This window comes from Ochlerotatus camptorhynchus, unplaced genomic scaffold (assembly GCF_037179485.1).
Source record: "Ochlerotatus camptorhynchus isolate MF236.1 unplaced genomic scaffold, CSIRO-AGI_Acam_v1.1 ptg000050l, whole genome shotgun sequence".
Classification (NCBI taxonomy): Eukaryota; Metazoa; Arthropoda; class Insecta; order Diptera; family Culicidae; genus Ochlerotatus; species Ochlerotatus camptorhynchus.
In genome coordinates this window covers 1,394,246-1,538,424 of record NW_027040540.1, presented here as the reverse complement: position 1 = coordinate 1,538,424, position 144,179 = coordinate 1,394,246, and the positions used below count along the sequence as shown (strand labels likewise).

The following is a 144,179-nucleotide window of genomic DNA, read 5'->3' as shown; positions in this document are numbered from 1 at the left end:
AAATGAAAAAAAAAATAAAAAGACACAATTATGCAAATAGGAGAACGTCAAGTTTTTTCGATTCGTCATTTACCGTGGAACTGCTCATGTCGCAGACGTATGTTGTGATGAAAGGGGCTCGGTGGCCTAGTGCCGACCGTTTTGGCATACTGCACAGAATATTGTGAACTCTATTCCAGGTTCTTTAAATTATGGAAATGATGGAGTCGGGGCCTCAGATAGCCTAGTCAGTAAAGGTACGGTGTTACCAAGCAAGCGGTAACAGGTTCAAATCGCAGTCCGTTCTAAAAAAAATCATTCGGATTGAAAATGTTCTCGACTTTTCTGGGCATAAAGTAGCATTGTTCTTACCACACAGAATACAAATTCATTCATTGTTGGTTGGCATAGAAAGCTTCCAATTAATAAATAAGAAAATGCTTCAAAAACACTAAGTTGAGAGCAGACGATCGCTCGTGTAAGAGCGTCATAGCAAGGAATTTTTTAAACAGATACACGTATTCCACTACTTATCGACTTTATGGAAGCACCCAAAACACCCAAACACTTGATTTTATCAGAACTGAGGTGCTGAGTCAGCATTGAAGCTTTTTTGTTGGGTTAAAAATTCGATAAAGCGAGGAAAAATCGATGCTGGTTTCCTTTTATTTTGTAAACCCGCTTAGTTTTGTAGTCAAATTTGATTAAAAAAAATTGAGAAGAATATAGCAAATGAAAAATAGAAACATGCGGTGAGAAAAGAAAGAAGGTAAAAGTGAGTGGTGCCTTGGTTGACCCTGAATATAACCTCCAAAATTAACGACGAAGCTTCAGTCATTGTTCACGGTTTTCACTGCCTCCCGGGAGGCCGGTTCTCTGTGTTTGGATGCCACGCTTTTTACGTGTAGTTCTATCGAGAGTCTCGTCACCGTGTACGAGTTTGAACACGGTACGGTTGGAAAAATAGCCAGGGAAAGTGCTGATAAAGGTCCGTTGCGAGTTTTGGTGGTGATTTGGTGACCGAGGTTGCCGTGAATCAGCAAGTTTCTTCTTCATCTTCTTCACATTTCAAGCTTATTGCATATCGCATATTAGCTTTTTGCGTTCTCTCAACTTAGTGTTCTAGATGCACTTCCACAGTTATTAATTAAGAGCTTTCGATGCCTGTACCATTTTTGCATTGGTATAATTGTGTGGCAAGGCCAATCATATTTCTATGCCCAGGGAAGTCGAGAAATTTTCAAACCCGAAAAATTCCTAGACCGGACCGGGAATCGAACCCAGACACCTCCAGCATGGTCTTGCTTTGTAGCTGCGCCTTTACCGACTGAGCTAAGGGAGGTCCCAAAAATCAGCAAGTTTACGTATTGCAAAAGTGCTCGTCTGCTGGTCTCTCGCCAGTGTCTGAGATTGTGAGCAATCTGAAGGATGCCTCGCTGGATACGCCTAAGACTGGACGGACGGTAACTGGTGGCCGTGAACGGTTCTTGGTGAAAGCACTAGACTTGAACCTCCTCCCAGAAAATTTATTTTCTTTGAAGGAAGTATTACAACGAAGGTAATTGCCATTTAAAATTTTTGCAAACAGTGACAGATAGCAGACGTGAAGCTCAAGTGGAGGTTCCGGGCAAAGGTGTTAAATCCTAGACAAATGGTAAGTTACAAATTCGCTGTTGTCGTCGTCGTAGGCACCGTCGTAGTCGCTGTCGTAATTGCCGTCGTAGTCGCCGTAGGCAGTACTATAGTCGCTATATTCATAGTCTGGCGGATAGAATTTCGAGTTATCAAAAAGCGGAACCAATTCAATATATTGTAGACCAACAATTGAAAAGGTACTATCAACTTTTATAAACAAAACGTTGATCAATCTTTCACCGCTAATCGAACGCAAATTACCAGCATCATGGGATAGGGAAAACTTTCCCCAACCCAAAGATGGTATTAATATGCGTAGGCGAGTCTTGAGTCACGAGAAAAAGGGTTCTGAAGTTTTGTTCGTAATAAATGATGTGCTCTTTTCTGTTGTTGGTCGTGATTTGCTCGATTAGTACCGCTATTTGACAGCTCAATTGGTTCCCGACATTCTATCCGCCAGACTATGAATATAGCGACTATAGGCAGTACCGCTACTATATTTAAAATTAACCATGAGCCGCTTAAACTATATGAATTATCGCGTATCTCTGTTGTTCATTACATATCAAATTAAAGCTTAATCATATTTTGTCGTGGAGTGTTGTGATTTTGAGATGCTCGATAATCCTAGAGGGATCAATTTTGCTTAATAAGCAGAATATCATGGGTTTAATCCCAAGCTCTCCCACAACATAATAACCCAAGTAACAATTTCCAGTTGAAGAAACGCTTTCGTTTTGATTTTGTTCAGCTGCAAGTTGAATAATAATTGCACAATGTGTTAACCACAACTTTTATAAAACCCTTGTTTACACTGGTTTGGAGAACCTATACAACTGCAACACAAAGGTGTTGTCTAACGTATTCAGTAAAACGTTTACCCAAAATCAATTTCTTGTTGAAGAAACGCTTCCATTGTGATTTTATTCAACTGCATGCTGAATAATAACTGTACAATTTGTTTATTACAACTTCTGTAAAACTCTTGTTTACACTGGTTTGGAGAACCTGTTCAACTACAGCATTATATGTATACGCGGTATAGGAGTAGAAGCAACTTTTATACAACGTTTATAGATACATATTAAACTCAAGCTTTATTATTTTGGTGAAAGCTCTTATACAACGTTTGTAGACACTTCTTGACAACTGCTTTGAAATTTAGTAGAGAGTAAACCTGAGAGGCGTTTGTTGCACTCTTTTATGACTCCTAAATAATCATTGTACAGCAAGCGGTGAAAAGCGTTTATAGCACTTTTCAATGACTCCTTAATAACCGTTGTGTAAGTACTCATAATATTCACAGATTAAAATTAGTTTAACAATTGTCGTGGTACGCCAAAATAATTGCTTGTACAGTTTTTATTAATTTAATTTATTTGTGCACTTTGAAAAAATATGTAATTATGCCATAATTCACATTCTGTGATCATGGAGGAAGTAGTAACAAGCATCTGTTTAATCTTTGATTGATATTCTTTCAATTAATCTCTCTAATCATTAATGGAGAGAATTTATCTAGAAATGTTATCGTTGATTACATATGATATATGCCTTAAATTAATGTTTGCATTTATTAATAACACCTATATATAAATTACCTCTACTCCACCGAGGGTTTCTCGAAGCAAGATTCGAACTCATGATCCCGGATTGCCAGCCGCTTCTGTTTCCATCTGCTCTATTCTTGAATACATATTTTGATCATATGAGAGAAGTATATCAAGCTCATCTTGAGTAACTTCTCTTGCAGTCGAATAATCATTCCCTTATAGTCATATAAACGTGCCTATCACTTGTGCTATTTTTAGCAACAAAATTGTGGTTGGTGGTTGGTCGAACGTAAACAATCATTTAAGAGTGCTCCAAGCAGCTTTTGAAGCGTTTAACCAAATGGCAATACAACTACATTCTTGTACAACTCTGGAAGCTATTATTCAACGTTTGATCAACTCAGGTGTTGTATAAGAGCTCCCAATGGTTTGTTTTGATGCGTTTATTTCAGCTATATAGAAAGCTCTTGTCAATCAGTTTAACTAAGGTGCTATAAAAGTTATCGTAGGTCTTATAAAGCATATAGTTAAACCGAACGTAAACAATCATTTATAAGTGCTCCAACAGCTTTTAAAACTTTTAATCAAATGGCAATACAACTACATTCTTGTTCAACTCTGGAAGCTATTATTCAACGTTTGATCAACTCAGGTGTTTAATAAGAGCTCTCAATGGTTTGTTGGGAAGCCACCATTGTTGGGTTTCAAGAGCATAAAGAGAATAGTTAAATTGTTTACACTATGAGTTTTGAAAAGGGTGTATGCTTAATCTAGTTTGGAAGACATTGTTAGCTGCTTTCAGAGACGTTGCTTCATTTGAATGTATTTTTGTTAAGTCGCTCGTAGATTGTGATAATGTAATGGGCACGGTGGCTATAGAGCAACCGTTTTTGCTTAATGCTTAGAAGAGCATGGGTTAAAACGCAAGCCTACTTACATTATCTTAATAACAGACACTCGAGGAACGATTAAGAAAAGTAATAAGTATATTTAGACAAATGTGACGTATGAATGATCTGGTTCGGAAGACATTGTTAACTACTTTAGAGGATTTCATTTCATTGTAATAGCTTCTTGTAACCGATAATGAACGATCGTCGGTCGTAGCTTGTTGTGATGTAAGGGGCACGGTGGCCTTAGAGAGACCGTTTTCGCTTACTGAGCAGAAGATCGTGAGTTATAACCCAAGCTCCTTTACGTTATTGAGTTGAAAGTCGCGTCATTTGCTCAACAGCCTTTAGAAGATCGCATCACTTCCCAATGTGAATCCCGATCTAACTTACCTTTCCCACTAACAAAAACGTCCTTCCCGTGACAACCCTGGAGATGCAGAAGTAAACTCGATCTCTAGTAACAACGGTTGTTGAAATAACAATCCTTTCCCTCCCCGATGACCGTAACGACGTGGCCGGCGCCGTTATTGACCTCAAAAATATGGATTCTTCAGATTTTGTACACTGAGAATGGATTGCTAGTCCCAATCTCCATTCTTATGGTTCTTTGTGTAAATTTCGCTAAATCTGGTCAATCACGGAGTAGCAACTACTGTAATGTATGGTCGTCAATGCTCATGCACCCAAAAGTCTTGAGTTTATCAGAATTGACTCCAGATATTAGAAATAAAATACGAGTTGCATAGTTCTCCGCTCGCGATATTTTGAATCATCCCTACTCTATTCTTAAATAAACGTTCCGGTTCAGCGCCACGATTCACCGGATGAGGCTTATCATGAATATAGAAATTATCATTTTATAGGTATTCCTCGAGCTCTGCCACCCTACAACGTAGCTTCATCGTGTAGTTGGTGTTGACTTGTTCGCCTGCACGTAGGCAGCACCACCCATATCCCATTGCCCGGTCTACTGGTGTGCTTTCCACGAACAGCTGCAGATATAATCTGTGCAAAAGAGTTCGGATCGAATACCATATTGTGGGCTCGACATCGTGCCTCTGCCTGCCACCTATCGTAGCTAAAGGACGAGGACAAACAAGGTGTACCAAATCAGCAGGCAAACAATCACACAGCTCCCACACCCCAAACTCCTCCTCACCGCACACCACTCCGGGACCGCATCCGAAAAGTTTCGATGTTGATGATAGCGCTAGTCAAGCTTCCTGTTAATTGAACGAGCCAAACGTTAATCTATTATGTGCATGTTAGATACAAATTATCTCCCAACGACACGTTGTTCGGATGTGCTTCGGCGATTGCCCGCGCGGATTCAGCTGCCGTTGCTATTTTAGGCATTCGATACTCGGCGGAGTGAGTCTAGTGTGTGCTGCAGCGAAAATGGCACGCAGTTTGACTGCGATGCGACGTCCTGCTCACCACGCGGGTAGGTAATCAAATGCATGTTCAAAGTGAAATGCCACCACCACAAAAGCACTTGTAGCTTCTGCACAGCGTTGAACACACCTGAAGACCCCCTTCCATCACAAACAAGTATGCAAAATTCAATCCATTTGAAAGCCACTGGCTCTGAGGTTGCAAAATTGAATCCCGAGTGGACGCTCCCTATTCCATGCTCTCATTGTGAGATGATGAACAAACATCAGTGTGATTCATTATTTCCCAAAATGGATAATCGATGATGTGTCGTAAATTGGAAGTTTTGCAATTATTATAATGATTTGCTCACCGAAAATACCATGGGTTGAAAAACGGTTCTTTATTTAGGCGAACGCAATCGGAGGATTTTCATACCAAAAATCTGATTCTTTATGTTCATTCACATAATTTAAACAAATACCACCTTCCAACACAAATATTCTCAAACAAACAATCGCACACATAATGCAGTGCAACTGTTGAGTGGTCATGTGAGTACGTTCCACTCATATGAATACCGAATTATCGGAACAATGCTGCCAGAAACCAAACTAATGTGAAATTCAATTCACAGCCAAAACTTTTCGCCCATTCCATTGAAACCAGCCACCGAACCACCGAAGGAGAATAGTTCATTGTTGAAAATTATGTTTCCCACGTTCGTTCGTTTCCCAGGTCGAAAATGAGCGCAAGAAGTTTACCATGAAAATTGTATTAAATTCAAATAGCACATACATAGTGAAAAGTTATCCTAGTAGAAGCTAGGTTATGGTTCTAACACTCTCGCACAATCCTGCACCGACGCCACCTTCCTCCCTCGGCTGCGATAGTATTACGAAAAAGAAGTCCAAGTGTGGGATAAAAGTTGGGAACATAAAATGCTCATTTAACGATGTGGATTCTAGTGGTCTCTGGCTTTGCTGCCTTCCCGCAAAGTACTCTGTTAAACTCATAAACGAAGGAGAAGGCTTGTTTCCGGCTATGGCTGCCACCACTAGGTAATAGTTAATTTTCCAACTTAATAGAGAATGGTTTTTATAAATCAAACACACCGACTACCGACTTCCCGCACATGTAAGTATCGGTCTTTCGAATGGAAGTGAAACCACACCGTTAAGGTCCTATATTGCAATAAATCGTCCTGCCCGTTTATGGCTTCAGGTCGGGGAAGACTGCATCGAGGAGTGAAACTATGAGCATAGTTGCAGCAAACCTAAAAGCATGGTATGCAACTGGTATGGTTTGGGCAACCTTCATGTTTTTTGGAAGTGTTTAAGAGTCAATTGTTATAACAGGTACATAATATTAAGAAGAGATTGCGTCGGTATCGTATAAGCTTAAACGGATGTATTTTATTCTATAGCTTATTTGATTTGAGACCTTCGGAGGCACGTTTAATGGATAAGACGATTTACGCAAAAAAATTTATTATAAGCTTAAAGAAGTGAAGTGAGTATGCCTTATCCAAACATAAAGTTGCACTTGACAGATATCCAGCTGTACTGCTTTTAAAAACCAGTATATGAGCAATGAACAGTTTCAGGCAAAATGTGTTAAAGAAAATTAGTTTTTGAATCGACCTTCTCCGATTTGTATGAAACTTTGCGTAATTGTTTGCAATGGGCAATAATTCACATTTTTGCTAAAACTTGGCCATTTTGGATCTTGTAAAATTTTCAAAATCGCGTCTTTGACATTTTTATGTACCTGATCAAAATGTTGTCTGAAACAAAGTTAAAGAGGAGTTTTGCTTCTCTTATTTAGACCAATTCCCCTAGCTTCAAAAACTGCGTGTTGAGGCAAATTTCAGAGAACGTACTTTTATGAATGTATAAATCATGTCATATCAATAGTTCCTGCGCTCACTCTCCCCTTACAAACATGCTTGCCTCAAAAATAGGATAAAGTCCCTCCCAATTTCTCAAAATGCGCTATGGACACCATTTAGGGAAAAAAAACATATTTTTGTGAAAATAGTCACGGATCATGCACTTATTACAAAAGATTTTCAAAAAAAATATCGTACGTTTTCTTACAAGGGAGACAGGGAATCTCAGAAATACGTTACGAAATCATGATGAATAATATGAATAATACAGAACATGTTAGTGTTCGATGTTAGATCTTATTAAAAGGGAGCTACGATAGAAAAATCCCTCGAAAAATCGTACGGAGTAAGTACATAGTCAATTATCAGTATTTTTTTAAATTACGTAAGACATTTCTCTTAAAGCCTGTGCAAGAACCTAGTCAAATTAAAATTTCCCGCTGAAATGTATCTGAAATTAAAACACGGATTCACTAAATTTTAAATTATCGGTCAACAGTGCTCAAACGGTTCTGAATTTGATCCTGATTAGTCTCACAAAATATAAACTCATTTAGTAGGAAACTGACTTGACACAAATCATTTGGTAGTTATATGGAAACTACTATGGGAAAACCAAATGATTTGTTCATATATATCTCAAAATTCACCATTTTACTCTGTTTTAAAAAACGATAACTGTACATGTAGAAAATTTTCTCAGCTACAATTTTGTTCAAGGCCACATTTCGATCAAATGTAAGGAACAAATATTAATAATAATTCAAGTCGCTGATGTCTTAACATTATACTCAATCAACTGTTCAGCAGGCAACATTGGTGTTTCTGCAGCAGGCAAGTCTTTTTCAAGTTGTAAACTTGCTGATTCACGGCAACGTTGCCCACCGAATCACCATTAAACTCGCAACGGACACATTATCAGCAATTTCCCCGGATAATTTTCCAACTGCACCGTGACTCTCGATAGAACTACACGCCGAAAGTGTGACATCCGAACACGGTGAACCGGCCTCTCGGGAGGCAATGAAAACCGTGAACAATGAAACTGAAGGTTCGTCGTAAATTTTGGAGGTTATATTCTGGGTCAACCGAGACCAGGGGTTGAAACAGTTGACTTTTTTTACTACACTCGCTTCGTTGTCGTGCGCGACAGTCTGTTTGTATTCTAACACTCATGCTCTACCGTCGTCTCTCTCACACAACACGAGCGGTAGAATAACATTCGAGCTAAAAGAAAATTATCAAAATAGCTATCATATGACACGTGTGATTTCGTTGTAATTCCTCAATTTGGTGTAAATCAAACCATTTCTGATCAGTAATATTATTACTAGGACATCATTGCTTGCTATTTTCAGAATTCACACAAGCACACCATCAGCAGCTCTTATTATGAGAAAAACTAAAATACATACATTCGTGACGGTCTTCGACGACAGTGTCGTATGACAGAGCCTGTCATACGACATTTTAGTTTGGTACTGTACTATGATAGCTTGCTTTGCAAGTGTCGGAGGCAAAGGTAGTCAATTATCACAGAAAATGTGTCGACTACCGTGACCGCTTACAAGACTGACCGAGACACTCACTTCTTTTCCTTATTTTTTTTCTCACTGCATGTTTCTATTTTTCATCTGCTATTATCTTCTCTTTTTTAATCAAGTTTGACTTCAAAACTAAGTGGGTAACAAAATAGAAGCAAACTAGCATCGATTATCGAACTTTTACACGACGAAAAGCTGCAATGTAGACTCAGCGCTACACAAACTGTCCCCTTCAACGTTCTCTCACTTACATCGAAAAGCGAAAACGCGCAGTAGCGACATAAACAGCACTAGAAATGGGCGATCCGCTCCCAAGCTGTTCTATAGACCCGATTCTCTAAAGTGACCTGATGACCCGCGGTTCATTTTTTAGGAACCGCAGCACAAGTCTTAACCATTCAATCCATCACTCATAGCGGAACTTTTCAAAAAAGGACTCATTACTCCACATTGAATAGTCACCGCGTAAACCGAGACGTGCACGTAATAAATCATGATCGACAGGACCAAATGGTAAAAGCAAACTTCCAAGAGACATATGCACATGTGCTACAGACACGATGTTAATTTTCTACTGATATTATCCAATTTATGTAGGGGCGACTCCGGCGTAGTGGTTAGCATCCATACCTCTCACGCCAAAGTCACGAGTTCATATCTCACCCCCGGACAAGTCACGAATGACCCAAGAGCGTTAAAGTGACTATAATTAAAAAAAAAAAAAAAAAAAAAACCAATTTATGTATGTACCCGGCTTTTATTGCTGATGTGCTCTCATATGTGCTCTCACCTCTCCTCCCATCGTTCTCTGGGGGAGCGGAAGATTCGTACAAAAGTAAATAACCGAAAAGCGAAATGCAGCTCTCCAGCTTATCAGCTCAGCTCCGGATCCGAATCATCTACTCGAATAATTCACTGGGAGCTGTTTAGGATGATAACTGTCGGACCCGTCCAGCTCTCGAACCCGTTCAGCTATTCGGATATTTTTTTCTCTCTCTCGATTCTTCATGATTCAACTCCGGATCCGGATCTGAGCTGATGAGCTGGAGCTGAAGTCGAGAATAGTGAGAGAAATACTGCTGGAGAATTAAAATCTGTATGTAGACTGAATTGCATCGCTTATGAAAAGGCGTAACATCATTCTATAATTTCAATGTGAGCTGAAGAGCTATTCGAAAGATTTGACTTTCTTTTGTGAGCTGTATTGGCTTGATCCACTCAGCCAGATGAGCTGTTTTGCCCACCTCTAAACAGCACCATCTTGGTCAACTGCCCGCACAGCACTCCTTGAGTTCAACAGGTTCCATTCTGTTGGTACAAAAATCCCATAGAATCTTGATCGGATATTTGGTTCTGGATATATGAATAAACAAGTGTAATTTTATTCCCTCTTTGTTTTGTTTTCCGTGCTGAGCACCAATGCTACCGACGCTCTCACACCTGGATCCTACCTATCGACCCATCTACTCATGAACCGGGTACCAACGGTTTTACTTCCCTTCCGAAGGCATGATCAGAGATAATATGTCTCAGTACATCCCGGCGGCGCCGACTGGGATTGATTGAATCCAGGCCTGCTGGGATGAGAGATAATCACGCTAAGTGTAATTTTACAATCACTTTTCTCGGCGATTGATTTATGTTACTTATTCGTCAATCAAAAATTTAAAGAAAATTAAGCAAAAGTTTGCAGAAGTTTTAGGCTTTGCCTCAATAGAACCCTCTTTTCCCAAGGTTCTAGCAGAAAAAGTCATAAAATATTGCTCCGTTATAAAGTTCGACTGGTAGGAAAGGTAATTTTAATCTCCACTAAATTTTGTTCAATGTAGTTCTTATCAGACTCCCATAATTGTTATAAGGTATTCCAATCGGACATTTGGTTCCAGAGATGTTAATAAAATCATGATAAATCTTACCTACCGGTGACCAATACCTTTCTCGTTTATTAGGTAGCTCAATTCCATATCATAGTCACCAGAATATACTGGAGTGCTAAGTTAGTGGTGTAGGGCTTAATGCGGAGAGGATTGAAGTTAATGTTGAGTGAAAAAAGCTCATAAATAGATACATTTCTTACATGAAAGCGAGTGGCAACTACTTACCCCAGACAACCACGCTACAGTTTAAGTCAACATCGCATATAATAATGACATACATCGCATTATCTCTAAGTCAAATTGTAAAGAATGCATGTTTCCAACTTATATGCAATAATACTGTATCACTGATTAAAGCGGATTACATCGTAAGCCTTTTCAAATTGAATTTGAAATTAAAGATTAAGTCGTATGGATTGACAGACCATATGATTTAATCTTTAATAACAAATTCAATTTGAAAAGTGAATTCAGAAAAAAAAACTTCCGGATGAAGCTGGAACTAAACCGTCCAAAACGGAAGAAATTTCCTGGGCAAGTCAACAGGACGTCTTGGGGAACTCAGATGAAGCTTCCAGGAGAATTATCCTGTGTCAGTCAGACGAAAGTTCCAGAGCAAGTCTGAAAAATCCGGAATAAACTATAAGTTACAGACATCATCCGGTGGAAGTCAGAAGAATCATACAGTGGAAGTCATAGAAAAACATCCTAATAAAACTGGAATAAGCTGCTGCGGAAATATGGGAGAAAAGTGAGAGGAGAATTCCAAGAAATCTAAGTTCAAAATTCCGGGTCTAGTTTTAAGACACTTTCAGCGAAACACATAAAAAAAACTTTCAGGATAAGTTGAAAGAATTTATCATATTTTAATTTTAAATAAACTCCGACGGTTGTCTGAAAAATCTTTCAACAGAAATCAGAAGAAATTTTTGGAGGTTGTTAGAAAAGGAAATCGGACAAATATGGAAAAAGTAGAAGGGTCGGTGTCTAGGGGCACGAACGGAAGCTTGACGTAGGACCGCTATTGGACGGAATAATTGTGAAGAGCATTTAGTTCTTTTAATTGATCGATCATGTATTATCCTAACTCTTTCCGTTTTTGAATTGTAGGCGTACCAAATTTGTAGTATTTTTTTTTTCAAAGGAAAAGTTGATGAAGAGAATTTATCAAAATCACTTGCACCCATGCTTCCAAGTTTGGTTACAAGATCACAACTCTGGAGAGCATTTTGTGTGGTCGTTGGGGGCGTGTGGTTCTAAATATGGACAAACAGGCACAGATAAATTCTGTCCAAACTCTTTACTGTAGTAAGCTTGTTGGTCCTGAAAAGGGCCGTTTTGTTGCCAAAGTTGATGATGATTTAACCTCCGAAACCGTACAGAGTGCGTCTGTCGCTTCAAAGCCTAGACGACATCCATGACCGCTTACGCTTGGCGTGTTCAGTGTAGGACAGTATCACGGATCTCATTTTTCAGGAACACCTTCAGCACGCCTCATAGATCAGACCGGAGATACGTTTGACACCGCCACGGCGAACCAGACGGCGGATGGCGGTTATCACGAAGAACCTTGCGATGATGCTTGGCGCCTTCTTTACCAAGACCTTTTCCTCCTTTACCATGACCAGTCATTGTTGCTTGTTAGGTAGAAGAGTGGAGAACCTAACCTGCCACCACCTTGATGCTATTGTCCGAAGCGAAAATAAGTTGAGGCTAGACAGCAGTGCTTTTTTATATCTTTTCAGGTTAAAGCAGAATGATGTGCAACCAAATGGTACTCGATTATGACGACTGGGTTTGGGAAGAACGTTTATTTGATGAAAACAGTGATAAAATTATCACTTTTTATTTGTACATTGGACAACTTTACAACTTTTTCAATAGTTTTTTTGTTGAAAATCATCTGTCAAAAGTATTACTATTGATGCGTGGAAATATTTCTGATCGATTGGGGATAAAATTATTGAAATTTGTTCAGGGGCAGCTGAGTTATTTATGTTCAAAATCTTTCATAATTTTGTTACACGTCCCATTTTTAGTTTTCACAAAGTGTACCCCCATATAGAAATCACAGACGTAGTCCTACGTCAAAAAATTCCAGGAAAAGTCGGATAACACTTCCTGGAGCAGTTGGATGAAACTTCTTGAACAACTCTAACTTATCATGTTTGTATTCCTTCATGCGTGAAGTTATCGATTTACATAAGTTAGAGATGAACCATGCTCAATAGCATTAGGCAGAAAACCAGAATTAATTATCAATAAGGGTGGAAAAGCGATAAATTTGTTTTACGAATCTTTTAAGGCATCTAAAGCTTGCAAGAATTTGGATCTTAAATCTTGGAATTGATTTCTTTAGGTTACGAACTCATGTTTTGCTCGATATCTGAATTTTATTTTCACCAGACAGTGACAGATTTTTAAAATTCAAAGCTTAATATCATTTTATATTTTTCCTGCTTCGGTAAATGTTGAGCATTTTGAACATATGCATAACCTTGAAATTATAGCCCTTTTGATGTTGTCCATATGATCAACATTCAACGATTAGCATTTATAAACATTTTGTGACTCCGACAATTAAGCAAAGCAAAATGATAAAACATCATATGCAATAATAATTTATTAAAATTTTCAATAAACGTTTAAATATATAGATGTAGCGCGTTTTTTTTTTGCTCGAAAAGGATTTTAATATTCTACAATTTGGTGAACGTTCAATGCTTAAAGATTTCTTATTTTATCGAAGACATTCCCAGTTTCTCATCTCAGCTCATCTATTTATCTTAAACAACTTATAAAATTATGTTTGAAAACTTAGTCTTGGTAGAGATCTACCATTTTATTCGATAACAGTTTTTCATTAATCATCATTACAATTAACTTGTACATTTGTTAGAAACATTTTATTTAAGATTTTTCATAAAGTATGGGGAAGGAAATAGAATAAAAAAACAATTTGGCACTAATGATTGATTTTAGACTATCCTGGAAAAAAGTTCAACACAAAATTCGCAAAAATGGACTATTATATTTTCCACCCAATTGTGATGATTTAAAAAATATACATTCACAAGTAAAATTTCTGACACACTACACAATTTGGATTCTAATTGGAATTCCCTACAAACTTTCACTATCTACTGATGTTTTTCTTTGATTCACTCTGCAGTATTGTTTGTATTTCCATGAAACCTCGAATTTCAGTGTATTCTATGTATAAAATACAATTGTTAAATTAATTACTAATCCTTTCAGTATTCACTCAGCTGTCGACAGAAGCAGGCCACTCTCGATGTGTGTCACGTGATCGTCTGTTTACTCGGCAGCAACCATTATGTGGTCCTCCTCATTGTTCTTCATCAGCAGTTCTTTCGGTCGATGCGTCGTCAAATTTGGAAAGCAACCGTTTCGTGATGAATGTGTGAGTGCTGACCACGTTTTGCGTCCATTGCTGCAATGGAAGCGCTCTGACCCCCGTTGGCGAATCTGCCATACAATAAAACCACTGGAAGCGGCTCCCGTTCTGGTGGAGGAGGCTTATTGGATAGTGGAAGATAAAATGATTATTGTGTTGTACCTTTTGACTATAGTTTTAAGATGTATTGTATAGTGAACAAGAATCCTTGGCTCTGTAAAGTTAATTCGGTTGAGCCTTATCAAATAAATTAATAAACAAACAATAACCATTTTTCAGAAACCTTTTGAAATTCACCTCCGGCCTGCTATTGAAGTTAGTTAAAAAGTTTCTTGAAATTTTCCTCAGAACTTTGTTTAATTTTTTCTAAGAATATTACAAGGGTTCACCATCAAATTCCTTAATAATTATTACGATCCCATTGAAATTATCTCTCGAGCTATAAATTTCTTAAGAATTCTAGCCAATATTGTCAATGATCATTAGAGCTAAAATGGTATTTTTCGGATTTATGAAGCTATGAAATATGTTAATGGTAGTTCTTATAGACAAGATGCAAGAAGAGAAGGTAAAGTATTTGTATGATACATAAAACATGTTAGTTTAGCTTTCAGAGGGTCTCAACAACGATTAGCTGTAACGATGAGCAACGTGATGAGCGAGCAATCAGAGATCATAAAATCGCTAGTTGTGACCTACTGAAAGCAAAATTGATAAATTGTGTATGTCATACACAAACATTACCACCCATTCTTGCTTCTTATAAATAAAAATTATCATTATAGTATCTCATAGTTTCATAATTTAAAAAATTAGCATTTTAGCTGCAATGAGCAATTGCAAGCCTGCTTTGAAATTTCAGACTGTTAAAGAAGAAGCGTATTAGAAGAACTTTGAAAATATTTCAACTTGTCAGATTCTTGGGACAGTTTAAGAGTCATGTCATGGAGTTTCATGGAAGAGAAAAAATTCAAAGTCACAAATTGGATTTAAAGAACAAAATATTTTAAAATATAAAAATCTGAATAATAATTCTCAGTCCTTGAACAAAAACCGAGATTCATGAGAATTTTCTTGTAGCTATCATGAAAAAAATATTGTTGCGTTTTTTGCGAGTTATCGAAATAATGAATCTAAATTCAATCTGATTCGGAAACTCAAACAAATGTGGAAGATAAACATTAAACAAAAGTTGACAAACAAACTAAAAATTTAAACTTTTTTCTAGTCTAGACACATGCAATCTAAAAAAAATATTTTGCGGCTGACTGCTCCTCCTCCTGGCAACCTCTATGAGTGTACATCTGAATCAGATAAAAAAAATACTTGATTTTATCTAACTTTAAGGTAGGTTAATCACCAAACCGTCGAGCCTAAAGAAGCGGCTCCTACATATGTAGAATTTTCTCCAAACAAACTATACCTCTAAAATCAATGGTTGAGATGCTATTGAAAAGGCGCTCGAAAGCGCCCAAAAAATCCTTGTATTTCCCATAGCAACTAACTAGCTCACATTTTACCCCAGCAGGCCTCGGTTCAATCCCAGTTGGCGCCACAGAGATGTTCTGAGGCACAATATCTCTGATCACGCCTTCCTTCGGGGAAGGGAAGTAAAGCCGTTGGTCCCCGGTTCATGAGTTGATGGCTCGATAGGTAGGGTCCAGATGTGGAAGCTGCCTCTTTGTCGTCGGTAGCATTGGTGCTCAGCACGGAAAACAAGATTGACGGAGAAAAAACCAAAGGAGAAAAAAAAACTAGCTCACATTTCACGAAGACAGTACTGGTCTTAGCTGGTTTGTGTATCTAAGTATTTAGGGCTGATACATAGAAGTCATCAATGCTGATATACATGGTTCATTTAAAAAGATACATATTGATAATGCGGCTCATCGTAACATTCACGAAATTAAAATGACACATTTTGATTGAAATTTCTGTTTTCACTAAATAAATGCATCTTTAATGTTGCCTTCAGCACTACAGAATGCATACTATTTATTTGCATGACAAAAATAAAAACCCATTTCGCACTTAAAATTGTCATACTTGACATAAATCTGCTTGCTAAGTGGAAACGATAAATTATTGAAAAGTAGCAATAAAAAATTAAAAAGCTGCAATACAAAGTAGCAGTGATAAACAAATCTTGGTGGATGGTAAGTTACTGTAGTCTCTAGAAAATACAGAATGATATAATACTAATCATAATTTCATTATAAAACCGTCAATATTTCGGCCTAATAATGCAATTCAAAACACAATAAAGCACGTTAAAACTGCCATTATTGTAGGGCAATAATCCTGATACAAATATCAAGCCATTATCTGACTTTAAGATCCGGTGTCTCACAACTAACACTCCGAGCGACTGTTCTATCAACTCATCATAATTGACATGAGGATAATCGTTGCACGTTGCGTCTGGTTGTGACATACTGTGTGTACTGGTGGTCTTCGCTGTAGATTTGCAAGTGATTAGAATAATATGCATCACCAAGCAACCATGGCTCTCAGATGTCGGAAACTCCATTTCCTGATGTTGTCAATTTGTGCATCATGCTTGTTGCTCTACATGCAGTCACATGATGAAACCTTTGTCCTCGCTGCCGATGTACAACTTCATTTAACTTTTGACATCACTGAACAAGAAATTGAATCGCCTCTTAAGGTCCATCGGTGGGCTATTCTGAAACGAGGACGGGTATAATATTCCGGATCCGATTATGTGGAATAATACAGATGGATCAATTATTGCAAACGGTGAATGCTTCATAAGCGAGGCAAAATGATCTGCATTAATTGCATTTAATTTGCATCTCAGTGACGTTGTTTCACAAATATGCTAGCGCTAGTTGATTGAAAGCAAATATTGCTTTAATGTTTCTACATTTAAAATCATCTGATGCAATTCAGACTCATTTCGTAACATCTTCGATCAGCTTAGACCTGTACCAGTACAATTCAGTATGCAATGTGGATTACCAAGATTTGTAAATATCTTTTAAAACACAATTTGCAGCTATCAGTGAAAAGAACAACAATGCAATGGCATGTAAACTAAAATTGCTATTCATATCTTTCTTTGAATGCCCTTCTTTCGGTCAAACCGTTCTCAATCCGGATTTATATTAAAATCACATACATATAATAGTGCACACACAAACACACTTGGACTACTATCTTGGCAAAGAGTTCAAAACAACCCAAAATGAAATGAAATTCTAATGATAGCCATTGTGCTCTTTGGGGGATATATTGTGAATCTGGAATTCTTCTGCACCTTCCAACTTCACCCTTCTGGACTGAGAAAATAGGTTATCACGATACTATGAGCCACACTGCTTCTCATGCATGCTAATGTGCTATTCCAGTGCTACCAATGTACAATTAGGGTGCTTCATTTTGAAAAAAAAAACTATTTGCAATCTTATAGGCCATCTTCCAGTTTGATTCATAACCCCAAAAATTGCCCAAGTCTGTTCAAAAATGGCAATGATTGATGAAGGCATGGAGATCGAACAAATGTTTTTTTTTTTATTATTATTTCACTACTATCGCTCTATCTCTGGTTCACGTTGTCAGATTTCCTTCAGAATTGAATATGTGATTTCCTTGACAAGCCGGCACCGGTGGTGTAGTGGTAAGCATGACTGCTTTCCAACACCCCAATGGGTTTGGGTTCAATCCCAGCCGAGGTCGGTGGGATTTTTCTGAGGCATAAAAATCTCTGGTCACGTCTTCCTTCGGAAGGGAAGTAAAGCCGTTGGTCCCGGCCCATGTGTGTTGTGAATGGGTGCGATATCCTACGCAGGTGTCGAAGCTGCCTTCTTTGCACATTCGGTTGCCGTCAATGGATGGCAATCGATGTCCGTCGGTGATTGGCACTAGATTGCGGAACAGAGACCGACGTTAAATAAAGGAAAAGAAGAAGATTTCCTTGACAAAAATAAAAACGCCTGTTGTTGAGATAAAATTGGCGTTATTCTCATGCACATATTCAACTATCAATTTACCCACATTTTAATCTTTCTCGAATTGCAACCAAACTGACCGAAACAAAAACAGGTTGTTTGGTCATTGTTAAAGCAGATGCATATTATACTCCAGCGTCTGTACTACTAGAACCAAAGTAAGAGCGATATTTGTGAAATTTAAAGTTCTTCCATAGTAATCCCCATTCATGTTGGTTAAATTTTACCGAGATTTTGGACAGCTGAAAAAGTCGGTTTTACTTCAAATGACCGGTACACGTAAGAAATTAAGAAAGTTGGCAAATTTTTATTTTTAAAATTTTAGGGGCCGACCCTGGCGTAGTGGTTAGTATCCATACCTCTCACGCCAAAGTTACGAGTTCAAATCTTACCCCGGACTATTCCGAATGACCCAAGTGAGTTAAAGTGACTATAATAAAAAAATAAAAAATAAAATTTATCATTTGATGTGGAGGAATTAGTGTGAGTCAAACTGGAGGGAATATCAAAATGAAGCACCCTAATGTAGCATCCTTCTGCTTTTGCTGCAACAATTCACAGAGCGGTCCAGCTATGTGATACACTCGAAGAAAAATAAATCGGTAAGCGAGAAATAGTTTCTCGATGCCAGCGTGAAGTTGCATTGTGCAAAACGGATATTCCATTCATCAAAAATATGCTGAATGAAATTAGCTGGATTAGAAAATTGCTGGCAAGAGTGTTGCATTCTTGCGCTTTGGAGAAGGTTTGCAAGCATATGGATGTTTCCATGGTGTTGCTGGGATTATTTTTCCTTGGAATAGAAAAGGAATAGAAATACAAACAACACTTCGGTACTATGGGTGGAAATAATGGAAGATGGAGGATATCTCTTGGCAGAATCTGGGTTTTAACAAGGGTTATCTCTGCATATATTGGAATAATATAACTAAGGCAGTGAGGATGAAAAAGTTTGACTGATGGTTAGAGGGATCCTAACAGTAATTCCAATTGAAGAAGGCTTCAAAACAACATTACCATTAATCCTCATTTGTTCACTATGCATGCGTAAATATTTGGTGATCGTCGGGATTAGCATTTTCAAATAGGGATATTAAATTCTGGGTATTTCACAAAACAACATAAACTTGCTCCGTGAATTAACCTCCACCCAGCCACTCATAAACATCATTCAGGATAACAAACAAAACCAGTAATATTTCTGGTTTTACGCATAATTAGCATGGACACCAAATCCATAAACGCTGTAGCTATCGTTCGGAATGATAAGGGCTTGACAGCTTTTCTGAATATAGTGCAATCACCACTCAATGCTCAATAGTGAGCGACGAACACTACTAATTTTTTTTTTTTTTTAGCGATGGAAGTAGTTTGACGATTTCTAATTTGAAAGCGATATACGTTTAAATGAACCTCCCCATCGGATCTGCAGCAAAATCCATCAGTAAGTCTACTGGATCACCAACATCAAAAACACACGCATACAGCGTCACTCACCCATTTACAAATTCAAACATACATGCATCTGTATATTTGTTTATGCGGTTCAAGTATGTTAATGTTAATTTGTAACGGAGTATGTTTGCGTGCCATTAGAAGGCAAACATCAGCGGCATAATTATGGTTTCATCTGGTTGCGTCTCTCACACCGATTACCACCGGGAGGAGGTTATCCGGATGGCTACGAGTTAGCAGCAAAACGCAAACCAGTTCGAGGCTGCAAGTGTTATTTGTTATGAGTTGTGATTAGCTGGTGCTGCTCTGATACAATATTGCCAGCGATGAGCGTAAAATGGCATGCAAATTCATAGCCACAGGGTCTTAGTTCTAGGGTATAGCATCACCAGTATGATTTGGTCTGAGCACCTGATTTTCAGCGTGAGCTGTTTACCTACAGGGGGAAGGGAGTTGAGCTTGCGTAGCTTATTGTTGCATCACCCTATGCAAGGGCAGGGGGTGGCAAATGGAAAGGTTACGTAACAGATGGAACAGAATGAAAAAAAATAATGCCATTAACTTTTTGCGAATCGATTTGAGGCCTTAGAAAAAGATGTTCTGCATAGCATTCCCAATCAAAGTCTCAATTTTGGTCAAAATGTAGCCATTTTGGATTTTTGACCAGCTAATGCACAGTTTTGTTCCGTTTTCCATACCTCTTTCCAAACAGACGTCTCCCAGAAATCCAGATCATAACCTAATTTATTCAAATTTCGCACATTTTTTTTTTTTTAGGGGATTCAATTCAGATCGATAGCACGACGGGAAGCCATACAAGCTTGATCCACCCAACTACATATTGAAGTCGAAATATGTATCAGTCATGGATACAAAAGACTACGTGGAATATAATGGGAAAGATATTGTTCATAATTAACCTCATTTATTTTCTTTATATTATTACAGTTTCAGTCATTCAGGTCAACAAAAGGGATTTATAATTTATTATACAATTTTAAAACTTCAACGTTTTCTTCAGCCCATCCATGTTGTCTCCAAGAACTACGTTGAGGGATCCTGCAGTCTATTCTTGCTTTAGTGAATTTCCTGCACTCAACGATTATATGATGTACCATTATTTCATCACGTCATGTTTTACAGGTTTCCGGATCAGTTTTTGGCAGAAGATGTCCAGCGTGACCACTGAATGCCCTATGCGAAGCCACTGTCACTGACTTTGAAGAGTGCCATGTGCATGATACCGGAAATGTAGCTTAAAACTTTAAACGCGTTTTTCTCGAAAACTCATTTTCAAAATAACCGATTTGTTCATTTGTTTTTGTATATTGTTTATGGCTGATTATTCAGTCTTGATCATTCAGATTTCGCATATTATTAAAGTTCGCATTTTTCGATCCAATTAAAGACAGTCTTCAACCTGTATTTTTTTATTTGTTAACTTTACTTACCTTACCAATCAGGCTAAGGCCTTGTTGTCCTCTGCTGACCGAAGAAGTCGGCTCCACTCTACTCGATCCATGGCCACAGTTCGCCAGCCTCGTAGTCTGCGAAGAGTCCGCAGGTCACCTTCTACTTGGTCGATCCACCTTGCCCGCTGTGCGCCTCTTCTTCTTGCTCCTGTTGGGTCGCTTTTAAGAATCATTTTCACTGGGTCGTCGTGTGGTATTCTAACGACGTGCCCAGCCCACCATAGTCGCCCAATTTTTGCAATGTGAACGATGGATGGTTCTCCCAGCAGCTAGTGCAATTCATGGTTCATTCGCCTCCTCCACGTTCCGTCATCCATCTGCACTCCACCGTAGATGGTACGCAACACCTTCCGTTCGAAAACACCAAAGGCACGTTGATCCTCTACGAGCATAGTCCAGGTCTCGTGGCCGTAGAGGACCGCCGATCTAATCAGCGTCTTGTAGACAGTCAACTTCGTGCGGCGGCGAATTTTATTCGACCGGAGCGTCCCACGGAGTCCAAAGTAGGCACGTTTCCCTGCCATAATGCGTCTTTTTTTAATCTCTCTGCAGGTATCATTTTCGGCGGTCACCAGTGAACCCAAATACACGAACTCATCGACCACCTCGATTTCGACACCGTCAATCTGAACTCGGGGTGGGAGGCTTACATTGTCTTCTCTAGAACCTCTTCCTTTTATGTATTTTGTCTTTGATGCGTTGATGCCAAGTCCAATCCACCTAGCTTCAGCCTTCAGTCTGATGTACGTTTCCGCCATCATCTCAAAGTTCCGTGCCATAATGTCAATGTCATCGGCGAAGCCAAGGAGCTGGATGGACTTCCTGAATATCGTGCCACTCGTGTCTATGACAGCTCTTCTGATCACACCTTCTTACGCGATGTTAAACAACAGACAAGAAAGTCCATCACCTTGCCGTAACCCCCTTCGAGATTCAAAGGGACTCGAGAGTGTCCCCGATACTCGAACAACGCACATCACTCGATCCATCGTCGCCTTGACCAATCGCGTCAGTTTGTCCGGAAATCCGTACTCGTGCATAATCTGCCATAGCTGATCTCGATCGATTGTGTCGTATGCGGATTTGAAATCGATAAACAAATGATGTGTGGGCACGTTGTATTCGCGGCATTTCTGCAGAACCTGCCGAATCGCGAAAATTTGGTCCGTGGTAGCGCGGGCACCCATGAATCCCACCTGGTATTGCCCCACGAATTCTCTTGCAAGTGGTGACAGGCGGCGGCATAGAATTTGGGAGAGTACCTTGTAGGCGGTGCTCAGCAGTGTGATCGCGCGGTAGTTGCAGCAATCCAACTTGTCGTCCTTTTTGAAGATTGGGCATACGACACCTTCCATCCACTCCTCCGGTAATATCTCCTCCTCCCAAATCTTGGCAATTACCCAGTGCAGCGCTCTAGCCAGTGCTTCACCACCGTATTTTAATAGCTCACTTGGTAGTTGATCTACACCAGTTGCTTTGTTGTTCTTCAGCCGACCGATCTCCTCCTCAACTTCTTGAAGATCAGGGGCCGGTAGCCTGTCGTCTTCTGCGCGTGCGCCAAGGTCTGTTGCCGTGCCACCTTCGTTTTCTGCTGCTTCACCGTTGAGGTGCTCGTCATAGCACTGCTTCTACCTCTCAATCACCTCACACTCGTTCGTGAGAAAGTTATCGTCCAAGTCCTTGAACATATCGGCTTGAGGCACGTAGCCTTTGCGCGAACTATTTAGCTTCTCGTAGAAATTCCGTGAATCGTTTGCGCGGTACAGATTTTCCATCGTCTCGCGATCTCCGTCTTCCTGCTGACGCTTCTTCCTTCGGAAAACCGAGTTTTGTCTGTTCCGCGCTTGTCTGTATCGCTCCACGTTCAATCTCGTGCGGTGTTGCAGCATTCTCGCCCGTGCTGCATTCTTCTCCTCTACTAACAGTTTGCATTCGCCGTCAAACCAGACATTTCTTCGGTCCGGGATTGCAGTACCTAGTGCCGCTGCAGCAGTACTACCTATGGCGGAACGGATGTCCCTCCAGCCATCTTCAAGAGAAGCTGCGCCAAGCTGCTCTTCCGTGGGGAGTGCAACTTCCAGCTGCTGCGCGTAGTCCTGGGCAGCTCCGGCGTCCCGTTCGTTCCCTACGTTCATGTCACCGATGAAGATGAATGTCTCGCCGGGGGACCATCGTGCACAGCTCTGTTTAGAGTCCCACGCTGGCACTAGGATGGTGATCAGCCGCTCCTAACATGGAGAACAGACGCCGTTTTGAGCTGCACCTCCATGGTGAACAGACGCTCAGGTTTGGTGAAGCATTTCCTCTATCACCGTACAATGGTTACCGCGCCAGTGTTCGCGTCGCACCTCTTCACTTTGCTATTGCCGGACTGGCAACATTGCCCAGGCTACGCCACCCAGCTGTGTCCATGTTTCAGCTGGTAGTCTTTTGTTATCATATGACTCGAGGAGGCGTGAAGTAGGAACTTGTGAGGACCAGGGCTAGGTATTTCGCTCTTTCCAGGTTGTCAACTCTTCATTTTGTAGCCCAATTTGTTAACTTTGAAAGGCCACTATTGCACCAAATTAATCGATCACCGTTTGAATTAACTGATTTTAAATGCAACCCCTTTCAAATTTTTGATTTCCACCACGGAACATCTTTTTGAAAAGGTCTCCTCATGGAGAACAAATACCATCAGAAAACATATGATAGGGAAAATGGCCCTAATGTTGGCCAATGGATCTAAGATTGGGTCCATCGCTAAAAATCTCCTAATTATCAATTTTATCTAGATAAACGCATCATTGGGACGGTTCTTATGGATATTTTTGGTCGCTATTGAAAATTTAGTCGATTGCTGAATTTATGTATGGGCACCAATTAGATGCATTTAGGCCGGCATTACATCCATTTCCTCTATAATGATTTTCGAAAACGAATGTTAGAAAATTAAATATCTGAAAACGGATTTTAAATAGGGGAAATGACGGCTTCGGCATGACAGACTATTTTCGGCAACCCAAATTGAAACACTATTTTCACTGGATTTTCTTACAAAAACACTTCGCTGAATGCATGCAAACGATTCTTTATGCTTTCAGCTTCAATTTGACTATATTTATACCACTGAGAAAAAGTAATCTAGCAGGGTTTTCTTGAAATGAAACACACGCTCTACAAATTGTAGCTGATTTCGAGTTGCCGATAATAGAACAGCAGATTTACATGCAGTTCAAATGGAACGGTTGCCGAAGAAAAACTGGTTGCCGACAATACTCGCTCTCACTAGAGAAGATTGGAGCTTTGTAAAAGCGTTTCAAAACAGTTTTTGACAATTCTTTCGACTGAAATTGTTAGAGCAGCTGGCAGCAAAAGATTGTAAACAAACCAATACTGCATATGTGTGCGTTCCATAGAGAAAAAGGCTATAGAACGAAGGTCGCTGCTTAGGTTGCCGAGAATACGTAAATTCCCCTAGATCACTTATTTTTTTTTTTTCTTGATTCGTTTTCCGTCGATCTTGTTTTCCGAATTGAGTACCAATGCTACGACGTCAGGGAGGCAGCTGCCACACCTGGACCCTACCTATCGACCCATCAACTCATGAACCGGGGACTAACAGCTTTACTTTCGTGATCAGAAATTTTATGCCTCAGAACATCCCCGCGGTGCTGACTGGGATCGAAGGCCTGCTGGGGTGAGAGGTAATCACGCTTACTACTACACCACCGGCGCTGCTTTGTCGCTTACTTTCCGAGAAAAAAAAATCCAAAAAATTTGCTTCTTTTGGTCTTCAAGGTAGGCTTGACCGTTTAACGTCTATGGCAGTTGTCTTAGAACTGAGTTTAATGAAAAAAATCTCCGTTTGGTGAATACTCCACAAAAAGCATTGTACCTTATCAGCCATCTTGATAACGAGATGTGGGCCTCAACAAAAAGTGAAGCTGTACAGCAGATGCAACTCGGTTTGAACCTTCCCTACCGATGAAAAATATATATTAAGTACCCAATCCGGGGGCAATTTGATCACCGGGGTGAAATTGTTCATCATGGCTTTCGTTTTTAGTTGTCAAGTAGAACATTTCCGGTGACCGATATCAAGCGAAATCATAATAATATTTCATTATGAGGCTCCAATGATAGCTTCGACGAGTTTCTCAATACAAAAGAGGTTTGTTATACTGCATAAACTTTTTTTTTATTGACGTTGGAAAATGGTTCAAAGGATTGCAATAGTTATTATCTTAAGCTTAAAGTGGCATTTTTCAAACTTAATGTCAATGAATTTGTATTATTTAAAAAAAAAATTAAGGTAAACTGATTGCTATATTGAGGGATACAGTGATGTTTCAAAGAACTTGCCTACTTTTTAGGCTAAACTACGCATTATAAGAAATCATTTTCGCAATTTACGCTGAACATACACATCACACAAAGATTTTCGATACTAGAAATATACATTGAAGTTATTGTGCGGTTCATTAACCTCACTCCATACGATTGTAGTGCATTTCTATATTTCGTTTTAGAAGTGTTGTCCAAATAAACAAAACCCTCAATATGATAACCGCATAGCCAGGGTTCAACATTTTCGAAGCACTAAAATGAACTCGAGTTTTGCTTACTTTCATGTTCAGCATGAAACGAAGATGAGAAAGAAGCACGCTTAGAACGAAAGGCTGGTTGTGGATTTTCTCGTCTTTGCTGTTCTCACCCCTTCCAATGAGAGTAACGTCAATTTTTGTGTTGAAAGGAAGCCTCAATTTGGTTTTCAATTCCTTTCACCGACACTCTGGCACCGCTGTGTCAATTTATTTCATATGCGTTATGTCCCGTTTCGTTACTTATTTTTAGATAAATATGTGGATGAGAGATAAATTAAGCATGTCACGTATAATCTTCATATTTTTGCATGTGATCTATTTTTCTTCGTGAAATTTCGGTTGATGTGTGTCATGAAAGACTAACAGATCAAGATCGAACGCTCTTTGACTAGTCCGTTTCACCGAAGCTTGAAAGAAACACAAATAAAGTGACGAGAGAAAGAGAGACAAAATGTTGAAACATTGTTTGTAGACACCGACTGAGTTGATAGATTGATGCATAGCTACTCGACTTCAACAGAAGAAGAAAGCTAGCAGTCTCTTTCTCGCATCGATTTTGTCAATTGAGGCTGATATTGCTCATAGCTACTGATTTTAATACCATTAGTTGTTCAATTTCACTTGATGTAGATATTTATTTCTATATTGACAATATTTAGTAATCAACATGCCTCCGGATTACGGTAGTTTGCACAACTTCACGCAACTTTGATCCTAATTATTAATCGCATCTAATGATTATGTTTAATTATGGCTTTTCAAAAAAAGAGTTCAAAAGCATCAACGATCAAAGCCAAACAATTTAAGCGGCGCCGGGTTGGTCCCCCCGGTCCATCCCAAGTAACGTTGCAAGTTTTATAGTGGGTTTAAAGCATGCTACAAGTCTAAATCATGGTCAACAGAACCCTCATAAAACCAAAAGTGTTACTTGGGATGAGTTGATTTGATGGGTCGATAGGTAGGGTCCAGGTGTGGGAACTGCCAGCGTCGGTAGCATTGGTACTCACTACGGAAAACAAGTTCGACAGAAAACAAACCAATGAAAAAAAAAAGAAAAAGCCAAACAACACGCTAAAAATATATATCTAAACGATTTAAATTCAAAGGATCAAACCAAATAATAAATCATTAATCATTTAATTGGTATCCAGTTATTGTAACTCCTGTTATCCTAGTCATCAAAGCTACTATTACGAATCCATTATTTTGAATATGCTGAAATCAATTTCAAGATTCTGATTGTAAACTATTTATCTACAAATATAAAAATTGTATAGATTCGCAATGACACTATTTGCATAATCGATCGAGTAACGCTATGCCGAGGAGAAGTGTAAGGTTCCAGTTGTGGTACTACAAACAAGCAAACAAAAATGAAACCAGTAATTGAAATACCATCACAAACCAAAATGTCATCTATCGATTTTTGAATTTTACAGAATTCCATCAATAATCTCTCGTTCCGGCCATTTTTAATTTCCGAATCTAATCAATTCCAATCAGAGGATAATATTGAAACAAGCAAGTTTTCGCATCATCACAATCATGTCGCCATTCATTCATCCAAATTAACAGAGTTGTGTGCGAGGGTGTAAGGACGCATTCATGGCGAGGGGAGCAACTGGCACGGCAATCATCAAATCATGTACAATTAAATATGCGTAGCACTTGTGCTTTGACATAGATATCCAGGCACGTTTTGCATCTATTAATTATCATTATTCAATTACTCTTACCGCAATTAATGCGGGCGCCACGGTATGTTTGACTTTGTCCGGTGCTGACTAAAATAAACCCAATTTCAACCGTTCATCCGTTCTCGTGATAGTCTATCCATAAATTGGGACGAATGGCACTTTGCAGTCACTGCAGTGGGTTGAATAATAGTAATAATAGTACTTGAGTACAATTAAAGTTGATGATGTTCATCTTCAAATATTCAAATGGTTCACCCAGAAACCAGATATAGTAGATTTCTAACAAAATCAGGAAATGGAACTCAGTTGTTTTTCAAATCTAAAAAAAAGATTATATATGGGGGTGACTCTGGCGTAGTGACTATAATAAAAAAAAGGATTATGTTGCCATCTGAAATCATTTTTTTTTTTTTTTTTCATATGTCGGGCTCAGTACACAGAAAAAAAAGTTGTTAAATATTACATCCAAACAGCTGCACAGAGGGCATTCCGCTGGTTGTGTAATAAGTTGAGCACCAATGCTACTGACGCCAGGGAGGCAGCTCCCACACTTGGACCCTACGTATCGACCCATCAACTCATGAACCAGCTTTACTTTACACAGCAAAAAAATAATTTTGATATCACATCAAAGTGGATGCACTACAATCATGTCAAAAAGTTTATGTAATTTTTATGACCACATAAATAAACAAATGCAGTAAAAGCAGCGTAATGTCAGTTCATGCATTGTATTAATGATAATTTTGTCCTTTTTAGCAAGTAATATTACACCATATTTTCGACATGATTGTAGTGCATCCACTTTGATGTGATATCAAAATTATTTTTTTGCTGTGTACGTGATCAGAGATGTTATGCCTCAGAATACGGCAGCCCTACTTTTGCTCAATGAAACAGATGAAATTATCCTTAATAAGTAAAAAAAATATTCTTAAAATAGATCTGGTTGCTCCTTAAATTATTGATCAAAATACGTTAAAAATCCTAAAATGATCAGTAAATATTTAAAGTACGCTCCCTAAAATAGAGAAAACTGTACATTAAGCATTTGAAAATGCTCCTTAGAATGCACCGCTTTGCACCATTTTGAAGTGTAATTGTACCATATATCATCGGAAAAGCTGCTGTAGAAAGGTTAATAAGTACCATGAAATCAGCTAAAATGTTCAGTAAAAATGCGCAAATGCACACAATGATTTACTGAATATTTCAGCTGATTTCATTGTACTTATTAACCTTTCTACAGCAGCTTTTCCAATGATATATGGTACAATTACACTTCAAAATGGTGCAAAGCGGTGCATACTAAGAAGCATTTTCAAATGCTTAATGTACAGTTTTCTCTATTTTAGGGAGCGTACTTCAAATATTTACTGAGCATTTTAAGATTTTTAACGTATTTTGATCAATCATTTAAGGAGCAACCCGATCTATTTAAAGGAGATTTTTTTTTACTTATTAAGGAACATCGTCATTGTTAGATGATTCATTTACCTTTTTACATCAGAAAACCCCGGCGGCGCCAACTGAGATTGAACCCAGGCCTGCTAGGGTGAGAGGTAATCACGCTTACCACTACATCACCGCCTCCACTAAAATATATTAATTTGACCTCCCCCATCCCTAAAATGTTAAGAAGGAACCTAAATGTTCAGAGTTGTGAACATTTCCATATTAGATTCCGTTCTAATATTAGATATCGTGAACCGCCACACTCTTTAAAAAAAATTAATACACTGAGTTTAGGGGTTTGATTAGGTAAGCACTTAAGGAGGAGGCATTTCCTTTCGTTTTCCTACATAGGAGGGAGGGGGACTCAGAAATATCTTACGCAAAAATTAACAAGCTATAAACAGACTTTTGAAATATTCGATGAAAGATCATATAAAGGAGGAGGGGGGTTTTGTTAAATATTAGTCTTACAATGGCGGGAGAGGGATTGAAAAAAAGATTACGTAATTATTTCATGGCTATTTAACGAATTTCCAGGCTTCCCTCTCAAACCTTTTTGATATTAGAATGGGCCCTAAATTACTCACTTTTTCTTATGGTAATTCAGTACAAGTTCAAGTTATTGGCACAAATACGGTTAAGATCGAATTATTGGATATATAATATAATACGATGTCTACCACCCTTCCCCATTATAAGAAACTGTAAAAAATGTTGAGACCTCCTCCTTTATATTAACTTGCAGAATTTGTGAACGACCACTGATTTATTTTTGTGTAATCAAACAAACATCTGACTGATGTAACACGACATCAACGGCGCTACTTCGTGGTTCTCTACTGTGATATGTTAGCTCTATTGCGCTGTTCTTCTTCTCACCGAAGAGAGAGTGAAAACAGGTTAATAAAAAAATTTCCCCTCTTACACACTCCCGATCGGAATCTGTTTTCTCTTTAGTGGTGTGCGTAGAGAATCTCTACATAGACGATCCGTGATTCACCCAGGTGAGTGTGAATGTCTCACCCGGGTGCAGTATTTAAGAGAATTTAGCATCCCTGTCTAGCGCTAGTGTACTAGAAATGTACTGAAAGTAGTCAGCTTAATATAAACAAGGCGTCAGAATCAGAATTCTGAGATTTCAGAAGCAACTGAAATTCGTGCTAGTTGATTGAGCTGGTTGTGCTAGTGAAACAGCATATATGTAAATAGGTCATTAAGGGGAAGCTCACCGGCCCAAAAATAAAAAAAATATTTTCGGTACGTTTTTATTTTTCTAAAAATATTGGGAAAAATTATCAAAAATCCAAGAAAATCAGTTTCTTCCTTAGATTTTTGTCAAAAATTACATGCAAAAATTTTTTTTTCTATCCCATCATGGACTCTCAGAAAAACCGAAAAGTTGATGTTTTGTGGTTTTTTGAGTCCAAGTTTATGCCATAATGACTTATAAAACATGTTTTTGCACGTGAATTTTCTTTAAAAAATTAGAAAAAATGTGATTTTTTTAGATTTTTGATACTTTTTTTCAATATTTTTAGAAAAATCAAAACGTAATTATTTTTTTCGAAGCGGTGAACTTCCCCTTAATAAGGTGTTTACAAATAGGCTGGTTAAATAGCTCAACCAGCTCAACCAACTAGCACGAATTTCAGTTGATCCTGAAATATCATTCTGGTAGATGCTGACGCCCTGGTTACATAATGCTGACTACTTTTCAGTACTGTTCCAGTACACTAGCACCAGCGCACCAGCACAAGTGTAAGCACCCCATACGTAAGCGTCCTACTAACAATCCTTTCCATCCCCAGCAGTTGCAAGGACGTGGCCAGGACAGTTCTCGATTGTTGGATATAGTGCTACTTACATCTAATAGGCCGAGATCAATCCCACATCTCGATTAATACGGCAAAAAACGGAAGTGGCAATACTCTCAAACGAATGCGAATCTGAAATCATTTTTTTTTTTCAAACGATGAATGGAAATAATCTACTTAATCTAGTGCGTCCATGCCAGGGGACTAAAATCAATTTGTGCGAATGTACGATCCTGGGACGAGACATCTTGGCTGAATAAATAAAAAAAAATATTTATTTATTTTCATTCCCTTGACATAGACTTAAAAACAAAATAATCCGTAGATCAAACATACTTCTTCTTCTTCTTCTTCTTCGTATTTTAGGCTTATTGCTTATCGCATATTAGCTTATTGCGTGCTCTCAGCTTAGTGTTGTAGATGCACTTTAACAGTTATTTGTTGAGGGCTTTCGATGCCAGTACCATTTTTGTATATATATAGTTGTGTGGCAATTACAATCGAAAAATTCCTAGACTGGACCGGTAATCGAACCCAGCCAAAAAAGCTGTATCTTTTGCATGCTTTAGTTTTCGAACATATTTAAAACCTAATTTGTACAGTGGAACAACCTAACGCCAGGAGTTTCCGACCACGATCCAGATGCTTGGGGATGCTACGGGAAAGTTAAGTGTATGTATCATCTGTGAGAAATTCCATACGGAGTTGAGTCTCGACATGCACACCTGTGTTCTTCTTCTTGGCTTTGACGCTCTTAAATGAGCTTTTGCCAGCTATCAATTTAGTGTTCTTTGAAGCACTTGCACAGTTATTAATTGATACAATCAATGCATGAATTTGGAAATGCCCAGGGAAGCCTAGAAAATTTCCAACCCAAAATATGGGCTTTGTTATACTGTGCTTTATCTGCCTAGGCTAAGGCTTTATCTGTGCTTAGGCTGTCTAGGAACGGGAACGAAGAATGGAGTGATGCGGACCTTGAGGTAGTGGAGTGGCCGTAAAAATGACCAATACTCCTCATGTGATACATAAAATTACGTGAGAACACTGAAACAAACTCATTGCTGGTCACATTAGGAACCTAGGACCACATTGACAACACCTTGACACGTTCTGGATACCACCTGGGAAGTTACTCTAAAATGTATGTAATAAGAAATTGTGGTTGGCTTTCATGCCTCTAACTTATAAAGGTTAAGAGCTCATATCTCATCCCTGGATTAGTCACGAATGACCTTAAATGGGTTAAAGTGACTATAATGAAAAGAGAATTGAAGTATTTCTGTTGAAAGCATCCTTTCATATGCAATCAAAGTGTTTTGATCATACGTAAATTTTACGGTTTTCAGAGTTGGGCGGAAATGCTATACTAATATCAATATGAAGTTTTAGTGCGAGAAGAGAGAGAGAGAAAATTCTGCAGATGATAGATTGATAGTTCGGTTCGAGTACGTTAGTGTGATAATTTAACAGAAGTTTAAAGTGAGCGAAGGACCATTAATGCGACAATACTAATCAAATGCGCATTCCTTTCCTAACTCATACTTTGATAGATGCGAGGCTTAGAGATAAGTCAAATGTGCACTCTTTTGCCTGCGGGTTCGACGGAATACCTAAAAACCCCTCATCTATCAAAGTATTAGTTAGTTAACGGAACTAACAATCTACCCTCTTCATAACTTTCTCTATCTAATACTATCTATCATACTAAAGCTTCATTTTGATATAAGTATATCATTTCTTTCCAAAGCTTGCCATGCCCTCCCCTTGGCTAGTTTTTGCACCTTGCTGTTGGTGGGTGGGCTTAATTTCATGCTAGTGAAGTATTGGAGACGGTAGGTTTATGGCCGGCGTTGCTGGCTCATGCTGCGATAGAATGGCGCCATGGGCAGGCAATGGGGATTACTAAGCTTCCCCTCTCTGATGAACCACTGCATGAGAAAACCAAAGATCTAGTCTAGCAGTGATAGTATCACACTTGTTACTCTTTGTTTGAGAGCCGCGTCGAAGTACGCTTACGTATAGGCACTGACGTTGGTGGCAATACTGGCGGGTTTTGCCGCAAATCACTCTTATTTTTTTTTACGCAGATAGATTTATTTGGGCTTGCAAGGGAATTATACTATTGAAATATTTCAGAAAGTTAAACAATGTTAAACATCATTTTTGTACATGGTATTGTAACTAATCTTATATGTGCTTCATTTTGATTTGGGATAAGTGTTTGAACTATGGCTCGAGATTTCCACTGTGGTGTGCTTCTATTGTGACATACCCATATGTATTTTTGTGGTGCGACATAGTGGAAACGTGAGAGCGTAATTGGAGCATATACCCTATATAATTTAAAAATCAGCTAGGAAACTAACTTCAAAATGAAGCATTTTAGTCACATGAAGGTGTTACCTGGGTCGAACTAAGATATAATAAATAGGTATAGGTCAAAATCAAAAGTACTTGAAACACGTTTAATTTTAGATAAAAAGTACAAGTGCAGGTATTTTATAAAGCTTGGGTTATGATTGATTAGGTGAATTAGAGATTCCAATTATTTATTAAATTAGACTAATGAGATATCATACTCATCAAACGAACGTAAATTAGAAAATTCAGAAAGTCTAATTAGGTAGATTAACAAAAGAATAAGGATGCCGGGGGTCCGCTTAGAGAGGCAACTAACCAAGCTAGAATAAATCTTCCTATATAGTCTTGAACATCAAAAAGAAAACGCTAGCAAACCAATAGCATTTAGCAAATTAACAAGGAGAAGAATAGTTTAGGAAATAAGTAAAAGTAGAGGTATGTGACAATAGACAGTCTTTTCTAGGTATTGTTTTCCCCTGAGTTTATTGTACTCATTCGATAACTATATTATTCTCTCAATAAGCGAAATCTCTGATATATGCGGTTAAAGCATTTGAGTTTACTTATTTCTTAGTGTTCTAGTATTTACATTTATAAACAGCAGTCAATGTTAATCTATGAACTAAACCCTACGTGACTGTAAAATCGATATTTTCTTTTCAATGCGCCTACGTCTACGGAGCTTACGCAGAAGTGATTCGCAATTCGGTAGAGCTTTCCAAAGGTGTTTTGAGCTTATGTAGTTTAGAATTTATTCGGTACAGTCGCGAAATTTTGAAATGATTGATACGTGCGATAAGTAGAATATCTAGAGAGGAAGCCAAAATTAATCAACTTGCCAACATAGACTATCACATATATTTTGGTGGCACTCTTTAAGTGATAATAAGCCTTTTTTTTCACTTCGGTTGTTTCGCACGACTTTTGGAATTCGCGCGGTCTTCGTAACATACATAATTTAGCTATTTCGTTCTAAACAGATTTACTTATTCAATCGGTTTACCTCGCGGATGTATGTACGCGCACACGTCACAGCATTTTTTTCCATAACTATCTTGAAACAATACACACGGAATCCAATGTTCAAGCTGCCAACATAGGCTAGTCGTTCTGCTGTATTGTCAAAGATAGAAGCAAATTTTATTCACAGGGGTCAAGTCTTGAAAACTAAGCTGTCACGCAGCTCCAGTTCGATACCCAATAAAAAAAAGTAAGGGAAATGGCTATAATGTTGGCCTATGGATCTAATATTGGGCCAATCGCTAAAAATCTACTATTTATCAATTTTATCTAGATGAAGGCGTCATTGGGACGGTACTAATGGATATTTTTGGTCGCTATTGAAAATTTAGTCGATTGCTGAATTTATGTATGGGCTCACATTAGGGACATATAGGCCGACATTACATCCATTTCCTCTATAACATTTCTTCACAACCCTGATCATTTTATAGGTATACAAGTCAACAACATTTTCGGACTTCAATATGTCACTCGTTACGTTCCAGTCAATCAAAAATTAAATCCTGATTCGAAAGAGTTACAGTTCCACGCTTTAAGCATCTTCTTCAACTCTCAGACTTGTTCGACATGAACTCTGTAAAAGGAGAATGAAAGATTGGCATGTGAATGACTTTTCTCGGTATTTCCATTTCCTCTGACAGTATACGGATTGCGAAAATAGTTTTTTCCTTGAATTGCTAGCCTTTCAGGCATGTTTTCAATCTGCTGACGTATCCTCTCGTTGCCAACTCAAAATGTTTGCTCAAGATTATCAGTGAAAATTAATATTGCTACTAATTAAAATCACTCGAACTACGCGCGACCCTCGTCAAAACGCTACGCGTGAAAGTTCCTCTCTGCCACCAGCTATAAATAACTAATTCTCAGAAAGTACAAATCGGTTGCTTAAGCAAACCCGAAAGATCGTGCAATCACGTCTCGGGCTTAAATTTGTTTATTAAAACCATTAGTTTGACATGGTATTCAACAAAAACCGACCTTTCAGATGGGGAAGATGGGGTAGAGAGAACAGTTAAAAGGACGATTACGGTGGGTGAAAGTTTGCCGTAAAGTTCATCGGGCAACGATGGAACAATGAATGTAATCGACACAAAAGGAAAGTGCGAAACGTACCTTTACATACCGAAAGAGCTTTGCAGTTCAACAGGGATTTTACTAAGAGGAAAGAAAATCGCTTTTCCTCTACCGTCCAATGTTGTGTTGTATTTTTTGCTACAGGATGATTTGGTACAAATCTCGATTGAGAATGAAATAGCACAGAGTAGCACTGCCCGTCCGACACAGTTGATTTGAATGAATCTGTTTGGGCATATAATTTATTGCTTCCAAAGTTGTAGGTTTTGCGATTTGGAATTTGAAGAGCAAGAGTTTCTAGAGAAAAGTTTCGGCCTTGGTCGAATCAAAAGGTCCAGAAGTGAATTCCTACGAACTGTAAATCATTATTGCAAATTTTTTTCGATTAGTAAAGTTCATTGAAGTCAATGGAATCAGTTCCGTTCAAAAACTTTTTCATCTTCAACGTGAAAAACGTTCACTAATTCAAGGTGGTTGCCAAACCTTCTGTACATCATCAACAGTAGTGACCCCCCTATGAATAAGACAACATATTGAGAGATGATCCAACCGCAAACTCTCATCACGTGATTCGATTATATCACGTAGATAGAATCAAAAGCAAATATACAAATACATTAGATTCGAGCTCGTCTACCTCTCTCGACCGTGTTACTGCCGCAGGCAGTGGCAAAGCGTGCTTCTATTCCCCGGAAACAGTTTGTCTCATATGAGGCATAGACAGCAGGAAAAACCCAAACAAACATACTGCTCCACTCCTAATCCGGACCGAACACGGATGGGAACTCAGTGAAAGCTTCTTCCGGCAGCAAAGCTTTTGCGTTCGGTAGCTTCGGTCAACTCCAATGCGCATGATCCACTTTTCTGAGCATAACGAACGACTTGCATTGTGAGTGCCCGATGCTACTTCCGTTAAACGGAGACCGGCAAGGCCATCATATGCTGTCAGAACATCCGACAGTGCGGGTGAGAAAATCATCAGCTATCGTATGCATGGATGTGATTGGATCCGTACCCACTGGGTCATTAAGGTGTAATAAATGAAATGAGATGCATCCATCTCATATAGGACAGCTGCGAACTTCAGAATTTACTGACATGAATAAATCTGGTAATGTATTTAGGGAAAATCCTACATGATAGGCTCAAGCGATATTTTCTTACCAGTAACGCTGCAAATTGTTGTTGGTTTGATGTGCACGATTTACAGTTTTGCCTGCATGTCGGAACTTATTTGCATAATTACATTGAAAATTAATTTCAAAGCTCTATGGAAGATAGCAGGCAAGAAGGTGGCAGCAATGTTATGTGATTTCCATGATATAGAGTAAGAGTGTTTTATGCCATATACCTGCCCAGAATAATCAATGAAGATAGTGAAACTAAATGAACTTATACGGCAGTTATTCTTTTTATCATCAGAGGCTTATACACTTCACGAAAACCTTAAAATTCATAATATCCTCAAAATATTTCCTAGGTAGTAGTTATTGGCAGGCCTGCACTGAAAACATTTTTTCGATAATACTCTTTCGCTTATTTCTCAATATTAAATTTCGTAGATTAAACATTTTTTTCACATGTATCCAAAAATAAAAGAACTGATTTTCGCTCAAACGTAAATAAATCATGCAAAAAATATTCGTGCCTTCCCGAATACTAAGAAACCATTCGTTCACGAGTTTTCACCGCAAAAAACTTAATTGGTAGTGTCTACAAAAAAAGCGGTTTCCAGCCCAATCGTGTGTCTAAATCGTGTGGGCAGAGACATTACCCAATATTTAACCTTCCAATATCATGGAGTCTGGTTTGATTCAAAATGCACTTGGGGTACCCACATTACGTATTTGTAAAAAAAAAGGGTCAACAAAGGAGCAACTTTGTACTATCAATTTCCGGGACATAGTGGGGTGCTCACCCGGAAGACCTAACTGTATAAGACGATTATTCTTTCAATTCTTGAGTATGGCTCTTTTTGCTTCCTCTCAGCAAGAAAAAGCCACCTAATCAGATTGGAACGCACTCAATATCGTTGTTTTCGTATTGCCCTTGCCTTGCATTCAACACACAATATGAACCTAAAGGTTCTAGCGGGAGTAAAACCCCTGCAGAACCGTTTCTGGGAGCTCTCATTAAGAATATTGATTTAATGTCAGTAACAACCTTGTGATTGAAAAGTTCGAAGAAATGCTCGAATAGAGCATCCAGTCTAGATTCGTGCGAATATATCTTAAGTATATGTCACCGGATATAAGCCTTCCGTGCTATAGCCCCCCTTGTGTATGCTTTACTAACTACAGTTCCCCCATTGACTATTATCTCTCCATGAAACAACCTATTCAAGAAGTTCCATATCAACTTCAACCTATCTCAATTCCCCGTATTTTTGCTGAAAAGTACCAACATGTCAATTCCCATAGAAGATTTTTCACTGATGGATCACGCATTGATGGATCCACTGGTTTCGGAGTCTTCAATGAATACTCAACCTCCTTTCGGAAACTTCAGGAACCTTGTTCCGTTTATGTTGCTGTGCTAGCAGCAATCAACTTCGCATTGCGGATGATTTCCGACATGCCCATAGATTATTACTTCATCTTCTCGAATAGTCTCATTTTGGTTGAGACTATTCGGTCGATGAAAACAGTTAGGCACTCGTATTACTTCCTTGTTAATTGTCTCACTCACTTGTTATGTCTGTAGTGTGGGTGTGTAGATTGCTGGCCAGCGATGACGGGATTCTACAGTGGGTGGGGTTTTTCGGCGGCGGATGAACGGACTGTTCACGGTGGATGCCGGTGCTCGACGGTTGTCACCGTATGGAACGACGGATGTTGCGTTGGTGCTCGATCGGGTGATCGACGGAGGTCTCTCAGTGGTCGTCGGTGTATTACCGCTAAACGCTTGCTACACGGGTGCTGGCTTGTTAACGGACGCCCTCGTGGATTAACCCGTAATTAATGGGTCCTGACTGGAATATGAGGTCTTAGGGCTGGGAATTCCACTACTGGGTTTTAATTGGGTCCCACCTGACTCCGTATTTATGCAGTACTTGCCGGTATTTATTGGCGACTCTGTATACTTCACTTCCTTTCAAATTTATAGTAAACTTTGAAGATCGATCAATCTCGCACAATGGCTGAAGTGAAAGAGAACCTTTAGTTCAGTAGCTTCCCCCATGACCTAAGCCCATTTCCACCTCCCTCCCACTTTTCTACCACCCCTTATCCATATCCTTCTCCTGTTTCCAACGCCCACCTTCATCCTTACTCCTTTATGTGTTCTGTGTTATGTGTTCTATGTTGTGTTGTTGGTGTGACTAGGATACAATATTTAATTGGACCGTTAGTTTGGGAGTGGTTTTCATTTAACTTACATATTTACTTATATTTACATTAAAAAACGAGACAATATTGCATACAAGAAATTGACATACAAAGCTTATCTCCCATGAGCGTGATTGAATTCACAATGAATATGTGTATTCCTCGCTATCCTATCTCCTCATTTCTCTCGCTCGAAATTGGTAAGTAGGGCACAGGAGCCAAAACGGTAACAAGGGCTGGTCGAAAGATCATATATGATTACCTTTGTATGGGTCCCCTCACAATGCAGGCTTGCCAAAAGCTCCATCAAGAGTCATCATGATGATGATATATTTTGCTCTCACGGAGCTATACTTGATGCTCAATCTAGGCTCTTGCCAACCCGCATCGCTGAGAGGGATGTCAAGCACGTTCTCGAGTGTATATCGACTCTACCTACCGAGCAGAAATTTTAGCTTCGTGACCAGCGTTGCCAGGTCATTTTCCAAAAATCTGGACCAGTTAAAATATAAAATCTGGAAAATTTTGGAATGCTCCAAAAAATCCTATTTTTAACATAATGCTATTGAAATCAAGACGAAATTATTCAAAGTACCAGAATGTTTATGAATTCCATGTTTTAAAAAAGTATATAAAGCAAACTTGTCAGCATTGCTAAAATCATCCCAAAGTTAAGAAAAGTATTGGCACTATGTACCCAAAAAGTTAAAATATTCATTACGCAGCATTTCAAAATTTATTTTAATTTGTTGGTAAAATACTGAAAAATTTTTTTTTTTTAGGATTTTGAAGCAGCAAAGAATCAAGCAACTTTGATGGGATGATTTTTGTTTAACTAATAGTCGATTAAGTCCTTACTATTTAATGCAGTACCAGAATAAGTTTTAAAGATTTTATTAGTTCTAAATAATTCTAATAATACCCTGAGGTTGATCAGATTAACAATTTAATTTCTGACATCATATAACTCACAACACCCAGTAGACCAGTAGGCAATTTTATTTTAAACTAAAATTTTCCTGGCTGAAGTGAAAATAAAAGCCCAACATTGTGGTACTCACACACAGATTTCCTAAACAACGGATAATTCCACATGATAGTTACAAATAATCTTATGCAAATAATAATTTTATTATATAACTAAAATTAAATTCTCAAAGTGTCATTTTGGAAGTCTCAGGATCTTGAAATGATTCTAAATTCTGGAATTTATATTTTTCCTGGGTTTGCTTGGAACTCTTCACAGAATATCTTCGTCCTTTTTTCAGAGTTCATTTTGAATCAACCAAGAATTTCATCATGCTTCTTTTCTAGATTCCTTAACTAATCTTGATAATATCCAAACTTTTTCAGTTACATTCTAAGAGTGCTTAGCATTATTTCTTGTAATCTCTTATAAATCGCTCTCTCATTCCTCAATTCCCTCAAACTGGTAATAATTTTCAAGAATTGGCATTATTTTCCTCCATTTTTCTCTATGAAATTCCCTTGGAATATTCCTAATAATTTTCTTGGTACACTCTTCAGAATGATTGTCACATTCTTCTCAGACTTATCCTTTGAAATGCTTTGTAGGTAAGATCAGAATTGTTTTGAAATCCTCTTCAGTGTTTCCTAAGTACTCAAGTACTTTGCCAAAGTAGCCGTGAAAGTCTCCCAGAAATTGCCAGATTTATTAAAATTTGGTAAAAATGAATCTCCATGTAAACATTGGACAGAACTCCATTGAAATTATTCTCCTGATTCGTATCAGCATTCTCCTTAAGTTTCATCTTAAGAATTTTCTATGATTTCTCTTCTGAATTCTAACTTTTTCCTTTCTTCACAAAATCTCCATGCAATTGTCATAAGAGTTTGTAAAAGACAATTGGTACCGTTTTCAACCAGAGTTGCATACTCTCACACTAGTCTTGTCTAGTCTACACATACACAGCCAGTACTTGAAAGAATCCTGGAAAATGATACATCTATCATTTTCTTGTCATTATTAATGCCTGGCACATCAAGGATGTGAAACAAACAATAAAGCGGCCAGGCCTACTGTGTAGCGTTTAGTTAATTTTTGTGGAAGTGAATGTTTACCATGTCTACTTAATAAGTATAGACAGTGGTTAACATTTAATCCACAGGTAATCAAAGAGCGGGGACATACCCTACCAACCGCTCCGTATGCAGGATTTGAAAATAGGCTATATAAATCGTTGGGAGTGACAGAGCTAAGAAAGTTAATGTACACTCCTTGGTTGTCCGATCTCCTGGGATGGAACACAGGTATTTACCCCTTGTGTTCGAGCGTACAGTCCTCCCTTCGTACAAGCGTGGACGGCACCGCCCACCCACTGCCATCCCTCAATCGAGCCAGCCGACCTCAGTCGAAGGACAACAGAGAGCGGTGTGCGGACGTAACCTAAACGGAGGGAATGCTGTATTCGCCTAGGTTATAGCGCCCTTGCTCGCTATTCGTTATTCGCTGTCTACAATGAGAAGAAACAATGCATGAAATTTATAGTGAGTAATTTTATAGAATATATATATATATATATATATATATATATATATATGTATATTTGACTTACCTTTATAGAGAAAACAATACTGCATTTTAAAGCCATATATAAAAAGAGGAGTACGTTGTGATTCTAGTTAGTGTTAAATTTGTGATAAATGTGTTAATCTTATACGTTTATTTTACAATATGTATAAATGTATAATAGAAGATGTTCATTTTTATAACTTGAGTATTAGTATTAGTTATATTTAAACAAACAAAACAAAAGAAGAGAAGAGGAAAGAAGAGCAGAAAATAAAAAGGGGATAAAGTAGATAACAAAGAAAAGAAACGTAGGCAGATTATTAGAAAAGGCATTATCCGAGACCTCAATCAAATGTCACTCCCGCCGAGATCTCAGCGAAACCCTCCCCGCCGAGACCCGCACAGCCGAGCTCGGTAGAAAAAACTAAGTGTGTAGATAGATTAGTAGGAAAATAAATAAAACTACTTTATGACTCATTTCAGTGTTAGAGTTATGTTAGTTTTGATCCGTAATCTGCCCTGCCGACCACTCCAACATTAGTTGCAGGCAGTGGTTGTTTGATAATGCGGCACTGTAACTACTACTATTTTAGAGGTATGATTCGTCAAGTTTATACAACTAAATGTTTCAATTGAGGCAAACTATCTATCTTACAATTACAAAAGCAAACCTAAACTTACAATTATATATGCAAATGCAAAATGAAACTTGACAAATCATCGTCAATACCCTTATTCCAGGGCAGGGCCTGACGATTTGAATCTAATTTTGATCAGTGAACGAGCACCATATGGTACATTTTCCCACCATGAACCTATCATTTCCAGCCTATCTGAACTATTTAATAAATGGAAGCCATAACATGGGTTACGCTCCACCTAAGCGAGCCCTCCGCATCCTGTCTCTGTCTTATCTCAAATACAAAATGCCAATGGTATGAATGTATCTATATATAACTTGGAAATGACGTACAATCAAATAAACCCGTAACCCACTCACTTGGTCAGGCTTCAGAATCGTCCAGTGGGCAGTGCGCTCTACACTCCAAGTTCCCTTTTTTCAAATTTACCGCAAATTTGATATTTTACCCATTGAGTGTTGATTAGTCACAATGAAACATTGTGACAGAAGTTGAAGTTACTAGTGTATTAAATAATCTAGGTCCTATTTAGGATTATATCTGAAAAATCCAAATCTGGCTAACGCCCACCCTAAACCTAAACCTGTTCTAATCCACCTGAAATGACTAACGAATGGAAGACTTTGACTACCCAGCCATGCAATAGTCTCATTCCGTGCCTTATGGCAACTTGATGATTCTTTGCGCTGATCTTTTGGCACCACCCAGGGGAGACTTGGTCCTGTACCCAATGCTTAATTTATCTCCATTCCACTCAGCTACTCGCAATTTCTTGTGATATAGTGGGCGGAATATTATTATATGAGACAATTCAATGCAGACGTCTTTCCAAATTTGGCAGATCGACAGGTAATCGGTGAGTTACCACGATAGTTGCTATTCAACAACTCGACAACGTCCCATCGTCAACGCCTGCTATGAGAATTTCCCATTGCAGACGCCAACGAAATGACGTCATCGAGCTATCGATCAACTACCCTGGTTATCGCCTGGTACCTTATAGCACGATGCTAGGAGGCGAACCGGAAGAATCGATGAGCTACCTCCCCCAGAGTTGCATACTCTCACACTTCACTGTAAACAATTTTCAGAATTACCGTACAATTCTGAAATCTAGGACAGTTCAGAATTCTAAAGTATTTCAGACTGCTAAGATAACTCAATATTCACAGATACTTTAATATAAACTGCTAAAAGTTATAAGATTTCTTTGAAATTCTCCTCAAAAATCTACTTTATTATCCTCAATAACATCACGAACATACTTCAAAGTCCTGGTGGTTGTCTAGCTGCAAAAGCCTTGCTAATTTTCCAAAGCTTAATTTATTGTTTTCAATCCTGAACAGTTTTCGATTTTTCTAAATTCCAAAATTAGGAAAATTCCTTCATATTAAAATTTTGTCTTTTTTTATAAGTCAAGGATTTAAAAAAAAATATTATAGCTGAAATCTAAACAAAAAACTCCTCCAAAAAATCCTGGCTCGATATTTTTAAAATTTGAAGATTTTTTTCAACCAACAATCTTTAGAAAATGTGCAAATGTGCAACCCATTGCAAACATGTTATAACAATTCCATGTATGACTCTTTATTTATTTATTAGATGGCCCATCAATTGCAGTGATATTTTTAAAGCAACACATTTTAAAAATCTGGTAAAATCTGGAACATATTTAAAAAATCTGGAAATAAACGTGATCTGTCAGTGTATCTGGCAAGACGACTGAAAATCTGGAAAATCCAGATAAATCTAGAATACTGGCAACGCTGTTCGTGATACACTCGCGCAAAGCATTACACTTGGAGCTTCGTGCTGTATTCGTAGAGAGCTTGACTAAGGATGGTTTCTCCTAGTGCGCATGAATGAGTGATTTTGTATCGTATTCGAGAAAGAAGTGCACAACCAAGAAATTTAAAAAAAAAACATTATGGACCGTATGTATATATTCTGTAATTCCAAAGTGACAATTGTATTCATAGGGTAACCATCTATATTATCGGCAAATGCCCCTCTTTTAGACAAAGCAGAATAGCTCTCGTGTTTGTAAACTGAAACGTGATTTCGGCATCAACTGTCTCGTCATCGTATAGCGGATCATCTCTTGTGTTGAAAACTAAAATCGCTATTGAGATTCAAAAGATATTGGGCTATGCTAGGAAGAGTCGGAGATAGAAACTTCTACGCTATTTATCATGTATGAGTTGCTAAATTTTATAAATACATTTTGTTTACCTAGCGGATTATTTAAAATGTTAATCGATAAACTCGTGATAATTATACTACCTATAAATATCACACGTTTATTGAATAACGTTTCAATTAACATTGATTTAAATTTCTTTTCAAATTGAGGTTATGTTTTGTTTTATTTTTTGTATCGCACAAGATTCATACTTTAATTCACCATCTGCTGAATCTCCTAACTTGCTTAAGAACAGAGCCATACCAAAATTTGATTTGCGTTTCTGCGACATCTTGCAACCAACTGAAGGCTATGAATTAATCGATTCAGACTCCATCTGATTTAAACAATTTAAATAGGCGGAACACCTATACGTAAACAATGGTTTTAAACACAAATTCCTCGAAAATCAAAGCACATTCAAACAATCTAACACCATCATCTGATAGAGCAAACTTCCTTTGTCGAATGGCAATTTTAGTTTACGTGGTAGCGCTTTGATTCTCGAGAATTTTGTGTTTAAATCCATTGCTTATGTTGGGTTGTTCCGCCTTTTACAATTTTTGGTCCAGAAATATTTCCGAGAGCTACCGTGTGTGCAGCGAGGGTAGCAAATTGAATAAATGAACATGTTAAAATGCAACAGGAGAATACGAAAACATTACCAAGGGATAATCCATTAAAGGAGTAACTAGTACTTTTACTAGTTTTTCCCTCGTACATTCTAAGTCAGATATATAATTTCGTTTATCCATTCATAAAGCACTTACTGCAAAGCAAATAGAAAATCGATGAAGAGAATCGATCAACGCAGATAGGACCATTTGAAATGTTCATCGAGAGATCGACAGTGAGCATGCATAAGGGCGAATACGCGATGATCGATTCCCTTCATCGATTTTCTATTTGCATTGCTACAGCTAAGCGTAACAATTTTCTAGAATTTGTTCAATGCAGAGTAGTAACAGGTTGTATTGGCTATCAAAAGCAACAGCAAATGCACCGATAAACGTTAAATCTAGCGAGTTATTAACGAAAGAGAAAATCGACGAAGAGAATCGATCATCGCGTATAGGCCCTTATGCATGCTCACTGTCGAAATGTATTGTTGGGTATCATAATGGAAGAACCGTGCATCAATCAAAGACCGTGCGTGCTCTCTCCGAATGCATAACGAAGCTCACCGTTTCACCGAGTCCATCCCGAAGTTCAAAATGTGGTTTGGTGAGCGGAGTCGATGTAAATCACGCCTCACCCAAGAAAGAACCCCGCATCACTCAACGTGATGCGTGTTTGTGGAAGTCCAGCTTGAGCATCAATCTGAGCTCGAGCTCTTTTGCGCTCTTTGGATTAGACATCATTGCTCTTGATATGTGAGGGATGAACTAGATCACGATGAATGAGCATCTATACGGTATAATCTGAGTTCGAGGAGTTTAGGCAAGCCTGATCCCAGGTAAGTAGAAATCAGACTCTCTCGCACAGGTGAGCGCACAACAAGGCGAGATTTATGATAAAATTTCACATGATGAATTTTTACCATTAGTACGTAAGAGTTCTCTTTTTAGTTGGCAAAACGATTGGACAAGTAATTCTCTTGGACGGTGGTTACCTTCCATTATTCAAAATGTTTATTCGAAAGCGTGGTTCAAAGGTCTGGATGTAAGTCGGGGCTTCATTCGCGTGATGTCAAGACTTATGTCCAACAACTACTCGGTCGACGCTCATCTCTACAGAATAAACCGCGTTGACTGCAATATACGTAGGTGCCGAACCAGTTATGATGACATCGATCCCAAAATTTGCCCACGTAATGACGCCTCCAGAGCACGACTGCTGGATACCCTAGTGGCCCGAGGTAGACAACCCTTCCGTAAAGTAAGAGATGTATTGGGAACCCAGGATTGTTGGTCTGATGTTAGATGACCATCCCCTCTTTTTCAGACAATTTTCAGCCATTGTGTCCCAGTATTATTATCCTCCTGTTTCTGTGCTACTTTCCCCTGCCCAGCCAAGATTTGGGCAACTGTTCGAGAGTAGAATCTGAAGGAGGCTTCAGAAACAGGTTTCCTACCTAGCTCCTGCCAATCGAAATTGTTACCAATTAACTTCGAGCCCGCAACGATTAATTTGTACCCCTAACGGCGCCGATGGTGTAGTGGTAAGCGTAATTACCTCTCATCCCAGCAGGCCTGGGTTCAATCCCAGTCGGCGCCGCCGGGATGTTCTGATGCATAACATCTCTGATCACGCCTTCCTTCGGATGGGAAGTAAAGCCGTTGGTCCCCGGTTCATGAGTTGATGGGTCGATAGGTAGGGTCTAGGCGTGAGAGCTGCCTTCCTGGCACGTCGGTAGCATTGGTGCTCAGCACGGAAAACAAGATCGACGGAAAAAAAAGCAAACCAAAGGAGTAATTTGTACCCCAATACTAACCTAGAACTACTGTTGTTCCAAAAACAGTTTTTTGAGGAATAACCGTTGGTTTCAGATCGATTTATAACTTAGAAACAAAATGACAATAGAAAACTCACATGTATTGTACAAAGTACAACAGCGCGAGTAACGGAGGATTAAAGACAAGATGTTTTAACCAACATTCAGTAACATATGAGAACAGCACTTTAAGAGGGCTCCTCTCCTACCAGTATTTATCCGGGAAAGTCACCTTGCATTCTCCCCAGGTCCATTTTTGAGGGCAAGAAAAGGGGGCAATTGCCACGGGCCGAAATATATTTGTTGTATTTTTTTTAATTTGTCGTATTTTTAGCAGAACAAATAATTCACATGCTACGTTCAATCATAAAGTTTAGTTCTGAACTTCTGATTTAATTTTATACGTTAGTCTGTCGAAATACTTGGGCTTGTTGGTCACCAATCGTTGAGTTGAGGTAAAAGATCTTTCAGTAAATTATCATTGATTAATTGTAAATTAATGCCATTGAGGACATCGATTACTAATGAAAGGCTGAGTTCTTTCCGTTGTAATTCTATCTAGGTTTCACTTGAAATCTATGGCCAACCAACTAATTTTACTCCGCTGATAAATTTGGCCCCAAATTACAGTTGTTACAATTTTTGCAATTATTTTTATGGCGAAATGTAGATTCCGTATTATTTAATTTTCTTCTGGTTTTTCTAAAAACCAAATTTCCCTTTTCTTCCATTTCAAGATGGTAGCAGGAAAAATACCATTGTGCAAGAGAAATTCACATTTCAAAAGTAGATAATATGGGGCCCTCGAATCCTAAATACGGCACTGATTATGTCAGCAGGATTCGCTCAAATAAGGTAAGAAAATAAATACTGTTACATCAAAAGTACTACTGCGGTAGCGATACCGTTTTGTTTTGTTCCAAAATAAAATGGCTTCACGTGTACCACCACCAAACATTCCTCCGCTAGCCGCATGCCGGTAAGAGTGGTACCTACTTCCACACAATTTTCCCGTGTTACTTCTGCTTGCTGCACACTGTTGCATACACACAAATTCACCGCAAAACAAACATATCTTTGGGTACCGGTTTGACCGAGCAATGGCAACAATGCTATTATTTATTTTTGCCCCCGTTCTCAGTGCCGTCGTCGTTCCACCTCAGCTTTCCTCAAACTTTCAGCAGGTAACACGGGTTCCGGATAGCAGCAGTTTGTCGCAGTTAGCCCAAACTAGAGTAGCACAACAACAGTAGCCTGGTATGTAGGTAGACAATGCTCATGCTCTGGTTCTGGCCCGATCTGCCGGATCTGCGTTTGAACTTGGAATCGCCAACGGCACTGTTTTGGTTTGCATAAACAAACGAATTATAAACGGCAGATATCCTGGAAATTTATTATCCACTAGTGCATCTGCTTTCAGTTTGGTCTCGTCGTATTGTGTAAGCCTGTGGCAGGGGTTCTAGAAAATGGAACAAACGGGTTAGTTAAAATAATTAGATTCTGTTATACCTATATAGCACAATTACATTTTAGCTTTATTCTTCTGAAATGGAAAAATTGATTTGGCTGTCTATCGAATTAAAATGGCTCGATAGACAGGTGCAGCAATCAGGAGCACGCACGTTGCAAACGCATTGAATTGATACAAATCTTAATGCGACATGCCCAATAAATTTATCCAAAATGGATTTCAACAGAGATAGAAACAATCATAGCCTGAAAAACATCTTCCAATTAGTATACAGTTTTGCACCGGCCTGCAGGTCATCCAGGAATAAATTTCACAATATAGGATAGATCATCCCAAGTGGAAGAATAAATTCCATTTGCAGCAACCCTGGAGGGATGGGTGGATTTCCATTCAGGAACTGTGTGTGTGCGTTCTCCCATTTGCATGAACGAAAACGAAATTTATGTTTCACTTAATTTTCCCGAGCGTATTTTCAATTGAATTCGCAAGGCTGCACAAAACCGGAGCATCGGAATAGTCCCGGATGGATATATGGTCAAAGGACGGAGACCTATAGAGCTCTTGCTCTTTCTCTCCGTCGACGCCTTTCTGCCCTGGGCCTATTATATTTAAACATTACCGAACCGTTGATGACGACACCGACGGACGGTGGGCTCACTAGCAATCAAATTAAAGCCTAGACTAATTTATGCAAGCTCCTCCTGGGCACTGCCTGTTGTATCACAAATGCCACACACAAAGGTGCAACTTCCCCATTGAATACGGATGACAAAGCTGTGCACAGACAGGCTCATTGAAAACTATTGTAGAAAGTGTTAACAAAACAATGCTATAAATTATACCGGCAGATCAAGGACCCCGCAGGGAGTATGGCAACAGAACAGCATGTAGTGCGGAAAAGCAATCCTGGTAATGGATTGTGTTTGTTAATTCAGAGAAATCAATTTCAACGCCCGCCATTCAACACCGTTCTGCCGTTCAATAGAACTTTTCACCGGACGAGAGAAATGAACAAGAGGGTCCACAATTGGTTCAATTGCGCCAAGAGATGGAATGGAACGGTCAATGAAATTCTTCGTTCGGAGAATGTTGTTTAACACTGTAAAACTGAGTTTCGTAGATACAACACTTTGTTCGTTAATTATGAGAATCATTCGTATTGTACATCTTTCGGTACAATATCAACATAACGCTTAGTTCCAATAATATAGGAAATCGCGCTTTATTCGACTTACATGTTAATTAAAAAATTGCTTTCGATTGTTATGTTTAGCTATATGGTCTTCCGATATGCCGTCTTGAAGGACTAATTATGTCTGTTACAATATTGTGCCATTATGATTGTTTGAAGTCAAAACTTGCTGTACTTTTCATGTAAATATCATTATTTTAGCTAATATGGTTACTGTTATCGAGGGGTCGCCCAATCACCATTTAGAAAATTGTGAAGTCTTTCGGTGAAAAAATGCATAGGAATTATTTTGGACCTACTACTAGGTCATGTGAAAAAGTTCAGATGCTGAACGGACAAGAAAAATCTGGTATCATTACCATTCCATTGGGTAGACTCAAACGACGAATGATCGGTTACATTCCCTTGTTGGTGTCGATCCCAACAAGTTCCTCTTACGTCCTTGATAAGTAAATCAAACTCCCTACGACATCACTACTGCGAGACATCTTATATCACTGCAGTTGCCTGGTTCTTGTTTCATTTACTTATTTTATTTACTATTTATCAATGTTCCATCATCATCATCAAATTGAGTTTTTTTTTTTGACGTAGACTACGTCTTAATGGAAGGTACAGGGGGTTAATAAAAACTCGAAAATTGTGGCCGTCACGAAAAAGTGACGAAACAAATAAAACAGCAAAAAAAGTTATCTTCCATTAATTTCCACTTAATTAATTTTGGTATCCATGACAGATACGTATTTCGACTACAATGTGCAGTCTTCATCAGTGTCATTCCCACTAAAGAACTTATCAAAATCTAACCCCCTTAAGTACTCATCCCCTAGGTAAAAAAGTCAAGATCATAGGTATAAAAATGAAACTACAATGTGTTGAATCGGAACCTACCTAACGAATAAAAACCAAAGATTTAAGTAAGCTAAAGGAGAAAAATCTATACAACTCTCTAATAAGGAAAATTCCCAAAGGCTTGGTAGCCATCATAATGAAGTAATGAAATTGGGTTGTTAGCGGAATGCTAAATAAAACAGCAAAAAAGGTTATCTTCCATTTAATTCCACTTAATTAATTTTGGTATCCAAGCTTACTTAAATCTTTGGTTTTTATTAGTTAGGTAGGTTCCGATTCAACACATTGTAGTTTCATTTTTATACCTATGATCTTGACTTTTTTACCTAGGGGATGAGTACTTAAGGGGGTTAGATTTTGATAAGTTCTTTAGTGGGAATGACACTGATGAAGACTGCACATTGTAGTCGAAATACGTATCTGTCATGGATACCAAAATTAATTAAGTGGAATTAAATGGAAGATAACCTTTTTTGCTGTTTTATTTAGCATTCCGCTAACAACCCAATTTCATTACTTCATGAAGAAACAAAATTAAAAATTTACAAATCAATTGCAATTTTTCATAAAAACAAAACTTTCAAAACAATGTACGATAAATTTATCACTGTTTTCATGAAAAAATATGTGTTCACTAATCCAGTTGTCAAAATCGAGTTTCACTTGGTTGCGCATCATTCTGCATGAACCTGTAAAGTTATAAAACAGCGTTGTTGTTGCGCCTCCACTCATTTTGGTATCGGACATGGTGAACGGATATTTCCAGGTACCAGCAGCAAGCAGTAGCACGCCAGCGGTGGACATTTTCCCTCTCTACCGGACGGCACGATAAGTGGATCATCTTAACAACGAGTGGTGGGGTGGAAGGAGACTCACCTCTGCAACAAACTGTTTTTGCATTAAGTCTAACTCGCATCTACCCGATATCACCGGATCTGACTGGCGGTTTCATGCAATACTGTCACAAGCTGGAATTGTTAAGTTTTGAGATTTTGATGGCAAATTACGGAAATAGTGTGAAAATTCATCCCACAAAAACCCATTTTGAAATTCGTGAAATCTAATCTAATTCAATCTAATATAATCTAACACCCACACAGCCAGGGGGGATATTTAAAACGCTAACATTTTTACTTAGCCTTCGCTTTAGCCTTATACTTCTTTGAAGCCGTGATTTTCATTTTTGTAAAAATTTTCAGCCGAAATTCAACTTAGCTAAACAAGAAACACGCGAACACTGGCGCGGTAACCATAGCACGGTGATAGAGGAAATGCTTCGCCAACCCGAGCGTCTGTTCACCATGGAGGTGCGGCTCAAACAGCGTCTGATTGGCATCCAGCGGCTGAATAAGAAACGTATCTGTCATGGATACCAAAATTAATTAAGTGGAATTAAATGGAAGATAACCTTTTTTTGCTGTTTTATTAAAGCATTCCGCTAACAACCCAATTTCATTACTTCATTATGATGGCTACCAAGCCTTTGGGATTTTCCTTATTAGAGAGTTGAATAGATTTTTCTCCTTTAGCTTACTTAAATCTTTGGTTTTAATTAGTTAGGTAGGTTCCGATTCAACACATTGTAGTTTCATTTATATACCTGTGATCTTGACTTTTATACCTAGGGGATGAGTACTTAAGGGGGTTAGATTTTGATAAGTTCTTTAGTGGGAATGACACTGATGAAGACTGCACATTGTAGTCGAAATACGTATCTGTCATGGATACCAAAATTAATTAAGTGGAATTAAATGGAAGATAACCTTTTTTTGCTGTTTTATTAAAGCATTCCGCTAACAACCCAATTTCATTACTTCATTATGATGGCTACCAAGCCTTTGGGATTTTCCTTATTAGAGAGTTGAATAGATTTTTCTCCTTTAGCTTACTTAAATCTTTGGTTTTAATTAGTTAGGTAGGTTCCGATTCAACACATTGTAGTTTCATTTATATACCTGTGATCTTGACTTTTATACCTAGGGGATGAGTACTTAAGGGGGTTAGATTTTGATAAGTTCTTTAGTGGGAATGACACTGATGAAGACTGCACATTGTAGTCGAAATACGTATCTGTCATGGATACCAAAATTAATTAAGTGGAATTAAATGGAAGATAACCTTTTTTTGCTGTTTTATTAAAGCATTCCGCTAACAACCCAATTTCATTACTTCATCCAAGTCTGTTTTTCAAAGGACGGAGCCAAAATCCAACTTGGCAGATCAAGAAATCCAAATTTCTATAAAAATACGTACTTCTTGTGGATGTGAACCCAGTTTTCTCAACAATTGTGCTTACTTTAAAAAAAAATCAAATGTATGAACACACGAAAGTCCATTCTTTAAAATCTCAGCCTTATTTTCAAAGAATTTTAATCTCACAAGAACCAGAAAGGGATCTAAGGGAACGGAATCTACGTTAAAAGTTAGGTAAATCACTTCAGGAAAGCTCAAACTAACAAATGTCCGTTCACTTCGGAAAACTTTCTACACTTTCACTAAGCAAGATTGTGTCCTTGCCAAATGCCAAGGCAGTTAACAAAAATCTGGAGCTAACTTGGGAAAATGTCAAACCCACTCTGACAAGTTTGGTTTCAGTTCGGAAAAATTTGAATCAATGCAGGAAACCTTGGATTCATTTAGGAAAAGGATTAATCAGCTAATGTTGCCTCACTTCAGAAACAGCGAAACAAATTATTTAAAGCTTGGATTCGGTATATGTTGAATCACTTCAGGAAAGCTTTGACAACTTAAAAAAGGATTGAATAACATAACAGAAAAGTTTAGACTCAGTTTGAAAAATATTGATGACTTATTCGAAAGTTTGAACTCACTTCAAACAAGTTCAGACTCAGTTTTGAATCTGCTTTGAAAAGTGTCACCTCAGTTAGGAATTGCCTGAATCGTTTCTGATTTGGTCTCACTTCTAAAAATTTTAAACCAATTTTGAAAAGATAGGATTTTGCTCGGAAATTGATGAATCACTGTAGAAAAGAAGTGAATCATTAAATATCATTGCAGAAGGTTTGTAAGTTAAAAAAAATTAGATCGAATGCAAAAATCTGGTGACTACGGTGGGCTGGCCACATCGTAATAATGTCGGATAACGACCCACTGAAAATGGTTCTTGGTAGTGATGCGACTGGAACAAGACGAAGATGTGCGCAACGAACTAGAGGGATCGATCAGATTTAAGGTGGCTTACCTAGTGAGTTAAGGAATGATGTTTGATGAAATTCGTTTTCAACAACTGAAACCGGCTGATCCGATTTCAAGGACCTGTCATGCCGTACTGGTTTATTTTTTAAAGTTATTCTAACATATGCACAATGATATGATTTATGGAAAACTTATTATTTTTTAACCAAGTAGACTGAGACGTGTATTTTCCTATAAGTACCATCGATTGTATTGAAATGTTTCGTGCAGCAAATACGGATGAAACGGTATGTATGTTTTATGAGAAAGTGTACGACATTCTGAAGGAACTTGTTCCACGTAGACGAAGTAGACCTTATTCGTTCAAGCATCCGTGATGGACATCTGAGTTACAATATCTCCGTAACGTCGTGCATATACATTCAATCTATATTCACTCGATACAGATTACAGCGATTGTCGGACTACTGCATTCCATAGCTACAGCGGACGAATGAAGCTGACCGTGAAGCAAGACCCGTCATCCTTTTGGTCATTTGTACGTAGCCATAAGCAATCCAATCGTATTACTGGTGAGATGGCTGGAGCAGATTAACGCCAAATTCAGTCAAAAGTTGATATTACGTTACATAAGCTGTCTTGTTATGACCTATCACTTGTAATAGTTTAGTGTAATGATTGATATTATTTAGAAATAAATTGTGTACCACGTACGCAGTAAAAGTTGGAAATGTAACATACATAGGAAAGTTTGAACATACACACGTCTCTTACCGATGATATGTGCTTACCTCTCAGTATGTTCAAACTTTCCTATAAACAATTAAATTGACTGCAAAGTCGCTAAACCGTAAATCAAAAAAGTAAAAGTAACATACATACATGGTGAGAATACAGTAAATTACTATTTGGTTTTCATTTGACTTGTGGATTCTTGATTAGGTGAGTGATTTAACAGGTTAGGATATTTGTTTTATTGGTATTAAATGGTAAAATCACAATTTAGATTTGAATTTCATGCTTCAATATAGCAAAAACTACATAAGACGTTTTGACTAGTCAAGTTGTTCATCGGACATGTTACATTGGAAGATTTTTCTCAATGACATAATCAATTAGTGCTACATTGGACGATTTGTTCTACATGATATTTGATTACCTTTCACAGATGTCATAGTAGAATACCTAACTTTAGATTGGCCCTGCCTTAAGAAAATGAGCACCAATCATGTTAAGCAGTCCGAATGACCGAAGTAACAAACATGTACCCATCATTTCAAACTGTACATTGGACAATTTTTGACCTATGATTATCTTAAATAAATGAAAGTGAATTTGGATGGATGTTTTTGTATCACATACAATGATAGAAGAGCAATAGTTTGTACAGCTTAACTCGATTTGTTTACATTTGTTACATTGGTCTAATTGAAAAGTGACGCGAATATTGTTTTAGGCGTTTAACAATGTGTGTGTGTTGTCATTGATTTTAAGTTGTCCAAGTTTGTATTCAAAAGAAGAATTAGGAACTTAGGTTAAAATTTCAGTTTCGAAACTCTTCGGATACGGTTGTGTTTAAAGTTTTCTCTCTGTTTTGTGCGTGCGTTCGCTGATTTTGCCAGATTAGATGGTTATACGTTTGTGATTGATGGTTTTCTGGCTTCCCGGGAAGTTTTGGAATCGAGAAAGAAAAGGTGATACCTATATCTTGTTTGCAGGCATCAGAAGAGATGTCGCTATCTGCGTTGTTTTTTTTTTTCTTCGCTTGTGCTCCCGGTCCAGAAATTTGCGGCGTCACGAGTGATAGTTTTTGATTTCACAAGGAGATGCAAGTTGCCACTTGCACTTGGAGCAATCGACTACATTTGACCAGAGGATTGATCCCCGTAGGGCGGGTCTATGATCGGAGCTACTACAACAAGCGTGACAGAGCTGCTTGCAAGGGATTCACTTGGACTGATTTGGTGAGATTGTTCCTTTTTTCTTTGTTTGTCTACTTAAACTTAATTTCTATGAATCCGTATCGTTTGGAATCATTTGATTCGGATGATACTCTTAACTTATATTTTTTTAAATTGTGCCTCAATCAGTATTCTTAAAAACTTTTTAGGTCCCAATATTTAAATTGAGGAGCACGGCTAACCTGGTGGCTGCCGCTTTTGCTTACTGAGTAGAAGACCGTGGGTTTACTCCCAGACTCCTCGAAAATAAAACAGCTATCATGGTCGCATCGCCTGCTCAAGCGAATCTCCACCCATCTCCTACCCAACTATCCAACTCCGTTGCATCGATGGGGGCGTCGGTGAGTCGCTGGCCTCTCGTTAAGTAGATGTTACATCAACAATATCCTTCCTTTCCCCAGTAACGGAGAAGATGGTTGTGACCGGCAATGGTAATTGTCATGCTTTTCCTGTTCTTAACTTTGATTGGAGAGCTATCACTCCCAAATAGTTTTCCTTAAGCAATCAAAATAAAAACGTTAAAATTTATCTGTATAACTATTATTCACAAGCATTATAATATTCACATTACAGTTATGACCCGATCCTGTCAGCTTCTCCGTGCATCAGACTGTTAATTTTCAATAACTCCACATAATTGTAATTTCATACCTTCCTCCTTCAATATGGATGTTTATGATACACATACTTTGTTATTGTTTTAAATCAGTGCGCAAAACAGTCAGGTTCATTGAGTCATTTTGATATGAATATGAACTGCCATCTGCCTCATCATTCACTGCCTCGTGAAAGTCTGAATGATTCAGAGGTAAACGAGTCACTGACAGCCGAGCACTCAGTCAGTAGCTCAGTCAACACGTTTATTCTGCCGTGATGGTACCCAATATTTGTTTTGAATGACTGAGCGTGCATTTTCTATGGAAAAATGACTCAATTACATGCAGTGTGAGTGAATGCAAGTGGTGTGCGTCGCCTGCTCGTGAGTGACTGAATGTTTTTGTTGACTCTTTTATTGCCTCGTCCTTTACCGTTTGGTACAAACGGTCTGCACAGAGCAATGGATTGAATAGTGGAGTGCTTTCACACTCAGCCTAGGCAGCCCTAAGTTTGCACCTTTAGAATTGATAAAACGATCCATAAAATATTGAAAAACGTTCCATTACAAACATCCAAATGATCCATGAAACATCGGAGAAAATCCCTAAAAAAGTGTGGATGATCCATAAAAAATATCAATATTATCAATATTTTATGTGAAATTTAGCAACGCAATTGTAAAAATGTACCACTAAATTTCTAAATAATGAGCATTGGAATTGTACGAATTACCCATAAACATATTGCAATTGATCCATAAAACATTCAGCAATGAACCTTAAACTAAAGAAAGTGATCCATAAAAAATCAAGTTTGCACACTTAAAAATATATGCATGATCCATAAATTAGACGTATATTATTCATGTTTGGGACACTATTTTTTAAAATTTTGATCCATAAACCTTGAAAAATTGCTCCACTGCTTATCTACTTAGATTTACTGTGGAAGCTTCATTTAGAAACTTTTTAAGAAGCTTATTCTAGACGCTCGCCTATCGTTCTGCTCTTCTGACAAAAAAAAACACGGGTAGAACAGTAAATCTGAGTAGCTACGCAGTAATGTAGCAATTTTCCAAGGTTTATTGATCAAATTAAAAAAACATATGTATATAGACCGAGATATAGACTATAATTGGAACACACCAAAATAAGCACGTCTACCAACAACTGGAACACCTACCCTAGGTATGATCCATAAAATTAACATTTTTTTTTTCATTTTTTCTTAAGAAGATTATTATAGAAGCTTCTTTTGGAAGCTAATTCTAGACGCTTGACCATCGCTCCGCACATCTACCTAAAAACACGGCAGGACAGTAAATCTAAGTAGTTAAGCAGTAATGGAGCAATTTTTCATGGTTAATGGATCAAAATTAATAATACAGTGTCCAAAACGTGAATAATATACGTCTAATTTATGGATCATGGCTGTTCGGAATATCGGGATAACACTGTACCGCCAAGTCCAGTGATAACCCTGTTGGGGATTCAGAGAGCTACGGTAACGGTCGCTGTCAGAAATGACAGACGTCAGGTTTGGTTCAACGGAACTGTGAACTCACAGTTCCGTTAACCTTAGATAGGTCGGAGTATGAACGAGAAAAAAAGTGGAAAAGAAGACACAATTCCAAACCATTTAAAAAACGTTTTACAGCTAAATTATTTTAATTGCCTAAATTTGTTAATATACCTATCGTTTAATTAAATTGTAGTTATTTGTAGTGAACTAGCTACCAACAATCAATACGAAACTAACGATTTTAAATTGGCTCACTACTTGACTTGCCTATTGGTCCCAAGCAAATCGATTAACGTACCTCATTCTAGTCAAAATTATAGTACTACACAATGTTTGTTTTGATTCGCTATGAAAGTTTGACAGGTAAAATGAGGGGTTCGTGGATTTTCTCGTGTTTTATAGGGGTGCATCGATAAGCTTGGGACCGAAGATAGTACCAGAGCTTAGCCAAAAAGTTGAGCACATTTCTTCGGGACCTTCTGATCTTAAAGTTACCTCTATGTAGCTACTGAAGTAGGTTAGTTGGAGGTGGAATGCGTGCAAATATTGAATTTAATAACCCTATATTTGATTTTTTTTTTTTAATTATAGTCACTTTAACGCTCTTGGGTCATTCGTGACTTGTCCGGGGTGAGATTTGAACTCGTGACTTTGGCGTGAGAGGTATGAATGCTAACCACTACGCCCGGGTCACCCCCCCTATATTTGCTTAATCTAGATACTACAGTTTGATCCTAAAATCTGGTAACCTACAATTTGTTCCTAAACGCTATATACATGATTTACCCTAAGTAACTAGTAAGTAGCTCATTCTACATCGTTTGCGTGCTTAACTAAAATAATAATTGAATCCCTAAATGCTAAATCTAGCCAAATCTTTGTTGAAAGAGTGACGGAAGATAACTCTCGGTTTGAAAATCTCCCGCTCAGCCTCCTATCGCTTTTCATGGAGGAATTTCTCTTCCTCCAGCGCTTTCTTATTTGCGCTTTTCTCCTGCAGCAACTGGTCTAGGGATTCTTCCAGGCTGACCACATTGGTACTTCCTTTTCCAGATTCGGTTGCGGCATCACTCCTCACTCTATTATTTCTGCTAGGTGGTTTATTTGAGACAGACTTCTTGGTTCCTTTTGCCACATTATAAGCATTAAGATTGGTTTTGATTTTATATTAGTTTAATAAAACCTATTTCAGCTTCAAACTGTCCAAAACGAGACTGCTCTGAGGAAGTTGCTTTCATTAATACGAACATGGCTATATTTTTAAGTGCGCAAACATGATTTTCTATGGATCACTTTCTTTAGTTTAAGGTTCACTGCTGAATGTATTATGGATCAATTGCAATATGTTTATGGGTAATTCGTACAATTTCAATGCTCATTATTTAGAAATTTAGCGGTACATTTTAACAATTGTGTTGCTAAATTTTACATTAAATATGGATCATATTGATATTTTTTATGGATCATTCACACTTTTTTAAGGATTTTCTCCGAAGTTTTATGGAACATTTGGATGTTTTTTATGGAACGTTTTCCAATATTTTATGGATCATTTATTGGTTTTTATGTTCAAAAGTATGTTTGCCCTCAGCCTAGGCAGTCAATAATTTTAAGCTCTGTTTTAAATTATTTAAGCTCCAGCTTCCAGCTCTTAGAAAACGAAACATCATTAGATTTATACTGTAATGATTCACTCTTACAGTTTTCATCCTGGTTTTGTCTGTTGATTTGATTTGTTTGAATTGGTTTTCAGCTCTTTGGTGTTGGCAGTCGCGAACGGTCAATTTTGCTCATGCTCATGCTCTAAGTTTATTTTCAGCTTTTCGATGATGGAACGTCCTCAGTTTTATATTATAATGATCCACCATTTTGTTAAGGCTTCAGGAAAATCCAATTATAATGCATGATAACACTTAATCATTTAAAACCATGGTTGCATCACTTATCACAATCCTGATCCAACGAACTCAACTTACTAACAAAATCTCCTTTCCTGGGTCTTTTGTTGGGGTGCAGAAGTAAACACGGCCCACAAACAACAAAGGTCACTCTAATATTCCTTCCCTACTCCCACCTGATGCAAGGACGTGGCCGGCGCCGTTATTGATCTACAAAATATGGAGTCACTGAAACTTGTACAATGAGAATGGACGGTCACTCCCAGGCCCATTCAGTTGATTGATTCTACAATTTCCCTGATTCTGATCAATCACGGAGTAGCAACCATTGATATGTGCAGCCAGTCTAAGCTAAGCTAAGCTAAGCTAAAAGAAGAATTAGGAACTTAGCTTAAGAATCAGTGGAGTTTTTATAAATTCGAGTCGAAGAACAAATAAATTACTTTTTATGACCAATAACATAATAGTTAAATTAATAAAATATAAAATGATATCTGTTTTGAAATTGTTAACACCTGTTGAAACATAAGCCAAGAAGATTTTGTTATTTTCTTATTATTTTTGTAAGTTTATCTATTTGTAGCCAAGTTATCATTTGCGTTATACATACTTAATCTTAACCTAAAATCTAGACTTACAGGAATTGAACCGAATACTCGCGGTCGTCTCGAGGTTAGTGGAGATTTACAATTTTATGGATGGAGAGAAGAAGAAGGAGATTTGAAACATGATTTACGATACAAATATTTGACTATTCCTTAAACATGAACTTATTTCTATTCTAATGCCAAGATGAATTATAGTAGTTAATTTGCTCCGGTATATGTTCTTGCGTTCTCTAGTTTTTTTTTTAAGGATTCCTCGGTCTCACGTAAATTTACAGAAGGTGCCTAAAAAATGGGTCGCCCGTTAAGGCTACTTTTGCTACGGTGCTTAGGGTGATAAATATGTAAACATATGTGCTTCTACAAAAAAAAAACAAAAATTGAACTTTTTTCACTTCATCTTACTTCATCTGCAGAAAATCTATTTCATTCTATATTTGCCGTTCCCATCTTGCTTACAGTAGCCGTAAAGTAGCACCTACCACTAACATATGTTACGCATTTTTACTTTCTCCTTTTCATCGCACAGTCCGAAAATTCCTGCAAGCTTGCACAACATGACCAGTGGCGCTGCCCGGGATGTCCCTCGTGACCATGTCCGCAGCCCCTGTAGCCACCGGGCATAATGCTTCCACACGCACACGTACTATACTTGGACCCGTTGCTCGAGCAGAACGAACAGCAATGATATACGCCATAGTGCGGTCGTAAGTTATGAATTCTCAGCACATATGGACAACCCTAAACAAAAGAAGAAAAACACGAAAACAAACGTTTCTCTCATAAACAAGAAAATTTACAACATCCGACCCTTACCTCAATAAGCTTCCCATCAACGGAAACCATCAGGCTCATAACACCTGCCCGCTCCGGCACAAACGACAACCCGTACGTCCCGTTGCGATTATCGGTCACATTGAGCGAAATTGTCCGAGCCTCGTCATCCCGGTAGCGAAGATCCGTTTGTATCATAATACCGCCGTGATTCATCGGTTTACCCTCGTAATCTTTGCTGACAAGCGACAGCTCAACCTTCCGGTGCACCTTGAGACACGTAAGCTCAGCGGCACAATTCTCCAGCGAGCACTTTCTCGGGTCGGCCTTCTGAGTCGTAATAATCCCGTACAGTGGAATACGGTTCTGCACCCGCGCACAGGGCGTCATCTCCTCCGGCAGGAACTCCAACGTGTCCGTCACCTTGAAGTCGAGCGCCCGGCTCGAACGGAGGCACTGCTCGAAGCGCTTCAGCAGGATGCTGACGAAAACTAAATTTTCTATCTCATTGCCCTCGTTGATGATCTCCTCGGCAAAGTCAATCGCTGTGCGTGCGTTCTGCGAGCGTTGCTCTGATGGATGGTGTCAATGAATTGCATCGGTGCGGAATTGGGAAAGCAGGGAAAAGACAAAATGCAAACGATTATGGTGGGTTTTGCCAGGAGATGGAAGTAATTTGTCTTGCCACTTGAGCGGAAGAAATTGGTAAATTATGTCGCAATAATCTGGGCCATCGAGTGCTATTATAGTAAGCTGTACGAAATGTAATGAATGAACGAGGAAACACCACGGGAAACAGCACTGTAAACAATAAGTGTTTGTCGTTTATTTTCACGATTAAGTTTAACTACGTTGATAAGAATTGCTGCTTCGAATACTCCCATTCAAGGTATAAAAAAACTGTCATTTGTCCATCAGAACTTCACTTAAACTTTGACAACAAAACTTATCCAATTGCCATCAGTTTTCCAGTAAATTGTCTTTTATTATTTAACGTGTGCCTTTTATCCCATTCACCTTTAATATAAAAGTAAATTGTCGTACTTACCTAGATCCACCTTCTGTGCCATAATCATTTCCATCTTCGCCTCCCGCACGTCACCAATCTGTTTCACCAGTGTCTTCCGGTGGTCCTCCAGGGCAGCGATATACTCGTCCACATACCCTTCCACGTCCCGTTGGACCGCTTCGCACTTGCTATTGATCCTTATCGACATGTCATTGAGCCGTCCGATCGATTGCATGGCGTAGTCCTCCAGCGGTTTTGTCTGCTCGATGGCATTCTTCACAAACTTGCAGTAGACCTTGCCCGCCTTTGACGCCGACGTGTATTTATGGTCCCGGTGAATGAACGCCGTGCACTCATTGCATATCACTTGGTGGCAAGTGGTGCAGAATAATTTTAATTGATGTTCCGGATGCATGGGACACTTAATCGAGCGTGTCTGCGGATCATTCCGGTGGGACTTTTTTAACAGTTCACCTAGCGTACGGACCATGTGGGTGGACGTGTTGCGCTGCCGCTGGTGGGCTTCCTTGCAAAAGTTGCACAGTTTTAGCGAGCACGTCTGGCAGGACGACGTTGCCTGCTTGTGCCCGAAAGCGGACGTTTGAATATGTGTGCATGAGTGTGTTTGCAGAAGGATTAGATGAAATCCAAACAGGAAATTATTCTCGGGTTTTATCTTGGAATAGAATGCGGACAGATGTTCCATGTCAAACTGTTTAAGCGAGCTTTAAATCACTGAATCTATGAGTTCTGGTTGCAAATAAGGTAAAAAGGTAAATGCACATTTAATCCGGTTAATGGTTCCTAAACCGATGAAAATGGCAAATTATTGGATCTCTATAGCCGAGTGCGTTGGTACTAAGGTTTGCAATTATATTATTAATGAATGAATGAATTTAATGAACAAAAAAAATCCAAAAATTCGAGATGATGAAAAGTGGAAAAGTTTCATTGAAGATTTCTGATTTCACTAGACATCACTTTTAAAATTCATAACTCATGAACCAAGCATCGTAGAAAGAACGTTGAATAGTGATAAAGAAACTATCTCAGCAAAAAAATCTTTAAAATGTTTCCCACGGTGGAGGACAATCATAAAAAATCCATTTGACAATAAGTAATGCAAATTTTAGTAATATATTTTTTTCATCATGCTTCGATTCTTCTTAACTTTCTCTGGTGATAAGTTTAGCATGATGTATCTTACCGGTTTTGAGTTATAAAAAAACGGCTTGGAAAATTTTGGTTCATCTTCACATTTACCGTAGAAAAAAAAAAGGTTTCAGTTCAATGATTAGGAAATAATCTCAGAAATCCATAAAAATACAAACTGCAAAATGATTTCATGAAAATTTTCACGGTGAACATAAATTTCAAAGCAAACAGGGAAAATAATTTTCCGAGTGATGCATGTTTTTCAATTACTTTTCTCTAACTTGAAAATTTCTTATCTTCAGAATGGTATCTCTTACCGTTCTGGAGTATGTACCGAGATACTAATACTCGGTTATACTCCATTCTGATAAAATCATGAAACAAACAAGACGGCGATAATTTTCATAGCTTTCCTATAACTGGTCGTTAGTTTATTGGTCATATCTAAAAAAAAAAAAAAAACAGTAAAAGACACCGCTCTGAAATTGAAAAATGAAGAATATCAAAAGTAAAATTTGACAAACAATTCACTATGGTCCAAAACTGCAATTTAGAAGGAAACAAATATTTACAGGGTGCGTGACGAATTTTTGCAGTAAATGGCATATTTGAGAAAAAATACACCAGTTAGTTATTCTAGCAATGAATTTTGTGCGATTTATTTTCTTTAGCAACATGTGGAAGTTGTAAGTAAATTTATTCAAAAGAAATTGCCTTCCCTTTCGACGACTGTAGTTAGACGCTTCCGGAAACTGCAGTATGCACGTTTTAAAATGTTTCGATCCATAGATGTCTTAGCAACTTAAGTGTGGTGTGAGGGGTTCTATTGGTATCCCGTTGTACGACGCCCTATACAAAATAAACCAACGGATTGATATCGGGACTGTTTGGGGGCAAATTTCTTCCTCCCAAATTTACGAAATATTTTCCGTAAGCCATTTCTGTTGTTTATTAGCAGTATGAGCAGGTGCTCCGTCTTATAACTTTCCCAAGCCTTTTTTAATATTATACACTGTTCTTTCAGCTACAAAATGGTGAGTTGACAACCTGGAAGGAGCGGAATACCTAGCCCTGGTCCTCACAAGTTCCTACTTCACGCCTCCTCGAGTCATATGATAACAAAAGACTACCAGCTGAAACATGGACACAGCTGGTTGGCGTAGCCTGGGCAATGTTGCCAGTCCGGCAATAGCAAAGTGAAGAGGTGCGACGCGAACACTGGCGCGGTAACCATAGTACGGTGATAGAGGAAATGCTTCACCAAACCTGAGCGTCTGCTCACCATGGAGGTGCGGTTCAAAACGGCGTCTGTTCTCCATGTTAGGAGCGGCTGATCACCGTCCTAGTGCCAGCGTGGGGCTCTAAACAGAGCTGTGCACGATGGTCCCCCGGCGAGACAGGGGGTTGAGGCAGGCCCAACAAGCCGCCCTGGAAAAAAACAAAGTTGCAAATACCGAAGAAAGAAATACGGATCGGAACAATCGGCACAGACCTACGCGACGAAATAAGGACTACGATTGGAAACTCGGAACATGGAACTGCAAATCGCTCGGCTTCCCGGGTTGCGATAGGTTAATCTATGACGAACTTCAACCACGCAACTTCGAAGTCGTAGCACTGCAGGAACTTTGCTGGACGGGACAAAAGGTATGGAAAAGCGGGCATCGAGCGGCTACTTTCTACCAGAGCTGTGGCACCACCAACGAGCTGGGAACCGGCTTTGTAGTGCTGGGTAAGATGCGCCAACGCGTGATTGGTTGGCAGCCGATCAACGCGAGGATGTGCAAGTTGAGGATTAAGGGCCGTTTCTTCAACTACAGCATCATCAACGTGCACTGCCCACACGAAGGGAGACCCGACGACGAGAAAGAAGCGTTCTATGCGCAGCTGGAGCAGGTGTACGACGGCTGTTCGCAACGGGACGTCAAAATCGTCATCGGCGACATGAACGCTCAGGTAGGACGGGAGGCAATGTATAGACCGGCAATCGGGCCAAACAGCCTGCATGCCGTATCGAACGACAACGGCCAACGATGCGTGAACTTTGCAGCCTCCCGGGGTATGGTAGTTCGAAGTACCTTTTTCCCCCGCAAGGATATCCACAAAGCCACCTGGAGATCACCTGACCAACACACAGAAAACCAAATCGATCACGTTCTAATCGACGGGAAATTCTTCTCCGACATTATCAACGTCCGCACGTACCGCAGTGCGAACATAGATTCGGACCACTACCTAGTTGCAGTATGCATGCGCTCAAAACTCTCGACGGTGCATAACACCCGTCGAAGTCGAACGCCGCGAACCAAAATTGAGCAACTACGGAACGCCGGAGTTGCTCAGGACTACGCGCAGCAGCTGGAAGTTGCCCTACCCACGGAAGAGCAGCTTGGCGCAGCTTCTCTTGAAGATGGCTGGAGGGACATCCGTTCAGCCATAGGTAGTACTGCTATAGCGACACTAGGTACTGCAATCCCGGACCGAAGAAATGACTGGTTTGACGGCGAATGCAAACTGTTAGTAGAGGAGAAGAATGCAGCACGGGCGAGAATGCTGCAACACCGCACGAGATTGAATGTGGAGCGATACAGACAAGCGCGGAACAGACAAAACTCGGTTTTCCGAAGGAAGAAGCGTCAGCAGGAAGATCGAGATCGCGAGGCGATGGAAAATCTGTACCGCGTAAACGACACACGGAAGTTCTACGAGAAGCTAAATAGTTCGCGCAAAGGCTACGTGCCGCAAGCCGATATGTGCAAGGACTTGGACGGTAACCTTCTCACGAACGAGTGTGAGGTGATTGAGAGGTGGAAGCAGTACTATGACGAGCACCTCAACGGTGAAGCAGCAGAAAACAAAGGTGGCACGGCAACAGACCTTGGAGCACGCGCAGAAGACGACAGGCTACCGGCCCCTGATCTTCAAGAAGTTGAGGAGGAGATCGGTCGGCTGAAGAACAACAAAGCAACTGGTGTAGATCAACTACCAAGTGAGCTATTGAAATACGGTGGTGAAGCACTGGCTAGAGCGCTGCACTGGGTAATTGCCAAGATTTGGGAGGAGGAGATATTACCGGAGGAGTGGATGGAAGGTGTCGTATGCCCAATCTACAAAAAGGGCGACAAGTTGGATTGCTGCAACTACCGCGCGATCACACTGCTGAGCGCCGCCTACAAGGTACTCTCCCAAATTCTATGCCGCCGTCTGTCACCATATGCAAGAGAGTTCGTGGGGCAATACCAGGCGGGATTCATGGGTGCCCGCGCTACCACGGACCAAATTTTCGCGATTCGGCAGGTTCTGCAGAAATGCCGCGAATACAACGTGCCCACACATCATTTGTTCATCGATTTCAAATCCGCATACGACACAATCGATCGAGATCAGCTATGGCAGATTATGCACGAGTACGGATTTCCGGATAAACTGACGCGATTGGTCAAGGCGACGATGGATCGAGTGACATGCGTTGTTCGAGTATCGGGGACACTCTCGAGTCCCTTTGAATCTCGAAGGGGGTTACGGCATGGACTTTCGTGTCTGCTGTTCAACATCGCGTTAGAAGGTGTGATCAGAAGAGCTGGGATAGACACGAGTGGCACGATATTCAGGAAGTCCATCCAGCTCCTTGGTTTCGCCGATGACATTGACATTATGGCACGGAACTTTGAGATGATGGCGGAAACGTACATCAGACTGAAGGCTGAAGCTAGACGGATTGGACTTGCCATCAACGCATCAAAGACAAAATATATGAAAGCAAGAGGTTCTAGGGAAGACAATGTTAGCCTCCCACCCCGAGTTCAGATTGACGGTGACGAAATCGAGGTGGTCGATGAGTTCGTGTATTTGGGCTCACTGGTGACCGCCGAAAATGATACCAGCAGAGAAATTCAAAGACGCATTATGGCAGGGAATCGTGCCTACTTTGGACTCCGGAGGACGCTCCGGTCGAATAAAATTCGCCGCCGCACGAAGTTGACTGTCTACAAGACGCTGATTAGACCGGTGGTCCTTTACGGCCGCGAGACCTGGACTATGCTCGTGGAGGACCAACGCGCCCTTGGTGTTTTCGAACGGAAGGTGCTGCGTATCATCTACGGTGGAGTGCAGATGGATGACGGAACGTGGAGGAGGCGAATGAACCACGAATTGCACCAGCTGCTGGGAGAACCATCCATCGTCCACATTGCAAAAATTGGGCGACTACGGTGGGCTGGGCACGTCGTAAGAATGCCGCACGACGACCCAGTGAAAATGGTTCTAGAAAGCGACCCAACAGGAACAAGAAGAAGAGGCGCGCAGCGGACAAGGTGGATCGACCAAGTAGAAGGTGACCTGCGGACCCTTCGCAGACTACGAGGCTGGCGAACTGTGGCCATGGATCGAGTAGAGTGGAGACGACTTCTTCGGACAGCAGAGGACAACAAGGCCTTAGCCTGATTGGTAAGGTAAGTACTGTTCTTTCAGACACATTTACCGACCGAATTATTTCTTTCATGCATACTCCGGCGCGCAACAAAGCGACAACGGCTGACAGATTGCTCTCTTGTTTCAACATCTTTACGTTTACTCAACATTGTTTGTTTAAATTTTACACCTAACAGTATAAGCTATCCAGTGCTGCCAAATATATCTAAATCATGATGCACAAGCATGAGAAATTACTATTTGAAATTTACTGCGAAAATTCGTCACGCACCCTGTACTCTGTTGCTATTCAGAGGGTAAATGTCTTCGGAGAAGTTGCTTATTTTGAAATGGACCATCTTTTTGTAAAAATTATGATTAGGGTGGTTTAACATAAATAATCAGAAATCAAACTATTTTCCAACTTTCCTTTCGCAGATATAAATAATTAACAACGCCATTGACGTCAACATTCATTCCGGCATCACTGCCAGTCTTTTTTTTTTTTTTTTTTTTTTTTTTTTTTTTTTTTTTTTTTTTTTTTTTTTAACTCTTTATTTGTTCCAAATTCAAAATAAATTACATTTCATTTTAACCTAGGTGCTCCAGTTACTGCAGTAACGTACCAGCCTTAATTGTTATGATATATATCTAAGTGTTTTTACATTGTTCATGTCTTGGCAATTCAGTATTTTAAACAGGTTTTTTAACCTGCATGTCAGTATAACAATTGATATCTTAAAACTAAAAACTAAAACTAAATCTTATCTAAGTATAAAGGGAATTAATCGTTGCAATTGAGGATTGCAACGATTTTTGCCTGAAATTATTAATTATTTTGTTGGACATTTGTGCTAAAGTCTCAACATTCGAAATTCTATGTACTTCGGTAGTACTGTACCAGGGAGGCAACTTCAAAATCATCTTCAGAATTTTGTTCTGAATCCTTTGAAGTGCTTTTTTCCTGGTAGTGCAGCAACTAGACCATATGGGCACAGCGTAAAGCATGGCCGGTCTAAAAACTTGTTTAAATATTAGAAGTTTATTCGTCAGGCAAAGTTTGGATTTCCTGTTTATAAGAGGATACAAACATTTTATATATTTGTTACATTTGGCTTGAATGCCCTCAATGTGATCTTTAAAAGTTAATTTTTGGTCAAGTATTAATCCAAGATATTTCACTTGGTTTGACCAGGAAATTGGAACTCCGTTCATAGTGACTATGTGACTACTACTAGGTTTCAAAAACGAAGCTCTAGGCTTATGTGGAAATATTATAAGTTGAGTTTTGGAAGCGTTGGGAGAAATCTTCCATTTTTGTAAATAAGAAGAGAAAATATCTAAACTTTTCTGCAGTCTGCTGCAAATAACACGTAGACTTCTTCCTTTAGCGGAAATGCCTGTGTCATCAGCGAACAAAGATTTGTGGCAACCCTGAGGCAAATCAGGGAGGTCCGAAGTGAAAATGTTATACAATATAGGCCCAAGAATGCTACCCTGAGGAACTCCTGCCCTAACAGGTAGTCGATTAGATTTGGAATTTTGATAATTTACCTGCAGAGTTCTGTCAGTTAAATAATTTTGAACTAATTTCATAATATAAAGTGGAAAATTAAACTTTTTCAATTTAGCAATCAAACCTTCATGCCAAACACTGTCGAATGCTTTTTCTATGTCTAGAAGAGCAACTCCAGTTGAGTGGCCTTCAGATTTGTTTGAACGAATTAAATTGTTAACTCTTAAGAGTTGATGAGTAGTTGAATGCCCATGGCGAAATCCAAACTGCTCATCTGCAAAAATTGAGTTCGTATTGATGTGAAGCATCATTCTATTCAAAATTATCTTTTCAAAAAGTTTACTTATTGAAGAAAGCAAACTTATTGGACGGTAGCTAGAAGCTTCAGCTGGATTTTTATCCGGCTTCAAAATTGGAACAACTTTTGCATTTTTCCATTTATCAGGAAAGTATGCCAAATGGAAACATCTGTTAAATAATTTTACCAAGAAAGACAAGGTACTCTCTGGGAGTTTTTTGATGAGGATATAGAAAATTCCATCATCACCTGGAGCTTTCATATTTTGAAATTTTTTAGTTATAGACCTTACTTCGTCCAAATCAGTCCCCCAGGAATCATCAAAAATATTTTCCCGAGAGAAAATATTCAGAAAATCCCGAGCAACCTGATTCTCAATAGGACTAGTAAGACCCAAACTGAAATTATGGGAACTCTCGAATTGCTTAGCAAGTTTCTGAGCTTTTTCCAAATTTGTGATCAAAATTTTACCACCTTCTTTAAGGGCTGGAATAGGCTTTTGAGGTTTTTTCAAAATTTTTGTGAGTTTCCAAAAGGGTTTGGAACTCGGGTCTAATTTAGAAATATTATTTTCAAAAGTTTTGTTCCTCAGGGCAGAGAATCGCTTTTTAATTTGTTTTTGCAAATCCCGCCAGATAACTTTCATGGCAGGATCGCGTGTTCTTTGATATTGTCTCCTACGGACATTTTTAAGACGGATCAAGAGCTGAAGATCATCGTCTATTATAATTGAATCGAATTTAACCTCGCATTTTGGTACTGAGGCAGCTCTTGCTTCAACTATAGAAGTAGTCAGAGATTCAAGAGCATAATTAATTTCATCTTTGGTTTGCAAAGGAATGTTTGGATCGAAGTTATATTCCATAAATGTTCGATACTGCTCCCAATCAGCTCTATGGTAATTGAAAGTAGAGCTGTTGGGATTACAAATTATTTCTTGGGATATTTCAAAAGTTACTGGAAGGTGATCAGAACCGAAGTCAGCATGGGTAACCAATTGGCTACAAAGTTGACATGAATCAGTTAAGACCAAATCAATAGTGGAGGGATTTCTTGCAGAAGAAAAGCATGTTGGGCTGTTTGGATATTGAATAGTGTAATAACCTGCAGAACAATCATCAAACAGAATATTACCATTGGAATTGCTTTGAGCATTATTCCATGAGCGGTGTTTTGCATTAAAATCACCAATAATGAAGAATTTAGACCTATGACGGGTAAGTTTCTGGAGGTCACCCTTGAGAAAATTCTTTTGCTGGCCTACGCATTGGAATGGCAAATAGGCAGCTATAAACGTAAGTTGTCCAAATTTTGTTTCAACAGAAACTCCCAAAGTTTCAAAAACTTTGGTTTCAAATGAAGAAAGAATTTTATGTTTGATTCGTCTATGAATAATGATGGCAACGCCACCACAGGGTCCATCAAGACGATCATTTCTATAAATCAAGTAATTTGCGTCCTTCTTAACCTTATGGGCAGGTTTAAGGAACGTTTCAGTTATAACGGCAATATGCACGTTATGAACTCTCAAAAAGTTAAATAGCTCGTCTTCATTATCTTTAAGAGATCGAGCATTCCAATTTACAATATTTAATGCTTTAAAATCCATTACTGAATTTTAAAGTCATGACAATATTATTTGCAAATTTTACTCCAGTTTGAATAGCATCAAACATGGAGTTAGATTTAAGCATATCAGAAATCATATCAATTAATGAATTCTGTAAAAATTCCATTTTGGGGGCAGTAATGCTTCCTAAGTCAAAATTGTCAAAATTTCCGTTAGAACGTTGGTTAGCATTTTGATTTCTACCCGCTGCAATAGCAGCATAGGTAGCTCCATTAACTCGCTGAACATTGTTAGCAGCGAGGGGAGTAGGTACAGATGAAACATTTGAAGCAGGGGAGATATTTGTACCTACGGGTACGAATGAAGAATTTGTTCCTCGCTGACCGTTGTTAACAGCAGAGGAATTTGTACCTGGTCGGAAACGTGGAGCGTTTCCTACCTGACGGTTAGAACGAGATTGTAGGATCGCTTTGCGAGTCTTACATTCCCAAAAATTGGATTTGTGGTTTTCACCACAATTTGAACATTTAAATTTCTTAGGATCTTCCTTCACAGGACAGTCGTCCTTTGCGTGAGAGGAATCACCACAATTCATGCATTTAGCTGGCATGTAGCAATTTTTAGTTCCGTGACCCCATCCCTGGCACTTACGGCACTGGGTGAGGTTTTGGAAATTTCCTCCAGTCTTCCTGAAGTGTTCCCACTTCACTCGGAACTGGAGCATAAGGCTAGCTTTTTCTAAGGCCTTAAGGTTGTTTAGTTCACTAGATTTGAAGTGAACTAAATAAAAATCATTAGAAATCCCGTTGCGCGAATCGCCAGGACGGGATTTCATTTTCATTTTGATTACTTGGAGTGGCACAACTCCAAGTAATTTTGCCAGTTCATCTTTGATCTGATCCAGGGATTCACCACTGGGCAGTCCTTTCATGACAACCTTGAACACACGTTCAGTTTTGGTGTCGTAAGTAAAAAATTTGTGCTTCTTCTCAGTAAGATACTTGAGAAGACATTTAAATCCGTCCAAGGTTTCAGCCAATACACGGCATTCACCCCGACGTCCAATTTGTAGTGAAAACTTAACTTTCACGAAATTCAAAAGTTCCATGCGAAGAGCATGGAAATCGGTAGTGGTTATCACAATAGGGGGAATCTTTTCCTTCTTGGCATTAAGCCGGGAAAGTTTACTAGAATTTTTCTTGGATGATGGATCATTCTCATCATCCGTGAGCAAATCAAATTGATTACTCAAATTAATTTCATCAGAAGGGGGGTCAAGAGTTTGCCCCTTTCTTTTGAGTTTAGGCGCCATGGCGGCAGTAAATTTTTATCCAAATCGACTTCCAAGCAGATTACTATAAGAATCTGAAGGATCGAAGAGGAATTTTCCAAATCGATATCCAAGAAGGATTACCTCGGGTAGGGTCCAAACAAGGATCGAAGAGGAATAAGAGTTGAACAAGGTAGAATTTTTTTACAGGTTGAGCACTGAAAAGTGCTGTTTAAATTTGTTGTAGCTTTAGGTAGTAGTAACACTTCCTTCAGCAAAAAGCAAATAGATCCGCACGGCAAGAGAGCACGATGCGGACTGATCACTGCCAGTCTGATTAAGGTGATCCCACTGTCCTTTTTATTCCACGATTGCTACTGTCAAATCGACCAATCAGCAACTGGCTCGGATTTGACAGAAAATTGGCTTCGCTCACTTAACAATTTTTCTAACTATCCAACTGACCATACTAGATCAAATTTTCTGCTTTTAGTGCCGCTAAAAAATCAGTTTCTTAACCTAATTTTTTTTGTTTCAAATGTTACGAATAAGTAATCTGAAGAAGAGTTGTAAAGGGTGTTCCACATCAAATTGCATCACCGAAAAAAAGCTGTAGAAAATACTCTCGTAGACCGATCCTTTTCAAACTTTCAGACAATAAAATATAACCCATTAGTAAGCTATTGGCATATTTATCTCATTCAACTTCAATACTATAACCGTACGCTCGCACCCTACGCTTAACTCCACTCATTAGGTTCTGTACAACATCTGGCTGCAGCTTCTTCTGTGCGGAAACCCACTTTTTCTTCATGTCTTCCTCAGATTTGACCTCCTTGGGATGCTACCATAGTGCCTGCATAATAATAACCCATTATTTTTCGATGGACCTTAGTTCCGGTGCGGGGGGGGGGTCATGTCCTTGGGCACGAAATTGACCCCATTGGCTTCGTACCACTCCAAGACAACAATTGAATAGTGGCACGAAGCTAGATCCGGCCAGAAGATCGTATGGCCCACGTGTTGCTTCAATAGAGGAAGCAGACGCTTTTGTAGACATTCCTTGAGGTAGATCTCCCCGTTTGCCACATAAGCAGATCGCTTGCCAAATCATGTATTTCTTGACAAACTTTGAAAGTTTCTGCTTAATTACTTCCTCCGGAACATCAAACTTGTGCTGGGCGGTGAAGAACAGTAGTCCCGGAAGCTGCCGGAAGTCCGCTTTGAAAATGAGGCTTCGTCAGCATCTGGGTGTACAGTTTCCGGGCCCATGACTTTCCCACCTATTTTGCCGTTCGTCACGATTTGGAGGCTTCGGCACATTGTACGTATGCAGTCCCTCCCGGTGCTTGGCTCTCTGAACGAAAGACTTGGACAGATTCAACTTTTTGGCCACATCCCTGACCGAAGCATTGGGATTCCGCTTAAACGCTTTCAACGCTTTCTGACCTCATTTCTCCGATACTCAGAGTTTCGTAGCAACGTTTAATCACACGACTCACCGTTTATTACACGATTCCGAGTTGTTTTCCGATGTCCCCATGAGAGGGTTGAGAATTTTCCAGGTGCTTGCACAAAATCAATTCGTGACGTTGATTTTGGGTGTCCAACTTTCGAAAAACTAACTGCGATAAAAATACAGTGTAATGGGTAATTTTCTATAGCGATTTTTCCGTGATACAATTTGATGTGGGACACCCTTTAGGCCATAATATGGCGCACGTTTCCAACGAACAATGTAGCAGGGTATAATTTAAAATTTCATTTCTAAAGTTACGGTTAATTTTTGTTTTCTTAATAATTTTAATCTTGATACGGTTCTGATAGACCATATAAAAACACAACATTTGAATTTAAAATTGTATGAACAATTGTATGCTGCTATACGACTGATATAAAGTTCGGAAACCCTATATTTACCTTATATCGCAAAAAGGGCGATTAACGGGCTTCTTGGTTACTTGGGTGTGCTACTTACCATGGATAGGCTAACTTCTAATTGCTTACCCTTCTGACTAAAAGAAAACATGACCAGGGTAACACATTAGAGTAGCTTTCAACGGTTTAGGGTGCATTTGCATTAAAATTCCCCTAGGAAAATCAATAAGGGCGTAACTTATTCAATATTAGTCATGTAAATCTTCAATCCTATGCACTGCTGTAGACAATCTAGCTAATTTACAATTCCGTGACCAATCAGCTCACCATTAGGCGAAACCATCATACCTACCGTCACTTCGTGGGAACACAGCTCGCAAAAAATATTCGGCGGTGGATTCCCACAGGCCGAAACGATGTCCTCAATTTTACGCGCCATCACAAAATGCGGCGGCAAACGATTTACGCCCCCCAGTGGCAGCTCCGTTGCCACGCCACAGCTGGGACAAAGCAAGTCCTTTTCCTTATCGGAGTACACCATTTTGGCAGTGAGCTTCGCTTTTTCTCTTGCCTGAAATTGATAATCTTGATGAACAAATCGTAATCGAGGTAAAAAAAATGCCACAATAAGCATGATCCAATCAGTGTGGCTTGCGAAATTGAAAATCCACTCTCCAATCAACAGAAGCCAACTGACCCCGAAGTAAGATCAGAAAGTCCAGTGTATGTAGTACTTGCCTTCTCTTTCGATGGTGACTTCAAACAGTTTTTCTCCTTGAAGTTCTGAAAAGACGCTCTAATCTGATCAAAACGTGATTCCCCGCTGAAAGCTCCATGATTAGCAGCACAATTGATGGCACGTGAGGGCTCATGTGCTGCAGCAACCGCAGCTGGGTGCTTTTCATTTTCTCCGCTTTCATCGGTGGCTGACAAAATGGCAAAAAGGGGAAAATCAAATGCTCAATCGTTCGTTCGTTCGTATGGTTGTGCTCACAGAACGGCTCTCCTACTGTTGCCCTCCGTGGAAGCAAGCAGGAAGCAAGGAATCAAGGAAAAAACAGGCAAACTTTACTGGTACCGCAAACTCCCATTTACCAAACCGGTCATCGATAGCTGCTACATAGCAAATCCATTCCAGCAACAACAACAACAACTACAATAACAGAACTATCAGAAGGAGAAAAAACAGGAAGTTCATAGCAAAACAAAAACTTCAATAAATCAACAGCGAAATTGCATCGTAACGGCGTAATGTGGGAAGCATTTGTGGTAAGTGAAAAGAATCGGAACGGTGCTCACCGCTCCCGTGCCGCGTGTTTGTGTATGGATAAAGGATGCTCGCACTGCACTGGCCACCACCCAGTATCGATACGTCGTTGACGATGGGGAAGCCAATAAAAGTCATCGCCGACTGGGGCTGGGGCTCCCGGAAAGCACGTGTCTCACATGCGGATTCATAAATCTGTGAACATCGAACGTGCACAGACAGCAGAACTCGAACATTGCCACAAACCCCAACAGCCGCCATTACCTCTCACATGGCGAGCTGTGGAGCACCCAAGCTGGCATTCCGAGAACTCCATTATATAACCTGGTGTGGGTGGGCCGGTTGTGTACGGGGAACAGTGAATAACTTGTGCTCCTTGCTAGTTGTTCCAAGTGTAGGCACAATGTAGGTATGAATGTCATGTGTAACTTGTGTTTCCAACTGTAACGACATGCATAGGATCCACTCGCCAGCAGTAGCTGCCTGCCAGACTAGTGTGATGCAACCGTAAGGGCTCGTCTTTCGATGATTGGAAAAATTGCAATAACTATCAAGGTCTCCGTTGACGGTGGGTGGGTTATTATGCTTCTCATAGTATAAGAAAATGTACAGCATTCAACCTTTGGATACTATTTTGCATAATATCACAAAAATTTAAAGCCACAGTTAACGAATTTAAAGTCATTAAATATTTCAACATTTCCAAGTGATAAGAAATGCACCCAGTGCCGTATTAGCAGTAGAGCGATGGTGGGCTTAAGGCAAGGTCCCAAATTTGAAGAGCGCCCCGACTCAGAGGCATCAATCATATCCTTCCCAAGACATCAAAGTACTATGATTTACAAAAAAAAACAGGCTCACATAAAAAATACCGCATTAAAGGCGTTTACACAATTTTTACGTGGTGAGAGCCTAAGGTTGCGATACTTTGGGGTTGGGATAAGACCAAGTCGAAGACAACCTGCGGAACATTTCGTAATAATATATTGGTAATCCATTTCTTGCAACTCTTAAATTACGAACCACCCACGTTGGTGAAGATTTTGATTTGCTTTGAACTGTTTTCTGTAATTTTTTCGTTCGGTGAAATTTTTGAACTAACTGTGTTTAGTTCCAATACACTATGACTAGAAAGTCATCTCGTTTGTTTTTAGGAGCCAGAAGTAGATGAGTTGTACAAACTAATTATTGACCATCAACTACTCAAGATAGATTAAAATGAGTGAAAAACAAATTCAGTGAGGCTATAAATCAGACTTCATTAGGATGCTGATCATTAATATTGAGTCCGAAATATTAATGCAAATTGATATCAACACTTCTATTAACAAGTTAGTAAGTATGAGGAGTCGTAAACAGATTTAGATTATTCAGTTTAAATGGGATTTAAAATAAAGGCAGGTTAGAAAAAAATTAAACGACAATTGATTGCCGCAAGTAGGGGAATTTACGTATTCTCGGCAACCTAAGCAGCGACCTTCGTTCTATAGCCTTTTTCTCTATGGAACGCACACATATGCAGTATTGGTTTGTTTACAATCTTTTGCTGCCAGCTGCTCTAACAATTTCAGTCGAAAGAATTGTCAAAAACTGTTTTGAAACGCTCCAATCTTCTCTAGTGAGAGCGAGTATTGTCGGCAACCAGTTTTTCTTCGGCAACCGTTCCATTTGAACTGCATGTAAATCTGCTGTTCTATTATCGGCAACTCGAAATCAGCTACAATTTGTAGTGCGTGTGTTTCATTTCAAGAAAACCCTGCTAGATTGCTTTTTCTCAGTGGTATAAATATAGTCAAATTGAAGCTGAAAGCATAAAGAATCGTTTGCATGCATTCAGCGAAGTGTTTTCGTAAGAAAATCCAGTGAAAATAGTGTTTCAATTTGGGTTGCCGAAAATAGTCTGTCATGCCGAAGTCGTCATTTCCCCTATTTTGTTTTTATTTAATGTGCGCTAGAATTTAAAAAATCTAATCACAAGGGTCCCAAATTAAAAAAAAAAGACCAAGGGCCCCAAGGATGGTAAAGACGGCCCTGAATGCACCCAAAAATTAAAAACCAATAAAAAATACAGAAAATAGGTTCCAATTCAATGTACTTCTACACAGTTCGAAAAAGAAGTGTAAATTTCTGTTCAATTTGATGCACTTAAATGCAGCGTCACATATCATAAGGCTTGTACTCGAAAAAATGCACCATTTTTATCCGTGTGTAACTTTTTTATCTGTGGGTAAAATTTGATGAAAATCTGTGTATAACTAGTTTAGAGTGAATTGTTTACATGTGCAAAATTTCATAACAATCTGTTCAGTGGTTATTGAGATGTTATCGAAACAAGAAGAAAATCGCCGGAGAATTTTGCGCGTCGTCATGGAAAATCCGACTGCGACCATGAGATGGATCGGAAGACAACTGGGAATCACCCATTCAACTGTGTCTCGGGTGGTAAAATCGTTAAAAGAGTCCCAGACAACCGAGCGGCGGGCTGGAAGTGGAAGAAAATCGAAGACAGCTGAACCTGTGAAGGCCCGGAAGGTGTTGGATTATTTCAAGCGTAATCCGAAACTTTCGATTCGCGACGCGGCTCTGAAGGCAAAGCGTTCCGTCTGGTTCGTTCAGTAAACCATGAAACGAGCTGGGCTTCGTGTATTCAAGGTCCGGAAGGCACCGAACCGGCGTGATCAACAAAACACGGCGGCCAAATCCCGCGCAAGAAAGCTGTATCGAGAGTGGTTAACGAAACCGATGTGTGTGGTTATGGATGACGAAACCTACACCAGGCAGACGCAAAGCAGATACCGGGGCTGGAGTTCTACGTTGCCAAATCACGGTTTGATGTTCCGGAATACATAAGGAAGAAGAAAGTGGACAAATTCGCCAAAAAATACTGGCAGGCCATATGCCAATGCGGTAAAATGAGTAAACCGTACATCACAATGGGTACCATCAACAGCGAAATTTACCGCACCGAGTGCCTTCAGAAGCGTCTGTTGCCCTTCCTGCGGTCCCATGGAGGCGAGACATTATTTTGACCGGACCTGGCATCATGCCATTACGCGCGATCGATGTTGGATTGGTACAGAGACAATAACGTTGTTTTTGTACCAAAAACCGCCAACCCACCAAATTCACCAGAGATTCGTCCGGTGGAAATATTTTGGGCCATAATGAAGGCCAAAGTTCGAAAATCGTCCAAGGTGTTTAATAACGAGCTGGAGTTGAAGAAATAATGGATGAAAGTGACCAAAAAGGTCGGCTCCACCATTGCACAAAATGTAATGAGGGTTCTTAAGAAAAAGGTGCGGGCTTTCAGCGATGGAAAGGAAATTGAATAAAGTCATTATGTTGTGTAAAATGTATTAGTTCATTCCTTGAAAGTTTCAAGAAAATCCGACTTAAAATAAATTTTTGGCGAATACTTTTGCCTGGTGCATTTTTTCGAGTACAGGCCTTATAAGATTACATTATATACAGTCACCCCAGTATTATGAGCCACCCAATATTATGGGTCAGTCTTTGCAGTTTTTGCGTTTAAAACACTATTTAATAACATATAACCATCAAATAAAATTTTAATGGATACCAATAACATATCTCAACATGCTTGGCTCAGATGTACGTGGTATGTTCTTTTTTTCCGGCAGACGTCAGTAAGCTCCGATCAGCTGTTAATTTGTTGTTGTTTTCATCAGAGCCATAAAACTCCGCTCTTAAGTAATAAGCTAAATACCTACGCATATGGCCCATAATATTGGCAGCCAAATTCACTTTTGCCAGTATTATGGGTCAGGGACGTTGATTAACAGCGCTGACATTATTATTTTTATGTATTTCATTTTCATTCTGAAAAATCAAGGAAATGGCAAGACAAACCGAAAAACAGCATAGTGCATCTCGCTCTTGAACAGGCGCGACAAACGGGAAAAGTTTGGCAGGCTATAAGAGACCATAATCTCCCTTACAGTACAGTTCAACGGCATCTTCGAAAACAACCAAATGTAACAAGCCAGGACCTAATACTCTTCTTCTTCCTGAAGAAGAGACTAAAATCGAAGAATGGATTCTTTACATGTCCAGAGCGGGGTTTCCCGTCAGTGAATCGAGCCTTACTCGTACTGTTTCTGAGTACGCAAAAAAGATCCGGAAAATGAGAGAATCACCCAAGTCATTCCCGAGTAAGTCAGTATTGGATATTTTCTAAAATAAATTCGTTCAAATTATTCTATTTCAGGCAAAAATTGGTTTCATTTCTATTTGAAACAGCATCCCACTATCAGTAAGAAATTCATCACGAAGCTTCCGAAAGCTAGCGCAAAAGTAACCAAGGAGTGGAAGAAAACCTCAAAGATATTGACGTTGACCTTTCGATCTTCAATGATCCACAACGCAGCTACAATTTCGATGAACAGGATTCCTGCTTGTACCAACTCGATTCAAAGCTCTGTGTGACGCTCAAGCCAGCAATGTTTACTTTGTGAATATCAACTGCGACAAAGAAAACTTCACAGTACTTTTTGGAAGTAGTGCGGACGTTGAGCTCACACCACCAATGATCATCTATCCCGGCAAGCGAGTAACACGTGAAATTGCAAAGAATATTCCCTCTGGCTGGTCTGCATGAGTTTCCGATGAGGGATGGCAAACTTACAAAACATTTTTAACGATTAACATTAACGATTTCTACAGCTGACTTTTAAACAAAAATGTCGAGTTCCCAGTCATTGTCTTTATCGATGGACATAAGAGCCATATTAGCATCGAACTGTCTGATGTCGTTTTCGGTTTTTAACCTGGGTCAGAGTCAACCCTGACTCTCAATAAACGAATGAAAATGGATCCGAGTAGGATCTGAGGTCGAGTCAGTATGATGGTGTTAGTGCAATCGTTCGAACTGTCAAAGTCAGAGTAAAGAAATCGACGAAATCCTAACAGCCCATTTTTGTGCAGTGCTTCAGAAGTTCAGTATTTTAAAATTGTAAAATGATAGAAGCGGAAATCGATTTGTCCAACTATCAGCTTGTCCTGAATGAGGAAGGGAATGTGCTACAGCAAGATGGGGGGGGAATTGCCTGAAAAATAGGAATACCTTGATAGGGTTAATCATAAAGGTTTAATGCTTTTTTATTATTATATTTAATAGAATTAAACTATTTCCAAAAGCTTCAGAAACTTTTGTGCATCTTACACCAAAATATAAAAAGATTAGCTTATTAAGTTATTGAGTTCATAGTGTAGTTGTATAGGTTAAAATTCTTTTCTTTTTATTTAAAATTAAAATAAAATTAAAAATAATTTTCTTAGTATATTAATTTCAGGTTCTTTATTGCAATTTCCTAAAATTCTTGAATTCTTGTAGCATAAATAGGATTAGAAGTTAATTTACTTTCATTTATTGCCTTAATAAATGAAGGTAAAAATTTTCAATAACCTCAGAAAGTAGATTAAAATATTTCTTAACTCAAGCTTTTGCTTCATCTGTTTTATTATTTGCAATTATTTTAATTATATTATTTTTAATAAAAATTGAATAGTTAATAATAATTTTAATGATTTATTAATTTAATCAACTATTACTAAAAAGAGGAGGTGCTCTTTTCCATTTTAAATTCCCAGGAGTAATAGAAGGCTTAAGTTCAATTAATAGTTTAATTTAAATAACTTGACAAAAAATAATTTCCTTTATTGTTGATTTCATAAAATGTAATTTGTAATTTGATCTTAATTTCTTTTATTTTATCAATAATTGTTGGAGCCATAGGAGGATTAAATCAAACTTCATTACGTAAATTAATAGCATTTTCTTTAATTACTCATTCAGGTTGAATACTTATAGCTATTATGAGTAATGAATTATTATGATTTACTTTTTTTTACTATGCTCCATTTTATCAATATCTATTTTTTTGATATTCAACAATTTTAAATTATTTCAGTTTAATCAAAATTTTAATGTTTCAATAATAAATCCTTCAATTAAGTTTTTCATCGACTTTAGTGACTGGCTTGAAAAAAGTTACAAAGTCACTAAAAAGTGACTCGCTAGCAGCCCTGCTTTAAAGGAATTCCTGGAAGTATCCCAAGGCAATTCTGAGAAATATTCACACGTAGTTCTTTTATGTATACCAAGAGGCTTGTCAACAAATTTGCAAGAGAATGTTGAAGATAATTATGGAGAGAAATTTAACGGATTCTAATAATTATTAAGAATTTGAAGAGAATTGCTGAACGAATACTAGCGTTTTCTGTTGTTAGAATGTTATAGAGAAAATTACAGAACGCCAAGATGAGGGAACTAGAAGGGAAGAACTTTGAGGGAAGTTGCTGCTCCGTTTTCATAGAATGTCAATGATTTCAATTCGATTGCGTTGAGGTGAAAATACATGGAAAAATAGATAATCGGGTTAGGACAAGCTGCCTACATTTTGATAAGTTGTATTCGATTGTAATTTTGAAAATTCCCTGAGTATTCCAGGTTTTCCAGGAAAAATAAAATTCCGTGAGGATTCCTAGTTTTTATGTGGTAGGCACCCTGCTTTAGTACCCCAAGGAATTCCGGAACATTTTTCTACCATGTGTACTTTAATGAGTCTATATGCGTGAATCTAAACAAGAATTCCTTTTTTGATGACTTCAGAACATTTCAGCCCAATCTTCAAAATTTGTCTATGCTAATTTTTTTTTTGCTTGTTACCTTGATAAATCGCTCGGAACACTTTGCAGAATATCTTCGGAATGTTCTCAAGTTCATTAGAATCATTCCCCTTCTAAGAGTTCTTTTTAGAATACCACTAAAGCTAAAATAATCTTAAAATTTTCAATGGTATTCCTTCCTACAGTCGACAAAATTTTCGAATTTTTTAGAATAGCCAAAAAATTCGCAGAAGTTTTCTTTCATAATTCTACTTAAACTTCGCATGCAATTCATTTCAGATATGCTTTGAAATTCTGCACAGTACTATCTTGGGATTCTCCTCTGCAATTGCCCTTGGAAACTTCCAATATTTCCCTCCTCTTCAGAATGCCTTGGATTTATCCTCAGAATTCCTTGAAGCTTTCCTCAGAATCCCTTTCTAATTACCCTCGAGTTCATCTCGGGTTTTTCTTAGATCTCACCTCAGAACTTTCTTGAAATTCTTCTCAGAACTCCTTCAGAAATCACTATGAATTGTCTGAACTTATTTGGGATACTCATTAGAATTGAACCTGGAATTTTCCTCGCAATCGTCAAAACGAACGGATTTACCTTGGAAGTCGAAGATTTCCGCCAGATTTACTTCCAAGAGAACTATGACTATTGAGGATGACTATTGCATGTAGAAAAAAGACGAAGGCCAATTATAAGTCGCAAATGGGGAATAAATAGGAAATTTAAAATCGCAGCAGAGTTTATTCTGGAAAATCAGGAAAAATATCGATGCAATGCAAACATATAATGTTCCGGTATTTATTAATTCCGTCTTATTATTAATTGTTGTTCAGATTGACGTGATGAGACATACGCCTCTTCCAACATGTTAATCGTCAGTTTAAACTTGCAGCAGGTACAAATAAGGCACAATAAATTTAAGAAATCTCAGTGTAAAGCTTACTTGCACATTATATTGGTTCAATTTATGGTTGGTTTTGGGTGGCCTATTTGAATCCGGGATAATATTACAGTCACCCCAGTATTATGGGCCACTTCCATTTGATTAACACGCAGAAATGACTGTAAATCCTTATTTTTTTCCTTTGTGGGCCATCTGAGGAATCAAGATTACTGAACAAGATCTCGGTGTCGGAGTCATCATCAGACGAACTTGACGATGATGATAATAACATTTCAATAAATTCCATGTTCTGTAACGAAAACGTACGAATTAAATACAATTAAACAATCTTATCACAACACTTACCTCAATTTTTCTATGCTGATTTTCAATCCGTTTAACATTCGATTACATTCGCGAATGGTGAATAATGTAAACAACATTTGATTTTGACAGCTAGCGTTTGTGTGTATTGGTGAACCCAGGTTGGATCTCAAAAAATCGACAGAGCGAACCTCTTCAAGTTTGAGTCAGACCCAGGGCGGATCTGGATCCAACCCACTCGAATAAAGAAACGTTTTGACAGCTGTTAGGGCGGATCTAGGGCGGAACTAGTTTCGCACTAGAAATAACCGAAAACGACATGAGTTTTGCATGGAAAAGAAAATCATCTTAGTTTCTCTTTTTCCAAACTCGACCAGGTTCCTTCAGCCTCTGGACAAAGTCTTTTTCGGGCCTTTGAAAAAAAATTGGTTTAAAGTATTGACGGAGTTTGTTGGAATTAGAAGCGATTCCATAGTAAACAAGGCCTACTTTGGAAAATTGATGAAAACCGCCATCGAAAGTTTTTCAAACTCAAAAGAATGCCTTAAAAAAAGGTTTAAAACTCTGCGGTATTTCTCCATGGAATATTAACGAGATTGATTTCAGTACTTTACCATCAAATGTATCAGAGGCGGAAACTGGAACAATCGATGAAAATCCAACGACAACGAATACGAATTTCAATCCAGCAAAAACGACAGATTTTTATCAACAACAGCTTACGTACATTGAAATGGGACTGGATGAAGAGGTTCTATCTAGATTCAATGACAACCGTCTCAAAGACTTTTGGTATGGCCCTTTGGAGGAACTGGCAGGTCCGTAGGTCTGATATTTACGGAGCCGCTGAATCAGTGAGGAAGTGTTTCTTTGAACTTCACTTTCGATGAAAGTGGCAATTGTATTCCGGTTGAAAAGGTAAATAATGAATCAGCATTTGATAAGTTTGCTTCAAGTTTACGTTAGCAGCACTAATATTTCAAAATCTTTGGTTTATTATAGCCAATGAATCGAATACTGAAGAGCCTGTCCGAAAAACTGAACCGGCAAATGATTCTATTCACGAAAGAGAAGAAGGATCCAATCTTCAATCAAAAGATCCGTTTGATGATGTGCTAGTTTGGCCTAAAGTAGATGACAAGAAAGGTGATCGTAAGCGAAAGACTCAAGAACACGTTCCTTCTGTGGCAACTAGTGCCAGATGGCTAGAATGGTACAACAAAAAGTATCAAGAGAAGAAAGAGCAGGAAAAGGCTAAGCTAGCAAGGATCGAGCAAAGAAAACTGCAGAAAGAAAAAAAGGAAGAAGAAAATCGAATGAAAAATTTGTCTAGATAAAGCAAGCGAAATGTTAAAACAAAGCCGAAAACAGGCAAAAAGTTGAAGCAGCAAAGTAAAGTCGAGCAACGATAGGAACAGAATCTGAGAAGAACATGAAAGAACAAAATTAAATTTTAAAAATAACAAGAAGAGAAAACCTAAGCATCTGCGATTAATTGAAAGTCTACTGTTTTTATTTTCTTCCTCAAGCATTTTTTTTTCAATAATGAATGCAATGAATTGTTACAGTATTGGCGTTTTTTACTCACAGATTTAGAAAGAAACAAAATCTCATAAATATCTAAAAAATAAGAAAAATGTAAGATCCATTTTTTGCTCAGAAGAAGTTCATTTCTCTTTGATTGACCCATAATTCTGTACAAAAGTGACCCATTATGTCGGTAATGTAATATATCTGTTAATTTGTTATTTTATAAAAGTAAAACGCTACTTTAATAAGAAAATACAATCAGAATACAAAACTATCAGATATTTACCTTTTATATTGCAAAATTCATATGGTCAATCACTTGTTCCTGTGGCTTTGTCAATAATTTGGAAATACGATCTTGTTTAACTGGCCCATAATACTGGGGGTACTGTATCATGTAAAATTCTGAAACATTTCATGCAATGTAGCGAATATTGTAAACAAAAGCCCATCTTTGTAAACAACATTGTTTACAAGTTGCTCGGTTGCGTGAAATGAAATATAAGTTTACGTGAATGAATGTTTACATCACAATTAAATTTCAGAATTTTTATCTGTGTAAATAAAATTTAATCAGCAAGTATAGTGGTCCCGGTAAAACAATATACGTTCAAAATTCGCCACGAAAGGTGGATTCGGTTCTGCACAAGACGGAGAGAGCGAGAGAAGGATTAGTAATTTCCGTTTAATTCCACTATCTCGTTTACTTATTCTTGACAGATACGCGTATTTCGTCTACAATGTGCAAACTTCTTCAGTCTTTTGTACTGTAGAGTCGAGTATTAGTACAAGACACTGAAGAAGTCTGCACATTGTAGACAAAATGTCACTGATAAGCAAAAATGTAGTAAAATTAGATGGAAATTACTAATCCTTCTCTATCTCTCTTTAAATGATAAACCATAGTTCAAGTGACAATTTATCATATAAAGATAGTTTTCGTGATTTCTATCTTGGATTTTCTTTTAGAGACTTCAGAATGTGATTTTATTTATTTTTTTTCCAAAATTTAAAATGTAGGTACGTAGGGAAAATGTCTCTAATGTTAGCCTATGGATCTAAGATTGGGCCCATCGCTAAAAATCTGCTATTTATCAATTTTACCTTGATGAACGCGTTATTGGAACGTGACTAATGGATATTTTTGGTTGCTATTGAAAATTTAGTCGATTGCTGAATTTATGTATGGGCCCAATTTAGGAACACTTAGGCCGACATTAAAAAAGTTTGGCAAGCAACTAAAATGCAATGTTTTAAGGAATGTTTCCTTCATTAAAAAATTAGCATTTTTTTTTTTGGTTTTAAAGGGTGATACGGTCAAAATTTGGTCAATATCAACTTGACGTATTTCTTTCAATTTTGCATTTAAAAAACCTGAACACCCCTCATTTTGAAGGTGTGTGTGTGTAGAATGTTGCTCCTATTTTGATTTTGGAATTCACTCTTCAGTTGTCAAAATGCCGTCCAAGCAAGAAGAGCAGCGTATCAAAATTTTGCTCGTGCATCGCGAAAATCCGAGCTACTCGCACGCAAAGTTGGCAAAATCGCTAAAAGTTGCCAAATCAACCGTTACAAATGTAATTAAAGTGTTTGGGGAACGTTTGTCGACAGCCAGGAAGTCTGGATCGGGGGGAAATCGAAAACCGGAAGCCGCTGAGACGACAAAGAGAGTTGCCGGTAGTTTCAAGCGAAACCCTAACCTCTCTCTCCGGGATGCCGCAAATAAGCTGGGTGTATCGTCTACAACCGTGCATCGAGCCAAAAAACGAGCCGGACTATCGACTTACAAGAAGGTAGTGACTCCAAATCGCGATGATAAACAAAATACGACGGCCAAAGCGCGATCCCGGAGGCTGTACACGACGATGCTGACGAAGTTTGACTGCGTGGTAATGGACGACGAAACCTACGTCAAAGCCGACTACAAGCAGCTTCCGGGACAGGAGTTTTATACGGCAAAAGGAAGGAGAAAGGTAGCAGATGTTTTCAAGCACATGAAACTGTCAAAGTTCGCAAAGAAATATCTGGTTTGGCAAGCCATCTGTACCTGTGGCTTGAAAAGCAGCATTTTCATAGCTTCCGGGACTGTCAACCAAGAAATTTACGTGAAAGAGTGTTTGAATAAACGTCTGCTGCCTTTCCTGAAGAAACACGGTTGTTCCGTACTGTTTTGGCCGGATTTGGCATCTTGCCATTACGGTAAAAAGGCCATGGAGTGGTACGCCGCCAACAACGTGCAGGTGGTTCCCAAGGACAAGAACCCTCCCAACACGCCAGAGCTCCGCCCAATTGAGAAATACTGGGCTATTGTCAAGCGGAACCTAAAGAAGACCAAAAAAACTGCTAAGGGCGAGCAGCAGTTCAAGGCAAACTGGCTTTCTGCGGCAAAGAAGGTGGACAAGGTGGCTGTACAAAATCTGATGGCAGGGGTCAAGCGTAAGGACCGGCAATTCGGATTTGGAAAAGCGGAAGCCTAACTGAATAATTTTCCTGAATTTTATACTAATTGAACTTGAAAAAGAAATTTAATTTGATTTTTTAAATAAACGATTTCACCGATTTACACGCGTTTTCCCTTGACCAAATTTTGACCGTATCACCCTTTATTGGTTTTGGGATTATAAACATCACGAATAAAATATGCCACCATGTTCATTACCCTTCTGTCAAAAGTTGTTCGTGCGTTGTTACCATCAATCTACACAGATAAAAATTCTGAATTTTAATTATGATGTAAACATTAATTTACGTAAACTTAAATTTAATTTCACGCAACCGAGCAACTTGTAAACAATGTTGTTTACAAAAATGGGCTTTGGTATACAATATTTGCTACATTGCATGAAATGTGCCAGAACTTTACATGATATATAATATAAAATTATATGATATATGACGCTCCATTTATGTGCATCATATTGAACAGAAATTTACACTACTTTTCGACCTGTGTCACATGGATGTTTTTTTCTGTAAAATTGAAGAATTTTATTAATCTTCTTTAATTTGTTAAAACAAAATTCGATGGTTTTGTCAGCAATTAAAATTAAATTGTTCATAGTATCTTTTTTTCTTTTTTCAAACATGAGCAGTTCTTTTGAGTTAATTTGATTTCAAGAAGTTTGGTACCACAAATAAAATATTACATGACATTATGCATTCTTTTTTAAAAAACTGCTTGTGCTATTCTCATACCAATATATGTGGCTAATATTTTTCATTCGGTATTGTTGAAATTTTATTTTCCCTGATGACTCAATTTGAGTCAACACTTAAAAGGATTTTCCCATCTTCAAACAAGAGTGAAAGATTTACTGTATTGGTAACACATGAGCAATTTCTTAAAGTGATCATTCGGCCTAGTTTCCGTTTGACCTAATGACCTTCAGCCTAGAGACCATTCGGCCTAACTACCATTTGGATGGACAATGACCTGAAACTTCGGCCAAATAACCGAGCATCATTTATTATGAGCGTTATTATGTTATTCATGATTTTCTATACAAAGGGTTGTCATGTTTTTGAAAATTTTCTTTAAATTCATTATACATTCGCAATGTTATTAACAAAACGGTACAAATTATGAGTTATTTAGAAAATTAATATTACCAGCAAGTTATTCAGATATTTGGTGCTTTAAAATATCAGTATATGGATCAATCTCGTTCAAGAGACGAGCTTATCCAAAGTACATTGGGATGCTGGTGGTATGGTGTATTAAATTAAATAATTCATCGGCTCCGTAAAGCTAACGCGATTGAGCCTTCCAAATAAACGTGCTGAAAAAAAAAACAAATAATTTATTTACTGCTTTATGGACTCATTTTGGCCCCATTAAGTGTTATTTGTATGTGAAGTAGCACATTTTTCAATAAAATATTTCTAATAACTTCGAAAATAATTGAGATATACTTTGATTGTTTTCAGTAAAATTAATATTTATTTATTTTAAATTCACAACTTTGTAGAATAAAGAAAACACATACATTATAAAGAAGTTATAATAAAAAACGAATTTTCAGGAGCCATTAACATAAAACAACCAGCATCTCATCAATGTTAATTGATAGAGCTACAATGTGTTGAGCAAAGTTGCTTGAAATAATTGTTTCTACAACTTTGTTCAAGACACCATTCGTCTTTCTCACTTATGTGGAAATCAATATTTGCATCTCACTTCTACGGGGATTAATCACAAAAGAGATACTTCAAAAAGAAGGAATTTATTTTATTCAGAAACATTTTCGAATATACCAAATCAATAACATTAACTTTGGGAGGGAAAATATTTACGATAACGGATTAGCCCTCAGGAAACACTGTGTAATAGATTTAGGGCTGATTTTTAGTGAATAATTGTGAGTGTTGCAATTTCATCGTGGACACCCTTTTCACCCTTCTTACAAAGAAGGGTATAGATATCACTTGAAAAACCGACTATCGATCCGAGGCCCGGAGGGCCGAGTGTCATATACCATTCGACTCAGCTCGACGAGATCGGAACATGTCTGTGTATGTAACGAAATGAATGCGCTCACGTTTCTCAGCAACCGCTCAACCGATTTGGACAAACTCGGCGCCAAATGATAGGTCTTGGGGTCCCATTGAACGCTATTGAACGGTTTTGGAATCGGTGAACCGGTTCCGGAGATATGGCCGGAATAAGATCCGGTGAATATGGGCCTTCACGCTGGATTTAACGGAAAACGTATCAAAACCATCATGCGACACATCAAATTACTACAGAATTCAAAAATAAGATCAATGCAAGTCGTGTTAAGTGTTCCAGACCACATTGGACACACTTGGACATGTTCCGGGTACCCCGGAGAAGTTGCTTGAATATGAATTGAATTAAAACCCATTAAATCATATTAAAATACGATGATAAGGTGATTGGTAGCCTCACCAAATAGACTACACCCAGATATATTCCGGGTACCCCCAGGCAGTGGCGCAGCGTCACTGGATTACACGGGGGTGGGGGGCTTGGTCACTGATAATGACAATAAAATAAATAAACTTGAATAAGTAAGAAGGGTCTGATCACACCATAGGTGGATAAATTCGGGTTTTTTAATATTTCATCAATTATCAAATATCTGGTTTAGGTTACTGGCCACGAATAATCCGAAAAATGGCAAAACATTCTTTGTCCGCACCCATTTAGTAAGTCACGCTTCAAATATCATCCCCGTATAATCGCCAATGACCTGAAATGTGTTACTATATAATAAAACAAAAGTACGTCACGTGGAACTCAAAAATTAACATTCGTCTTGTTTTTCCTATACCATATGCTTTGATTGTCAGAGGTTTCTGAAAGCTGTAATTTTCGTCCAAATCGAACAAACATTGACTGCTTAAGACTTCACTTTAAGATGATTCCTCAAATGGTGCCATGTAGGCTATAAATAAATACTTCCAACTCTAATTATCAATTACACAAATCTCGGAAATTAGAGTTCCATTTCACCTGAAATTCCTACAGCGCAGCTAACGTGGAGTAACAATTTCATTGTAGTACGTGTCGTGGAAGCTGATATTTGTGCATTAAATGTTTCGAAGTGGTAGCGACAGTAAGGATCTCACAGCGAACCACCTTAATCCGACTGATTGATGAACATTGTCCGTTGCAAATTTAAACCAAGTCGAAAGAGATGCACAAAGTTCACGATATGAAATTGATCCAAGTTGATTAATGCCCCTTCATGGAAATAATGTCTGCCAAGCTTGTTCTTCAAAATTCTAACTATTGAACAACTCATGATAATGAAGTAATTAAATTGTGTTGTTAGCGGAATGCTTAAATAAAACAGCAAAAAAGGGTTATCTTCAATTGAATTCCACTTAATTAATTTTGGTATCCATGACAGATACGTATTTCGACTACAATGTGCAGGCTTCATCAGTGTCATTCTCACTAAAGAACTTATCAAAATCAAACCTCCTTAAGTACTCATCTCCTAGATAAAAAAAAGTCAAGATCACAGGCTTAAAAATGAAACTATAATGTGTTGAATCGGAACCTACCTAACTAATAAAACCAAAGATTTAAGTAAAGTAAAGGAGAAAAAATCTATACAACTCTCTAATAAGGAAAATCCCAAAGGCTTGGTAGCCATCATAATGAAGTTATGAAATTGTGTTGTTAGCGGAATACTTAAATAAAACAACCAACTCATGATGCTCAATTGATCTATTGAAAGAGCGTTTTTTTTTTTAGTTGACCCACCAGGAACAAGCGTGCAATTCTAAACCGAACTATGTGCTCAAACTGAACTTCCGTTTCTATTACTTACCATCACCTTTACCTCCGAGCTCGCAGCCCTCGGGCTTACAGTCCCAGTCAAAGTTGGCACACTCGTTAATCCGCCGCCAGAATAGGTTGCTTCCGCTGTGCGAGTTTGCCTCCAGTTCTATCAAACATCGTTTACAGAAGGTGTGCAGACAATCCAGCACTCGTGGCTCGTGGCACAACTTTTTGCAGATGCCACACTTGTACTTACTGGGAAGAAAGTCCGTTGGGAACTGGTCGTACATGGTACTGGAAAATGGCAGAACAAAGTATACTTTACTGCCCACACGGCTAGCTACGGAAGTTGCCATTACACCTACAGTATTTCGTCGAATTTCAGCGGTGTTTTTTTGTCGCCGAAGTTGTTCAAATCCACGAAATCCTGGTCCTCACTGAACATTGGCAACAGAATTCTTTTGGGAACGTCGTACATTCCTACCGGCTCCGGGACAGGCTTGGGCCTCTCCATAACCAGTTGCTTCTCCAGATCCGATTGATTACTAAACAAAGAATTTCTCCGTAGGCTAGATTTGCGCGGAATTCCTCTTCCATCCGTCGCATCGCTATATCCTGTTATACTCCCCAACTTTTCCGGTTTCAAATTGAATTTCAGCTTCCCGTTACTCTTCAAAAATGCCTCCATCTCACCCGATCCCCCCAGATCATCCTTTGTGAATCTATTCTTCAATATCACCACCGCCTCTACATGTTGTTCCTCGTTCAGCCTGACGTATTGAGCCGATCCACTGAGTTCAGTGTCACTCTCAGCGGGATTCTCGTCGTAATCGCTCGCTTCCGTATCACTTTGTCCTAATGGTGATGGTGAGGGTGGCGATGCATTTGACGCATCATTTTTCACTTTTCGGCTTCGCTTGGGCACGGTTTTGTCAGCAAATGAATTTGAATTCACCTGGCAATCCGACGAACACGAAATTCTAACATTTCCAACAGCATCCTCACCGTCAGCGTTGGTCGGAATAACCGTATCCATCGTTTAGCAATTTTTTTCGCTGCAAATGTTTTGTCCTAACCACTAACGCTGTTCGGCTTCACTGCGTGTACAATACTGAAAACTTTCCCTAGGCTTGGTTTGCGTCCACCCCAGTGGCATACAGTTTTCAGGTAGGGCGTAATTTAATTAGTAATAGGTGACGCCGTCAACGCCAAAAGCGAATGAATTGGCTTCGGCCAGAGATGTGAATCCGCAATCTGAAGGATTTTAAAAAGTTTCTGAACTGGCTATACTATAGACGGATTGAAAAATAGCTTCAGTTCCAGGTTTAGGACAAATTGGCAACAGATTTTTTTTGTTGACTGATGCAGTTGGTAACTTTTGGTAGCAATCTGATGGAATTGCGTAGCGGGTAAACTTCGATTCTAATGAATACTAAACCACAGCAATTTTCCTCATATTTGCAGTTAATTTGATTTTCATGGAGTAGCATTCACCGCCACTCTAATATACCAAAACAAAATTAATTATTCATCCCACTAAGGATAACTGCATTTCCAACCAATTAAAATAAAATTTTACTATAATTATCGATAATTGAATCCATTATCGCAGCACCCCAGTAGTAGGCAATTTTTACTTTAGACCCTCTGTTACGCAAGCTTCATCGCCAGTTCGACCGAGAACAATGACTACTCAGGACCTGTATCACGCCAACCTTCGGCCACTGATCATCACCTCCAAGATCGTCGGGGCGGAAATATGGACCTCCACCAAGCGGTACACACCAGCGTCCTTTTCCATCATGATCCAGATAGTCATCTACTTTGGCTGTAATATCTGGACCGCCGTCCGGTTCCGGCAGGACATTATACAAATGATGAAGATCATCAATTGCGCAGGCATTGCATTGCAGCTGACTATCAAGTTTTTCATTGCCCTCTCGTTGAAGGAGCGTCTGAAGAAGCTGTCCGACCATACCGAAACCCATCTATATGTCCGCTATGGATCGGAAAAGGAACCAGAGAACCAGCTTGTTCGGACATGTGCTGAACGGCTCAGCATCATCTGGAAAGTGATGGCTTTCCTGTACTGCTCAACGCTGTTCGTGTTTGCTCTGTATCCACTTTTCATTTACATTACCGAATCTAAGCTAATTCCTTTGTTTATGTTTGAAGTTCCTGGCATAGATTGGCACACGACACAAGGATATATTATAACCGTTGCAGTACAGGTATGTACCTATGTGATGGGTCTCTGTGGAATGATTCTGGCAGATTATTTGTTCGTGTACCTTGTTTTTCACGGAATGACGATGATTGATATTTTTGAGCTGCACATGGAGCAACTTACAGCAAAATTGAAGAGCAAATCTAATGAAGACGAACCTGAAATTGAAAAATCGTGGAAAAATTGTCTGAAGGATCATATTTCCTTTACCAAGTAAGAACATTGTAACGGATTTTTTAAATGATGTTAAAAACTTAAGATGCTGGGAGAATTTGCAGGTTCTTTAAAGATATTGAAGACATGTTAGCGCTAATATGCCTGATCCAAATATTCACGGGAGTTTTTGCTATCTGTGACAATATGGTTCTTATGCTGCTGGTTATTAAAACTCTATGACCAAAAATATGTTCATTTCATAACATTCTGGTGTAACACTTTCAGACTGACTGGTATGCAGCCTATCTATTTCTTTTGGTGTGTTTTGTGCAACTGACAATTTATTTCCTCTTAGGAAATGCACTTGAATTGAAAGTAAAGTTGATCGCTACTAAATGTTTAACAAACCAAAAATCTACAAATAGATTTCATTTTTATGTAGGTTGATTCACTCCACGCATGTCTGACACATTTCCCATGGGATCTTCTCACCGTTACTCAACAAAAGGAATACTGCTTTGTGATGTGTCGGATGAGGAAATCTTTCATGATTACCATGTACGGTTTCTCACCATTGAATTTTGAATCATACATGTCGGTAGGTTGAATTCACATATCTGAAGAACATAACCTGTCAGATGCTCACAAATGGTTTCCCAATTGTAGATACTTCGTTTGCTGTACCAGTTCTTTATGATGATTTTCAACTTTGTGCAGTAGGTAGGCCACGCACCGTCGGGATTTTCTGAGGCATACAATCACGCCTTTCTTCGGAAGAGAAGTAAAGCCGTTGGTCCCCGCCATGAGGTGATAGGTAGGGTCCAGGAGTAGGAGCTGCTTCCCCGACATCAGTAGCATTGGTATTCAGTACGAAAACCAGATCAACGGGAAACAAATCAATAATAAGAAAAGTTGGTAGGTCATTACAGCCAGGAAATTCAAATTTTAAGTAAAAGGCGAAACTTTACTTGAACATTGATATGTGAACTCAAATTGTTTTATATGGAATGTTGTTTCGAAGGATAATGTTTAAATTAATTAAATCATTAATGTATACTCAAGTAAAAGGTGTAGTCGATAAAAATGGCACACCGAAAATCATCTGTTACTTTTAAACCGTATGAGTAAAAAACCTGAAAATTTGAGTAAATCGTATCCATTTGTATTGTTTACATCTGTCAAGTTTCATAGTTATTCATACAGCAGTTCCAGTCATGTCGTCAAAATAAGATACTGTCCGTGAAAAAAATGTTGTACTCTTAACGGGTGTTCAATAAAAAATTAGAATGATTTCAGTGCCGTCCAGCACTCTTGTAAGAGCACTGCGGCTAAGTTGCGTCGTACGGCTGGGCCCCTGCTCCAATATTCTTCGACGTTTTTTTGAAGAATAAACATTATGTTTTTTTATAAAAAAAAATATTGAATTCGTTGAAAAAAAAAGTTTTTACTAGCTATATGATTGGAAAAATTCTCATTTTTTATTGAACACCCGTTACAATCAAAATCCAGATGCGTCCTACCGTTGGGGATCGCTAAAAAGCTTGAAATTGCAAATACAACTGTGTCTCGTGTGATAAAAACCTTCAAGGAGCGTCTGAGTGCCCGAAAGAATTAAGGGAGTGATCGTAAAAGGACCGTCGAAACATGTCAATTCGAGATTTCACTAAAAAGTCCTAGGTGTCATTCGGTTTTTGAGCAGAAAACCGCGTGAAATAAGCGCTCCTGGAACTATCAACGGTGCGATTTACACGAAAGAGTGCCTTAAGAAGTGTTTCTTGCCATTCATAAGGAAGCATAAAGGATCAACTCTGTTTTGGTCTGATCTAGCCACTACGCTCGAAACGTGTTGGAGTGATACTGAGCCAACGGAGTCAATTTTGTGTCAAAATATATGAACCCACCAAATTCACCGGAACATCACCCAATTGAAATATTCTGGGCAATTATGAAGACGGAACTTCGCAAACATCCCAAAACTTTTAAAACAGAGCTGGAGTTGAAGGTAATTTGGGTTAAAACAACAAAAACACTGTAAAAATTGATTGCACATAATTTGATAGGTGGAATGAAAATGGACGGTGCGAGCATTCGAGATGGACAAATTTTGGTAATCATAACTCATCACTTCCTGAAAATTTCAAGAAAATCTGATAATCGGTTTAATTTTGGTGAGTAAATATGTGTGTGCCATTTCATGGTAATTAAGAAAAGATTTGTTCTCCATCAGAGATAGTTTAGTTATAAAGCTACAAACCAACCACGTCAAGAACCGATTTTCGTATCCCATTTTCGGCTGTCTTTTTTTTTTAATTATAATGTTTTCCAAAACATGTCAAAAGATCAGTATGAAGTTTTAAAAGCTCCGTCTCTTGCGGTTTTAACGTTGAATGGTTTTGAACATATTTCTTGAAATGAAAAAGTGTAGGTTGTCAAAATGAGTTTAAAATACTTTTAAATTACATTCTGCCGTTAACGTGATATGATACGTCCGCTTTTTGGCTTTTTTTTTCTCTAGTTTCTATGTGTCAGTGAAATTATTATCGTTGATGCTGTAGAAATGTGAATGTACATCATGCACTGTCGCAACTACCGTTAACATAGCTGCTAGAGTTCGATATTAATAGGTCGAATGTGTAACAGTTAATAAAACAAGTAGAAAGTTAAAGAAGAGGTGATATATATCTTACTGTAAATGTCAACCTTTATCTTCTTTTAAAGATTATCTATTTATCATTCAATATTGACACCATTACTAAATTTCTATTCAATTTGCCAAAATTAACGATCTACCACCTACCAAGGACATCCCTTTCTATACAGAAAATTATCATACGCCTAGCCACCAAGGCCAACCAATTCAAGTAATCATAGTAGTTGATTAATTCAAAGCCACACTTTGTACACTTTGGTTACACACGACCGGTCCAAAAATGATTCCAGCACTCAAACCTCCAGGTACATGGCAAGAAAAAAGTACCCAAAAGTAAGTTATTTTCACACATCTCGCCACTTTATTGCAGGAAGCCAAAAGTAGGTAAAGTGAGTCAAAGTAGTTTTCATTTACTTGTGTTCAAATCGTATGGAATTGAAAATTTGCTTTCTACCCAAAAGAAAGTCAGTTATACCCAAGAGTAGGTGAATATGATCGTGATTATACTCAAAGTCAAAAGTAGGTAAAAGTGAACTGATCTCTAGCAACGTTTTTTATTATCGTGTATGTGTTTGTTTTTGCATAATTATTTTCCCCCCTTTTTAATATCAGCTGATGGCTTCTACCAGTGCAACCAGAATGACAAATATGTTTTCTATAGAAGATTTGTAGGTTTATTTAGTTCCATTTCTTTTCTGTAAAACAAAATAAGGAAAAGTTTTTAATTTTTATAAGTGATGGTTTCTAAATTGAACACAGTTGAAGCACCTTCAAAAGCAATAAAAACATTGTTTTAAACACTTTTTTTCAATTAAATTGACAACACTGGATACGATGATGGATGATTCGTACGCACACATTCGTAATGTACACACCAAAAAATTCTGAATTTTACTGGAGATGTAAACATCCATGCATTCAAGCATTCATACATGTAAACTTCCTTTTCACGTAAACTAGCAGTTTGCAAGAAATGTTGCAAACAAAAGTGGACAGTTGCATACAATATATGGAATATTGCATGACATGTCTCATAAATTTACACGATCTATAATCTAAACTTGTATGATATAAGACGCTCCATTTCTGTGCATCATAGTAACGGAAATTTACACTACTTTTTTTTTTAGCTGTGTAGAAAAAACTATTTCAGCTTACCAAAACAAGTTTGCAAATGAAAATGACCCAGGTGAAGTGCATTTCATCCGTACATATCGTATTCACTGAACTTTGGATCAAATCTGGAACATGGATTTTTTTAAATTGAATAAATTGGATTTCGAGAACCGTTTCGGGATATTTGATGTCTTGTTCGCCATTGTTGAATTATATTTAATCTAATAATTATCTACCAAAAATTATTTATTAATATAGCCTTGAACATTTTATAACTCTCAATAGGAACTCAATAGAATTAAGCGACGACCAGATCCGATTTAAGGATTTTTGTTTAGGTGGTGAACTCTGAATTTTGCACCCCTCTCCCTGGCTCTTTGATCACATCTTCTAAGGGTGGATATTGCAACAAACTCTCACTATAATAACTTTTTTCTCTGACATGAAGTGGGAGTTTTTAGCCCAGGGAAGCCAGGTGCCCTTAAAACAAGTCTTCAAAGAGATCGACGAGATTTTTTCACACGTCGTCATTGAGCTGTGCTGAAGTTCTAGAACCTTGCTAGAAATGCAGCCAATTTTATAGTAGTTCAGCTATCTTCATAGAACTTCAGAGAACTTCGAAGAATTTCAGTAAGTTTTGTAAATTGAGAGAAGTTTATAGAACTTCATCACACATTTAGGAAAATCAGTGAACTTTAGAGAAATTTAGCAAATTTTGTAAAATTTCGTTGAAGATCATGGATTTTCATCAATTTCATTCTATTTTTAAACTTCAGCGACTTTGTACATGTTCAGGGACATCGTAGAAAATCAAGAAATCTATCTATATACATTATAATGAATTTCTATCCATCTATCTGTCTGTCTGTTAGCCTGTCTGAACCGATCGGCATGAAAATTTGTATGCGGAGGTTTTTGAGGAAAAGCAAACGACTGGAAATCTTCGTCCATGTTCCTGATTTTCAAGAAAAGAGACAAACTAAAAATTACCGAAGGATCACATCACTTTGTGTCTGCTCTTAAGTCTTCGAAATCAGCGTTAACGACGCCTTATGCTATAGCAGCAGAAATTACATTTCTCCGGACCGTCATGCTTTTCACCCCTAAAGATCGGTCTCAACAAACCATGCTCCTTTCATTGCCTCGTGATTACGGAAGACGCTCTAAAAGCTGCTTTTGACCGGGTTGACCACGCCATACTTTTGGCAAAGCTTGGATAAGCTTGACGTGTTGGATGGTTTCATTCGTTGGTTTACATCTTACCTTACCAATATAAATTTTTGTGTACCAAGCATTTTGAGCGTTCCTCAAAGTAGCAACCCAGTCGAAGCTTCGCTGACTGCTTGCGACTGCAACACCTGATCGATAGCTTTGAAGAGTGGAACACTGGGAATTTTCTTACCTTGTGTGATCACAAATGCTATATTATTAAATTACATCGCAAGTCGACACCAATTGCATATACGATCGATAACCAACCTCTGCAAAACGTGGACACAATTTGTGACCTTGTAATTACCCCTGACACGGCTTTAACAATTAAACAACATCACTCGGACATAATTGCCAAAGCTAACAGACAGCTCCGGTTCATCTTTAAGATCTCTGATGAGCTTCGTGATCCTGCCTGTCAAAAGCTCTGTACTGCTCTCTTTTGCGATCTATACTGGAATTTGGCGCAGTGCCCGTATCAAGCAGTTGGATAACGAGGATTTAACTTGTTCAAAAGAAATTCGTTAAAGTGGCGCCGGTGGTGTAGTGGTAAGCGTGATTACCTCTCACCCCAGCAGGCCTGGGTTCAATCCCAGTCGGCGCCACCGGGATGTTCTGAGGCATAACATCTCTGATCACGCCTTCCTTCGGAAGAGAAGTAAAACCGTTGGTTCCCGGTTCATGATTGGTGCTCAGCACGAAAAACAAATCGAGGGAAAAAATTTTTTTCGTTACGCCCTTCGTCACCTTCCTTGGAATGATCCAGTGAACCTTCCACCCTATGCGGATCGTTGTCTTCTCTTGGATCTTGAAACACTAGAACATAGGCGAACAGTAGTATTAATGGCAAAAGTGTTACTATGCGAAACCGGCTCTCCCAGAATTTTGGCCGAATTAGAAATCTACGTCCTGAGCAAGTTCTTCGAAATAGGAATTTCCTTCATCTTGGACCCCGTGCTGCAAACTACTGTACAGCTGAAACCTTCCGTCACCGGTTGCCACCGGTCTAGCGTAGCCCAATAGAAAGGCGATAAATGATTTGATACTGCTCAGAAAGCAATCCACTAATGGTGTAGACGAATAATTCTACGGCACAGGATTATTTTAAGCTACTGACAATTTTGTACTTGTATTCTTTTATATTTTGCTAATTTTATTCAACGTTTCTTCGTAAGATCCTTAATTCTAATGTAAATGTGAACAGATATGGGGTTTTTAGCCTAAATCCGAAAGGCGGGGGGAACCCACACAGCTTAAAAAAGTATTGTAAATTTCCGTTACTATGATGCACATAAATGGAGCGTCATATATCATACAAGTTTAGATTATAGATCGTATAAATTTATGAGACATGTCATACAATATTCCATATATTGTATGCAACTGTCCACTTTTGTTTGCAACATTTCTTGCAAGCTGCTAGTTTACGTGAAAAGGAAGTTTACATGTATGAATGTTTGCATGCATGGCATGCAATACATCGCCAGTAAAATTTCTGAATTTTTTGGTGTGCAATCATATATTTTATTACTCAATACAACCCACAGTTTAGTTCTGTTTTACGAATGAGATTGAAATACAATTGATTGTTTCGATCAGAGACGGCTCCTAAATTTATTAACTTTTTCATACGTGTCGTTGGATTTGATAAGGAGTCACAGGTATTGCTAAAAATCTAATTAACTTAAATCTACTAACTTGAATGTTTGCCCCGCCCTTATAATTTTAAGCTTGGATTTAATTGAATGGACCTCGCTAAATCCATACGTATGGGGCGACACGAATGTTACAGAAGTGATAAAGTGTCACTAATAAATAATAATAATAAATACGTTTGGGAAGATTTTTTCTAGTACACATAATTGATTTGAAAACCAGATTCAAATTTGTGCGTTTTTTCAAGAAATGTGTTGCAGGCTGATTTTATAATATGTTGTGTAATTTTATAATAAAGGGTGTCCTACATCAAATTGCATCACGACAAAAAACATTGTTGAACATTACCTATTGGGTATTTTCTCTTGAAAATTTGGGTAGAAGTAGTTTAGAGTGTATTGTTTAGACTGTATTTTTATCGCTGTAAGTTTTTCGAAAGTTGGAAAAACTGGCATCACCCAAAATCAACATCACGAATTGATTTTGCGCAAGCTCCTGGAAAAACCTCAACCATCGGGACATCGGAAAACAACTCTGAATCGTGTAGTCAACGAGTCGTGTGATTAAACGTTACTACAAAACTCTGAGTATCAAACGGAAGGAGAAATGCGGTCAGAATGGATGTTCTATTAGTGATCAGGATCACAAGCATGTCGTGAAAGCCTTTAAGCGGAATCCCAATGCTTTGGTCAGGGATGTGGCAAAAAAGTTGAATCTGTCCAAGTCTTTCGTTTAGAGAGCCAAGGACCGGGAGGGACTGCATACGAACAAAGTACAGAAGGCTCCAAATAGTGACGAACGGCAAAATACGGCGGGAAAGTCACGGGCCTGGAAACTGTACACCCAGATGCTAACGAAGCCTCATTTTCTCATCATGGATTATGAGAATTACGTCAAGGCGGACTTCCGGCAGCTTCCGGAGCTACTGTTCTTCACCGCCCAGCACAAGTTTGATGTTCCGTAGGAAGTAAGGAAGCAGAAACTTTCAAAGTTTGCCAAGAAATACATGTTTTGGCAAGCGATCAGCTCATGTGGCTAATGGAGTGCACCGTTCGTGACTACCGAAACTGTCAATCGTGGAGATCTACCTCAATGAATGTCTACAGATTGGGCCACGAGGTAATTTTCTACAGCGTTTTTTTTTTTTTGTGATGCAATTTGATGGGGGACACCCTTTATGTTGTGTAAAAAAAACCCTTAATTTTCATGGAAAAAAACACAGTTTGTCTACAAACCATGAAACTCATAAAAAACAAATACAAGAGAACCATTATATCGTTCTACTATGGAATATCTGCATATGTAACTGTGTTGAAGTTATGATCCGCGGTAATCAAGTTGATAATAAATTTCCAAACTCAAGGCTATGAGAACTATGCAAGCTGATTATAATTACGCTGAAATTGTTTCAATTAAAAGTATAAGGAGTGTACACAGCAAAAAGTAGTCAAGAACATCACGCTCCAATATATTTTTCAAGCCGAACAACTTTCATGATCGGAAAGGAAGCAAAGCCGTTGGTCCCGACCCATGTGTTGACGGGTTCGATAGCTAACTTCCCACCTAGTCACCTCCTTGGCATTGGTGACACGTTGTGATGGTTTCGAGATGAAAAGTTAATTCAAATTCATTTTTGTTTAACTTTCTTTGAGGAGTTCAACACCGATAAAGTTCAATTATGTAGTTGAAAAAATGGCCAAAGAAATGACACGAAGAATGCTGCACAGTGGGGGAAATCAAATTCTAAAATTGGTCTTTCTTATGTTTCAACCTTTTTTGCTTCGGACAAAATGAGTCTTCGAATCTTGGTTTTACCTTATAATTTAGAATCGATAATCATATGCAAATGAAGAGTAGTTTATAATAATTCCAAAGTACTGACTTTATTTTTAAACAAACAAACATAACGATGGGAAATCCTATTTGAATATGAAGCCTAAATACAAATATATGCGATGATTTAATGCTAGCTATATTGCGCAAACATGATATCCAACAATATAATAGTTTTCTGATGAACCTGTTGATTTTAATAAACGAAAATTTCGATGACAAATTTTTGCTGTGTACAGTAAATTCTTTAATACTGCACGTGAGAATGGTATTAACTGACCTGGTACTGTGCACAGTGTGTCGAAAGTTTAAAATTTACCTGTAAAATTAGGTGATCCCTTTCATTCTAATGCTTTCAGGAAGGACTTGTTTGCAGTGCTGCACAATCTCGACAGTACACGGTGATATTGACAATTCTGCTTTGGTCACTCATTTGAGCTAACAGTCATAGTCAAGGCAAACCATGTCAATTGTCAATGACAATGGTGTCAGTGACGAACATGTGCAGATTTGTTTATTAGCTAAATTTGTAACGAAATTAAATGACTTGAGCTAAAGAATTACATGGATCCATTTTAATGAACAAGTATCTACGAACAATTTTGTCAATATCGCGCGAAAGTCTGTCAATGACAATGACAAATCTCAGCACTGCTTGTTTGTATGGAATGGATTAGTTTTCTAATTCAACTGATCTGTATATCATGAGCAATATTATAAAAATGAGCGTAAACCTAGTTCCATAATACGAGGCTTATGCTAGCATTCGTAAAAAAAATGCAGTCCCGAAAGTTTTCCTTCATCCCTATTTTTTTACGCCTTATTTAGGATGACTGACCTACTATGCATTGCTTTGCAGAATTTTACAAATTAAACATTCCTAATTGTTCTAATAAAAAAAAACATTCACATAACAATCATCAGGTATATCATAACCTTGAAGTAAATAATGCCTTGTGAAAATCTAGCCATATGCGTTTAAGACTAATCAGTTTCACATCATAACAGTGTTACAATAATACAATATAAAAAAATGAAACAGGCCTTTCCATCAATCATACCTTAAGAAAAGCTTATCATGACAACACTGGAAGCATACCACAGCATTATTGCACCACTAATTACCCTTTCGAAAATCGTCGGGGTAGAAATCTGGACCTCTGATAAATTGTTCACACCGGCGTCGTATAATGTGATAGCCCTCGTGATAATCTATAATATCTGCAACGTTTACACTCTCGTGACTCGTGCAACGGACCCTGTCAAGTTGATGCAAATAACGATTCTCTTCGGAATCGCAACCCAGTTGACTTTCAAATTTTTTTATGTGATTTCCGATAAGTTCGCCATTCGTGAAATGTGCGATTTAGCCGAAGAAAACATCTACCGTCAATATTCAAATGCATCCAAAGAAGAGTATCTGATCATAAAGAAGACGGTGCGTTATTTGCAAATCATTTTGAAGGCAATAGTAGTGCTATGCTCTTCAACACTTTTTGTATTTGGTTTGTGGCCAGTCTACGTGTACTACACTAAAGGTCAAGTGGTACCGCTGTTTATGTACGAAATTCCAATGGTTGATACTGGAACTAGTATTGGATATTTATGTACTTTGCTGTTTCAACTGTACATATATTCAATCGGCCTTATTGGAATTATTATGGCCGATTATACATTCATCTTCGTTGTTTTCCACGCAATAGCCTGCATAGATTTGTTCATTTTACATGCAACAGAGCTGACATCCTTGCTTACTGCTGAAGCTCCAGAAAAAGACCTTATTAAAATAGCTGAAAAGTGGAAATGTTGCATGAAGGATCACCAGTTTGCCACATGGTATTGAACTCCATTTTAAACTGAATACAAGATAAACATAATACAACAAACGATTCTAGGTTTCTCAACGCCATAGAAGACGCGTTCGGAATGATTTGCTTAGTTCAAGTGTTCAGCTGTGTCTACACTATTTGTGATGGGATGCTGTTGGTAGCTCTTGTAATTACATTTGTTGTAATAGATTCAACGCAATGAAATACTTTGTTGAATTAACTTTTATATTGCAGACTGACTGGTACGCTGCATACTGCTTTCTGATTGTGATTTTCGGAGGAATGTCTATTTACTTCATTACTGGTCACTTTGTCGAACTGAAGGTGGGTATAATCAGCATCTGTATCATAACTTACAGATAATTAACATAGATATTTCAGACAGACAAAATGTACAAAACTGTTACGGATTTGCCTTGGAACTTGCTTAACGTTTCTCAACAGAAAGAATACAACTATTTACTTGCTAGATCTCAGAGACCATTGACCCTCACACTTTATGGATTTGCTCCGTTAAATCTTGATAGCTACACGACGGTAAATTGATCCAAAGTAATCTATAACATTAAATAAACAATTTCATTTTCGCAGGTTTTGAAATCATTATATCAATACTTCGTGATGGTAATTCAATACATGAAATAAGCTTTAACAAATATCTGCATATACCAATCACGGTCATTATGCACTGCTAATAGATTGTAAACATAGATTTCTTCATGCAAATACATTACTTAGGCATACCAATGATAATTTTTTTAAATCGATTGTCGTCAGACTAAGTGGAAGAACAGACACAGGTGGCATTTCAGCGGAACTTTCATCTGGGACACAGGCGGTAGATCAAACGGACCTCAATTATCGAAACCAGTCATTGGAAAGCAGTAATTGCCACGCAAAAAAAACAATCGTTCCGATATTCGTGAACAAAAAAAAAATCACAATAAGCTGAACTACTAGTGCTTTCGAATTCATGATTTACATAGCGTTAGCGTTAGCGTTGTTATGATATACTTCGTAGATTGGATGCTACCCGAGCAAAGCTAGAGATCAAATTGAAATCAGAATTTGCTGTTATGATGCAACTTATTTTGAATATTCCATTTGATCTCATTTTGGTTGACTTAACGGTTAACAAAGCAAAAATCAGAGCAAAATTTTTCATTGTTGAATCAAACGGAAAACTAATTCCGCTTTCAATGAAATCAATTTGATTACTGATTTTGCATTTATAATGTTTGACTGAATACGGGCCTGTCGTAAATGGTTAGCATCCATGCTTCTCACGCTGAAAGATTTGAGCTCAAATGTCACCTTGGGCTAGTCACGAATGACCTAAAATGTGTTAAACAAAACAAATAAACAATAATGGTTAGTTCAACGACAGATGAACTTAAATCAAATTTTAAACAAGAAATTAACAGCAGAACTTCAAGTTAAGTTGCTTTGACTTCAAAAGTCTTGACTGCATAATGAAAGCACAACATGATATCAGACTTCTGTTGCAACCATTGAAATCAAAATGAGTTTTCATTATGATAGGAATAGCAAACTTGTAACGTAACCCTATTATTTTATATTAATGTTTACTCGTTCGTTCGTACTACCTATCCAAGATTTTCAATATGTTGCGTCGTTTTCGAGAAAAAATCCAAACTTTCGCTTTTTTCGGTCTTGCAGGTAGGCGTGACCCCTTAACACCTTGTACAACTTCGTTTATTCTCTCGAATCTGCCAATAGGAAGAAATTACGCAGTAGTTTTTAGGCACAACCCAAGCTACTCCGCGTCTATCGAATCATTTGAGTGGAGTGCTTTGAAATTATCAGAAGTTGATAATTGCTGATTTAAGTTAAAGACAATAGGTTGAAATAGATATTGAATATATATTGTGAAGTTGGTGAAATTTGAAATTCTAATTAGTTAGTAGTAAATTGATGAGCAAATTATGTGAGATTTCCGCGTTAACAGGCCCTCATTGCCCAGTCAACGCGGGCGGTTTGTATCGGCTTGTATTGGCTAGTGCAGCTAGGACATCCACCGTCTTATGCTGGCTGTTAGTCGGATGGCCATTACGCCCACCCGTTACTGCTACTGCGAATTTTCTCGTAGCACAACAGTTCGTCTACGACGCACTACCACTGCTACTGCGCAATTGGCAGCCTTTGTTGGAACGACTCGTCTCGCCAAGTCGTGCGGCGTAAACTGCGTACCGCTACTACAGCTCATCACTCCACTACGCTTGGAGACGCCTGCTATACCCCTTACTTGCCCACGCGCGAGTCATCTTGGTGCGTAAGCTTTTGGTGGCCAACTGATCCTGTTTGAGTTCGCGTACTAGAACTGGACGAGGGACCGGACGCTGAAGGAACCAGGTCAGATCTGTCCGAAAACTGCTCACATTAGTTTTATTTGATCTTGAATGGATATGCTAACATACATGAAATGGAAACGTGACGTCACAGTAGGAAACTGTTAGGTTTGCCTTAATTCAATAAATTTCGATTTCCCTTGAATTTTAATTAATAAATTGCTAGCTCGATAAATTTAAGTTTAGTATATTAGGGTTTCGTCCAACTAAATTGAATAAAATAAAAATTACTTCTAGTTTAGATTAGTTACTCCACACATCTTTTGCGTAACGTTATTTGTATATGTTTATATTTGTTAGATTGGTTTAGATTTAAATAACTATTGCATATTTCCCCTTGGTTGATTTTAAAGAATTATTTAATTTTTAGTGTTTTTAAATTTGAGTATCCTAATCCGATTGGTTGGCTTTAGGCGTTTGGGTCAAAATAAGTAAGTTCGTTTGTCTCAACATCTGAGTGACCTGCCCTGAGAAGGGAAGTTTCTTGCCGGGTAATTAAGAACGAGTTGACGGTCCTTCTTTGAAAGGTGGCGCTTAAGCCGTCAGCTTAGCGTAACACGGAGAACGTTACAAACTTTAATATCGATTTGCTTTCATTTTGTTAACACTCCGAATACGATGCCTCCGAAAAACGTGCAATGGCACAACTTAGCCATTTCTTAATGAATTTCAAAAATTGTGGTACTTTTAGAATTCCTAGGGTTTCGAGATGATTTTGTTTACCTGAAAATAACGTCGTCTACTTTTTTAAAAAGCGAAAAGAGTTGTTAAACGTTTTTTTGAAAGGTGTATTTGTAGGGTTTTGCAAGTGGTGCAAGATCTGTAATTTAGATTAATGGGCACAAATGTTCAAAATTAGCCAGAATACAGTCATGGTTTCTATATATGGATCCTGGCGACAACGAAACGCTCCTCGAAAAATCCGGAACATCCATAAAAATGATCAATCCATGATCCTGATCCTAGAGCTCTGCGGTTTTTTTGAAAACATTAGGAACTGTGATATAAACAAATATTTGGGGTCGTGACATAAACATGTTCCTGAATGGCCATGGGAACGTCCTCCGGAAGATCCGGAACATCCGTAAAAGTGGACAATCCATGAAACTAATCCTAGAGCTCCGTGTTTTTTTTTTAACATTAGGATCTGTGATATAAGAATGAATTTGGGCCATGGACCCAGATGGCCATGGGACCGTCCTCCGGAAGATCCAGTACATCCGTAAAAGTAGTAAATCTACGATCCTGATCCTAGAGCTCCGCGTTTTTTTTTATAAACATTAGGAACTATGATGATAGAAGAATTTGAGCTTGTGAAATAAACATGAACCTGGATGTCTATAGGACCGTCATCCGGAAGATCCGGAACATCCGTAAAAGTGATCAATCCATGAAACTGATCCTAGACCCAACAAACAATCGTCTATTGAAGAAACGACTTCTTTACCATTTTATTCAACTGCATGCTTAATAGTACTAGTACTATTTTTAATAATAACTTCTGTTCAGGCTTTGTTCACACAAATCTGGAGAATTTATTCAACCACAACATTGAACTACTGGTGTTGTATAAGGTATGTCGAGAAGCTTTTATTCGACTTATATGAGTTGTAACAGAGTTTATACAATAAAATTTTTGATTATTCAGCGTTTATTAGACATCACTGCTTCCTTAAAACAGTGATGCTCTGTATACGCTTAATTCTCATGTGAAGTAACGTTTATTTAGACATTATTATACATTTATTAAAAGATTATTCAACTGCGGGAAAATTAACCCGAAAATAAGAGGACAGGGACAGGGAAAGGGGGGAAGGGTGTTGTGTGTGTTTCTCAAGTGTATTGTATTTCAATATTTCTGACGTGGCTAGCACCACACAGATATCAGAAACTTTATTAAATACTTATACATGCCGTTGTATGGGATTCGAACCATGTACCTTCCGATCACCAGCCGCTTGCCTTGTCATCTGAGCTATCCTAGAATTCATCATATAGGCAACTCAATAATCTATAAAAGCTTTTATGAAAGTAAATACCTATCATCACTCCAGATCGCAACTCTAGCTCCTTCAAGGCCCTGTGGGAATAATTAATTCATTCATCGTTGTTTTAAATGAGACCAATGTTGCCTCTTCACATCTCCAAGTCGAAAGAAAGAATGCTCGGTTATATTTTAAACTAGATCAATGCATTCATTATCGTGAGTCATGTGATCGATGATTACTATTCAAATTAATTATGTTCTACACAAATAAAAAAAAGGGTTGAGCTTGGGATTGAACTCATGACCTTCTAATTGGAAAGTGGAAACGGTAACCACTACTCTACTGGTTTCGCCTTGTTGTAAGACTGAATCAGTGTTGTCGAATAATGAATCTAATAGTATATATATTCAGCAATATTGTAAAGTAATGCAATGAAATCTAATAAAGGAGCTGGAGAACATTTATTAGACGTCTAATAAAGCATGTTATTAAATCAATTGAAAACAGTCAAATTAAAGTGCCAATGTATGTACAAATTACAGTTATTCAGTTTGTTATTAGATCGAACTTCTGGCGTTGAATTAGGAAGACATTTAACACTTTTACAGCTTTTAATAAGTAAATTGATCAGATCAGAGCAAACAGTGGAATAATGAGCTTTTTCAGCACATAATTTGACAACTCTTTTTATTCAGCATTGTACACTCTTATACAGCATTTATTCAATATATATGCTTATCTGTCACTTTGAATTGTTTGTTGGGGAGCTACGCGTTTTTTAACATTAGGATCTGTGATTTAACAACGAATTTGGGTCATGGACCAAGATGGCCATCGGATCGTTCAGTGGAAGATCCGGAACATCCGTAAAAATGGTAAATCCACGATCCTGATCCTAGAGCTCCGTGGTTTTCTTGAAAACATTAGGAACTGTGATGATAGAAAGAATTTAGGCTTGTGACATAAACATGAACCAGGATATGATACAGTACACAATGATATGTTACAGTACACATGGGACCGTCCTCCGAAAGATCCGGAACATTCGTGAAAGTGGAAAATTAACGAAACTGATCCTAGAGCTCCATGGTTTTCTTGAAAACGTTAGGAATTGTGATATAAGAATGATTTTGGGATCGTGACATAATAATGGACCCAGATGGCCATCGGAACTTCCTCCGGAAGATCCGAAAAATTCCGAAGTTTTTGAAAAAAACACTAAGAACTGAGATGATAGAATGAATTTGGGGTCGTGACCTAAACATGGACCTTGATGGCCATGAGACCGTGCTCTGGAAGATCCGGAACATCCGTGAAAGTGGAAAATTCACGAAACTGATCCTAGAGATCCGTGGTTTTCTTGAAAACGTTAGGAACTATGATATTAGAATGAATTTGGGATCGTGACATAAACATGGACCCAGATGGCCATCGGAACGTCCTCCGGAAGATCCGAAAATTCCGTAAAATTGGTCAATGTATGGAACTGATCCTAGAGCTCCACGTTTTTTTTCGAAAACCCTTAGAACTGTCATATATAAATTAATTTGCAGTCGTGACATAAACATGTTCCCAGAAGGCCATGGGACCGTCCTTCGCAAGATCTAGAACATCTTTAAAAATGGTCCATCCTCGAAACTGATCCTAGCGTTCTACGGTTTTTTCGAAAGCATGTGGAACTGCGATATAAGAAATATTTTGGGGTCATGACATAAATATGGACCCAAATGGCCATGGGGCCATCCTCTGGTAAGTCCAGAACATCCGTAAAAGAGGTTAATCAATGAAACTAATCCTAGAGCAGGGAATCGTGCCTACTTTGGACTCCGGAGGACGCTACGGTCGAATAAAATTCGCCACGAAATTGACTGTCTAAAAGACGCTGATTAGACCGGTGGTCGTCTACAGCCACGAGACCGTGACTATGCTCGTGGAGGACAAATGCGCCCTTGGATAACGGAACGTGGAGGAAGCGAATGAACTAAGAATTGCACCAGCTGTTGGGAGAACCATCCATCGTACACATTGCAAAAATTGGGCGACTACGGTAGGCTGGGCATGTCGTAAGAATGTCGCACGACGACGCACAGTGGGGTATTTATTAATTCTAGCTGGCCAAAAATATTTAACCACTCTAACTTGTCACAAACATCTTATTATTCAAGGATAATAAATTTTTGACGTTGGATAACGTCTTTCAGCAACATACGGGGGTACAAAATTGAAAACAGTCATTTTGGATGCGTTACGAAAAATTAAAAGATTTTGAACGATAATAACTCAACCGTCGATAGATTTACGAGATAATGGCATCAATCGATTGGAAATATTTCTAGCAATTTGCTGAATGTTGCATTGTCTAAAGATGGTGAAAATCGATTGATTTTTTTTGTATTCTTATACTTTCTCCAACCGAGACATCAGATGCGAGTATCTGACACCTCTGATATTTTCTGTTCTACTATATAAGCGTCCAACAAGGTTCCATCATTGTCTATTCGATCGTCGACCCAGCAGCAGAGCAGCAGTACCAGAGCAGCGGAAGCAGAGCAACGGCAGCAGAGCAGCGGCAGCAGAGCCTGGGGGCGAAAGGGCAACTACGCCGAGTGCGTTGGTGCCAGTGCTCCGGTATACTGGGCCGCCGTCATGGAATGCCCAGCTGCTGCAGTTCTCAGTCGGTCGTATTGACCGTCTGCTCCGCAAGGGCAACTACGCCGAGCGCGTTGGAAAAATGGCCCTTTTCAGGTCCACAACATTATCAAGAAAGAGTTTAACGATTAATTTTCTAATGCCTTTCCGACACTTGAATATCGAAAGTTGAATCTTCGCAGAGCCATAGATTCCATTTTTATTGCATTTCTACAAAACTTATTTCAGAATCGAACTCGTCTTCACAGACTGTGTGAAGAAGAACGATGCATCATCGAGCACAACCCGTTCCGTTCCAAAATCGTCCTCATCACAACCTCCAAAATCCTTGGTTCAAGGGGTTGGATGTGGGTCGAGACTTCATTCGTATGATGTCTCGCCTCATGTCCAATCACTACTCGTTAAACGCTCACTTGTTCCGTGTTGGGCTGGGAGACAGCAATCTCTGTGAATGTGGACAAGGTTACCAAGACGCCGATCACATCCTTTGGTCTTGTGCTGAGCATCGTGGAGCCAGATCCGAGTTGTACGATTCCCTTCGGGCTCGAGGTAGACAACCTAATGTTCCAGTTCGGGATATTTTGGCTAGACGCGATCTGGAGTTTATGCAACTCATATATGTTTTCTTGAAGAATATTAACCATAGATTGTAAGTTTGATTAACCTTGTGTTTAGTTTGTGTTTTGTATGTGTGTGTGTTTTTTTTTTTGTAGATTTGTTTCTGTAATAATTGTATAATTACAGAGTTGATATAACGTCGATAGGATTAAGTATATTTTTTAGAAATAGTGAAATTTTTGAATCATAAATCATATTCCAAATCTCCTTTTCCCTCTCCCAATCCAAACAATTGTCATCCACTAACCTCGAGAAGACCGCGAGCAATCGGTTCCAATCCTTTAATTTTAGATTTAAGACATTTATAATGTATAAACAAAATGATAACTTGGCTCTGTAAAGTTTATTCGATTGAGCCTGTACAAATAAAGTAATTAACAAAAAAAAAAAAAAAAAACAACCTCCAAAACAACCATCTACCCTCTCGACATCTCGAGTGGATTTCCCGGTTCATCATACCACCTAGCGTTGTTCTACTGATTGGTAATAATATTTACCCGGAGTTCACCGCACTTGTGGTTGAAGCAAAGCGCCTGGCATGCAAACCGCTCATCAAAATCGCCATCGCCATCCGGTACCCATGCTCGGCATAACCATCATTCCAAAACCACAACCAAAACGGCCCTTTTCAGGGCCACCAATAATTCCACAAAGAGTTAGTTTTGAAGACAATTTCTTTCCAGAATATCACAGTTACACTGAAATTTGGGGACTATACTGGGGTGTGGGAACGCTGGAAGGGGAGATGCTGTCTGTCTTCGAACTGCCAACATCATTCCAAAGCTCCTCCAAGGCGACAGAGTAGAGCAAACCCAACAACAACAGCCCAACAAAACGGCCCTTTTCAGGGCCACCAAACTTTCGCAAAAGAGTTATTAAGGAATATTCCTAAAATATAATATACACAATTAAGTACAACACATAACAGACGTTATCCAACGCCAACCCTGCGGTCGTATCTAGTATACAACCCTTCCAACTTTTGTGGTAAAAAAAGGGTGGAGGGGGGGGGGGGTCATGTTATAATGATGTTTTTTTTTTGAAAACTTGTAAGTCGTTAAGTATTGTTTAGATTTTGTTACCGTCAAAGGATGAAATGTTGGGAAATAATAATACTTTAAATAAAAAATATAAAAATACACTTACACCTGCGGTCCATAAAAAAGCACGAAAGGCCGAACTTTGTTTACAAACTTGCCGAATTTGACATGTTGTAACTTTGTTCTGTTATGATCAATTAAGCTGAATATGTGGCACAGAACCACAAATATGCTGGATTTTGCGTGAACAAAAGCCAAACTTCTTGAAACTTCTGGAGAAATTGGCGATATGGTTATAAATGTTTAAAATAATAGCGTGTTTGATATTGGAAATATTTCAAGATCCTTATATTAAATTATTTTTCATACACGCAAAAATCACCATAGATTGGTTCTGCATAACAATATTAGTTTAATTGAATATAACAAAACAAAATTACATAAAAGTTGTCTAATTTACATGAAAATCCACCTATGATGTTATTTTTTTTTTGGCTGCAGGTGTAAAAATTTATAAGAAAATAAAATATTGAAGATTTTTTTTAAGTTTTACAACCAGTCATTGTAAAATAAGTTCAGCTAAAGAAGAACAAGATATTTATATTTAGATTTGAGATTTAAGGTGAAAGTCGATGGAATCCACAAATGGCCGCTATTTGGTTTATTTTGCCTTGCCACTTCGAATTTTTGGCGGCACAGATTTCAGAAACTAAAAGAATTTTGTGTGCCTAATTATAATCACTCTTTTGCTGAACTGCAGCATACATGTCATTACAATTTCATGCACCTTAACTTAGTAGTTTCTGAGATTCGAGGTGCCAAAAATTTGAACTGGTAAGGCAAAATAAACAAAATAGCGGCCATTTGTGGATTCCATCAACTTTCACCTTAAGAAAATAATTATATTACCCCGAGTATTACACAGCAACACCATATTTAACAATTCAAAAACAAAAACAAGACAACAAGTAAAAAAACAAATGAAATTAAACGAAAAAAACAACTTTCATTCCAAATTTGGGAAGACATTTTCTTGTTCATTAGAAACATCTGTTTCATATGTGTCTTCCAGCCGATCTTCGCTTTCTTGCATGAAGTCCTCTGAGAGTAACATTTGCAATGTTTCTGTCTTCAAAACCCTTGACTTTTTTCGCGGGATTTTTATTAATCCTAAAAGAATATTTATTTACTTTCACGTTGTTTACCTGTGATTTCAGGATCAGAACTAAACACTAAGAACTAAGTCTATTCAGAACATCTATGTTGTATAGCTTCTTCTGACAACTGCCCTATTGGTAGCAGTGCATATGTTCTATAACTGTGGATTAAAATTTTGTGCAGAATTGGAGTCATCGGATACCATGGATACAGTCGAACGTATATCGTCGCCGTTTTTTGAGTAAATGTTTCAAACTTTTCCGTATCAATTTTAAAACCACTAGCTAGTGTTTCCAATTTAACTTTAAGCTGGTAGATCGAATTAAAATCAACACCTGTTATTTGAGCAGCGGTTTCCGGATCAGCAAATAATTTTATACTAGTGTTGCCATCCTAATTTCCAAAGCCAAATTTTTTTCTGAAGTTTTCTTAAATGTGATCTTTTCTTTCTTTGGCGATTTGCTTTTCATTGCCAGCTAACCATTTTTTGATCGGCAACTTGTAAGAAAGATGTAAAATTGTCTCGAAAATACGAATCTTGGCATGAAAAATGGAAAATCCGAATTTAAGAGAATCTGTGTTAATTTCCTTTTTAACACCAAGATTATTGAATTCCTCTGAACAATATACACATAACATATCATCGTTGGTGTTTCAGCTGCTGCATTATATTCTTTTCCATCAACCATAGTGAGCATAAAAGTATATCTAATAGTGAACTGCTTGCCATTTAATGTAACTTTTGTTGACCTTAGAGAATTAATTGCATTTTCCAATACATCTGATCTCTTTATTAATTACCTCAGACGATTCCTTGATAAACCTAATGTGGATTGAGCGACAGTAGTGAGGTGAAGATGGAGTTGGGTTTTGCCAAACTATGTTTGCATTGGATCCACAAACTATTCTCAACTGTGGAACACGCTCGTATCAGAATCCATATCCACACGCACCTGATGGAATTATGAAACAAGAAAAATATACCTGAAAGGCAATCCCCCCCCCCTTCCCGCTCCCAAAACAAGGCCTTGACCGCCAAGGTTGCCGCCTTGACCGCCGTATAATGAATGAAAATGTCAATAACTGCATTTGTGTACTTTTTTGATAAATTAACCTATATGGACAGGCCATCTTCATTTTCCAATGTTTCGAAAGATCGCAAATAATCGCAGCTGATTTTTTGCTATAATTTTCTATACATATGTACATATAATGCCTCATATACGGCTTTACAGGATATTACAGGATAAGTCAACTTTTTTATCACGATACATTTATTTTATAGTTTAAATAGCACTTGAAGGCAAGATTTTCATAAACTGCTCCTACGAAGTCAAAACTAAGTGAAATCAACTGATGTCATGTGGAATACATATTTACATATTATACTGCTTGATCACTATCCATTTTTGCAAATTGATGTGATTATCCCAACAACAAGTAGAGACACGAAAACAGTGGCACTGCGGAACGATTTTTTCTAACAAACCAACACGATTCAACAACAGGCAAGTTTGAACTGATGCCACAACGCGGTCAGTTTAGAAAAAGAAATAATGAGTACAAGGCAATGTTACCCTATCTATGAAGTATACAATGCATGCATTCAGAATCTGTTTTGGCTTATATTGAGAAATCGACTTTTGGCCAGCTAGCGTAGAACAAATACCCCTCCGTGCGACGCAGCGAAAATGGTTCTCGAAAGCACCCCAACAGGAACAAGAAGAAGAGGCGCGCAGCGGGCAAGGTGGATCGACCAAGTAGAAGGCGACCTGCGGACCCTTCGCAGACTACGAGGCTGGCAAAGTCTGGCCATGGATCGAATAGAGTGGATACGACTTCTTCGGATAGCAGAGGACAACAAGGCCTTAGCCCGATTGCAAGCCATAAAATTGATCCAAGAACGAAAAACCGTGGAACTGTGATATTAGAATGAATTTGGAGTCTTAACATAAACATGGAACCGAATGACCATGGGACAGTCCTCCGGAAGATCGGTAAAAATTGTCCATCCATTGTCCATTGCTCCGTAGTTTTGTCGAAAACACTTTTAACTGTGATATATGAAAGAATTCAGGGTCGAGACATCAACATGAACCTGGATGGCCATTGGAACTTCCTCCAGAAGATCCTGATCATCCGTAAAAGTGGATCATCGATGAAACTGTGAAAAACCGTGGTTTTTGTTTTCGAAAACTCTTGGAACTGCGATTTAAGATAGAATTTAGGGTCGTAACATAAACATGGATCCGGATGGCCATGAGACTGTCCTCCAAAAGATCCGGAACATCCGTAAATTTATCATACTGTGAAACTGATCCTAGAGCTCTACAGTTCTTTTTTAAACACTGTGATATAAGAAACCTCTGGATCACTTTTACGGATGTTCCGTATTTTCCGGAGGACGGTCCTATGGCCATCCAGGTCCGTGTTTTTTTATCTTTATTAACGAGACTTCCAGCCCTGGGCTAGTTCGTCTCCGGTATGTGTTTATGTCATGACCCCAAATTCTTTCTTATATCGCAGTTCCACATGCTTTCGAAAAAACCGTGGAACTCTAGGATCAGTTTCAAGGATTGATTATTTTTAAAGATGTTCTAGATCTTGCGGAGGATGATCCCATGGCCTTCTAGGTACATGTTTATGTCATGACCGCAAATTCATTCTAATATCACAGTTCCTAACATTTTCAAGAAAACCACGGAGCTCTAGGATCAGTTTCGAGAATTTTCCACTTTCATGGATGTTCCGGATTTTTCGGAGGACGGTCCCATACCCATCAAGGTCCATGTTTATGTCACGATCCCAAATTCATTCTATCATCTCAGTTCTTAGTGTTTTTTTTTTCAAAAACTGCGGAGCTCTAGGATCATTTTCATTGATTGACCACTTTCACGGATGTTCCAGATCTTCCAAAGGATGGTCCTATGGACACCCAGGTTCATGTTTATGTCACAACCCCAAATTCTTTTATCATCACAGTTCCTAATGTTATCATGAAAACCACGGAGCTCTAGGATCAGGATCGTGGATTTACCACTTTTACGGATGTTCCGGATCTTCCACTGGACGAGAGGCGCTATGAAATTCATTGAATACACGAAAACCAGTGGACTCCTCTATTAGAGATCCATCTGTGAAAAACGTTCTTGCAGAATCAACATGGCCAAACTTTGCAGAGTATAATGACGAAGCAATCATAGGACGATGATCCTCTGGAATTCCGCGGATTTCCTGCGTCAAAAAATCAAAATTCACTGAATTGTCAAAATCGGAGAAGACTACACGATTGGGAATATTTCTTGAAGGGCCATCCTGTGTTAAATATAGGTAGTACAAAGTCATAAAACATGTTTGAGGATTTAGCTCCAGAAGCTTCTCAAAGTTTTCGATCACCAGTGGGTTCATTACTTCGCAACGGGTGAGGAGCCTCAGAGATAACTCTGAAAAACGGACGGATAGTGGCAACATGCCCGCCAGCACTTCGAGACTCATAGTATGAGTCGAGTGCAGGCATCCTAATGCGATACGAAGACAACGATACTGGATCAGTTCCAGCTTGATGATGTGCGTTTTAGCTGCCAACTGGAAACAAAAACTACCATATTCTAGAACCGATAAAATAGTTGTCCGGCGCAACGTCAGAAGATCTTGTGGATGAGCTCCCCACCACGTTCCGGTAATTGATCGAAAAAAAATTATGCTTAGTTGGCATTTTCGTCTCAGATACTCAATGCGGGATCTCCAGCAGCACTTGGAATCGAACCAGACCCCAAGATATTTAAAACAATTCGTTTGAGCGATCGGTTTACCCAAAATTTGAAGCTTTGGTCGTGTTGGGCTACGCTTCCTAGAAAAAAACGACCAAGTCAGTTTTCTCCGTAGAGATACCTAGCTGAATAGCCCGAGTAGACAAATTGTCCAAGGTATCCTGTAAGGGTCCTTGCAGGTCAACCTCTTGTGGCCCTGTGATAGACACTACGCCATCATCTGCAAGTTGTCTCAACGTGCAATTGTCACTAAGACAGTGATCAATTTCTCGAACGTAGAAATTGTACATAAGGGGGCTTAAACATGAGCCTTGGGGGAGACCCATGTAGCTAAATCGAAAAGCTGTAGAGTTTCCATGGGAAAAGTTCATATGTTTTTTTGACAGCAAATTGACAATAAATTATTAATTTATGGAGACAATTCTCAAGCGTGGAGTTTCTCTGAAAGAACTTCAATGGATACTGAATCAAAAACCCCCTTGATATTCAAGAACACAGAAGCCATTTGCTCTTTCTTAGCAAAAGCCAACTAAATTTCTGTGGAAAGCAACGCGAGACAGTCGTTCGTTACGTTACCCCTACGGAAACCAAATTGAGTATCTGAAAGAAGGTGATTCGTCTCAACCCATTTGTCGAGGTGAAAAAGGATAATTTTCTCCATCAATTTCCGAATGCACGACAGCATCGCTATGGGCCGATACAAATTGTAATCCGACGCAGGTTTATCAGGCTTTTTAATGGCTATCACCCTCATTCGTCTGCAATCGTAGGGAACAATATTGAGCTCCAAGAACTGATTGTACAAGTTCAACATGCACCTCTTAGCGACGTCTGGGTGGTTTTTCAGCAAGTTTAACTTGATTCTATCAGATCCCGGGGCAGAATTGCCACACGAAAGAAGAGCGAGTGAAAGTTCGACCATTGAAAAAGGCTGACTGATTTCGTCTAGCAGTTTCGTTAGGAATCAACTGCGACGCATAGACGTTTCGCGCGACAATCCGTCTACAAACTGCCGCCAGTAGCCCCGTTTTTTTGGCCTTGATGAAGCTCTTGAGTTCGCGTTCAAAAGATGTGCATGCGTCGAAATGCTCGCGTGTTCCGCGTTTCCGAAAAAGTTTGAACGCGTCGGAATTTTTCCGGTAAACCTCCGTGCATTGTTGATCCCACCAGTGCGTTTTCTTACGAATTGACGATTGAGGCACCAGTCGTGTTTGAGCTTGAAGTGCGCTGTCGACGATGAGATTAGAGAGGAAGTTATATTCCTCCAACGGCGGAAGCTCTTCCACTGACGATACTGTATCGCCTATCGCGGATTGGAACTTTGTCCAATCGATGTTACGGGTTAGATCATACGCGAACTTAACGGATTCTGACGAGTCCCACTGGCAATCGAAAATTTTGATCGGTAGTTAAAATCTCCCATGATCAACCATGGAGCGGGAATGTCGCACACATGTCGAAAAGTTGTTTGCAATTTACAGAGACTCTAGGAGGAATATAAACAGAAGCAATACAAAGGCTCTTACCTTTAATGGTAGCCTGACATGCGACAACTTCAATACCGGGGAATTCGGGAAGATTCACTCTATATAAGAAATGGCACTTTTTGACCCCCAAAATAACCCCTCCTCCACTTGAATCCTCACGATCCAACCGAATAATGTTAAATCATAAAAATGGAGATCAATTTCTAAAGAGAGCCATGTTTCACAGAGGGCAAATGCATCACAATTATTGTTATGGACTAAATACTTGAACGAATCTAATTTCGAAATAAGGCTTCGACAATTCCACTGTAGAACTGTAGAACTCGTTTGGAAAATTATCCATCGAAGGAGATGATAGCTACAATAAGGGGCCATTTTGAAGTCAATTGCTTCAAGAAGAATTTCACAGTGGGAAGCAATGTGAGGACAATGCTTTTCAGAGGATCAGAAATGTTGAGGTATTTGAGAATACTGTCCACAATGTCATCAAATGAGAACAGGGGCTTCTGTTCCTAAAATTGGGGCATCAGGGGTTTTGGATATCCCCGGAAGAGGTGGAAAATCTGGGTTGTAGTCAGTTTTACGAAAATTAGGAGGAGATGAAACTTTATCACACCACTCCTTGATTTAGGCAAGCTGATTTGGGGTTGCTCCTCAGCAGTTTTCCGCGAACGAACTCGTCTACGTTTTCGGGAAGAACCTTCCGGAAAACTAAAAGGAGTTCCTTCCTCAGCCAAGTCTGAGTCAGATTCGTCGTCTGATGTCTTCAGCATTTCTGCAAAAGACCGCCTGGAACGTTCCTTAAAGGAGCGTTTCATTTTGTCCCCGAGCTGTCTGTACGCCGGGTACGACAAGAGAGCATGAGGAGAAGTTCCGTTACAATACCGTGGAGGCACCATATTCGAAGCGGTTCCTAAATCGACGCACTCAATAATGTTCGACTATTTTCAATCATTATTTTTGAAATGTTACTTCTGCAAATATTAGTCCCTGTGCTCTAGGGATGATGGTGTAACAAAGTTTTGAAAAATATCTTGTCAAAATCGAGATGCGATAAAAAATCGACGAGTGCGTCATCATTAGGGACGCGTCAAATATGGTGCTGGCACCATCCTCATGTTTCTCTCCACATGTGGAGCAGCGTGCCTTGTTTCCGAAGCCATAATGCTGCATTTTATTTGCAATTTAAGAAACTGTTGATCCCCTTTACGAAGCAGCATAAAACATGTGTTGCCAAACAGATTTTTGCCACCACCAGGTACCCCGTTACAAACATCCCATGGCTTGATGGTATCTACAAAAGACGAATCCCAGCACTTTCCGTCGATGTTGGTTTTGAATTCACTACAGCTCGAATCTTTTTTTTTATATATCTTTATTAAGGAGACTTTTAGCCGTTGGCTGGCTCGTCTCCGACGCTCGAAAAAATACTTCCGAAGGTATCAAGTCGGTATAAGATGAATCCATTTGATCTGTATTCAAAGGATCAAAAACATCGAGCATCAAAAACTCACGGTGGCGAAGGATTCGTTCCAGTGCGTAAACAGTCAGCTGCGCGAGGATCTCTGATGTATCGTATCTCCCAACAGGAGCTTAACCACAAAAATTGCTTCAGCAGTGCTTCTTCTTTTCGGCAGAGTTTCAATACCCAGCAGTCTACAACGGTCTTCGTAACGTGGTAGCTGGAGAGGATCTCGCCACGGAATGGCATATCTCACGAAATTTCTTTGGATTGCTTCGATCATATCAATCCACGTTAACTGGTACGGGCACTTAACAACAACGCTGGATTCAAGGATCGATCGCACCAGAGCACCCTATAGTGATCGAAAACAGTATGGGTTACGAAATTGATTGATTATTTTGAATATGAATCCAAGCTGCCGATTGGATCTAGAGATTATTTTTTTTTTCTCATCTGTAGAGTCATTTCACAACTGTGTCCATTACTTAGGAATATTTTTGTTAGGCTCTAGAGATAATGTCGTTGTAATGCAATTGAAAGGTGAGCGTTGAGTCAAATATAACACCCAAATCCCGTACTTGATAAACACGCTCAAGAAGCTGATCGGCGATGTTATAGTCATGTATAATCGACTTCAGTTTCCTGTGGAACGATATGGCGTTTCACTTCTTCTTCTTCTTTTCTTAATTTAACGTCGGTCTCTGTTCCACAATCTAGTGCCAATCACCGACGGACATCGATTGCCATCCATTGACGGCAATCGAATGTGCAGAAAGGCAGCTTCCACACCTGCGTAGGATATCGCACCCATTCAACATACATGGGCCGGGACCAACGACCAAAGGAAGACGTGACCAGAGATTTTTATGCCTCAGAAAAATCCCACCGACCTCGGCTGGGATTGAAACCAGACCAATTGGGGTGTTGGAAAGCAGTCACGCTTACCACTACACCACCGGCGCCGGCACGTTTCACTTGTGAATGCTCAAATGTAAGCATGTCTGAAGTACACCATTCAGTGAAACGATCGATTAACTATCGTAATGCGAGGTAGAGGCACCGGTGGTGTATTGGTAAGCGTGATTACCTCTCACCCCAGCAGGCCTGGGTTCAATCCCTGTCGGCGCGCCGGGATGTTCTGAGGCATAACATTCCTGATCACGCCTTCCTTCGGAAGGGAAGTAAAGCCGTTTGTCCCCGGTTCATGAGTTGATAGGTCGATAGGTAGGGTCCAGGTGTGGGAGCTGCCTTCCTGGCATCGGTAGCATTGGTACTCAGCACGGAAAACAAATCAAAGAAAAAAAAAGTGATGCGAGGCAGTCCTGTAGACTATTCACCACCATGTAAATTTTGACATCATCAGTATAGAACAATCAGCAGCCTGTGGGCAGATCTTTGACAGTTCATCGAGGAATATAGTAAACAATAGAGGACCACCTTGGCACGGCTCAGATGATTCATTTCCAATCTTCACAATTAGCTTCCGATCCGTTAGATAAGATTTGGACCAGCAGGTGATGATGATGACACACTGAGTCTTTTAAGCCGTTCATGCAAGATCCCATGATCAATCGGTAGGATCATAGGCAGATTCAAGGTCGGTATACACAGCGTTAACTTGTTTTCCATAGTCCAACGAGCGCAAACAGAAAGAAGTAAACTTAATGAGGTTCGTAGACGCAGATATCTTGTAATAGAAACCATGTTGATCGGAATAAATGCAATATAGCGGATGTCTTCCAGCTGGCAGGAAATCGGAGCTCTCGTAAAGAAGCATTGAACAGTACTGATAAAGGATGAATCAGAGCGTCGCAGTATCTTTTCAAAATGCACGAAGGGATACCATCATGGTTAGGTAATGTGGAGTATTTCAGTTTGTCGATGGCGGATTTAACATGCTGGAGAGTAATCCGTAAATTCCCCAGTGAGCAAACATCGCGGGTAAGTGTGTCTGTATGCATTTTTGACTTGAGCTGGAGACGATGTTGAACAATTGGAAGCACTTTTAAAATGTTTTGCGAACAGATTGCATTTAGTAGATGCAGAACTAGCGAGATAGGTACCCAAAGACATCGTAATCCTTAATTTTTCCGCTTGGAGTTTACGAAATTCCAAAATACATTTTTCAACTATTTTTTTTCGCAAAGTTTATACAATATGAAAATTAAATTTTATATGGTGATAAAAAAGTCTAGACATACTTTAACCAAACATGTTTGTATTGCTTCGTGCGTGAACGATATACATAGTGGGAGATGCTTAACGTCCAATATCAGACTAAAAGTGGTCATTTTTTAGGATAGATGAGAAGATTAAAGTATAGACTTGATAGTTCCGTTAGAGTACGGCAGTGGGAACGTTGTCTATAGAGAGTAGAAAGCAAGCAAAGGACTATTTTGAGTAAGGTACGAATCGGGTAGATCATACCCTTTACCAAACTCATCCGTTGATGAGGGGTATCTCCCCGCGCCACCACTGGCAAAAGAGAAGGCGACTTGAGCGTGAAACAATCGATAAAACTGTTTCTGCACATCGAAGGTACACAGCAAAAAAATAATTTTAATATTACATCCAGTACATCTATGCACTGTACTTATGATAATTTTGTCCTTTTTGGCAAGTAATATTACACCATATTTTTGACACGATTGAAGTGCATCTACTTTGCTATTTATCAATTTTATCTAGAACGCGTCATTTTGACGGGACTAACTGATATTTTGGTCGCCATTGAAAATTAAGTCGATTGCTGAATTTATGTTTGGGCCCAAAATAGGGGCATCTAGGCCGACATTCCATCCATTTCCACTATTAAAATTATTTGTTTGCTGTGTACGTGAGCAAATCGGTGATTACCTCTTTTTCCTGAATCCTGATGAATGTGGGTGTCTTAGTGAAATACCTGTATAATGAGAGAGAGAAGGATTAGTATTTTCCATTTAATTCCACTACTTTATTTGCTTATCCTTGACAGATACGCGTATTTCGTCTACAATGTGCAGACTTCTTCAGTGTATTGTACTAATACTCGACGTATTAGTACAAGACACTGAAGAAGTCTGCACATTGTAGACGAAATACGCGTATCTGTCAAGGATAAGCAAATAAAGTAGTGGAATTAAATGGAAAATACTAATCCCACTCTTTTTCCTGTAAGTTTGCAGAAAAATAAAACTTTTTACACATTTGTCGAATCGATCTGCTGTCTTGGACAAAATTGTTCTGCATAATTTTTTTTCCAATCAGTTTTGGTTAAAATAAGATAATTTTGAATTATTGACCAGCACCAGAAAAGTTTCGTTCCGTTTTCCATACATTTTCTCAAACAAACTTTTAAGTTCTCCCGCAAATCCAAAACGTAAACAAATTAGTTCAAATTTGACACATCAGCAGAAGGTGTACAATCCAACATACAAAATAGACCCACTCCAATGTACTCGAAAATTAACGCTAATTGCTTCAATACATACCAATTGCACTAATCAAAAATATCACCTTGAAACTAATAATATAGAGTGAGAAAATAACCATATGCGTTTAAAGATAATACGTCACATATCATAGCTATGCATTTCAATGTTGGTGAAGTACAGACTGCCTTTCCATTCCGTGAAGACAACACCTCATGGCAACATTAGAAGCATACCACAGCATTCGTGCACCACTGATTACGCTTTCGAAAATCATCGGAGCAGAAATTTGGACCTCTAATAAAATGTTCCAACCGGCATCATATTATTTGATGTCCCACATGGTGATTTATAATATTTGCAACGGATACACTCTCCTGACACGCGGTAAAACCCCTGTCAAGATAATGCAGATAACGATTGTCTTCGCAATTGCTACCCAGTTGATATTTAAATTTTTCTATGCGATATTAAAAAAGTACACCATTCGTGAAATATTCGATTTAGCTGAGGAAAACATTTACCGTCGTTATTCAAATGCAACCAAAGAAGAGAATCTGATCATAAATAAGACGGTGCGTTATTTGGGAATCATATGGAAGATCATCACAGTGATGTACATTTCAACACTCTTTGTGTTTGGATTGTGGCCAGTTTACGTGTACTACACTCAAGGTCAACTGGTACCGCTGTTTATGTACGAAATTCCAATGGTTGATACTGAAAATTGGATAGGATATTTCTTAACTTTGTTTGTTCATGTGGACATTTATGTATTGGGCATATTTGGGATAATTTTGGCCGATTATACATTCATCTTTATTGTTTTTCACTCATTCACCAGCATAGATTTGTTCATTTTACATGCAACAGAATTGAAAAACTTGCTAACAGCTGAAAAAGACCTTGAAATTGCTGATAAGTGGAAATGCTGCATGCAAGATCACCAGTTTGCCACAAGGTATTGAGCTTAATTTAAAGCCAAATAAAAGAAAACAATATAACAGACATCTGATTCAAGATATCTCAACGCCACAGAAGATGTCACCGGTATACTTTGCTTGGTTCAAGTTTTCACCTGTGTGTACACTATTTGCGATGGAATGCTATTGGTAGCTCTTGTAATTATTTTTTTTATAATAGATTTATCGCAATGAAGTACTTTGCTGGATTACCCTTTTAATTGCAGACTGACTGGTACGCTGCATTCTGCTTTCTCATTGTAATATTTGGAGCGATTTCTATCTACTTCTTCATAGGGCACTTGGTTGAGCTAAAGGTGGGTGAAACAGAATTTTTACAGATAATTTTTTTTCATATAATTTCAGGTTTACATGATTTACAGATACTTTCATATAATTTCAGGTTGACGCAATGTACAATGCTGTTCTGGATTTACCATGGAATTTACTGGATGTTTCTCAGCAAAAGGAGTACCACTATTTACTTGCTAGAACCCAGAGGTCATTGGTACTCACGCTTTATGGTTTTGTTCCGATGAATTTCGAAAGCTACATGACGGTGAACTGAAAACAACATAGTAATCTATAACATAAAATAACAGAATATTCGTTTCAGCAGGTGTTAAGAGCTTTATACCAATTCTTTGTAATGGTAATGCAATATATGGGATGAGATTAATAAAAGCCGCGCGTATGGTTTTGATCTAACAACATTTCTATTTACAATTTTTAGTAAAAAAAAATCTAACAAAAACTTCATCGTGTAATACATTCAGATGTGGGACTACATATACATCTTATTACTAATAACCTTAATTAATCCACCTACCGGTGACACGTCCTTGCTCATATGAAATTATAACATGAGGCAAATTTACTCATCGCTGAGTTCCTGCACTTTTGGCGATTATGAGTGAACTAAACTCAAATTTGGGTCGTTCTCATTCGCCGTGCTGTTTTTTTTCTATTATTGACAGCTTCTACTGAGATTAAATGCACTATGGATGTACTATGGATCTATGGACGTACCTATGGACGTAGAAATTCTACGGGTTCTCAAAATTTTGTCGCAACCTCCACTCAACACTTAAACAAAAAATATTTGTTTGATTGGCCGTTTTTAAAAAGATGCCATGAAATTTAGCAATAATGAATGCAATGGAAACAATTGTACCTATCTAAGGATTGTAGTCCATGAAAAATTAAAAAAAAAAACACTCATTGCCGTTTTACATTGACGATACACCTCTAGTCACTAAATCAGCATACTGTCTGTTCTTCGTCCCGTTGTTGGATTTCTTGTTGTTGTTGTACTTGCTGCTTCCAGGTCTTCCGCTTTGGGTAGGAATTCATCCGATACCCGTCAATCTCACATAAGAAACACATGTTTTCGTTCCCTTGGTAGAATATATTCCACTTCCGATTGAGGAAATGCAGAGAATTGAGAATTTCCATTTTTACACCCCGTACACCTGTGTATATGTCGAGGCCCAAGTTCGCAGGGATTTTTTTTTTCCAGAACGGTGCGTTTCACTTTACCGTATTTCCACAGCAACAACGCTAGATCGCAATCCAAGTCCTTTGATGGAATATCATAAAATTAGACATATTGAACTTCCTTTTCCATCAACATAAGAGAAAATTTATTGCACTATTCCCAGTCCACATCATGCTCTCTTGCCGTGCGGATCTATTTGCTGTTTGCTGAAGAAAGTTTTACTACTACCTAAAGCTACAAAAAATATAAACAGTACTTTTCAGTGCTCAACCTGTAAAATTTCTACCTTGTTCAACTCTTATTCCTCTTCGATCCTTGTTTGGACCCTACCCGAGGTAATCACTCAGTGCCGTAAAACCAGGGATGGGGTCACGGAACCAAAAATTGCAACATGGCAGCTAAATGCATGAATTGTGGTGATTCCTCTCACGCAAAGGACGACTGTCCTGTGAAGGAAGATCCTATGAAATTTAAATGTTCAAATTGTTGTGAAAACCACAAACCCAGTTTTTGGGAATGTAAGACTCGCAAAGCGATCCTACAATCTCGTTCCAAGCGACAGGTAGGAAACGCTCCACGTTTCGGACCAGGTACAAATTACTCTGCTGTTAACAACGGTCAGCGAGGAACAAATTCTACATTCGTACCCCTAGGTACAAATATCACCCCTGCTTCAATTTTTTCATCTATACCTACTCCCCTCGCTACTAACAATGTTCAGCGAGTTAATGGAGCTACCTATGCGCTATTACAGTAGGTAGAAATCAAAATAATAACCAACGTAATTCTAACGGAAATTTTGACAATTTTGACATAGGAAGCATTACTGCCCCTAAAATGGAATTTTTACAGAAATCATTAATTGAAATGATTTCTGATCTAACTCCATGTTTGATGCTATTCAAACTGGAGTAAAATTTGCAAATAATATTGTCATGACTTTAAAATTCAGTAATGGATTTTAAAGCATTAAATATTGTAAATTGGAATGCTCGATCTCTTAAAGATAATGAAGACGAGCTATTTAACTTTTTGAGAGTTCATAACGTGTATATTGCCCTTATAACTGAAACGTTCCTTAAACCTGACCATAAGGTTAAGAAGGACGCAAATTACTTGATTTATAGAAATGATCGTCTTGATGGACCCTGTGGTGGCGTTGCCATCATTATTCATAGACGAATCAAACATAAAATTCTTTCTTCATTTGAAACCAAAGTTTTTGAAACTTTGGGAGTTTCTGTTGAAACAAATTTTGGACAACTTACGTTTATAGCTGCCTATTTGCCATCCCAATGCGTAGGCCAGAAAATAATTTTCTCAAGGGTGACCTCCAGAAACTTACCCGTCATAGGTCTAAATTCTTCATTATTGGTGATTTTAATGCAAAACACCGCTCATGGAATAATGCTCAAAGCAATTCCAATGGTAATATTCTGTTTGATGATTGTTCTGCAGGTTATTACACTATTCAATATCCAAACAGCCCAACATGCTTTTCTTCTGCAAGAAATCCCTCCACTATTGATTTGGTCTTAACTGATTCATGTCAACTTTGTAGCCAACTGGTTACCCATGCTGACTTCGATTCTGATCACCTTCCAGTAACGTTTGAAATATCCCAAGAAATAATTTGTAATCCCAACAGCTCTACTTTCAATTACCATAGAGCTGATTGGGAGCAGTATCGAACATTTATGGAATATAACTTCGATCCAAACATTCCTTTGCAAACCAAAGAGGAAATTAATTATGCTCTTGAATCTCTGACTACTTCTATAGTTGCAGCAAGAGCTGCCTCAGTACCAAAATGCGAGGTTAAATTCGATTCAATTATAATAGACGACAATCTTCAGCTCTTGATCCGTCTTAAAAATGTCCGTAGGAGACAATATCAAAGAACACGCGATCCTGCCATGAAGGTTATCTGGCGGGATTTGCAAAAACAAATTAAAAAGCGATTCTCGGCCCTGAGGAACAAAACTTTTGAAAATAATATTTCTAAATTAGACCCGAGTTCCAAACCCTTTTGGAAACTCACAAAAAATTTGAAAAAACCTCAAAAGCCTATTCCAGCGCTTAAAGAAGGTGGTAAAATTTTGATCACAAATTTGGAAAAAGCTCAGAAACTTGCTAAGCAATTCGAGAGTTCCCATAATTTCAGTTTGGGTCTTACTAGTCCTATTGAGAATCAGGTTGCTCGGGATTTTCTGAATATTTTCTCTCGGGAAAATATTTTTGATGATTCCTGGGGGACTGATTTGGATGAAGTAAGGTCTATAACTAAAAAGTTTGAAAATATGAAAGCTCCAGGTGATGATGGAATTTTCTATATCCTTATCAAAAAACTTCCAGAGAGTCTTTCTTGGTAAAATTATTTAACAGATGTTTCCATTTGGCATACTTTCCTGATAAATGGAAAAATGCAAAAGTTGTTCCAATTTTGAAGCCGGATAAAAATCCAGCTGAAGCTTCTAGCTACCGCCCAATAAGTTTGCTTTCTTCAATAAGTAAACTTTTTGAAAAGATAATTTTGAATAGAATGATGCTTCACATCAATACGAACTCAATTTTTGCAGATGAGCAGTTTGGATTTCGCCATGGGCATTCAACTACTCATCAACTCTTAAGAGTTACCAATTTAATTCGTTCAAACAAATCGGAAGGCCACTCAACTGGAGTTGCTCTTCTAGACATAGAAAAAGCATTCGACAGTGTTTGGCATGAAGGTTTGATTGCTAAATTGAAAAAGTTTAATTTTCCACTTTATATTATGAAATTAGTTCAAAATTATTTAACTGACAGAACTCTGCAGGTAAATTATCAAAATTCCAAATCTAATCGACTACCTGTTAGAGCAGGAGTTCCTCAGGGTAGCATTCTTGGGCCTATATTGGATAACATTTTCACTTCGAACCTTCCTGATTTGCCTCAGGGTTGCCACAAATCTTTGTTCGCTGATGACGCAGGCATTTCCGCTAAAGGAAGAAGTCTTCGTGTTATTTGCAGCAGACTGCAGAAAAGTTTAGATATTTTCTCTTCTTATTTACAAAAATGGAAGATTTCTCCCAACGCTTCCAAAACTCAACTTATAATATTTCCACATAAGCCTAGAGCTTCCTTTTTGAAACCTAGTAGTAGTCACATAGTCACTATGAACGGAGTTCCTATTTCCTGGTCAAACCAAGTGAAATATCTTGGATTACTACTTGACCAAAAATTAACTTTTAAAGATCACATTGACGGCATTCAAGCTAAATGTAACAAATAGATTAAATGTATCCTCTTAAAAACAGGAAATCCAAACTTTGCCTTACGAATAAACTTCTAATATTTAAACAAGTTTTTATACCGGCCATGCTTTACGCTGGTCAATATGGTCTAGTTGTTGCACTACCAGGAAAAAGGACTTCAAAGGATTCAGAACAAAGTTCTGAAGATGATTTTGAATTTGCCTCCCTGGTAAAGTACTACCGAGGTACCAAGAATTTCGAATGTTTAGACTTTAGAACAAATGTCCAACAAAATAATTAATAATTTCAGGCAAAAATCGTTGCAATCCTCAATTATAAGATTTAGTTTATGTTTTTAGTTTTAAGATTTCAATTGTTATACTGACATGCAGGTTAAAAAAATATAGATACGTATTTTGACTACAATGTGTAGTCTTCATCAGTCATCTTTCCCATACTCATCCCCTAGCTATAAAAGTCAAGATCACAGGTATTAAAATAAAACTACAATGTGTTGAATCGGAACCTACCTAACTAATAAAAACCAAAGATTTAAGTAAACTAAAGGGGAAAAATCTATACAACTCTCTAATAAGGAAAATTAAAAAGGCTGTCATGGATACCCAAATTTATTAAGTGGAATTAAAACTTCTTTTCCTTTATTTAACGTCGGTCTCTGCTCCGCAATATAGTGCCAATTATCGACGGACATCGATTGCCATCCATTGACGGCAACCAAATGTGCAGAAAGGCAGCTTCCACACCTGCGTAGGATATCGCACCCAATCAACACACATGGGCCGGGACCAACGGCTTTACTTCCCTTCCGAAGGAAGATGTGACCAGAGATTTTTATGCCGACCTCGGCTGGGGATTGAACCCAGACCCATTGGGGTGTTAGAAAGCAGTCACGCTTACCACTACACCACCGGCGCCGGCGAGTGGAATTAAATGGGAGATAACCTTTTTTGCTGTTTTATTTAAGCATTTCATTACTTCATGGTGTATTTCTGTTAAAAATGCATGAAAAAAACCTGAAATGCTGCATTTGGAAGTGGAATATATATACAATGGTTGCTATGATGAGTTTTCACCGTTTGCTCTCCAGTTTTCAAAATTACGTCCAAGCAAGAGGAGCAGCGTGTCAAGATTTTGCTCGCGCAGCAAGAGAATCCGACGTTCTCACACGCCAAGTTGGCAAAATTATATAAATTAAATTATTATACCGTGACAAACGTTTTCAAAGTGTTCGGGGAGCGTCTGTCGACCGCCAGGAAGCCTGGAAGTGGCGGCAATCGTAATCCGGACATGGCAGCGACGACGAAGAATGTGGCTGTGAAATATAAGCGGAATCCTAACCTCTCCACCCGGGACGTCGCTGGCAAACTCAATGTCTCCCATACTACTATGCAGCGGGCCAAGAAACGAGCCGGGTTGTCGACGTTTAAGAAGATGAAGGTGGTGAACCGAGATTACAAAGAAAACACGTCGGCAAAGCAGCGGTCCCGAAAACTGTATACGAATCTGCTCACAAAGTTCGACTGTGTCGTCATGGATGACGAAACTTATGTGAAGGCGGATTTCAAGCAGCTTCCGGGACATGAGTTTTAAACCGCATCAGGAAAAGGGAGGTGGCTGAAATTTTCAAAATCATCAAACTATCGAAGTTCCCGAAAAAATATCTCGTCTGGCAGGTCATATGCACGTGTGGTCTAAAAAGCAGCATTTTCATTACTACGGGAACCATCAATCAAGAGTTCTACGTCCAGTAGTGCCTGGAAAAGCGGCTGCTACCATTCCTAAAGCAACATAATAGACCTGTTCTGTTCTGGCCGGACTTCGCGGGCTGCCACTATGGGATAAATCGATCCCATCGATTGCAATCGAGTGGTACGATGCGAGCAACATGGTTGTGGTACCCAGGGACCACAACCCTCCCAACAGGCCAGAATTCCGCCCTATCGAACGGTATTGGGCCTTGGTCAAATGAAATCTCAAAAAAACTTCTAAATCCATGGAAAACGAGCTGCAGTTTAAATCTAACTGGCGTTCGGCGGCAAATAAGGTCCATGAGACAACTGTGCAAAATTTAATGGAAGGGGTTAAGCGGAAGGCACGGCAGTTCGGATTTGGCAAATTAAAAGAATAAACGAATATTTTTTCCTTTAAATATAAGAATTGATCTACCAAAATAAAAATAAAAAGAATTTTGTGACATGAATTTTGATTTTTTTTTTTGTCGACCATTTTTTGTGCGTTCCAGTATTTACCTGGCTGATTGTAAGATTTTGTTTTTTTTTTACAAATTGGCGCGCGTTTGAAAAAAGTGGTATGATTTGCAGGCAAAAATATCATATATAATTTTTAATCATATAAGATAAAATCTCAGGTACTTCGCTACAAAAAGTATGTAAAACAAGCTACAAAAAAAAAATCAAGTCGAATAATCAATTAAAAATATGACTTTCGTTTCCGCCCGACTTGAAAAACATGGTTAATGCGGATATTAAACCAACTGTCCCGTATTCTGTAGACTCTAAACTTTCATTTAAGACCAAAAAAATTCATTATTGGAAAATCTAACCTCTTAAATAATCATATTATTATATGTACATAAACATAAGGGTGAGATAAATTTATATGGGCGGATCACAACTGTGCCAAATTTGAACGAATTTGATAATGATTTGGAACAGTATGAGATCTTAAAAAATGTTTATGAAGACAAAGCAAAACTATTAATTTTCTTGCAAAAATCCAAACATAATATACCTCTGAGAGTTTTTGAAGAATGATAGTCTATTTAGTTTTCATTTTGAAAAACTGTTAACGTTTTGCGATCACTTGCGCTTTTTTGAGAAAAATCATTCAGAAAATCATGCATTTCTTTTTTAAATAACATGTGATATTTATTTTTAGTGTTCTAGCAAAAGTACTGGAGCCAAAACGATCGACGAAATAATATAAAAGTTAATACTAAAAACAAGAATTTCATAAAAAATGTTCAAAACATCGTATATCTCTGTTGTTTGGCGATATAAAACTTCAAGCGTAGCATTTGATAACGGCACAAAAGCTTTTGTAAACAAACTTTGTAAGGCCCTTTACATTGGTTTGCGTAGGTGTACTTTGGTTCGCGTAGGTTTGTTTACAAAAGCTTTTGCTCATAGTTTTTCAGCCAAGTGTATCCGCGGCATTAGAAAAAAAAATCAACTTTAGCTGATATGAAGCAAAACAACTCAATAACAACAAACAGGAAAAATCACAGCAATTACGCTAATTGTATCGTGTGGAAAAAAAACACATGCGTCTTGGAATAAAACGTTTCTCATCAAAGCATATTAATGGTAACAATGATATCACTCCCGAAAATTAATCATTCCTCAAAGATATCTCATCATGACAACACTGGAAGCATATCACAGAATTTGTGCGCCACTGATTACCCTTTCGAAAATCGTCGGAGCAGAAATCTGGACCTCTGATAAAAATTTCCAACCGGCATCGTATTATTTGTTGACCCTCTTGATAATCTATAATATTTGCAACGTATACACTCTCGTGGTTCGCGCTACAGACCCTGTCAAGTTGATGCAGATAACGATTCTCTTCGGAATCGCAACCCAGTTGACTTTCAAATTTTTCTATAAGATTTCCCTTAAGTACGCCATCCGTGGAATGTTCGATTTAGCTGAGGAAAACATCTACCGTCGTTATTCAAATGCAACCAAAGAGGAGAATCTGATCATAAAAAAGACGGTGCGTTATTTGGAAATCATTTGGAAAGCAATGATAGTACTATACTCGTCAACTTTCTTCGTATTTGGTTTGTGGCCAGTTTACGTGTACTACACTAAAGGTCAACTGGTACCGCTGTTTATGTACGAAATTCCAATGGTTGATACTAGAAATTGGATTGGATATTTATTTACTTTGCTGTTTCAAGTGAATCTGTATGTACTGGGCGTGTTGGGAGCAATTTTGTGCGATTTTATTTTCATATTCGTTGTTTGCCACGCAATAACCTGTGTAGATTTGTTCACTTTACATGTATCAGAGCTAGCATGCTTGCAAAGAGCTGAAACCTCCGAGAAAAACCTTACTGAAATTGCTGATAAGTGGAAATGCTGCTTGCAGGATCACCAATTAGTCACGGGGTATAGTATTTTTTGTCGTACCTTCCGAAAATAGAACACAACATATCAAACAATTTTAGGTTCCTCAACGCCGTAGAAGATTACGCCAGTTTGCTATGTTTGGTGCAAGCTACCACCTGTGTGTACACTATTTGCGATGGGATGCTCTTAGTAATTCTTGTAATTTCATTCATTATAATTCATTCGGCACAATGAAGTACTTTAGTTAATTCTGCTTTATATTGCAGACTGACTGGTATGCAGCATTCTGCTTTCTAATTGTAGTATTTGGAGTACTCTCTATTTACTTCATCATTGGGCACTTGGTTGAACTGAAGGTTGGTATAACAGCATCTGTATGCTGATTAGCAGTCAACTAACAGATAATTTCAGGTGGATGCAATGTACGAATCAATTACGAATTTGCCTTGGAATATGTTAAGTATTTCTCAACAGAAAGAATACGGATATTTACTTGCTAGATCCCAAAGACCGTTGACACTCACGCTTTATGGCTTTGCTCCGTTAAATCTTGATAGCTACGCATCGGTAAACTAATCCAATCAAAGAATTTTTTGCATTTACTAATAGAATTTTTACTGTTGACAGGTTTTGAAAGCTTTATATCAATACTTCATAATGGTTATTCAATATTTGGAATAAGATAAAAAAAAATGTATTCTGATTTTAACGTATACTAATGAAGTTCCATATGCACTCAAAAATATGTTAAACGCACATTTCCTCGTGCCATATATTTCTCACACAGATCAATAATAAGTATAACAAGATCAATTAACGTCAGAACAAGCAGTCGATCTGAAACAGAAAGCATTTCACAGGATTAGTATTCAGGTTTAAAGCCAGCAGTTCTAACAGTTGAAAAAAAATAGAATAAGAATACATTATATGTAACCATTTCATTAGCATTTTTCCTTCAAAATTTCACTAGCTGTCATATATTGACTATTTTTTTATTGACTAATTTGTCCTCGTCAGGTAGCGTATGCCACGAGCTCACTTGAGCTAATTATGAACAATATCTATAAACCAAACCATTACAAGTTGGAGAATACTTAATAAGAATTATGAACACGTGGCATTACAAAACCAAGGTATTGAGAACTATACAAGCTGTAACTAATCAAGCTAAAATCACGTGAGAATAATACACGCAAATCAAATGCAATATACAAAAAAAAAGTAGCGCAGCATTTTTTTTTAACAATGTGTTTGTACAAATTTTCATCGTAATCTTACATCTATCTGCCCCCTAGAACATACCATAATAAATTCATCACCCCTGATTAGATCATAAAATGCCCTTTGAACCTCTATAATAAACAAAAAAAAAATGCCCGTAACTCTCAGAGAGAAAATTTGATAGTTTAAACGCATTATTCTAAAAAGTAGCTAAGAAGACATTAAGACCCGAACCCGTCTATATTTCGAGACATTGATTTGTAACCACCTACATTGCCATTCAACAATATGCACTGCTTTGCCGAAGAGTTTAGAATAACACCTCTAATTGCCATGACACATATCAATTAAATTACAACAATCAGGATAATCATTACAATCAAGCAAATTATCCCAAGCGCAAAAATTACCATATACATCTTCGACAAATGCATTTCACTTCAAAGCAATTCTTCCCCGATTCAATCAATCCTTAAAGTAAGCTCATCATGGCAACGTTGCAAGCACTTAACAGCATTCGTGCACCACTGATAGCAATTTCGAAAATCATCGGAGCAGAAATCTGGAGCTCCGATCAACTTTTCCAACCGGCATCATATTATTTGATGGCCAACATGGTTATCTATAATGTTTGCACTGCGTACACCATCGCGATTCGCGCTACGGACCCTGTCAAGTTGATGCAGATTACGATTATCTTCGGAATCGCAAGCCAGTTGATTTTCAAATTTTTCTATGCGATTTCCAAAAAGTACGCCATTCGCGATGTCTTTGATTTAGCTGAGGAAAACATCTACCGTCGCTATTCAAGTGCATCCAAAGCGGAGAACTTAATCATAGAGAAGACAGTGCGTTACTTGGGAATCATCTGGAAGGCGATGGCAATAATATACACTTTAACACTCTTTGTATTTGGTTTGTGGCCAGTCTACGTGTACTACACTAAAGGTCAACTGGTACCCTTGTTTATGTACGAAATTCCAGCGGTTGATACCGAAAACTTGATTGGATATTTGTTGACATTGTTCCTTCATGTGGATATTTATATATTGGGTGTGCTCGGATCAACTATGGCCGATTACTTATTCATCTTTATTGCTTTTCACGCGCTAACCTGCATAGATTTGTTCATTTTGCATGCATCTGAGCTGACATGCCTGCTAGCAGTTGAAAATCCTGTTAAAGACCTTACTAAAATTGCTGATAAGTGGAAATGTTGCATTCAGGATCACCAATTAGCCACGGGGTATTTTACTGAAATGTATTGTTAATATCAGTTAACCTTACCTAGCCAAAAAATTCCAGATTTCTTAACACCACCGAAAATATCACTGGCATTCTGTGTTTGGTACAAGTTTTCACCTGTGTCTTCTCTATTTGCGATGCGATGCTATTAGTAGCAGTTGTAATTAAATCCCATTCAGCGCATTCAAATACGTTGTTAATATTTCTTTACATTGCAGACTGACTGGTACGCTGCATTCTGCTTTCTTATTGTGATATTTGGAGAAATTTCTATCTACTTCATCACTGGGCACTTGGTCGAACTAAAGGTGGCTTGCAGCAGGACTTGTCTCTTGCTTAATAAATATCTAGCATATAATTTCAGGTAGACGCAATGTACAAAGCAATTACAAACTTACCATGGAATTTGCTGGACGTTTCTCAGCAGAAACAGTACCGATATTTGCTCGCTAGATCCCAGAGACCGCTGATACTTACCCTTTATGGATTTGCTCCATTGAATTTCGAAAGCTACATGACGGTGAATTAATCAAAACTAAGAAATCTTTAACATCCCTTCAAAGAATTTACATTTATTGCAGGTTTTGAGAGCTTTATATCAATTTTTTGTCATGATAATGCGGTACATGGGATAGTTCTTAAAATGTATACACATTTATTTTCAATATTTTACGAATCTAATCGAACAAAATTCAAAATATTATATTATATGATGCAGTTTTAAAAGATATCTTAACTTTTTTTTTTCCTCTGTTCGGGACCTAACACCACTGCGATCAGTAATTTGATCTATTTGTAGTGTATCCCGTGTCCTTAGTTTAGTGCATGTCGTATTACTTTATCGGTATTGAAAAATGACGAAGTATTCGATTTTTTACAGTTGTCATTCGTGCATTTATCGCAAGGATCCGACTCTAATTGAAAGGTCCCGCTATGTATACCCTTCAGAGCGACATTTTTTTTAGACCAGGCGTCCCCACAAAGATTACAGGAGGGGAGATTTTTTTATTAGATATTGCGATCGTCATTTTCATACAATGATTTTTTTTTTTTTTTTTTTGAAATTCACACAAATAATATTTGCGATCTTTAAATGAGCGAATGATGCGATCCTATCAACTCAATAATATAAAGGGGCATGGGATAGAATCCACAATTTTCTCCTCAGTAAGCAAAAACGGTTGGACAAGACAATCAAGACCCTCTCATTACATTCCGAATGGCTATGAAACTATTCAAATGGAATGATGCATTAAACATACGTCATATTTTACCGAGAAATCCACTCGCACTCTTTCGACCGAGTTCTACCTCATCGGCGATTTTCTACGTAGGCGAAAGTGGGTCAATATGGCCAATGGAGCAATGTGACCACCCACTTAACAATCAACTTATTGAACATATTTTACAAAAAAATATGTTACAGGCTTAATGCTTGAAGCCTACTTGAACTATCTGTCGGATTTCTCCATTATACAATTCGTTTTTTATTCACACGGGAACTAAGTACTCTTATCAATAAGCTACTCTTTTCAACATCGGCCTAAAACATATACACATACATGAATATTTTTTTCTATTATTATATACTACATATTATTCCTACACTATCCTATTTATTTCAGTCTAAAAAATTACTTTCGCTAGTGCAAATATTCAAAACATGTTAGACTAGCTCAACATGTCAACAATGTTGTAAGACTTCTGAATCAGAAAATAAGGTCTATCAGAAGATTCTTATAACTTATCTTTGATATTCCTTCAGCATCTTTATAAATGGTCATTGGTTTCTTATATGACACGATGTATTTCTAGTTTTTAATAAACACTTTAGGTTTTCTTAACAAAATATTGCTTAAGTCCATTTGGGGCAATATGGGCACCAGTGTTGGCGAAATCATCAATCAAATTATATGTTTCCGCCCTCATACGCTCTCAATATCATGCGTGATACTGAAACAACATATCATGCTTGATATTGATTTTACAAGCTCCTTTGATATTGCGAGACTATTCACAACGTGCAAAAATTAAGCGGAGAGTTGACTAGACACAAAAATCATTCCGTTGCACATCGTTTTCTTAGAAAGAGAAAGTATAGTTTGCTATCTCTTTTTACTCTTCACCGATGGCAGACACGAAGCGACTACTGCCAGCCGTTATGGAAGTTTCAGTTGCGTTCGAATGTAAAGCAAAAGTCATTAAACTCAATCTCACCACAGTTTGTTGAGATTTGCAGCTGGTGAGTTTTGTTAGCTTGATATTCCGAGCTGCGATATCACAGCTTGCAAAATCAACGGCAGCTGTATTTTGATGCTTGTTTTCGAAAATCAAGCGTGATCTTAGTCATTGGTGATATTTGATTTTTTTTGTTATATTTTCCCAACACTGATATTTCATCCTAAATTCTTCAATTATTCATTATTCCTTTCATATATATGACTGTATCATATGAAAGCACATCTTAAGGACTGAAAAAAATATAGCTTTAAATAGGCAGTACTTCCGAAATTTAATCTATTCTACAGAAAACAATTGTTTCTTTTAAGTCTATTTGTGCTAAAACTGTTCATTGTTGACCCTTCATAAAGCCTCAAGAGAACAGAATATTCTTACCGGTTGTTTACAAGGTCGCCCATACCACCACTACAGGGTACTCATTTTACCCCAACTGTTTAGTTTCGATTACAAAACGAACATTTTTTTAATCTTCTTTCATAAGATTCAAAAGTTTATTTCTTATATTCAATTTGTATTCATGTGAAAAGGACTTAAAACTATCCATTTGTTTATACATCATTCGAGTTTTCCACTGAATATTGAGGATTTTCTTGAGGTGGTCAAACTGCCTCATTTTCCCCTACCGGTGATGACGACGACTGCCACGCAAAAGAAATGACATCATGGCAATGATGAAATTAAGGGGAAGTTAATGTATAATGTAAGGATGTCAATGTAAGGTGTAAAGTGTGATGTACGACAGGACTAACAATAAAATAGGAATCTCATCTAAATGATGCCATGCACAACGAGAAATAACCTGTATAAAAATATATGCGTATAATGTTATGTATTATTGTTGCTTCCACTACTTCATCCGCTTAATTTTAATATCGATGAGTAATGCAATACAATACAATATATATTAGGGTGTCCCAAAATTGCACTATGTCTGGAAATCAGGGGGCTCAACCTCTAAATAATAGCTAAGGGTGTTACAAACTTTTGTGTGGCGGCAACTCTGGGAAATGTTGTTTAGAGGTCGCCCCGACGATATTTTTGAAAGAGTCCATTTTTCATAGCTAAATATTATCCAATAAATATTTTTAGTTCTTTAAATTTCAGTGAAATCTCACCCTTTTATATTTTTCGCAGATTTCCAAGGACCAAAACTATAAGAGAAAAGATTGCTACGGCATGTTCTGTGTCCAATTTGTTAGTTCCAATTTTTCAAATTCTCTAAAATGAAGTTTTTTGTTGTTCATCACTGCATTCAATCATGAAAAGTGGGTATCAGACATAGCGCTATTATCAATCAAATGCAACAGTGGGATATTTGGGAAATTTTATAAGCAAAAACTTTTCCGAAGACACTTTAACCTCATTTTTAACCGTTAAAAAGTTATTGGTGATTTACTGTGCAAAGAAAAGTTCAGAATTTCAATACTTGCAGTATGTCCACCAGCAAATCAAACTATTATTGAAATCGATAAATACAAATCACCTACTTTGTTGCAAATCACTTGTTAACATTTGTTTCGAAGTTTCTAGAATTTAATAGGAGGATATATGAGCGGAGAGGGATCACACAATTTATTAGTTTCCATTTGATTGCCATAGCAAGCAGAACCAAAAAAGAAAATAATGTCACCAAAAACCAAGCTCAAGTCGGATCTCATCACCGGTATTGCGTGGAAGCAATATGAGTATTTCCGGAAAGGAAACGACGTGTAGAGGCCAAAACTCGATGCCAGATGCCATTTTGAAATCCAAGATGGTGGCCATCGGTTCAATAAAAACTGTCAAATACCCTTCAATATGGGTATTTCCGGATAGGGGATGACGTGTAGAGGCCGGAAACCGATGCCAGACGCCATTTTAAAAACCAAGATGGCGGCCATTGGTTTTAAGAAAAACTGTCAAATATCCTACAATGTGGGAATTTCCGAAAAGGGACGACGTGTAGAGGCCAGATATACATTCCAGACGCTATTTTGAAATCCAATATGGCGGTAACATGTTTTCCATAAATAAGGCTTACCAAGCATATTGCGTATAATTTATTGTGTATAGCGTATCATTGAGCAAGATCGCAACGTAACGCGTAAAATTTTCTCAAAACAATAAAACGCTTTGATTTGTTTTGTTTTTTCTATCGTAAACTACAGATTTATTCCACATTTTATTTTCTCTTTCGATAACAAAGAACCAACCAGCGCTGTCATGTTTTATGCATTCTAGTCACTCTCGTTCTTCCACTCCGTGAGAAGGGTCTCATCCCCCCTCAACTAGTTCGTTTATTTGCAAGGCTCATTGTTCTTTGTTTGTAACAAAACTCACTTAATTCTATGTCTAGTAGGAGTTGGGCCGAATACTCGCGGCTTACTCGAGGTTAGAGAGGTACATTGTCGAAGGATAGGCAGGGGAGGAGCTTGGGAGTAAGGTTTCGTTGTCTCATCAGAGCGTTGTCACCAGTATGAACGGTAGTGCGGTTCTAGTTTCGTCTGGAGTTCGACCGGCTATGGTGACCATGGAAAACATGTTGCCGCCATATTGGATTCCAAAATGGCGTCTGGAATCTATATCTGGCCTCTACACGTCGTCCCTTTTCGGAAATTCCCACATTGTAGGGTATTTGAAAGTTTTTCTTGAACCGATGGCCGCCATCTTGGATCCCAAAATGTCGTCTGGCATCGATTTCCGGCCTCTAAACGTCGTCTCCTTCCAAAAATATCCATATTGTAGGGTATTTTACAGTTTTTCTTGAACTTATGGTTGCCATCTTGGATTACAAAATGGCATCTGACATCGATTTCCGGTCTCTACACGTCATCTCCTATCCGAAAATACCCATGTTGTTGGGTATTTGACAGTTTTTCTTGAACCGATGGCAACCATCTTGGATTCCAAAATGACGACTGGCATCGATTTCTGGCCTCTACACGTCGTTCCCTTTACGGAAATACCCGTATTTTAGGGTATTTGACAGTTTTTCTTGAACCGATGGCAACCATCTTGGATTCCAAAATGACGACTGGCATCGATTTCCGGCCTCTACACGTCGTTCCCTTTCCGGAAATACCCGTATTTTAGGGTATATGACCGTTTTTCTTGAACCGATGGCTGCCATCTTGGATTCCAAAATGACGTCAGGCATCGTTTTCCGGCCTCTACACGTCGTCCCCTTTCCAAAAATATCTATATTGTAGGGTATTTGACCGTTTTTCTTGAACCGATGGCTGCCATCTTGGATTCCAAAATGGCATCTGACATCGATTTCCGGCATCTACACGTCATCCCTTTTCCGGTTCATGTTCTCACATTGCACAGCAACATTTTATATGGACAAGCTTTCGAGACATAACATATTAAGGAAGTTCATGTGCTCACTAGCGCCGCGTAGTGTGAGAGTTCTGAAATAATATGACCATCATCCGAAAGGACTTAGTCATCTGAACAACTTTGCTGAAGACAGTAACCTTCTATATGGCCAGGTTCTCGAAATACAGCTTATACAGGAAATTCACTTGCACACTAGCGCCGCGTAGTGAGCGTGTCTGAACTAATATGACCATCATCCGAACGGACTTGATCACCTGCACAACTTTGCTGAAAACAGCAACTTTCTATACTGCCCTTTTCAGCATAGTTGTCCCATTCGTTAAAACAGCAAGCTGAGAAAAACGCTGTTGAAGATTTTTTTCTCCATGGGCTCTTATGGATGGGACAACATAGTTTTGTTATTTTTCGCGACATTTTCTGAACAAAGTAGGTTTTTTTTCGTGTACATTGTAAAGTGATGGTACTTGACAATCGATTCCAATGTATAACTCATAATCGCCAAAAATGCTAATGGGACTGTTATGCCGCACAGGGCAGTATATGGCCAGGCACTCGAGATACAGTTTATATAGGAATTGCACATGCGCACTAGCGCTGCGTAGTGAGAGAGTTCTGAACTAATATGAACATCAGCTGAAAGGACTTAACCACCTGCACAACTTTGCTCAAAACAGCTACTTTCTATATGGCCAGGCGCTCGAGATACAGTTTATATAGGAATTGCACATGCACACTAGCGCTGCGTAGTGAGAGAGTTCTGAACTAATATGGCCACCATCCGAAAGGACTTGGTCACCTGAACAACTTTGCTGAAGACAGTAACTTTCTATATGGCCAGGATCACGAAATATTCTATGTTGGAAATATGATCCATATATTATAGCGCCCGTCATAAGTAACATAAAAGTGAAGCGCCTCTAGCGGCGTAGTTCCCTATTTAACCTGAATCCAATGGCACAGGCTTGTTGATCTAACCCAGTACAGCAACTTTGTCGAAGACAGTATAGCTTTATGTATTGAAACAAATGAGATAATCCACTACAGCCCCCATTAGTGAAAATCCCATAAGCTGTGGGTATCCTTATTCGCGGATAGCCCGGCAATAAGGATTCCTGACTGTATGTTGTTTGGAACGAGGGTGACGCGCTTGGCATAGATGGCACACAGCGACTCACGAAGAGCTACTGAATCCGATCAGTGGTTGAAGGCAGCCTAGCTGCTTGCTGGGAGCCTTTCGTTGTGTCCTGGGGAACACCACCACTCACCACACGCGGTGATTGATTAAACACCTTTTGATGGAATTCAATTTTGAAATCTGTGTTAGGGAAAGCGCCTTTCGCAGGCAATCGGTGAAAATTTTAACTATCATAGCAACAGTTACACATTCGTCCAATTTTCAAAAGTGCCATTTTGAAAAATTATAGTCTTAATTTTAACAGATTCGTTAAAAAAATTTCTATCGATTGGGGTATTAAGAATTAAAATCCATCAACTCTGGATCAAAATCAGACATGCCGCAACCGACTTCGGTTTTTGAAATTGCACCCCCAATGTTCCCTTAAAAATACATCGTATGTTAGATTTAAACATATGGGAACTGACATCCGATTGATGACCTTGATAAATCTCCAGAAAACAATCTTTAACAAATTTATGGTGGTCCGTTTTGTCGTGACGGTTGAGTAATGCGGAGCTATTAGGGTGTTCAACACAGATGAGGCTGGTGAGCTGTATGTTGTTTGGAATGAGGGTGACGCGCTTGCCATAGATGGCCCACAGCGACTCACGAAGAGCTACTGAATCCGATCAGTAGCGGTGCGGCTTCTTCCTCGTTCTTCGGTAAATGGACGCTCATGTATGCTGCAGCGTGCTGCTTGCGGGCAGCTTGTCGTTGTGTACTGGAGACAAATGTTCAACACCACGCGCCGAAAGCACTGCTGCTGCTGATGATGATGACGACCGACCGGATACCACCACACACGGTGATTAAAAAGCACCGTTCACTGAGACCGGATGGAATTCCATTTTGAAATCTGTGCTAGGGAAAGCGCTTTTTACAGGCAATCGGTGCTAATTTTGATCATCATTGCAACAGTTGGATATTTGTGTGATTTTCAATAGTGACCTATTAAAAATTAATAAAGTGTTCATCGGGCTAGACATAGCGGCGAGTTGAAATTGTGCTTATACTTTCTGAGACACCCTATATTTAATGATTGTTATGGATTCGATTAAAATGTTTCGAAGTTATGACGATTTATATTTGAGGAATTTTATACGTTTAGTGGCGGAGTAGCAGTGATGCTAGACGAGTCTAGATTGAGCAGCCCGCGGTTCCTTTTGCTTTTGTCGGCTAGTCTTGGTGTGCTGGATATCATGCCTTTAAGTCGGAGAGGAAATTTTAATGAAAGCTTTTGCTTCAAAATCAATGAAACATCAGGCAGTCGATGCAGGAGTGCAGAAACTGCCGAATTCCGTGGCCGAATTCCGTGGCAGTTTCTGCACTCTTGGGATGACTTCCACATATTTCACAGATTCTCACAAAGGTTTGCTGTTTTTACACAGAAATTTCCAAAGTCAAGTGCGCGAGGTGGAACGGAGGAGGATGACACAACTAGTTTGATTAACTGGTAGGATCAGCAGTTTTGTAAATTCGTTTGATGACTGTTCCAGTAAAACACAACGAATACTGAAATCTCTGTACTCCATTTTACTGAGTTTTAGTAATTAACCGTATAGTTGTTATTTTACAGTAAATTCAGTACTTTCTATTACATTATTCAGTAGTTTATCGCAAAAGCTACTGAACATCAGAAGTGTTATTGAGAATAGCTGAATGTTCGGTAATTTTTGAAATACAGTTCGAAAACTGTAAAAAATACCGAACTGGGAAACTGTGATTAAATGTGTATGTACTGCCATCTAGTTATGAGCATCTAAAACCCAATGCACAGTGGTCCAGGAAGCAAAATTAGGTGGAATAAATTAATAACTCGAAAAATATTAGAGATAGCGTATTGACGTCTTCTGAACATTTTCTTGTGAGCTTTATTTGCGTTGGTTTCAAAAGTGTCCTAAGCGCCAAATTCTACCAGCAACGTAATTTGGCCTCTAACTTTTTTATTTCAATAGATAGAGAAACTAAATATTGTACAAAGTTGTGAATTATAAAAAATTAGAAAACTTTCTTGAACATCGTTTTTGTTTATCTCTTCTATATTTGGAGATATAAGCCATTTAAAAAAACAAAAGCCAAAAATCAGTTTTTCTGTCATATTTTTTTTAAATATCACTTTTTCGGCCTACTATGTTCAGAACGATTATAGTTAATTTTAAAATACATATTTGCTCCAAAGACACTATACCAGTACAAGTCTCCTGTCAAAAGTTATCGTCAGTTTTGTAGTCTTTAAGCTCAAATTTTCAAGCGTAATATCTCAAAATGGCGCAAGTACAACCGATAGTGATACATATCACTTT

At 38.5% G+C, this 144,179-nt stretch overlaps 2 protein-coding genes and 1 pseudogene across 2 annotated transcripts; 2 read left to right on the top strand and 1 right to left on the bottom strand.

Annotated features, from left to right (window-relative positions):
- Positions 1 to 59,445: 59,445 nt before the first annotated feature.
- Positions 59,446 to 91,263, bottom strand: LOC135717141 (E3 ubiquitin-protein ligase TRIM45). The gene is made up of 7 exons (XM_065239092.1): positions 90,593 to 91,263; positions 90,277 to 90,521; positions 74,062 to 74,253; positions 73,680 to 73,912; positions 61,270 to 61,807; positions 60,264 to 60,793; positions 59,446 to 60,188 (listed from the first exon to the last, which is right to left on the bottom strand). Exons 1-7 carry the CDS (start codon positions 91,261 to 91,263, stop codon positions 59,952 to 59,954), a joined length of 2,646 nt encoding a protein of 881 aa, XP_065095164.1. The 3' UTR covers positions 59,446 to 59,951.
- LOC135717146 (NADH-ubiquinone oxidoreductase chain 2-like) lies at positions 78,739 to 85,345 on the top strand (annotated as a pseudogene).
- Positions 91,264 to 91,912: 649 nt separating the features above from the next.
- LOC135717140 (uncharacterized) lies at positions 91,913 to 93,330 on the top strand. Its single transcript, XM_065239091.1, has 5 exons — positions 91,913 to 92,667; positions 92,733 to 92,832; positions 92,896 to 92,985; positions 93,053 to 93,208; positions 93,277 to 93,330. Exons 1-5 carry the CDS (start codon positions 91,913 to 91,915, stop codon positions 93,328 to 93,330), a joined length of 1,155 nt encoding a protein of 384 aa, XP_065095163.1.
- Positions 93,331 to 144,179: the final 50,849 nt, after the last annotated feature.

Bases quoted from the DNA above. Each gene is read 5' to 3' on its own strand.
- LOC135717141 (XM_065239092.1), bottom strand. From the start codon at position 91,263: ATGGATACGGTTATTCCGACCAACGCTGACGGTGAGGATGCTGTTGGA. The intron at 60,794-61,269 runs GTAAGTACGACA...ACCATCCATCAG, and splicing joins GGCACAGAAGGTGGATCTAG to AGCAACGCTCGCAGAACGCA. The intron at 60,189-60,263 runs GTAAGGGTCGGA...TCTTTTGTTTAG, and splicing joins TTGATGGGAAGCTTATTGAG to GGTTGTCCATATGTGCTGAG.
- LOC135717140 (XM_065239091.1), top strand. From the start codon at position 91,913: ATGACTACTCAGGACCTGTATCACGCCAACCTTCGGCCACTGATCATC. The intron at 92,668-92,732 runs GTAAGAACATTG...GAGAATTTGCAG, and splicing joins GATCATATTTCCTTTACCAA to GTTCTTTAAAGATATTGAAG. The intron at 93,209-93,276 runs GTAGGTTGAATT...TCCCAATTGTAG, and splicing joins ATTTTGAATCATACATGTCG to ATACTTCGTTTGCTGTACCA.